Consider the following 144,179-nt stretch of genomic DNA (forward strand, 5'->3'; position numbering starts at 1 on the left):
ACTAACCTTGCAAAACAAGCTCAATAGCACAAAAAGGTAAAGGTTTTTATATGCCTACGTTATCTCTTTGCTTTCCACAAGGAATAGTTGGTGTAATGTGGTAAGCTTTCCAGAATCTACAATGTAGACTGAGGGAGGGTCCTTTGCTTATCTAACAGAGCACTGACCACTGTGTCCACATGAAGAGAACAGAGACCATAAAATACAGAGGAACTGTTACTTAAAGATTACATGTGATTAAAACTAATGGTTGTCCCCTCCAGAGATACTGTGTAGTGTCAGAAAGATCTTTCCTCTGTGGTATAAAGTACCTAACTGTGGGCAAAGCATTATTCTGGTCCTACCTAACACATCTTAAAAACAAGATCCAAAACCAAACAAACTAAAACAACAACAACAACAAAATGAAAGCATTTTAAAATAACCATATGACTGGCCCAAGATCAAGAATATTTATAGAGCTGGGCAGTGGGTGGCACACGCCTTTGATCCCAGCACTTGAGAGGCAGAGGCAGGCAGATTTCTGAGTTCGAGGCCAGGCTGGTCTACAGAGTGAGTTCCAGGACAACCAGGGCTACACAGAGAAACCCTGTCTCAAAATTTTAAATTTTTTAAAAAATTTTTAAAAAAGAATATTTATAGAACTATTAAAATACCCAGCATATCAAAAGAAAAAACCACTACCTAACATATAATCAAATTTCACCAGCTATATAAAAAATAAGAAATTAGAATTAAAATGAAAAAACTTCATAAAAATCTGACCTGGAGTTTCCAGTTGTTAGACTTAGCAAACATACTAAACACTATTATAAGTATTCTCCTTATGTTTCACACAGTAAAGTTGATGAGTAGAGAGAAAAGAAGATACTAACTGGAATACCAGAGGTGACAACTTCAGTCCAACTTAAAAGAAATGGGATAGAGCTGATGTTAAATACAAGATTACAAAACACAATACACAAGCATCAAGTTTATTACAGAGACTATGATCAAAAAGACAAAAGATGACAGTGTTGGTGAGAATTATGGGAAAGGGCATACTTGCACAATGTTGGAAGAAGGTTACTTAGTATTTCCACTATAAAAGAAGTATGAAGACTCTTCCCCCAAATAAAAATAAAACTACCAAGTGATCCATAAATCTGAAGCACTTATCTGAAGCATAGGAAAGAGATCTGTATCCCCATGTTTACAGCAGCACTCCTCCCAACGGCCAAGAGATTAGGTCAGACTGATGAATGCTTAAAGAGACTCTGATGTACACACACACACCATATGGACACACACACAGGGATACACACAGAAACACACAGACATGCATAGTCACACATAAACACATGAATTCTTTTTAGCCACTGAAAGAGATGAAATCTTGTTATCTGCATCAATGTGAATAGAATCCAGTGAGAGATGTCAAGCACAAAAAGGTAAATAGCACATAGTTTCCCCCATATGTGGGATATAAAAAGATTGGTCCTCTAGAAGTTGAGTAGTAGAACGGCAGCGACTAGATGCTGGGCAGTGAAGAAGGATGGAAGTGCTGAGGAAAGCCAGTCAGTGGTACTGTTCAAATTAAACAGGCTGGTTATGTCAGTTCTGCTGCAGAGTGACTGTAGGTAATCAAAATCTATATATACCTAAAAACTAGGATTACCAGGAGGAAACGTTTGTAGAGATATATTTACCCAATTTGAATATTGTACAATGTACCTTTGATTCCAAACACCACATGGCACTTCATGCATATATGGGGATATATATTGGGATATATACATATATATAGGGATATATCTATGCATATACACACACACACCATATATATATCTTCCTGTATCCAAACATTACATTGTACTTCATACATATGTGTGTGTGTGTGTATATTACATATATTGTCAGTTTAAGCATATATATTTTATGTGTCAATTTAAAAATCCAGAATTGGTCCAGCAAGATAGTTCAAGGGTTAAAAATGCTTCCTTTCAAATCTGACATGAGTTCTCGCCCCAGAACCCACACAGGAGAAAAGACTCTCGTTAAGTTGTCCTCTGACCTCAACATACATGCCATGGAATAAACACAATAAAAGAAGGAAGGAAGGAAGGCAGGAAGAAAGGGAGGGAGGGAGGGAAAGGGAGGGAGGGAAAGGGAGGGAGGGAAAGGGAGGGAGGGAAAGGGAGGGAAAGGGAGGGAGGGAAAGGGAGGGAGGGAAAGGGAGGGAGGGAAAGGGAGGGAGGGAAAGGGAGGGAGGGAGGGAGGGAGGGAGGGAGGGAGGGAGGGAGGGAGGGAGGGAGGGAGGGAGGTTGGTTTTTGAGACAGGATCTCACTATGTAGCTTTGAATCGGCCATGTAGACCAGACTGGCCTCAAAAACAGAGCTCCTTCTGCCTCTTCCTTCCTAGTTCTGGGACCAAAGGCATGTACCATGATGCCTGGGTAAATATAAAACTTTTTTTAAACACAGAATAAAATATTAAACAAGAAACAAATGAAAATTATGAAAAATAAAACACAAGGAGAAAGAAGACTAAAAGAAAATATGAAGAGTCCACTGATTACTGGGGCCACTGGAGAACAAGGAACAGGATCAGATGAAATATTTGAGGAAATAATAGGCAAATGAAACTTGTGACAACACAAGCATTTAATCCTATATTATAACCACAATCCTAGTATGCAAGATTATGAGCTCAGATTGAACGCTGGGCTACACAGCAAGACAGGAAGGAAGGAAGAGAAGAGGGAGATGGAGTTAGAGATGAAGGAGGGAAAGGAAGGAGAGCGGAGAGCATAATGACGGGTAAGGGAGCAGGAAGTAAACTGGGTGGGTAAAAAAATATATACAGCAAATCTCATCAAGCTCAACTATGCTTCGTTCTGTGTGTCAATGATGTAACAAGAATTAGTTACAGGAGAAAAATACGTTTACCAGCTGTACAGTTTGCTGTTCTGCAGGGCTAGGGATGAGACCCAAGCACTATACCCCTGAGCTGTTACACTCCAGCCCTGCTGCAAGAACGTTTTAATAGTATTGGAGAATCAGAAAACATGTAAAGCATATGTGTGGGAGAAAGTGGTTCAGTACTGCAGAACATCCCCCACCTATCCCTAAGATGCTGCTTTCCCAAAACACAAACTGAAAGAATAAATACGCATCTCTGCTCAGCACAGTTCTTGGACTGCCTCCCAGACCTGAAACGATCTTCGGTCTCAGTATAAGAGCGACATAAGAAAACTACTTTGTTCTTTTATGTTCACACCTGGTAAATGAAATCCTTACTACATTTCCTGCTTGGACACATGGAGTTGTAAAATGTATTTGAAAACAACCCAATTCTGACATACATACATAGCATACTGCCTTTGTACGATTTCCTTAGTGACCATTTTTTCAGGAACACAAAATTGGCTTCATAGCCTCTTATGGAATATGTACAAACTGACTGAGCATGAGATGTTCATAAACAAAGAAAGAACATATATCTGCAGTGAATAAAATGTGGTTGGATGATAATCTCAAAAGAGACCATCATAAAGTATCAGCATTCATTTTACATACAGTTGAAATAGTACACATCTTTTTAATTTTAAAAATACTCTTAATTATATACTATTATGATAGACTTAAGGAATATTACATTTGTTATGAATTATGAAAAACTGAAACACCAAGATTTGTGTTCTTAGCATCCTTAAAGATGGGAGCAGCGATATGGCTCAGCAGCCAAAAGCACTTAGTGAGTGAGCCTGGCCACCAGAGATCAATCCCAACCAGCTACATGAGCATAAAGAGAAAGCCTACTCCACAAAGGCGTCCTTTGACCTCCACACATGCGCCACAACATGTGCATGCATGCACGCATACTTGTTAAAACTTGTCTTTATACAAATTAAGCATGGAACTTGCAAAGCCCGAGCTTTCCCTATTTGATTCTCTGCCTTCCTACCCTGACCATGCCAGCCCAGAAAATGTCAGACTAAATTTTGCATTTTTTGTTCCTATGTGATGACAGACAGTTGTATAATTGTGACAGGTAGATAGATAGATAGATAGATAGATAGATAGATAGATAGATAGATAGATGGATGGATGGATGGATGGATGGATGGATGGATGGATGGATGGATGGATGGATGGATGGATGGTTTCATCTTTTGTCTTTAATGGGCTACATTTTCACTCGCCATAAGGGTCCAAAGACCAAAAATGGCACGGTAACCATGTGTGGTTCCTTGCGTTTATAACTGATAGTAATATTCCACAGTGTAGACTTAGCATCACTTATATATGCCTGCCCCACAGATGTTTTCACCTTGTGACTGCTGGATTCTGAAGAGAAACACTGTAGCATACAATTTTCCAGTCACTGCAGTATTTCCTATCCCAGCCAACAATATGTAAAAGTTCAATATCCTTAGCAGATCCTTCAATCTAAGGACTGGCCTCACTCCTGTTCCCTGGTCTCCCCACCTTATTAGTCGTCTGACATTCCCATTCTTACCTGCTGCCCAGTTTCCATTTCTCCTGTTGACATATACAACCCTGATTTAGCATCCTCTTATGTTGTGACTACTGATTTTCACCTCACTTGTTTTTACAATGTCTTGCAATGAATGAAACCCATTATTTTACTTAAAATAAGCAAAAATCCCTTTGCTTTTAATATAATTTCCTTAATCCTTTATAGCATGGTTAATGAATTTTGATTGACTACTCTTTTTGACATATTCAGTTATATAAGCACACGCGCGCGCGCGCACACACACACACACACACACACGCACGTGCGCGCGCGCGCACGTCTTTCCTTTAACACTACCTTCGATGGTTACTGATGGACTGAATGACTACTTTGTATTATTTTAATGTGGTGTGTGTGTGTGTGTGTGTGTGTGTGTGTGCTTTCCAAGGAGGCCAGAAGAGTTTATTAGATCCACTGGAGCTAGAGTTACAGATAGTTGAGAGCTCCCAGATGTGGGTGCTGGGAACCAAATTCTAGTCTTCTAAAAGAGCAGCAAACACTATTAACTACTGAGACACAATGGAGCTCACGAATTTTGACCAAAGCTGCTTAACAAAAGCGATTTTAATGAAGCTAAATTTAAATCTTGCAGCCTTCATGACTTCATTTTCAGTTCCTTTCCAGAACATGGCCCATGCTCTTTGTGCATAATTGAAATGTTCACAGTTTTAAAAAATTTTTTTTAAATCCTAAATATTAGCAAAAAACAAAAATCTATGCTAGTTTCCCATTGCAAAATAAAAGGATAAAAAATATAACTGGGTTTTACAATTCACTCAATTTCTGGACAGCTATGATATTTCTCTAACTCAACAATGCTTCACAAAGTAACATCTGAGGGGAGGAGTAAGAACACAAGACTCCCAATAACACAAACCTTTATAATAGTAATTATGGAACACAAATGTTTTAATGAACTTCGTATTTCAATGAAGACACTGAACATTTACAAACAGTTACATCAACACAGTAAAGATAACTGATTCCACAGAACACTTATAAATGCACTTTTCCCTCAAAAATAAAACAAAACAAAATAAAACCTTTTTTCACAGATTTAAGTAACAAATGATTTACATAGTCTTCAGATTCCCAAATATGTACAGCTTTTTTGACTCTACAAAAACTGGTATGCTTCAGTTATGGTGAGGGCAGGGATATTTCTGTCCAACAAATCTCTTGGGAAATTTTATATTAATGCACATTTAGTAACCACATATTTCCCCTCCATTATTAAATGAAATTCTGGACACTCCAGCACATAATAGTGTTCCTAATTCCAAACACTATTTCTAATATAAGATTAGCTGTGGCTGATAGCATGACATATCCTTAGCCACACGTACAAGGCCTACACACATTCATGAGCTCAAGCCCATGCCAATCACAGACTCTTAAAGATAACACTGTGCTCACAGCAGCAACGGGGTGAGGACAGACGACAAACAGCAGTTAATGTAAGTCACATCTGCCCCTGAGTACTCTCATCGAGCACCATTAGCGTCTTCTGCCCTCGTGGAAATGCGTGGGGAGCCTCATGTCTATGTCAGAGGCTCGTCCCTCCAGTTAGCCAAAGAAAATAAGCAGCCATTGGCAGTGAAGGACACTAGTTTGTATACAAGTCGATGATCACCAATAAAGACTTTTTAAAGCTCCAAAATTGTGTCTGGTAGGTCCTATGTTTGATTTTGCTGTTTGTATTTGCATACATTTTTTCAATGTTCCTAACTATACCTAGACTTTGGGATTAAGATGCAAAGAACATAAGAACATGGCTTGCCACTGACATGAACAACTCTGTGAACAGAGTGGAATGGAGGGGTATGGAAACCCTGCGTGGCTGTAAAGTCAAGCAGTCCACCAGGATCATCGTCACACAGTATTCCACCATCAAGCAAAATACATTCAAGACAGCCAGAGCTGGCTCTAACATTTTAATCAACTACAGTGACCAGCCGGACTCAGCTCTCAAATACACCACAGTGAGACTCGTGATCAGAAACGGTCAAACTTTAAAAATACAATGTTTTTTTTTTTTTTAAAGTTGCAAAAACAAAATTACTCAAAGAATCTTTCTAACGAGTCAGATACGAAGTTCCTAAGATCAGCAACTTTGGTGCCCAAGTCAAAGATGTCAATAACCAAGTTCTCACTCCTGGAAAGTGCCACCCAAATGTTCTATGCACATTAGACATCTTATACCAAACTTCCTACCACTTACTAGAGTTCAGGTGCCCTCCTATGCCACCCAAATGTTCTATGCACATTAGACATCTTATACCAAACTTCCTACCACTTACTAGAGTTCAGGTGCCCTCCTATGCCACCCAACGAGAAAGCCAGGGGTTGGGGTTGGGGGGGGGGGGTGACCATAACAGTGTATTACCTCTTCTCTTCTCCCTAAATGGTCACTCTCCGTAGGGCGGTATGGAAAGGATTAATGCCTTAGGGGCAGTAACTGAGATGTCTCTTTATCAAAACTGTAACTCTGTATGAAACACAAACTTACAAACATCAGATGAACAGTGATGTCTAGAAGGAGAGAACAAAAGGCTCACTCGTGCAGTAGAAAGACTGGCACTGAGAGGTATCCAAGCTGTTCAAGACAAGCGCTTCTGGTTGCCTATATAACTGTCTGCCACGGCTATCACCTTCCCAGGCTACCTAGAGAGCCTTTCACCTGCAAGCTACATAGGGTGCGGTTGTCTTTCTTGCCTTCTGCCTTGAATTCAATAATCCAGCTTTAAATCAAGTGCTTTATCCATGCAGCAGTGAGACTCCAAAGGTTTCCCAATATTTATTTTGAGGTAGTGCTCATTTATTTGCATTCTTGGCTCTCCAAACACCACCAAGGAAGTGAACCCATTTAGAAATATGAAAACCAAAGATGTAGAAAATAAATAATATTTTGTCTTCAGGTAGAAGGGCCTTTGTATAAAGATCAAGTCACATTCAATGGATAAATCATTTGAAACTTCTAAAAACTGTTTATAACCACAGCTATAAATTAAAGTGCTTTGAATTCTGTTTAATGTCTAAAATCGATGATTAGAATAATCGTATTTTAAAATTTGCTTGTATGAGACCTCAAGAGATTGAAATCATTTTCTACAAAATAGCAGAAACATTTTCTTCTCAAAAGAAATTCTGCACAAAACGTTGCAAATCCAGGTTTCTTTTACAGGACCGGAACAGAAGTCAAGAGTCGAAATGAAATTACACAACAGCACGTTCTACAACTTCACATAAACCAAGTAAGAATGAAATCTGTCAGTCCTGCCTCGTGCTAGCCAATGCAAATGAGCTCTGCAGTCTTCCCAGGACAAGGTAGTTATGTCTAGTTACTCCAGACAATGTAACAGACTGTTTATGCCTCACAATAGACACACAGTTCACATTTGATTCATACAATGTAATGTAATGCCCTACTGCTCATCTGTCAGCTTCAACAACTCAAAGCATTTTGTATGCTACATGGAGTGAGCTTCACTTCTACTGACCAGAGGATGCCATTATACACAAGACAAAAATAAAAAACAGAATCACACATCTCTCTGTACACTTCATGCAAGCTGGGCACAATGTGAAAAGAACATATACAAGGCACCCTTCCCAGGGTCAAACTCTCACTATAATGGCTGATTAATATGCAGAAGAGCCTGCATGAATCAAAAGTCCATGGCAAACTTGGAGCTAAGGAACATCAGTGACTTATTTTTCTTGTAACAGTGCAGGAATATTGATGTTCCACCCAATAGCTTGCCTATCGAACCCACAGGTAAATAGATTGCATATGGGGTGGTCTTCACTCCACGCTGAGCAGCACACCATTCGTCTGTGACCCTAGGAAGGAACACACAAAACAAAATTAATGCATTATTTCTGAAACAAAATTTAACACTTGCACCATGATAGCTACATTCCTTAAATGAATAATGTAATGTAAGCACCTGTGACTCAAGGGAGCTGACACCTACTACACAGGGTAAAAGGCTTTCAGAGCCAAGCTAGTAGAGCACTGTGTACCACTGGAATGGGGGAGTGAATGGGGGAGCGCATACCAAAAGTCATGACTAGTCTTCTGAGAAGATGAATAAGCTTGTAGTCATACACACAAAGATGATCACTTTGAAATTTTTAAATGAACAAATGAAGCCAGAAGACACATTTTCAGACACAAAACCAAATTTACTCAAAGACTTCAAATATCATTTAGTAAATACTTCCAATAATAATAAAAAAAACCTAAATATATATGTGTTAAAAGATGAAACAAAAATAAGAAATGATTTAACCCTCAAAATTTCTAATTAAATATCAAAATGTTGAAAGAAATTACTACAAAATAGTTTACAAAACTTACAGTGTGATACACTGTGTAGACACAAATATTTGAGCAGTTAAATAATGCCTAACACTTAGAATGTCTATACACTACACATCAGGAATTACCCATAAATTAATACAATAGCTCTAATATGCTACGGTTATTATACAATAAAGCATAAGAATTGAGTGAAAATGACAGGTATTTATCAAGTAAAAGAACTACTTAGCAAGGGCAGGATAAGATGTTCTACTGTAAAAACATTCAATATAAATAATGTTTATACATACAGGGAACTCAACCATGCTGCAAAAACCTAACTATTAAAAAAAAAAATCTGTGTGACAGGTCTATTATGAAGGTGTCTTTCATTGATTATTTGCTAAGAGTTTGTTTTCATTTTTGGAAGAAATCACATCTACATCCATTAGTTGGCAATAAAGCCATGCCTTAGTACAGAACTACTTAAAAGATAAGTGGAGAGTATTTTCACAGAATACTGAAAATAGGTACTGGACAAATGGGTAAAAGGAAATGGCCATTTGGCTAAGAGCTACCAAGGGAGGCGCTGAGAGCCACACTTGTTTGGCAAGACTGACTGAAGAGGAAAGGGGAATGTCGGCACATCATGTGGTCAGAGCATCAAGTACCCAGAGAAGGGGATGGTCCCCTAACACAGAGCTGAGCACTCAGCACTACTGTGGATAGTCACAACAGGCATCCTTTCATTACAAGCCACAGGGATCCCATCATATCTGCAAACCTATAGATCAGAAAGCACTGGACCTCAGGGCCTTTTGACCCTGCAGCTCTTAACAGTCCTCATAGCATGCATCCTACACTATCCCCAAAATAAAATATTTTAAAGTTGCTGTCCTTTCAACTGGACATGTGGCATGCACACCTGTATAGCTACTTTAGCGGGCTCAGGGAGGAGGGTCCAAGTTGATGCCAGTCCAGGCAACTTAATACAACACTGTGACTAGTGGTAGAACAAAAACTTAGCAAAAGTGAGAACTCCAGGTTTGAAACCCAGTAGTAAAGAAAACAAGCTTCCCATACAAGCTCATTTTGGTTTTCTGTTTTTAAAACTAGTCAGGTGAAAGCAGCTACAAGAGGATGCCAGCACTGTCTAGCTGTAAGGCTATTATACTAAAATTACACTTATTTGAAGAAGTATTACAGGTCTAAAATGAAGTTATGTTACTCATTAGTCTTAAAAGAAACCTATTTCACATATTGTTATAAGAAAGAATAAACCCAAGCCAAAAAAAAAAGTTTCTCTAATTCCAGCAAACCTGAATATTTTACAGATAATTCTACATGGAATTTTCTACATAGAACTAGGACCACTAAGATCAACTTAGAAGACCTTACTTTCTTGAGGAAAAAAAATCATCAGAATAATGAAGTAACACACACTGTCATCAGTCTCATCACAAAGGCATTCTTTATATAGCAATAGGAATTCTAGGACACACATGAATAGTCCACCGTGCTGAATGTATGATTAAAACTTTGGTTTGAAGCTATTTCCTACTTTCTCTTCTATTGGATTTAGTATATCTGGTTTTATGTTGAGGTCCTTGATCCAAGCAGAATTGAGCTTTGTGCAGGGTGATAAATATAGATCAATTTGCATCCTTCTACATGCAGACTGCCAGTTAGACCAGCACCATTTGTTGAAGATACTTTCTTTTTTCCTTGTACTGTTTTGGCTTCTTTGTCAAAGATCCAAATGTCCTTGGTTTATGGTTTTATTTCTGGGTCTTCAATTCAATTGCATTGATCTACCTGGCTGTCTCTGTACCAATACCATGTGGGGTTTTGGTAATCACAATTGCTCTGTAGTACTGCTTGAGGTCAGAGATAGTGATCCCAGAGGATCTTTTTATTGTTAAGAATTGTTTTCACTATCCTGGGTTTTTTGCTTTTCCACATGAAAATTGAGAATTGGTCTTTCCGTGTCTGTTAAGACTTGTATTGGAACTGGGCAGTGGTGGTGCACGCCTTTAATCCCAGCACTTGGGAGGCAGTGGCAGACAGATTTCTGAGTTCGAGGTCAGCCTGGTCTACAGATAAGAGTTTTGACACTGGGCTACACAGAGAAACCCTGTCTCAAAAAAACAGGAAAAGCCCTTCCGCTCGACTCGAGACTCGAGCCCCGGGCTACCTTGCCAGCAGAGTCTTGCCCAACACCCGCAAGGGTCCACACGGGACTCCCCACGGGACCCTAAGACCTCTGGTGAGTGGACCACAGTGCCTGCCCCAATCCAATCGCGCGGAACTTGAGACTGCGGTACATAGGGAAGCAGGCTACCCGGGCCTGATCTGGGGCACAAGTCCCTTCCGCTCGACTCGAGACTCGAGCCCCGGGCTACCTTGCCAGCAGAGTCTTGCCCAACACCCGCAAGGGTCCACACGGGACTCCCCACGGGACCCTAAGACCTCTGGTGAGTGGATCACAGTGCCTGCCCCAATCCAATCGCGCGGAACTTGAGACTGCGGTACATAGGGAAGCAGGCTACCCGGGCCTGATCTGGGGCACAAGTCCCTTCCGCTCGACTCGAGACTCGAGCCCCGGGCTACCTTGCCAGCAGAGTCTTGCCCAACACCCGCAAGGGTCCACACGGGACTCCCCACGGGACCCTAAGACCTCTGGTGAGTGGATCACAGTGCCTGCCCCAATTCAATCGCGCGGAACTTGAGACTGCGGTACATAGGGAAGCAGGCTACCCGGGCCTGATCTGGGGCACAAGTCCCTTCCGCTCGACTCGAGACTCGAGCCCCGGGCTACCTTGCCAGCAGAGTCTTGCCCAACACCCGCAAGGGTCCACACGGGACTCCCCACGGGACCCTAAGACCTCTGGTGAGTGGATCACAGTGCCTGCCCCAATCCAATCGCGCGGAACTTGAGACTGCGGTACATAGGGAAGCAGGCTACCCGGGCCTGATCTGGGGCACAAGTCCCTTCCGCTCGACTCGAGACTCGAGCCCCGGGCTACCTTGCCAGCAGAGTCTTGCCCAACACCCGCAAGGGTCCACACGGGACTCCCCACGGGACCCTAAGACCTCTGGTGAGTGGATCACAGTGCCTGCCCCAATTCAATCGCGCGGAACTTGAGACTGCGGTACATAGGGAAGCAGGCTACCCGGGCCTGATCTGGGGCACAAGTCCCTTCCGCTCGACTCGAGACTCGAGCCCCGGGCTACCTTGCCAGCAGAGTCTTGCCCAACACCCGCAAGGGTCCACACGGGACTCCCCACGGGACCCTAAGACTCTGGTGAGTGGATCACAGTGCCTGCCCCAATCCAATCGCGCGGAACTTGAGACTGCTGTACATAGGGAAGCAGGCTACCCGGGCCTGATCTGGGGCACAAGTCCCTTCCGCTCGACTCGAGACTCGAGCCCCGGGCTACCTTGACAGCAGAGTCTTGCCCAACACCCGCAAGGGCCCACACGGGACTCCCCACGGGACCCTAAGACCTCTGGTGAGTGGAACACAGCGCCTACCCCAATCCAATCACTGCGGTACATAGGGAAGCAGGCTACCCGGGCTTGATCTGGGGCACAAACCCCTTCCACTCCACTCGAGCCCCGGCTACCTTGCCAGCTGAGTCGCCTGACACCCGCAAGGGCCCACACAGGATTCCACACGTGATCCTAAGACCTCTAGTGAGTGGAACACAACTTCTGCCAGGAGTCTGGTTCGAACACCAGATATCTGGGTACCTGCCTAGCAAGAAGAGAGCTTGCCTGCAGAGAATACTCTGCCCACTGAAACTAAGGAGAGTGCTACCCTCCAGGTCTGCTCATAGAGGCTAACAGAGTCACCTGAAGAACAAGCTCTTAACAGTGACAACTAAAACAGCTAGCTTCAGAGATTACCAGATGGCGAAAGGCAAACATAAGAATCCTACTAACAGAAATCAAGACCACTCACCATCATCAGAACGCAGCACTCCCACCCCACCTAGTCCTGGGCACCCCAACACAACCGAAAATCTAGACCCAGATTTAAAAACATTTCTCATGATGATGATAGAGGACATCAAGAAGGACTTTCATAAGTCACTTAAAGATTTACAGGAGAGCACTGCTAAAGAGTTACAGGCTCTTAAAGAAAAGCAGGAAAACACAGCCAAACAGGTGATGGAAATGAACAAAACCATACTAGAACTAAAAGGGGAAGTAGACACAATAAAGAAAACCCAAAGCGAGGCAACGCTGGAGATAGAAACCCTAGGAAAGAGATCTGGAACCATAGATGCGAGCATCAGCAACAGAATACAAGAAATGGAAGAGAGAATCTCAGGTGCAGAAGATTCCATAGAGAACATCGACACAACAGTCAAAGAAAATACAAAATGCAAAAGGATCCTAACTCAAAACATCCAGGTAATCCAGGACACAATGAGAAGACCAAACCTACGGATAATAGGAATTGATGAGAATGAAGATTTTCAACTTAAAGGGCCAGCTAATATCTTCAACAAAATAATAGAAGAAAACTTCCCAAACATAAAAAAAGAGATGCCCATGATCATACAAGAAGCATACAGAACTCCAAATAGACTGGACCAGAAAAGAAATTCCTCCCGACACATAATAATCAGAACAACAAATGCACTAAATAAAGATAGAATATTAAAAGCAGTAAGGGAGAAAGGTCAAGTAACATATAAAGGAAGGCCTATCAGAATTACACCAGACTTTTCACCAGAGACTATGAAAGCCAGAAGAGCCTGGACAGATGTTATACAGACACTAAGAGAACACAAATGCCAGCCCAGGCTACTATACCCGGCCAAACTCTCAATTACCATAGATGGAGAAACCAAAGTATTCCACGACAAAACCAAGTTCACACAATACCTTTCCACGAATCCAGCCCTTCAAAGGATAATAACAGAAAAGAAGCAATACAAGGACGGAAATCACGCCCTAGAACAACCAAGAAAGTAATCATTCAACAAACCAAAAAGAAGACAGCCACAAGAACAGAATGCCAACTCTAACAACAAAAATAAAAGGGAGCAACAATTACTTTTCCTTAATATCTCTTAATATCAATGGACTCAATTCCCCAATAAAAAGACATAGACTAACAGACTGGCTACACAAACAGGACCCAACATTCTGCTGCTTACAGGAAACCCATCTCAGGGAAAAAGACAGACACTACCTCAGAGTGAAAGGCTGGAAAACAATTTTCCAAGCAAATGGACTGAAGAAACAAGCTGGAGTAGCCATTTTAATATCGGATAAAATCGACTTCCAACCCAAAGTTATCAAAAAAGACAAGGAGGGACACTTCATACTCATCAAAGGTAAAATCCTCCAAGAGGAACTCTCAATTCTGAATATCTACGCACCAAATGCAAGGGCAGCCACATTCATTAGAGACACTTTAGTAAAGCTCAAAGCATACATTGCACCTCACACAATAATAGTGGGAGACTTCAACACACCACTTTCTTCAAAGGACAGATCGTGGAAACAGAAACTAAACAGGGACACAGTGAAACTAACAGAAGTTATGAAACAAATGGACCTGACAGATATCTACAGAACATTTTATCCTAAAACAAAAGGATATACCTTCTTCTCAGCACCTCACGGGACCTTCTCCAAAATTGACCATATAATTGGTCACAAAACAGGCCTCAATAGATACAAAAATATTGAAATTGTCCCATGTATCCTATCAGACCACCATGGCCTAAGACTGATCTTCAATAACAACATAAATAATGGAAAGCCAACATACACGTGGAAACTGAATAACACTCTTCTCAATGATACCTTGGTCAAGGAAGGAATAAAGAAAGAAATTAAAGACTTTTTAGAGTTTAATGAAAATGAAGCCACAACGTACCCAAACCTATGGGACACAATGAAAGCATTTCTAAGAGGGAAACTCATAGCGCTGAGTGCCTCCAAGAAGAAACGGGAGACAGCACATACTAGCAGCTTGACAACACATCTAAAAGCCCTAGAAAAAAAGGAAGCAAATTCACCCAAGAGGAGTAGACGGCAGGAAATAATCAAACTCAGGGGTGAAATCAACCAAGTGGAAACAAGAAGAACTATTCAAAGAATTAACCAAACGAGGAGTTGGTTCTTTGAGAAAATCAACAAGATAGATAAACCCTTAGCTAGACTCACTAAAGGGCACAGGGACAAAATCCTAATTAACAAAATCAGAAATGAAAAGGGAGACATAACAACAGATCCTGAAGAAATCCAAAACACCATCAGATCCTTCTACAAAAGGCTATACTCAACAAAACTGGAAAACCTGGACGAAATGGACAAATTTCTGGACAGATACCAGGTACCAAAGTTGAATCAGGATCAAGTTGACCATCTAAACAGTCCCATATCACCTAAAGAAATAGAAGCAGTTATTAATAGTCTCTCAACCAAAAAAAGCCCAGGACCAGATGGGTTTAGTGCAGAGTTCTATCAGACCTTCAAAGAAGATCTAATTCCAATTCTGCACAAACTATTTCACAAAATAGAAGTAGAAGGTACTCTACCCAACTCATTTTATGAAGCCACTATTACTCTGATACCTAAACCACAGAAAGATCCAACAAAGATAGAGAACTTCAGACCAATTTCTCTTATGAATATCGATGCAAAAATCCTCAATAAAATTCTCGCTAACCGAATCCAAGAACACATTAAAGCAATCATCCATCCTGACCAAGTAGGTTTTATTCCAGGGATGCAGGGATGGTTTAATATACGAAAATCCATCAATGTAATCCATTATATAAACAAACTCAAAGACAAAAACCACATGATCATCTCGTTAGATGCAGAAAAAGCATTTGACAAGATCCAACACCCATTCATGATAAAAGTTTTGGAAAGATCAGGAATTCAAGGCCCATACCTAAACATGATAAAAGCAATCTACAGCAAACCAGTAGCCAACATCAAAGTAAATGGAGAGAAGCTGGAAGCAATCCCACTAAAATCAGGGACTAGACAAGGCTGCCCACTTTCTCCCTACCTTTTCAACATAGTACTTGAAGTATTAGCCAGAGCAATTCGACAACAAAAGGAGATCAAGGGGATACAAACTGGAAAAGAGGAAGTCAAAATATCACTTTTTGCAGATGATATGATAGTATATATAAGTGACCCTAAAAATTCTACCAGAGAACTCCTAAACCTGATAAACAGCTTCGGTGAAGTAGCTGGATATAAAATAAACTCAAACAAGTCAATGGCCTTTCTCTATACAAAGAATAAACAGGCTGAGAAAGAAATTAGGGAAACAACACCCTTCTCAATAGTCACAAATAATATAAAATATCTTGGCGTGACTCTAACTAAGGAGGTGAAAGATCTGTATGATAAAAACTTCAAATCTCTGAAGAAAGAAATTAAAGAAGATCTCAGAAGATGGAAAGATCTCCCATGCTCATGGATTGGCAGGATCAACATTGTAAAAATGGCTATCTTGCCAAAAGCAATCTACAGATTCAATGCAATCCCCATCAAAATTCCAACTCAATTCTTCAACGAATTGGAAGGAGCAATTTGCAAATTTGTCTGGAATAACAAAAAACCTAGGATAGCAAAAAGTCATCTCAAGGATAAAAGAACTTCTGGCGGAATCACCATGCCAGACCTAAAGCTTTACTACAGAGCAATTGTGATAAAAACTGCATGGTACTGGTATAGAGACAGACAAGTAGACCAATGGAATAGAATTGAAGATCCAGAAATGAACCCACACACCTATGGTCACTTGATCTTCGACAAGGGAGCTAAAACCATCCAGTGGAAGAAAGACAGCATTTTCAACAATTGGTGCTGGCACAACTGGTTGTTATCGTGTAGAAGAATGCGAATCGATCCATACTTATCTCCTTGTACTAAGGTCAAATCTAAGTGGATCAAGGAACTTCACATAAAACCAGAGACACTGAAACTTATAGAGGAGAAAGTGGGGAAAAGCCTTGAAGATATGGGCACAGGGGAAAAATTCCTGAACAGAACAGCAATGGCTTGTGCTGTAAGATCGAGAATCGACAAATGGGACCTAATGAAACTCCAAAGTTTCTGCAAGGCAAAAGACACCGTCAATAAGACAAAAAGACCACCAACAGATTGGGAAAGGATCTTTACCTATCCTAAATCAGATAGGGGACTAATATCCAACATATATAAAGAACTCAAGAAGGTGGACTTCAGAAAATCAAATAACCCCATTAAAAAATGGGGCTCAGAACTGAACAAAGAATTCTCACCTGAGGAATACCGAATGGCAGAGAAGCACTTGAAAAAATGTTCAACATCCTTAATCATCAGGGAAATGCAAATCAAAACAACCCTGAGATTCCACCTCACACCAGTCAGAATGGCTAAGATCAAAAATTCAGGTGACAGCAGATGCTGGCGAGGATGTGGAGAAAGAGGAACACTCCTCCATTGTTGGTGGGAGTGCAGGCTTGTACAACCACTCTGGAAATCAGTCTGGCGGTTCCTCAGAAAACTGGACATAGTACTACCGGAGGATCCAGCAATACCTCTCCTGGGCATATATCCAGAAGATGCCCCAACAGGTAAGAAGGACACATGCTCCACTATGTTCATAGCAGCCTTATTTATAATAGCCAGAAGCTGGAAAGAACCTAGATGCCCCTCAACAGAGGAATGGATACAGAAAATGTGGTACATCTACACAATGGAGTACTACTCAGCTATTAAAAAGAATGAATTTATGAAATTCCTAGCCAAATGGATGGACCTGGAGGGCATCATCCTGAGTGAGGTAACACATTCACAAAGAAACTCACACAATATGTATTCACTGATAAGTGGATATTAGCCCCAAACCTAGGATACCCAAGATATAAGATATAATTTGCTAAACACATGAAACTCAAGGAGAATGAAGACTGAAGTGTGGACACTATGCCCCTCCTTAGATTTGGGAACAAAACACCCATGGATGGAGTTACAGAGACGGAGTTTGGAGCTGAGATGAAAGGATGGACCATGTAGAGACTGCCATAGCCAGGGATCCACCCCATAATCAGCATCCAAACGCTGACACCATTGCATACACTAGCAAGATTTTATTGAAAGGACGCAGATGTAGCTGTCTCTTGTGAGACTATGCCGGGGCCCAGCAAACACAGAAGTGGATGCTCACAGTCAGCTAATGGATGGATCATAGGGCTCCCAATGGAGGAGCTAGAGAAAGTAGCCAAGGAGCTAAAGGGATCTGCAACCCTATAGGTGGAACAACATTATGAGCTAACCAGTACCCCGGAGCTCTTGACTCTAGCTGCATATATATCAAAAGATGGCCTAGTCGGCCATCACTGGAAAGAGAGGCCCATTGGACTTGCAAACTTTATATGCCCCAGTACAGGGGAATACCAGGGCCAAAAAGGGGGAGTGGGTGGGCAGGGGAGTGGGGGTGGGTGGATATGGGGGACTTTTGGTATAGCATTGGAAATGTAAATGAGTTAAATACCTAAAAAAAAACAGGAAAAAAAAAACCGAAAAAAAAAAAAAGACTTATATTGGAATTCTGATGGGGATTGCATTGAATCTGTAGATTGCTTTTGGTTAGATGGCCATTTTCACTATGTTAATCCTACCGATCCATGAGCACAGGAGATCTTTCCATCTTCTGAGGTCTTCAATTTCTTTCTACAGGGACTTGAAGTTCTTGTCATACAGATCTTTCACTTGCTTGATTAGTGTTACACCAAGATATTTTATAGAATTTCTGGCAATTGTGAAGGGTGTCATTTCTCTAATTTCTTTCTCAGCCGATTTATTATTTGTATAAGGAAGGCTACTGATTTGTTTGATTTAATTTTATATCCAGCCACTTTGCTAAAGTTGTTTATATAGGAATTCTCTGGCAGAATTTTGGGGGTTGCTTAAGTATATTATCATATCATCTACAAATAGTGATAGCTTGACTTCTTCTTTCTAATTTGTATCCCTTTGATATCCTTCTGTTGTCTTATTGCTCTAGCTAGAACTTCAAATATAGGAAGATGTATTTGATTAGATAGGGAAAGTGGGCAACCTTGTCTTACCCTGATTTTGGCTAAGATTACAAAACAACAACCTACAGATTGGGAAAAGATCTTCACTAACCTTATATCCAACAGAAGGCTAATATTCAAAATATATGAAGAACTCAGTAAGTTAGACTTCAAAAACCCAAATAAATGAATTAAAAAGTGAGGTACAGAACTAAACAGAGAATTCACAACAGAGGAATCTTGAATGGCAGAGAAGCACTTAAAGAAATGTATAACATACTTAGTTATCAGGGAAATACAAATCAAAACGACCCTAAGATTCCACCTCACATCAATCACAGAATGGCTAAGATCAAAAACTCAAGAAACAGCAGAAGTTGGAGAGGATGTGGAGAAAGAGGAACACTCCTCCATTGCTGGTAGGATTGCAAACTTGTACAACCACTCTGGAAATCCATCTAACAGTTCCTCAGAAAAGGAAAGAGTTCTACCTGAAGACCTGGTATACCACTCTTGGGCGTATACCGCAAAGATGCTCCACCATACCACAAACCACGATTTTCATAGCAGCCTTACTTGTAATAGCCATAAACTGAAAGCAACCCAGATGTCCCTCAATCAAATAATGGATACAGAAAATGTGGTTCATTTACACAATACAATACTATTCAGCTATTAAAAATGAGGACAACATGAAATTTGCAGGCACTCATCCAGAGTGAGGTAGCCTAGACCCAAAAGGACATGCATGGTATGGTATGTACTCATTGATAAGTAGGTATTAACTAAAAAGTGCAGAATACTCCCCACAGACCCTAAGAAGTTAAACAAGAAGTACTTAAATCCCACTTAGAAGGCGGAACAAAATAATCATGGGAGGCAGAAGGGAGGGACTTCGGTGGGAGAGGGAAGGGATAGGGGAGAAGGGGGGCAGGATCATGTATGGGGGAAGACAACACAGAAGCTGAGAGGGCTAGGAGAATGAATAGAAATGTGCAGCTGTCAGTGGTGGGGGACAGGGAGTATGGGGGAACCTCTAGAAAATCCCAGAGACCTGGTATATGAGAGGCTCCTAGGACCTTACCCAAAATGCCTAACAGTGAGGAAACAGAACCTGAAGAGACCACCTCCAGTAGTGAAACAGGGTCCCCAGTAGCAAGATGGGGCTACCCACCTACCTTCAAAATATCTGACTAAGAACTGTTCCTGTCTAAAAGAACTGTTCCTGTCTAAAAGAAATGCAGGGACAAAAATGGAACAGAGACTGAAGAAATGGCCAACCAGTGACCAGCCCAACTTGGGATCTATCCCATGGGCAGGCACCAAACCCCAACACTATTGCTGATGCCATGCTGTGCTTGCAGACAGGAGCTTAACATGACTGTCCTAAGAGGATCTACCAGCAGCTGACTGAGACTGAGGCAGATACTTACAGCCAAACTTCGGACTGTGGTCAGGGACCCCAATGGAAGAGTTAGGGGAAGGATTGAAGGAGCTGAAGAGGATGGCAACCCCATAGGAAGACCAACAGTGCCAACTAACCTGGACCCCTGGGAGTCCAGGAGACTAAGCCACCAACCAAAGAGCATGAATGGGTTGGTCTGAGGCCCCAGGCACATATGCAGCAGAGAACTGCTTTGTCTGGCCTCAGTGGGAGAGAATGTGCCTAATCCTGTAGAGGATGTCCCTTGATGTCCCAGGAAAGGGAGATTCTAGCCGGGGGTGGGGGGATGGGTACCCTCTCAGAGGCAAAGGAGAGAGGAGATGAGGTAAAGAACTCTGGGAGGGGGGACAAGATTTGGGATATAAATAATTAAAATAATTAAATCAAACAATCCCCAAAAAAAGAAAAACCTTTTGGTGGGCAGGCACTTTGTGACCTTGTAGGAAAATGAAATGTTTTCACTCTTCTTTGATGAGCATCTCCCTACAGTGTGTGCTCAAAGAACCAAAAGATCACATTAACGTAGGCAGCGTACTGTTGTGACTGGTGACAGAGTGGCTGAGACACCGCTGCTGGAAGGACTGCCATGCTTGGAACTAGTGTGCCATCCAGAGAGAGCTACCCCACCATCGGCACTCTACACACTGCTCTCCAAACTCATCCTAGTGTTCAGGGTTTGCAGGACACACTGGTCCAGAGCTGGCTTGTGAACTGTACTCTGAAGTATTACGCGATGAAGTGGGAGTCATATCAACATGGAGGAATCAAAAGAAATACAGCCAACAGACAGCAACAGATGAATGGTGTAAGGTATGCAAGCAATGCTCAAAGGATGCGTGTATGTGCAAACAGACAAGTGAGCTGGAGGGACCAGGGAACAGATCCACTAACAGACCATACTGGCTGACTCATCAGACCTTACAGTGGCATTAAGAGCCAAAGGGAAAAAGAGCAGAATGACTAGTGTCCTGGCTAGTTTATGTCAACTTGACATAACACTTGACAAGAGTCATCTGAAAGAAGGAAACCGATTGATCTGAGAAAATGTCTCCATAAGACACAGCTAGTTGTCTTTCATAGTGATTGAGCTGAAGTAGTCCAGCATGGTTTGGGTGGTTTCACCCCTGGGCTGCTAGTCCTAGGTTCTGTAAGAAACCTGAGCTGAGCAAGCCCTGAGGAGCAAGCCAGGAGGCAGCACCCCTTCATGGCCTCTACATCAGCTCCTGCCCCTAGGTTCCTGTCCTGCTTGAATTCCTGTCCTGACTTGCTTCCATGATGAACAGTGATATGGAATACAAGCCAAATAAAACCTTTCCTCCCCAAGTTGGTTTGGTCTTAGTGTTTCATCACAACAATGGTAACCCCCAACTAAGATACTGTGCTTTGGGATCTCAGTTAAACACACAGCCAAAAGAACTCTGCCTCCACTACTTATCAACTCACATACTACAAGGTGAGGCCCCAGCCCCTAACCCACATAGTATAAGCTGAGGCCCCAGCCCCCACTTCACAGAGCATCAAGAAGTCATCCAAGGGCCTGCTTTAAGGCACCAGGACTAGGTGTTCCTTGGATACATTCTGATCCTGCTGGGCTAAACTGGAGCCGTGAATGCAGGCACTAGGGGATGAGATGAACACAACAGGCAAAAGCATCCACCAAACTCCTGTATCTCACGTCTGATGGTAGCAAGGAATAATTCCCTAACTTATACGGAAAACAGTTTCTATTTCTGGTGATACCCCACCATAGGAAGATGTTTCTCTGGTCGGAGGTAGAGGTAGGTATCCCATCTCCAGGACTTCCCACCAATCTATGACTAGCTCATCATCTCATGAAACACTTGCTAAAGTTAAATTTTTATGTCTTCTAAATAGTTTAATGTGGTCTGTTTGTATTTCTCTGAGGCACTACTGATACTACAAATTCTCCTTTGCTGTTCATAACGAACACAATACCTGTCGGCTGCTCCGGGGAAGCCGTGCTAGCCTCACTCCCGACATATCAAACAATCGCACTTGCCGGTTGTCATGGGGGAGGGCTATGATTTTTTGGCCAACACACACATTGATCCTACAAAAAAGACAAAGAAACAAGTTTGTATAAAACTGACAGTGTAGTATTTTGAATTTACAGAAAATAATTCATTTCAAGACAAACTAAGTGAGTAAACCACATGGGAAGTCTGCCTATGACACTGGACAAAAGCTCATGGCACACTTAACTGCCAGATCACAAGTGACTCCACACACGCGTACAATACAGTCACATGGTCCAATAGCACACAGAGCCTCTCAGTTAACAAAGCCCTAAAACATCTGGCTACCAAAGGTCTTTTCCGACTCTTGTCTTTCTACACTGCCATACTACACACTGAGTAAGTTTAAGTAGTTACAGATACTGAAATCACATAAGAAGAGAATAAAATATATTTCCCCAGGAGGTTGAACTCTCTTCCCAAAAGCTGTATGCCCAAACAAGACAAGAAATTACAATCAACCCTTACCTATTAATGGCAGAGTCTGTACGAATTGTCGCAATTGGAGATCTCATATTTTTTAAATCCCAGACTTTTACTGTGCGGTCATCACTGCCTGAAACGACGTTGTCTCCCACAGTGAACACAGCAGAGGTCACAGTGCTACAGGTAAAGGTTAGACACATCAGTAGTTAGAGTTCAGGATGTACCAAACGCCCTCCCACAGCGCACAAAGTTTTGCATCCAGAGGGAGCAACAGAGGGCAAGGAGATTGGGGATGTGCAAGTTTACAGTGTCCTCTACTCTGCAAGCCTGTGTCTATTTCTTAAACTCTCCTTGTAAATATGTTAAATAAAGACCCCGGCTTTACGTGCCAACAGAGGAGGAGAATGCACTGTCTACTCTGTCCTATCATCCTCGACAGCCCAGCAAGACATTACTAGAAAAATATAGATTAAACAGCCTGGCAAATGTCTGGTGGGATGAATTAAATAATTAAATCTACTCAAACTATAACTTCCAATTCAATCAAAACACACGAGTTATGGGAAACACTGGGTAATTCACAAGTGGCAAAGTTCAACTGACATTAAGATACACCCATGAGATAGCTCTGTCAGTAAAATATTTGCCACACAAGCACTAGGTCCCAAGTTCAGTCCCCAGATCCCATCTAAAAAGCCAGGCATGGCAGCGTGTAATCCTAGGCCTGAGAGGGCAGAGACTGGAGGATTCCTGGAATGCTAGCCACCAAGTCTTCTGAAATCTGTGAACTCCAGATCCAGTGAAAGAATTGGTCTCAAAAACTAAGGTGAAGAGCAATTGAGTGACAAAGATACTAGAATGTTGACCTGCAGCCTAAAGAGTGTGCACACACCACCACCTCCACCAGTCACTAGGAAAGTCATCTCGGTGAGAAGTGGTCATGGCCTGCTGGGTTTATGTGTGATGCAGCCCTTCCTTTCAAACCAAAGTCACCAACCACTTGTGGAGAAAGGACTAAAATGATAAAATGGTACCTGAAGGATAAACACCTCAACACAATCACCTCTCTTCACTGGAAAGTTCTGTAAGAGACTTATGATACAAGCCCACTTCCCAGGAATTAAGGGCTGATAGTCCATCCTTTAAAATGTGACCTGGCACATCATGTAGGAATACTTCCAGGGAATGCTACTGTTTTGACTTCATGTAGGTGAGTCTCCATCTTACCATGCATCTCTGCAGTAGGACTTTGCAGGTCTTGCTTCCTGCCTGGTACAATGTGGCTATGTATGTTGGTTAATGTTTTAATATCTAATCTCCCCAGGATTGGTACACAAAGCACAACACTACCTGATTCCAAACGCCCAAATTAGCAGATTCAAAGATGCCAATGCAGGAGTCTCTCAAGACTCTATCCTCGCCTCTACAGCTGTCTCCCACTGATACAAAACCCATGGCCATCCCTTCCATGTGAAGGCTCACCACTCACATGTTACCTTACAAGATGACAATCAGGTAAGCTTAGTTATGATGTCTTTTTATTCCCATAAATCATTAATTTGCAAAAAAAAAAAAGCTTTGTTTCTGTATCCTACATTTACACATTAACTACTTGGAACTCAGATATTCCAATTTAAATGATACTTGGTCCTGTCCCACAACCTGTACCAAGATGTGATTTCATGTTCTATTTAGGCTCATTATAGGAATCCAATCAGTCACTAGGTCCAATTTATGAAAACTCTATTAATTTGAATAGGCACAGCTAAGTTCTAATTAAGTCTTAAGTTCTACTACATTAATCAAGGATTTTAAACACCACCACCAGTGTAGCTACTAAGAACCAAAAGGTTTTCAACAAGACCTGACAAAAAACCTACAGTACACCACTGAGGCCCCAGAACACAACCAGGACAAACACTGGGTTTGCAAAACTATTTTCACATTAGTACACCTTGCCTTATGCAAGACAAGCTTTGCCATGGCACTGGCATCAGCAACATAATTTTGCCCGTGCCAATTACTCAACTAGAACTGGCACTGGATGGAATTACCGTCTGACGGTGGGTATGCTGGACACTGAGAAGTACAGCAGCTTTCCTCCTTCCACTCATCTGAGGCCAGTGGGTACCTCCTCCCTACATGTGACAATCAATGACTTGCAAAACCACCTGCGTTAGAAACACTGCACTATGTCTGGATGGGGCATAAACAACACATAATACACAGAAATATATGATACCGGGAGAAACAGACATATAGACAAACCTGTAAATCATGATTGACCTCTCTGTATCATCTGATGATTAATTTTATTTTATATGCATTGGTGTTTTGTCTGTGTGTATGTCTGTGTGAGGGTATCATACCTCCTAGAACTAGTATTACAGTCAGCTGTGAGCGGCCATGTGCGTGCTGGGAACTGAAGTCTGCCCCTGGAAGAGGATCTCTCCAGCCCCATAGATTCTTTACTTAAATAAATAACAGCATAGGGCCTGACTTTAAATGAAGTGTAGCAAAGGTTACAGGAACATTTAAAAATCTTTTTATACTGCCAGAGATTTGAAAAGCATCAGGTAAAGACATCCACTGACTACTGTTTGCAGTATATTCTAGGAGGTTTTGGCCAAGTTAAATTTCAGCTAGCATCTTGCTCAATTAATACAAAGAGAAAAAAGCCCCAACAAAAGATCATCTGACCCTATGTTAATGAAATGCTAGAAGACATTAGGTTCTTAATAAATCACAATCCTGACAGGTATTGTAGGACATCAAAAGAAAAACCTGGCAAAGAGGCAGTAGTTTTAAAGGCACCCTTGGACCATGGGTCCCACAGGGAGGCTAGTGAACTACAACCACTCACTGGAAAAGCTTCCGACTCTGCCAAACTCCAGCAAAACTCATTTATCTTGTCGTGGGGAGCAGCCGAGCATGTACTTCCAGCTGACAGTATGGTACCTTCTCACCGCACACCACTGCCTGATCTGGAACATTCTGCTCCCTCCGTGGGTCTCAATCAACGGAAATACTGTAATGCTAGCACTCCTCATTAGGACTAACAGCTGTCTTCCCAGTCACACAGAGACACAAAACTGTTTTGCATAACAATCTGCTGAAATTTCACAGCTAAGAAAAAAAAAAATATATGATGTGGAAAATGCTGGACCATGAAATGCTAATGCACTGTGCTTCTCTGGCATCTTCTCAAAAGCCAACTACCAGGTTGCCATCCCGTCCCCCCACCCTTTTTCTTAAATGTAAGTTCCTACAAAAGAACCCTTCTGTATCTGTGGAGCAGGAGATCCGGTGGTTACAGACAGTACGCAGTCCCTACGTGGAAACACAATTGTACAGGACACTCCCTATCAGCAGACAGGCTTCTGTGTTCCCGCACACATAATCCATCTGTCAAAGGGATGAGGTTTTTCCTCTGTCCACTTTAGCACGTCTGCTGCTGCCCTTGTTCAGCTCGTGTTTAGGCGGCCATGTTGATGAGACTTATAGCTTCTGACACTATTAGGAGAACATCTCATAGCAAATTCCCTAATCCCCTTAACATCTTTTGGGAGTTGTTTTGTGGATGTAAAATATGTACATATAACAATTAATTAAAAGGGGGGGGCTGGTGAGATGGCTCAGCGGTTAAGAGCACTGACTGCTCTTTCGAAGGTTCTGAGTTCAAATCCAAGCAACCACATGGTGGCTCACAACCATCCGTAATGATATCTGATGCCCTCTTCTAGTGTGCCTTAAGACAGCGACAGTGTATTTACATGTAATAATAAATAAATCTTTAAAAATAAATAAATAAATAGAGAGGTCATGAATTTGAAGAACAAAGAAGGGTACCTAAGAAGATTTGGTGGAAAAAGAAGGGGAAATGATATATTTTAATTATATCATAATTTCAAAATTATTTTAAAAGAAATGTACATGGAGCTGGAGAGATGGCTCAGCAGTTAAGAGAACTTGTTGCTCTTGCAGAGGACCCAGACTCGGTTCCCAGAACACAACTGATAGCTCACAAACATCAGTTTAAGAACACAGATCTATTTTAAATTATTACTAAGCAGTTAAAATACTAAGCTTCATACAATAAGCCAGGCAGTGGTGGCGCACACCTTTAATCCCAGCACTCAGGAAGTGGAGGCAGATAAATCTAGGAGTTGGAGGCCAGCCTGGTCTACAGAGTGAGTTCCAGGACAGCCAGGACTACACAGAGAAACTGTCACAAAAAGCCAAAGGCTTCATACAATAATATTATTTGTGCAACACCAAATGTCAACACTTATTTGCCTTCTTGAAATCTTGTCTTTCTGACTTAAAAACATTTTGAGTTTAGAATATTTTTAATTATATTGATAACTTTAAAGAAATTAGCAACAAATACATTGTTTAAACTTAGTGAAAAGTGACCTCAGGGGGGTAAAAAAAAAATCATACTATAATGGCATTCTTCCAATATCAAGGGGCAATCCAGTGTTTCTTGAAATCTGGTCTTTCTGACTTAAAAAACATTGTATAGAGTGTTTTATTTTATTCTAAAGTAGTTTAGAGGGCTGGTGAGATGGTTCAGCAGCTAAGAGCACTGGCTGCTCTTCTAGGAGTTATGAGTTCAATACCCAGCAACCACACGGTGGCTCACAACCATCTGTAACGGGATCTGGTGCCCTTTTCTGGTGTGTTTGAAGACAGCAACAGTGTTTTCATAAATAAAAATAAATAAATAAATCTCTTTTTTTAAAGTAATTTAGAATATTTGTAATTATATTGGTAATTTTAAAGAAAGTGGCAATAAATGTATTGTTTGAACTTGGTGAGAAGTGGCCTCCCTTGGTTTTTAACTATTTAACTTTCCACTTATTTTCTGGACCCAAGATACTGACTGTCAATTAACAGTGACCAACATCTCAAAAGCAGATATTATAAATTCATTTTTATATATAAAAATTTTGAGGTTCTATTTGTTGAAGTATTATAAATTACATTTTATAACAACTTTTAGCCTAATATAATGCTTTGGCAGATGCGATGGCTGGAAATTGAAAAGGCACTTGCCACCAAGCCTATCCCCAGAACCCAATGGTGGAAGGAGAACTGACTGTCAAGGTGACCTCTGACACATGGGAGCGCCCTCTCGTGCTCACACATATACACATGCACAGGACACAAAATAAGCATCTTAATGTAGTGCAGACAAGATTTATTCATTAGAAAGAGAGAAAGTGAAGCCACTACAGTATACTGTAAGTTTCTTTACTCTTAAATATTAATAGATTAGCAAAAACCTCAAACGACAAAAACAAAAATCACTCCTGCTTGAATAAACAGAAGTCGCTAGTGGCACCGCACAGCAGAGTGGGCCAGGTGGGTACTGGCACCCAGTCCTGGGTCAGCAGTGGCTGTTCCAGGGCCTGAGAAAGGCCCTCATCCCCCAAACAAGGAAGCTGACCAAAATGAATCCCAACTTGAGGGGTTATTTCTACCCATCCAATACTGAGTATGCTGTGTGAGCTGAAAGCAGCTAGCTACATCTTGAGCCACAGGAAGAAATAAGCTCCAGACACGGTGAGAAACCTCTCAGAGGTGGTAGAGTACAATGTGTCTATCTATATGAATGCATACTATGTATGTATAGAACAGTTATTACAACTTCCCACAGACAGAAATAGATGCTACCAACAAATTTGTAGGAATACCCTAAAGCAAGGTACACTTATTTGACTCTGCCTCTCACTGAGAAGGCTAAGAGAATAACAAGATGGTGTCAAGAAGGACCCATGAATGAGTTCTATGCTTAGGCAAGGAAGAAAGATGGAAAATAAAATGTCACTTTTAAAGGGACATTTTTAAAGTTCAGAATGAAATTAGGCATGGCAGTTTGTCCCATAATTCAAAAGATGGGGCAAGAGGGTTACCAAAAGTTTGAAGCTAGACTGTGATACATAATTAAGTACAGTTCAGCCTAGGCTACATACAAGTGAGACTGTTTCAAAAGTACAAGCCCACAAAAAAAGTTCAGAATGAGTTATTATCACAACTCTGTAACATATAGGAATTCTTTAAAGAGAGCAAGCCAAGAAAACAGCTGAGTACTTTCCAGCACCTGGGAAATTCTCCCTGTCTACTTCTGGTTGCTGGACGGCTAATACTTGAGAGGCAACCACTCTACAGACATCAAAACCCTCCATCCTTTTCAATCATGACAGTTCCACCATAGGCAATCAGCCCCAGTGCGACCATACAACAGACTGCTGGAAGAAATTTCTAGAACTGCTCTCCAACCTAGAAAAGCAATGCGTGTCCATCCACCACCCACCTTCAGATGTAGCTGCCACAGGGACAGGGAAGGGAGCTGACTGAAGCTCTGCGATGGGAAAGCTACTACTCATATTCATCAAGCTGAGGTTAACACATACTCTTAAGCTAAGGCTCAGATATCACATAAGTGACACCTCTAGGCCAATCAACTTGCTAAAGATAGCCACCATGCCATCCTCTGCGTTACATAGGCCTTCAAGGGGCCCAGCACTGCTGACTGGTAGGGAATGGCAGTCACAGTCCCACTGGTTTCTCCCTAAAAAGTTCTAGAGTCCAGACTACATTCTAGTAGACTCGCAGTTAGCTACAGATCTGTATTCTTCCTCAATGGCCCCGGCCTGGCTGACTGTACGTTCCCCTGGGACCCACACCTAGTTCAGCAGCTCTGCACCCCACGCCGGCCTCGCCAATGGGCCTCAGGCCCCGTGACCTGCACATGCCACACCTGCACATGCCCCACGCTCCCCAGCCGCAGACGCCTACTTCTTTCTTCCCTTCACCTTTACCTGAAGAGACTTCCACATCCAACTTCCAGAACCAAAAGCCACAGAGACCATCCAATCACCAGATTCTGATTACCATCTGCCTCTGCCTGACAGGAACAAGGCCATCATGATGCCTCCCTCTGGTCTACCAAGTCTCAGCTCTCTGGCATTTCCCATAGTCCTCAATCTGAAAACAAACCTTTAGCGTCCTCTCTACACTCTTCATCAAACCTCTCAGACGCCCATGCCTAACCCCGGCCCCAAAGGAGCAGGTCAAGTCACTAGCCTGGGACAAGGATGCAGCCCGCCTGCCAGCCCCCGACAGCCATGCTGGCAGCTGGCCTCCAGCCTCACTTCCCGCCTCACTGCCAGTAACTACTCACTTCACACTGAAAAAATTAACTTTGTCTCTTTCTTTTAAAATGTCAATTCGTACCTATACCATTCAACAAAGACCGGTGTTTTTCCTAGTGAGATTTCACAGCTGTGTAACATGTGACATGTTTCACATCAGCTTCTTCTTGGAAAAGATATATACCAACACAAATATATACCTTACTTTTAAAACACCTTCTCCACAGTAAATGTTACTTGAAAAGCTACAATTCTAACACCCTACAAGATAAAGCAGCTTCCCTTCAAAATCAGGCAAATGACATTTTTATTATGAACCAAATTATACGACTCCTTTGAAACCGTTTATACTTACTACTCTGAATACATACAAAGTTTTACCTTAGGGCCTCAACACTGCAGACACAGTGACAGCCCTTTGGAGTTATTAACTAAGCAGAAGAAAAGCATATCATCTTTATCATTTTACAAAGGGAAGTAGACCTACTGTAGAAATGTCAACCCACAGGTCTAGAACAGCACTCTGCTTGTGCCCTCTAGACTAAGCAACAGTACTCATCTCTGTGCTCTCTAGACTAAGCAACAGTACTCATCTATCTCAGTGCTTTCTAGATTAAGCACCAGTACTCATGTATCTCAGTGCTCTCTAGACTAAGCAGCAGCATAAAACTATATGCTCTTGGCCCATTTTATAACACAAAAGGGAGTACTTACCACCCATACATTCAAGTCCTTGCTTTATAGGAATGTACCTTAAGCTGTTACTCAGAATTGACATATGTTGATATGTCATTTGTGGTTGTTTGAATATGCTTGGCCTGGGAACTAGCACTATTGGGAGGTGTGGTTTTGTCAGGGTGGGCTTTGAGGTCCTATGCTCAAGCTCCACCCAGTACAGAAGAAAGCCTCTTCCTGGTTGCCTGCAGAAGGAGTCTCTCCTGATTGCCTTCAGACCAAGGTGCAAAACTCTCAGCTCCTTCTCCAGAACCATGTTTGCCTGGACACCGCCATGTTTCCTGCTATGATGAGAGTGGGACTAAGCCACTGAATCTGTAAGCCAGCCTCAATTAAATGGTTGCCTTTGTAAGAATTACCTTGGTTATGGTGTTTCTTCACGGCAATGGAAACCCTAACTAGGACACTACCTTAAAAGTGTTAGGAGCAGCCAGGGAAACAGTTCAGTGGCAGAATGTTTCCCTACCATACGAGGGCCAGAGTTTGATCAACAATATTTCTTCACCCTGATACACACACACACACACACACACACATTTATTGCTTTTAGTATACATATAAGGAGCAGTAAATGGAGAAAATGAGGACTGAAAAAAAAAAGTATCATTAGACATTGTTTTAGACACTGATCCACTGGCACCATGACCAAAGGAAAACATTTAATTGAGACTGGCTTACAATTCAAAGGTTATCAGCATGGTCTGTTATCAGCATGGTGGGAAGCATGGCAGCACACAAGCAGACATGATGCTGAAGAAGTAGCAGACAATTCCTACATCCGGATCCACAGAGAGCAGAAGGGAGATGACATGGGATCTGGCTTAGGCTTTTGAAACCTCAAAGCCCACCCCCAGTGACACACTTCCTCCAGCAAGGCCACACCTCCTAATCCCTCTCAGGCAGTGCCACTCCCTGATGACTAAGCATTCAAATATGAGCCTAAGGTAGCTATTCCTACTCAAATCACCACAGACATTAACATAAAAAACCACAACTGACTTCAGAAAAGCCAAAACAGAAGACAAAGCAGATATTCAAAACTCAAAATGCACCAGTCCATTTAATGGGGGAATGACATTAAATTAGCAGCATTCATCAGGGTATCCATATCTCCCTTGCTTTACTCAAACATGCTGATTCTGACAAAGAACAAAATACAGTTCTAATTAAAATGGACTGCCATCTAGGTAAAAATGTCATTTTCCAAATATGCCTTCTTAAAAGCGTGAGAGGAAAAAAAAGAAAAGAAAAGGAAAGGAAAGGAAAGGAAAGGAAAGGAAAGGAAAGGAAAGGAAAGGAAAGGAAAGGAAAGGAAAGGAACCTGTTGCTATAATACAAGCTACTTCTACATTGCTGAGTCTATCTAGAATTAAGTATTTAGTAGTAACTACCTCCCACCTACCAGATACTTGCCAATAAAGGCATACAAAAATTTCATAACCTCAAAATAATCATTATGATTTTAAGATAATTTTTGTTTTGTTAGATGCAGTTCAGTTTCCTTAGAAGAAATCGCCAAAGCTCACACTGAAAATAAAACCACAGTTGTGTATAAGAAAACGCCAAAAAGAAACAAAAAACCTTCTGTTCTCAAATACTCATCCATGCTGAGCTAATTTCAGACTGTTCTCAATGCCAAAGTTTATTCACACTTGTAAACAAACTGTCAGTCGGGTATAAACTAGTCATTGGCCACCCATGGAGGAAGTTTAATGACCAGTGACTGCCTCAACTGTCAATTCCTTCTCATACTCATTGAAACAAAACAAAGGGAGGGGGAGGGAGGAGAGGGGGGAGGGGAGGTTCAGAACATGAGGAATCGGGATAGCGGAGAGGAAAGGAAAAATGCCAAGCATGTAAACAAGACAATGGTACCAAGAGGATGAATCTGAGCCTGGAGCTGGGGCCTCGGATTATTTGTAAGAAATCAGATAGTCAGCTATTTCAAAGAACAGTAAGTGGGTTTAACCTAACAACCTCCATAACTGTAAGAGATCCTGACACATGCATGAATCATCCACACTACATATAGTTCAAGATCTTCTTGATCTGGGGAGACCAGCTTAAGAAGGGGGTGCAGGATGAAGAGGGGAAACACTGGCTTGGGAAGTACATACTTGGGCTACTAAATTATACTACTGGGTAAAAACTAAATTATTATACAAATGGGCAAATTTAGAAGAAAAGCACTGAATTTTCATGCCAGCTCTTGATTTTCAGATAGAAATTCAGGGAAAACAATTATTTCAGCCACTAGCTGAAAGTCCAAATTTTCCAAAGCAATCATCTATTTTCCCAAAGCAAGGATCAGCTTTGCATTGCTGTGACTAGTAAAACAATGCTATACAGAGTAACTAAAATGACTCTTTAGATAAACCGGGATACACAGAGCTACTAAAGACTGATCCAATAGCAAATACATCTTTACATTCAATAAATACTACAATGGTAGATTTCCTATTATAATGAAGAGATACAGGATGAAATTCAATGCAACACATCAAAAACATGTTATAAAAGTAAAAGCCTTGAACACAGCTGACATCAAGGAGCTCTGTCTGTACCCAGCAAGCATAATGACAGAGCAAATCTCAAGGGACCATTTGGCTACAGTTTTTATCTTACAGTGAAGCATTATATCTCAAACCCCTAGTTTTTCAAAAAGGCAGCCAAGCCATAGAGAGATAACAGAAAGAGAAAATGAAAAGAAAAAAAAAACCTCTCTCAATTCCTTGAGAAATTGGATCTCAAAATTGAGCTGACAATCTTGATGCTTATATAACTATACCTTGCCTTAAGAAAATCCAATATACAGAAATTCAGATTAACTGGACAATTGTTAACTGTTCACATTAAAGGCACTGGTTCTTTAACTAAAAGAATTTATGCTGAATTCCCAAAAGAACATACCTTAAATACAATTTTCAAAAGAGTTGCATATCATGTTAATATGAAATATGCAAGAAAGGCTTCTGTAGAAATACTGTCTCTCTAAACAAAGACTCACTAAACAACCTTCTTACAGCCAACTTTTTAGAGCTACACCAGTAAGAACAGCAAACATAAGAGATAAGAATCTGACTTTTGAACTTAATGAAAAGACTCCAGAAAATCATCTTTGTTAGACTAGAAGACTGCACTGTGAAAAGCCCCTTACCATGTACTCAGAGGATCTTCCAAAACAGAGCCTTGGGGAATGTTACAGCCCACTGCAGAAGGGCCTGCAAAGCCTGCAGAGCTCTGTGAACACACCAGAGTGATGAAGCAGGAAGGCCAGGGCTCAGTTTCTTAGATCATGTTCAGAACAGCAGACTAAATGATGAAAGAGGACCCACACGGCAGACCCTGGCCGTTCTTCTGTTCTTAATGAAGAGTTAAATCGAGTTTGCTTTTAATAAAAGCATGCCCTTTATGGATCAGAGATGCACATCTACATGCATTTACTACCTGCCATTTGGTTGTATAGGCTCAAGCTTCCGGAATCCATGACAAAGATGAAAGTCAACAGTCACTATGACGACTCCTCAGGTAAAACCACGTGAACTGTCTCATTTCCTGTTTTTCTAAATGTGAAACATTTCTAAAAGCTTACTAATCATTACTAGAAATATTTTGTGTTCAATAAAGATATCTACAGCCCCATCTGCTGACCAAGTCCTAAACCTACATGAGAAAGGCCAGAGGGTACTTTTTAAACTCAGCTACTCTTTTTTTTTTTTTTTAAACATCTTTTTCTTTTAATTTTATGTGTATGGGTGTTTTTCCTGTGTGCATGTCTGTCCATCACTTGTGTGCCTTGTACTGAGGAGGCCAGAAGAGGGCTTTGGATCCCCTAGATCTAGAGTATAGACTGTTGTGAGCTAATATATAGGTACTAAAAATCAGACCTGTGTGCTCATAGAGCGGCCAAGGCTCTTGACCACTGAGCCAAGTACACAAAATTTAGAAGCAAAAGAATCCAGCCAACTCCTGTCAATCCAGAAAGGCCTTAAAAATTGTAAATTTATCCTTTCTGATAAAGCAAGGAAATTAGTACCAAAGAAAAACCATTTTGATGCTTTTTAGATATACACATCAATGTGGTATGCTAACGCATGACTAATCAAGAAAGAAAAGAGAAAAAACTAAATAATCTAGGTTAGAGTAGCCTGATTCCTGTATTTTCCTCTCATGAAAACTTTCACTTATCCTGTGGTTAAAGGCAATCTAACTACTATCCTACATGTCAGAAAAGCTGGGTGGGAGAGAAGGCTCATGTGAATTCGATACATTTATTCTAAGCCTACTCTCATTCCCTATTTTAAAACTCAGACACACTCAGTAAGAGAGAGATCTTTGCACTTGAGTTCAGACTAATCTACAAAGTGAGTTCCAGGACAACCAGAGCTATGTAAAGAGATCCTGTCTCAAGGTGTGTGCCTGGGGTAGGGGGCTCTTGCCAACTGTGGCATTGGGTGAGCTAGCCCAAGGCAGGGCTGGAAAGTTTAACCTGGTGGTATGGGTGAAGGAGACCAACTTAGCCACCACCCCGGCCCAGATCCAGAGCTTTGAGTTGACTTGCCCCAACACCCATCTCATCTACAAACAACTGAATGTGTGAAGAAGTCAGTCCTACAGATTCAAAGCTGCAAGATCTCCATGACACAGGGAAACAACAGGATATTTGAGAGCAGTCCTAGTGAGGATCTGGTATTGAGAGTGTAGCAGAAGCCAGAGGCCTCAAAACAGACCAATGACTCATTGTACTTAACGTTTGCAAGTACAGGTGTGTGGACAAAAGAGTACACTGTGGGTCACACTATAGCTTCCATGACAAGATTTCATTTTTATGTTTTGGTTTGGTTTCTTTTCTTTTTTTAGGGGGTTGCAAGGGTGGAGGGCAAATATCAAGGGATGGAGAGACAAGTGGGATTGGGGTGCATGATGGGAAACTCACAGAGAATTGATAAAAGGTTATGGATGGATGGATGGATGGATGGATGGATGGATGGATGGATGGACGGATAGATAGATAGATAGATAGATAGATAGATAGATAGATAGATAGATAGATAGATAGATAGATAGATAGATATGTATGTTCCTTAGGCCAGATGTGGTAGCGTATGCCTTTAACCAGTACAGGAGGAGTTCCAGGTTAATCCAGTCTATATAGTGAGTTTCTAGACAACAACTACATTGTTAAGACCTTGACTCAAAAAAAGGTAGTTGGGGGGAGGGGTGTCTCACAACCAGTCATGGTCCTCATATTGCTAAAACAGCTATTTCATGTAATAGCAAGACCTTAAAAGCTGTAACACACACCTCCATCAGTTACCAATAATGCAAATATATTCTCCTCTCAAAGCATGAAACAAATAAAAATGTTTCAAATAACTAGAGTATGAATTTTAAGTCTTTAAAATTCACCACCACAAGGCAAGTTGAAAACAGCAGGAGAAACTGACCTATATCACCCCCTTAGAATTAAACTTCACTGAAGCCAGGCAGCCTCGTGGCTTCTCATGGCTTACTTTCTCTTGAATGAAGATGATACCTGCCAAGACCTGGCAACCTCAAATCCAACCTGTGAATTCTGACTACATCTGGCCAGGCGCACCAAGAACTTATAAAATCCTGGCTGGCTCTGTCTGTACCTTTATCTGGATACAATGCTCTAGCCTGCACCAGTTCCCCACAACTTCTATTCCGTCCTTGCAAGCATGGTTAAGGACAAGTTAGCCAGTCTCCCTGTGACCTCCATCTGCTCTACTCTACCCACAGTACAACTGTCTTGCTCTCTGAAAACAAAACTCTCTTCTTGGCCCAGCTCCAATCTCTGATAGATTTTGCTTGCTCCAGTGCAGGTAGCAGAACCAACTGAGTCAGATGCAGTGCTATTTTCCAGCCTAGGGCATCATCCTACCATAGGAAAAGGACAGCAATGTCTAGAGACCAGGGGACACGTAGAAGGTTCAGTGGCACCAGGAACCCAAATTAAAATGACAATAAAGGACGATAACAATCAAAATGACAAGCATATCCAGAAATGCTGGCCAGTGAGGGTGAGAATGGCAGAATGGGAAACCTGACCCTAGCACAACCCTCTTGTAATAAGCTGGCACAGATCATCAATGTTAGACTCACTTGATTAAAGGCTGCTGGGAAAAAGATAGCCACATATCTCAAAGAGTCACTTTATTAGCTCCAAACTGGAAGACATAACTTTCCAGGGAGAAACCTGGCAGACATTCCCTTAGCTGTGTCATGAGGAGATAGATAAACAATCTCCTTGTTTATTGAAAAGACCAAAGAATATATGTTTGTGGGAGAAGTAGGTTGAGGCAGCCTCATGCTGACAGAAGTGAGAAGGACACATACTAGAGTGATGATCCGTGTATACATGTGTGTGCACACGCAGGTCTAGAAACCTCCTCTCGGTGTATCCACGGTTGTGCCGGGAGCCATGAGAGGGCTGGGATGGAGATCATAAAGGAGGTGGGAAACAGAGGGAGTGCTGGGGTATGCATGAGAGGAAAGCATATGGAGGCAGGCTGGGAGAAGCAAGGGAGCCAGATGGGGAAAGGGGAACATCTGAGAAAGTGTGACACATGGGTATGAAAATGTCATTATTAAACCCAATACTTTGTTTGCTAGTCTAAATTAACCTAATTGCTAATCAATGAACTTTAAAGGCATATTACACTAACTTGTGAGTAAGCTGTGAAGAGCTTACACTGGGCCGGTTAACAGACACCAAGGGTTATGATGCCCCCACTGAGCATGCCCGAGGTGCTTCCTGACTCTTCCCTGAGGGAGCCACCCACCCCCAGCCCCTGGCACATTTAATCCCACTCCATTTCCTGAAAGACTATCAGAGCTTTCTTTTGGTCTTCTACACCTTTGGAAACACATACCAAAATGTTTAGAGACAGAGCGAGCATTATGAAAAAGAGATAAATTTCAAATGGTAGAAATTAAGATTAAAGTTTCAATGGCAACCTACAAAACTTTTTTCATACATAGTTAAGATCTCTAAAGAACTGTAACTCACTCCGTGTGTCCTTGGAAAACATTCACGGAGTGGATGGAAGGGTCCCTGAAATCCCAGAGACGGAAAGTTGTGTCACGGGAGGAGGTCACCACGAGCCGCTGGGTGGGGTGAGTGCAACAATGTGTTAACTCCTGGTCATGCCCTACAAGCAAATACAACAAAACACAGGGTCATCCACCTGCAGACACACAGTGAGAGGGAAGCTTTTATAAAAACACCATCATCTTCACAGTCACCGCTAAATATCAGATGGAAAAGTAACCCTTAAGGAACTGCCTAAGTGGTGTGGAAGGCTATCTCCTCAGGTGCCTGAAGTCCCTTGCTAGCTACATAAAAGAGTAGGAAACTAGATACATTATAACTCAATTTCTGGTCTTAACAGCTAGAGAGCCAGACAAACTAACAGGCTGACTGCAACAAGAATAACTGCTAATGATGTAATTTTATGGGCCGTTAGAACATCCTGTCTTAGATCTGGGCAAAACCTGTAAATATATCTGTCTATAAATGGAATATCTACTAGACCAAAGAAAATAACACATGTAACTAAGGTCCCTAAATCAGTCAACTTTGTGTTAATCAAAAGAAAGGCTGACCTCAGTGGCTGGTCTAAACAGCTAGAACCATTCAAAAGGCCACAGTCCACCCAGAAGCTAGAGGAGCCAGGGCAACAAAGGCATGCTCCTGCTGGCCTGGAAGCCAGCATCCTGCTAGGGGAAGGGGCCTTTCCTAGGCCTCCTGGATGCCCAGAACATACCTAATTCACCACTACAAGTAGACACCCACAGCGGAGGAGCGGCCACCACAGACATAGAAAGCCTAACTAGGAAACAGAATTAATAGACTCCTGCCTGTTATTTAAGTTCATTTAAAAGGGGCGGGGGATGGGGGGAGGGTGGACTGTCAAGGAGAAACAGAATACCAACAAAACAATCATTCTTCAAATATGGAAATACTACATGTTACAGTTAATCTCCTGAAGATAAAATACAGCCCCAGCCACATGGGTACAAGAACCTGGATGGGTTTTTCCCAGGAACCAGTAAACATGGAAGAACAACTCCAAGTCCCAGAGAGCCTGCCTACGCTGCACCTTCACTTCAACCAAGTAGACACCCACAGCTGAGGAGCAGCCACCGCTGCCATAGAAGGCCTGACAAGGAAACATCCAGGTAAGAGACTCCTGCCTGTTATTTAAGTTTATTTAAAATGGGTGATTGGGGGTGGGGGTGGGATGTCAAAGAGAAACAGAATACCAGTACAACAACCATACTTCAAACATTGAAATACTACATGCTACAGTTAATTTCCTGAGGGTAAAATGCATTTAACTATAAAGAGTTCTAGTAATCAATCAGAAAGGATCACCAAGAATGGCAACCTCAGAGTCAAGAGCACTAAAGGGTCCTAGCCTGGAAGTAATTTATAAACTCACACATAAAAACAGCCCAACTAGACAGAATCTCCGATGTTCACAGCAAGATACCTGTCAGGGAATGAACGAGTTCAGATGTCTCCACATCATACAGGTTGGCAGTTCTGTCCCATGAGGCTGTCACCACTTGTTTCCCACCAACCAGCCAGTCAGCAGCAATAACCACACCCTGGTGGCTTTTGAGAGATGTCAGTGGGACTCGGACAGTAGGACAGTCACTGGACACGTCTCCATCAATGTCAGGCTCATCTTTATCAGAGCATTCTATTTCATCTTCACCAGAAATTTGTTGCTAAGGGTAAAAATCAGAGAAAAAGACTTTATAGGACTCTTTAGTTTTTTTTTCTGAAAAGGCTACACCATTTATCTTTCTAAATTTAGTCAGCATTAGGGTCAATATAAGCATAGTATCAGATATGTAACTAATGCTTAAGGAATGCTTTCTCAATGTTAAGTCTTAGCTATAAAAGTCTTAGTTATAATATCCTGAAAAATGCTAAAGCCACTATGGCACCAAAAGAATTAAAATTCACTTTCACTAATCAATAAAATAGCAAATAAAGCAATTTTCAACATTTTCTATTTTTACCACTTATTAGAAATACAGTATGAAATTTAAAAAATACATTAAAAGTCAGTAATATTTCACAATACAAAATGCATTTTGATTCCTAGGAGCCCATTTAAAACACTTTTTAAAAAACTTCTAAATTATAATAACTTACAATTCCATTGTTCTAACAATGAGAGATCACTTGATTTTCCTGTATTAATTAAATCTTTTGTTAAAAGCCAGATAACATGAAAATGTAATAGCAGTCTATAGTCCAGCTCGTCAAGAAAATGTTTATTCATTCAATAAATATTGATTAAACTGTCATGCTATTTATACGGCAGAGAAGATAGAGGACACCTGTCATGCCTAAGATGATGCTTACTCTAAATGATAAAAAGCCGGCATAAATACAACTGGCAAAGCTCCTGTCCTTACAGGACAGAGGCACTACACATACTCACAAAACATACACATAGTGGCTAATGTAAGAATGAATGTCATGTATATACATACTAGGCTGAGCATATATCTCATGAGCAAAATCCACAAGAAAGTATGTCATCCGTGTCATCTGCACTCACATGGTATGGAACGTAAGAATGAATGTCATGTGTATACATACTAGGCTGAGCATATATCTCATGAACAAAATCCATAAGAAAGTATGTCATCCGTGTCATCTGCACTCACATGGTATGGAACGCGCTGCACACACAATCAGGTGGGGGTGAGTACTTTGAAGAGAATAAGAAAGGGAGCAGGAGATACAGCCAGCCGAAGGGCTGCAGTCTTACACAGAATTACTGAAGACTAACAACAACTGAGTCCCATTATGGAGAAGAAAGAAAGGAGAAAGGTATGCAGATGGTGAAGGAATATCCTTCCATGCAGAAAACAAATAGAAAGTCTTTCTTCTCTGCTATATAACTGGGCTTGCTTGTGTGAGGGGCAATGTAGCAGGTGCTATGGAAAACCTGGGAGGCCATGGAAAGGACTCTGCTCTACTCTGCATGGGGTAGAAAAATCCTCACTTCTGAGCAGAGACTCGTTACCTGAAGTAAACACAGGAAAACGAGAGGAGGCTGCTATGCACTGAACTGTGTCACCCACCACACACGCACATGCCAAAGCCCCAACTGCAAGACCTCAGAATGTGACCCTAGTAAAAAAAAAAAGGCCCTTAAGAGGCAATTAAAATTGGGTCGAGTGTAGGGCCCAGTCTACCATGACTGATGCACTGCAGTAAAAAACAATTACTATAGAGACACATACAAAGAAAGATCATTCGAGGGCACAGTGACAAAGTAACCACCTGCTAGGCAAGGATAGAGGCCTTAGAATAAAGCAACCCTTGGTACCTTGTTCTTAGACTTCCAGTCTACAGACTGTGCTAACACAAATTGATGCTGAAGCCACTAGCTGCAGGAAAAACCAGGGAAATCTCCCTAGAGGAAAGAGAAGTCTAGGTGTGGGTAGTAGTAAGAAGACTGACTTCTGCCCTCAGGAAAGCTGCAGAATTTGTCAGCAGGTATATATACACATGGAACACACACACTGAAGACAATTTAAAGTCTACGGTCCAAACTCCTGAGTGACTGGTGACGGCACAGCTGAGATGAGCAACTGGATAAGAGCAACAGGTTAGGGTACACCCAAAACCCAGGACATCCCAGCAAGGTATTGATTAGACGACAACTGAAGTCTGGAGTTAAGAGTAAAGTCAGTATGCAAATTGAGACCCACAGCAACAGCTGGTCCTTAACGTCATAGATGCTGAATGAGACCAACTAGACTAGTACAGGAAACAGCAGTTAGGCAGCATACTCACACACCAGCGGGTAGAGCATCCGAGAACCACCCAAGATTTGAGGGAAGGAAGAAACAGGAAGAAAGGGTGTGTTAGAGTCTCCAAAAGCAGCTTCAGTGTCTACTGGACGAGCAACCATGAAGGCAGCACGAGGACTGAGGACAAGCAGAGTTGTGGGGACACTAAGCGAGACAAGTGGGACTCGGGAGGGAAAAGAGTGCATTTTCACAGACACTGCTAAGATGTTGGTGTCAGTGGGGTAATAGTTCTGGGAGGGCGCTGCGACAAACGTGTGCTGGTGTTAGAGCTGTTCTGAGGAAAGAGAAGCACTGCAGAACCCATCAAGAACAGGAAGTAGAACTCTACTGACAGAACAAGGAATTGCCAGACTACGCTAACATCTGCTAAGACTGCAGGGTGCACGACAGTACACAGGGTAGTGTAACTCTTCTAGGAAGCCACAGGTGAGTGACAGGCGAAGGAAGGGGAGCTTGGGGAAAACAGGTACAGCCTAGCAGAGGAAAGCTCTAAGCATAGCTGTGATCAGTATGGGCCAGAGTGCAGAAAGAGTATCAAAACTAATCCTAGAAAGGTTTACAAAGGGAGACCAAATCAGACCCTCTAGTCCACGCATATAACAACTCATGCCTATAACCCTGCACTTTGGAGGAGGCAGGGCTACCAGAATTTCAAGGCCACTCAGAGTTAAACAGTGAAGCAGTTTCAAAAGCAAACAGCAGGAGGACAAGAGAAGCCCTGCAAAGAAAGAACTCTATCTCAAAAGCCAAGGGAGCCACTGACATATCAGCCTATCCATTACTCTAGAAAGAGGACTCATGGTGAATCATGAAAAGGGAGCCATAATGGGCCGCCGCTAGATTAGCTCAACTAGCTAAAAAATGAGGAGCCTGAAAAACTGTGAAAAGGTTAAAGGCTGGCAAAACCGGTTCCCTTCTGCATGAGATGAGAGCTTCATTCCCAGGCTGTGCTGGTCAAGAGAATAATGACTCCCAGCATATAAACATATCAAGACAGGAAGGGCCGCTACAATCACCGGAAATGCCTGTTGGGAACGATGCAGTAACACTGGAGCCCTGAGCTGTTTCTGGTAGAACTCTTCAGACAGGCCTGGTTCTTTATCATGAGGCTTCTCAGCTCCCACACCTGCCCCAGAGAAGTCTTACAGCCCTATACCTGGACTGCTGCACAGTTCTGGATGGCTCTGTGGACAAGGATCTCTTTGGCTAGGTACTGAACATAGCTTCAACAAAGAATATTGTATGTGACACCTGACACACTGTCCTGCCTGTCTTGCACTTCCCACGTAACTATTCTCAATGGTGATCCATAGGAAAACTCAGCGGATAGCTCTCTTGGATGCTGCATAACAGTTCCCCAGTGCTTTCACTAAGGGGGAAAAACAAATGTGTATGTATGTGTGTATGTATATATATATATATAAGTAAAAAATAAAATACCTCAGATGGAGCTACCTCCTCAGCTCCTCAGATAAGCAACACACAGAGTTAAGATCATGTACATGGTTTGGGCCTTATTCAGGATCTTTTCCACTGCAGAGACCACATTAAAAAACAGGGCTCAAAAAAGACTAAACCTCGTGTTTTAGAAGGTGAAATGACATAAGTTAATTTGGGAGAGCAGAAGTCCATGACAAAGGTACCAACAAGTTTGCTTTCTGATTAAGATCTTTTCCTGCCTGGCAACCAGTTGGCCTTTCACATAATGGGGGGAAAAGAAAGCAGGGTCTCTGGTGTCTTAACAACACTAAGATTATCAGACCAGGCCCACACTATGGTTTCATTTAACCTGAACTACTTTTTCTTAAAGATATTGCCTCTAATTAAAGCCACTTTAGCATACAAATTTTGGAGTGACACAAATACCCAATTGTGGTTTGAATAGGAATGGCACCCCACAGACTCATGTGTTTGAATGCTTTGCCTGTAGGGATGGCACTATTAGGAGGTGTGGCCTTGTTGGAGGAAGTGTGCCACTGTGGAGGTAAGTGGGCTTTGAGGTCTTAGAAGCCGAAGCCAGTCACTTCCTGCTGCCTGTGGATCAAGATGTAGAACTCAGGCTGGAGAGATGACTCAGTGGTTAAGAGTGCCGACTGCTCTTCTGAAGGTCATGGGTTCAAATCCCAGCAACCACATGATGGCTCACAATCATCCATAATGAGATCTGATGCCCTCTTGTGGTGTGTCTGAAGACAACTACAGTGTACTTACATATAATAAGTAAATCTTTAAAAAAAAATGTAGAACTCTGAGCTCCTTCTCCAGTATGCATCCCACCATGCATCCCACCATGACGATAATGGACTAAACCTCTGGAACTGTAAGCCAGCCCCAATTAAATGATTTATATGGGTTGCCATGGTCATGGTGTCTCTTCACAGCAATAGAAACCGTAACTAAGACATCATCCATAACATTCTAACCCTGTGCCTCCAAATTACGGAGCTTTTTTACACTGAAAAATGTTTATTCTATCCCAAAATAGCAATGCATTCAAACATTAACACTAAGTCTAGTGTACATTCTTAACACAATACCATTCAGATTGGGAGGTCTGTGTGAGAATCAAGGCACAATTCATGCCTAGGGAAAATTCATATCTATCTATAGTCCACAAAAAACAAACAAGATATAGTTATATAAAATATAACACCAGGAGAGCAAAAGAAAAGAATGGGAGGACAGCAGGTTCCAAACAAACCCCTAGCCCAGCAAAGCAAACTCCATCAGATCTAAGACTCAACAGCAATGCTCTTGGGCTCCACTCTTTACCTTTTAGATCCACTAAGGCAGTATCTTCACCAATGACTGGCTGTGGCATGGGCTGTAGCATCCTGCCCTCTCCCCAAACCAAAGCGAGGCCAGACAGATGGGCACAGGCTCATAATCCTAGTTCTGAGGAGGCTGGGGAAGAATGCAAATTCAAGGCCTGCTTGGGCTGGGCTACAAAGTAACCACGCCTCTTAAGAAGAAACAAAGAAGCCGGGCGTGGTGGCGCACGCCTTTAATCCCAGCACTTGGGAGGCAGAAGCAGGTGGATTTCTGAGTTCGAGGCCAGCCTGGTCTACAGAGTGAGATCCAGGACAGCCAGGGCTACACAGAGAAATCCTGTTTCAAAAAAAAAGAAAGAAACAAAGAAACAAAGAGGGAGAAGAAGAGGAAAATAAAACAGAAAGGTATGGAAGATGAAAACCAAGACGCCAGCCCTTTCAAAATGAGGACAAACCAATCTCAGGACTATGACAGACAGGAGGGACTATCTCCTTATCACTAAACACTTTCGGATCCTTGTTCCTCTATCCAAAAGAAGACACATGGTTATAGCCAGGCAGTTTCATTTCCTGGTGCTTAGAGAACCCAGCACTCTGACAGACTTCCTCCATCTCACCCTATGCTCTGTTTTCTTCACCCCATCTGTCTGCTAAGGTGGCAGACTAAATTCACAGTTCACATCTACACTAATCTTTCAAAACGTAGGTCAGTTAAGCCACATTGGACCACACCAGATACCATCAGCTTATTCTACAATCTGAAAACATCCAGAGTCCTACATGAATAGACCAGCAGAGAACTGTCAGAGTGACTAAACATGCTTACACTAGTGTCGGCAACAGGCTGAGGTGTTGGAAGCTGTACCACGTATCTCCAGATATGAGCAGTCTGATCTCCAGAAGCTAAAGAGACAAATAGGGAAGATTATCCACAGGGCACACCATGCATAAAATGTGCTCTTTCTTACATCTGTGGCCAAACAGTCACACTTTTCTAACTTACACATCATTTAGTAAAACAAATATACTTTATTTAAATAGTGATTTTAGACTGTACAAGGCTATTAATAGAATACACGTACAAAATTAGGATTATTATTGCTATTACTAAAGAAAATATTCCCCTTTGAGAAAAATGTTGCAGATTAAAAACTATGTAAAGAGATTTTAATCTACGTAATAAATATTGCATTGCATTCCACTTATGACTGTCACTGAGTCTGAGATGTCTCAGGGAAAGTGAATGATGCTTTCATCCATTCACATTAGCAGGACTTGACAATAAGCATTATTTCTTTATGTTCCTTTTAGCGCTACATATTTGTGCTGCTTTCCTATTCCTGAAGCAGAAGTTTGCAAGAAAATGCTTTGACTAGGAATGAAAGAAGAAGGACAGCCATACAGGGCACTGAAGACCCCCTCCCTCCAGAACAGTTACCCTCACCCCTCACAAACATGGTCAGCTTTCTACCTCCTCTTCACTGCTGCAAAACTTACCTAAAGAAGTTACCATGAGCTCAAAGTCAATTTGTAATGGCCAAAATCAACTGATCGTCCTGACTTGCACTATGTAAGAATGGCAGTCTAATTTTCTTTTCTCCTTGAGCTGTCTCAAAGTTCCTATTAGTTCCTTGTTTAGATATCACTTGGTTTCTCCTCTCCTTTCTAAGCCTTTGATTGATATCTAAACACATACAGCCGGGCGTGGTGGCGCATGCCTTTAATCCCAGCACTCAGGAGGCAGAGGCAGGCGGATTTCTGAGTTCGAGGCCAGCCTGGTCTACAAAGTGAGTTCCAGGACAGCCAGGGCTACACAGAGAAACCCTGCCTCAAAAAACCAAAAAAAAAAAAAAAAAACCACATACAACTGCCACTGGTCTAGCGTCTTCTCTCTCTACCAATCACACACTAAACCTTCAGAGTCTTCCCCACTTTCACTCTTCAGATCTCTAGTAAGTCTGGGGTACGATCACCTAGGACGGGGAAAATGATTCAGAGAACCTTCCCATTATATCCTCTCACATGTGAAAAGCCTCTGACCAAAACAAGTAATCACTGTCCAGCACACATCAAGAATTGATGGTGGGCTCCTTCGCTAATACTTCTCCCTACACAGAGAACCCACCGTGTCATCTCAGCTGGCAGACTCTACAAGCCAGCAGAATACGGCCCGTGGGAAAAGCACAGGCACATCCCTGTTTTTATGAACGAACAGCATGTCCCTTCACCTGCTACAGAGACATACTTTCATGCTTCAAAGCAGGACACAGCAGAGACAGGTGTCACATGGTCTGTCAAAGATAATATTCCTAAATGGTTTTTCAGAAGTATGGCAATCTCTGGCCCATCAAAGCCAACACATATCCTCCAAGACTATCATCTGTATCCCAGAACATGGCCCCACAGCTGTCTGACAGTTTTATAGAAATAATCCTCAGTACAAAAGGCTACTTTCCAAAAGCAGCAAATGAAGCTATATTTTTATTTGCTTGTTTGACTGACTGACTGGTTGGTTTGGTTTGTTTTTTTTTTTTTTTTTTTTTTTTTTTTGAGACAGGGTTTCTCTGTGTAGCCCTGGCTGTCCTGGAATTCACTCTGTAAGACCAGGCTGACCTCGAACTCAGAACTCCACCTGCGTCTGCCTCCCAAGTACTGAGATTAAAGGCGTGCGCCCCCACTGCTGGAGCCAGTATTAAACAGGATGAATACAAGTTACTGAAGCTTAAGTAAATGTCTTAAAAAGAAATAAAGTAATTAATAAAATATCTAACTTTCATAAGTACCATGAATAACTCTGATAGTACTAACAAAAGAATATAAAATTTATAGCTGTTTTAAGATTATTAATAATTTCATTCAAGAAAAGGAGAAGATTCTACATACCAGTAAGAGCCAACTGCTCTGAGGGATGGAATTTTATAGAATTTACTGCAAAATAAAAATATTACAAAAACAGGTTTAAGACAACAAATATATGATACTGATAGATTAACTATGTAAGGATGTAATATTTCTTACTATAGTGTACAGATTACAAAGTTAATTATAAATTTAAAAATTATGATAGTGCATTAGACTCTCTGGTCTGATTAAACTGTGAATTAATGTATAAGTTAGAACAGAGGTATAATAAAAAAACTAAAATATGAATTAACTTGAAAAACTACAGGATATACAAGAAAGATTACTAATCTACTTTTATACACAGGTTAAGTAATTTAGAGTTAAAATAAATCAGGATAAACAAAGAAAATGAGGTTATTTGACAAGAAGCAAAAGCAAACTGTAGTGTACAGACACTGCCTGTTGGCCTCGTCCTGCGTCTTGCCCATCTACAGAACCCTGATCTAGTCCACAGCAAATGGTACCACAGGAGAGAATTTTAACCAGACTCAAGAATGAACAGGGATTCAATTCTGTTCTCTCATGTTCTTATCCACCTTCAGGATACTCAAAGGTAAGTTTTGGCAATGTTTCCTGAGGAAGCGTTCATTTTCTTAATAAACAAACATAAGGCAACACAGAGAGCCTCAGCAGCCTCTGCCTGCCCGCCCGCCTGCCTGCCCGCCTGCCTGCCCGCCTGCCTGCCTGCCTTGTATTCAGATGAATCACCTTAATGGATAAATGAATGGTCAGCAAGTTAACAAGCACACACCCAGCTCGGTGGGACTCATCAGGCACTAAAAAGATTCTAGGCTCATCTCCCTACTAAGGACTTTCCTAAAGCAAACCCCAGGTTTTAGAATAGACTTGAAACCACTATTCGTCTAACCAGGGAGTTGAGAAGAACCAACCTTCATGACTCTGCTTCACAAAGAAAATGCTTATCCCTTAGACAGAATGTTGTAAAAATTCTGGCAAACCTCAAAGAATTATGTCAGTGCAATTTTATTAGCTATGCCTTTAAAATGATGGTTTACTAAGAAACTATGTTAAAAAGAGAGCAGATTCTATTTACTTTCAATACTGAAATATAAATAATGTAGTATAAGCATAATGCTAAAAGGCAAACTTATTTTAAAAGTAAATTGGGGAGAATGGGGTTAGAGAGATGGCTAAATGGTTAGAGCTCCTGCTATTCTTATAGAAAACACTGGCTCAGCACCCAGCATCCATGTAGCTGCTTGCAAGCTGCTATAACTTGCGTTCCAAGAGATTTAATACCCTCCTCTGACCTACTTGGCACCAGGCACACATATGGTGCATATATTTTCAGACAAAAACAATACACATAAAATAAAAATAAATATTTATTTATTATAAAATAAATATATTTTAAAATATTTTTAAAAGACATGGAGAATGTAATATATGTTCTAAAAACCTTTGTCATATTTTTTAGTCCCTAGTAGTTAATAATATATTTTAGGCACTGTATGTACAAAGTAAGGAAGAAAAGACTAGTAAGAAAGAAACAAAAGAGACAAATAGCAGCAAGAAAAGTTAAAGAAAATGAAGAGTTGGGGTCTGCGACTTAGAGCCCCCATCACAGAGCCACCACCCAGCTGGTGAGGAAGGTGCTGGATTAAATTAGGATTCACGAGTGGGCGCAGCTGTGCACAGGCTAAAGGTGATGCATGTGAACTAAGCTGAACTCCAATGGGAGGAGAGATGGTCTCAAGACAGACACTTGTGTCCGCTCTTGGGCTACCCATCTATACCCTTTTCTGCACTGGAAAATCACTGTGCTGAACAACATGCTGGGGTCTGGCTGAAGCAGAAGCTTCCACTCTATACGTATAAATTAATTTAAGGATTAAAAACAAGAAACAAAACCTCAGGACTAGAATGAGTGGGGATCTTACATAACACCAAAAGACTCTTTCAAAAGGGAGATCTTTAAACACCCTCTTCTTCAGCTGAGACTTAAAGCAAAAAGTTTCTGTAAGAAAATGGAGGCCACCAGGCTAAGTGGTTAAGAGCGAGAGCTATTCGTATAGAGAACCCAGGTTTAGCTCCCAGCATCCATGTAGCTGAGAAGCACAAGTTATTGCCCTAAGACTGTCTCATCACTAAAGTCATGTTATGTTCTAGCTTTCGTCTTACTGATTTCTATGAATTATTAAGATCATCAAAGGCACAATGGAGAAGAAATCACACACACACACACACAGACACAGACACACACATGTGTGTGTGTTCATAGACCTAAGTGCCCAATATCAAGCCTATCTATCAAAGCTAAAGAACAGTGGTAGCTGACAGAGGAGGTAAGTGAAGAGGTAAGCTGCCTTGCACAAAGACTGGGTAAAGACATTCTAGGTGGAAGAAATTTACATACATTTAGGAGAAAAGTACAGAAGTAAAATTTGGTCAGAACACTATTAATACCCAGGTATAACTGGAGAGGTTATCCAAAGCGAGCTCCTATAAGATGTTCTAAACTACAGAGTCAAACGATCAGTGGGAGCATCCTTTATCTTGCTTGAGCAAAGGATCACGGATTAATGTCTAACACATCGTGTATACTCAATAATTACACAGCTCTACAAGGTAGACTAATATGCAGCACACTGAAGCACTAAGCTTCATCTCTTTATTACTCATATAGAGTAAAGCACTTTACTCTAGGCTCTGACTACCCTGTACCCTGACTTACATCAAATGTAAAACTTCCTATCACTACAGTTTACTGCCAGGAATCATTTGTAAACCAAGCGCCAGGTGAGGCACAGCTCCCGGTTCCTGCGCTCGCTGAGGTCAATGCTTACCTGAGCCCACATGGCCAGCGTACTTGACAAGACATTTGCCAGTCTCTATGCTCCACAACAAAGCCGTGTGATCTACAAGATGAAGAAGCCATAACTTAGCCATCATTAATATTATAGTCACTTAAGAAATACAGTAATGCTCTAAAATTGGCAAGTCACAGCACTCCTAATAGTTATTTTTATTTTTATTTTATGTGGATGGGCATTTTGCCTGCATGTATGCCTTTGTATGCAGTACCCTTGAAATACAGAAGAGGGCACTGGATCCATTGGGGCTGGACTTAAAAGACAGCTGTGTGCTTCTGAGTGGGTGCTGGACCTCTGGAGGAACAGCCAGTGTTCCTAACCACTGAGTCATCTCTCCAGCCCCCAAATAGTTCCTGCAACTTTGATTCTACTACTTTGTACAATTCACCCGACCTAAGAAAAGTCTCCAACACCAGAAAGGCACGAGGCTGTGGCTTGTCTTTGAAGCCACAGAACTGGAAATGGACAAAGGACAAAGGGACTTGGTTTCCTACTAGACCATTACACGGAGGCCATCATGTGTGCAACTGGCACACAGAAGCCATTCATATCACAGTTCCACTATTTTATCCAAGTTTTAGAGCTTTCCAGAACATCTTGTAATTCTCAAAATCAATTAGTTTCCAAATTCAGCTCAATTGTGTGAAGTAATGGCAGTTCCTTTGGACTTTATCCTTGCACAGGCACTAAGGCGGGGAAGAAAATTCTGAGAAGAAATAGTTGCCAGTTATCCAAATGAAATTTCAGAAATATTATAAAAGTCACCCCCTCTTTTGTTTTAAACTAATACTTACAAACCATCCAAGATGTTTAAAGTACAAGAACAATTTCAAACAGGAAAAGAAACTCTCTAACTAGATTTCTTGGGCTCTTTTACTTTTAAAAGCCAGAATCTAGTGAGAAAGTAATTTCTCACAAGCTAAAAGTAATTTTCAACAGCCAACCATCAATTTTAATTTTAGCAATTTTATCTGAAGAGGTAGTATGTTAGTTAGACTAGTCTGAGCTTTCATAAACTATCGTGCTGATGGTGAGACCTGTGACCCATGAAGAGCAAACGCCTCTGACAACACAACCGGATGGAGAATAAGCATATTCAGTTGCATACACAATGCTTTCAGTGGTGGAAGAAAATTGACAGAAAACCTGCCCCCAAATCAGAAGCACCTTGGGCTCGAAAAAACAAAGAATCCAAAAACAACAACAACAAAAATTCTAATGTGTAAAAAGTATCCCGCCATGTCGTTCCTACCATCCAAATACTGATAACCTCACATAATACATACTTAGCTAAAGCCAAGTATCCCCTTCCTCAAAAAACAGGAGTCCAGCCTTGGCTGTGACATCCACCCATAAGACTGTTACAAAGGAAGACTACAGGTCTCAGAAAAAAAAATGGGTGCTCCCAAGTCAAAACAAAAGCTTTGCCAGTCATGGTGGCGCAAGCCTTTAATCCCAGCACTCGGGAGGCAGAGGCAGGCGGATTTCTGAGTTCGAGGCCAGCCTGGTCTACAGAGTATGTTCTAGGACAGCCAGGGCTACACAGAGAAACCCTGTCTCAAAAAAACAAAAACAAAAACAAAAAAGAAAAAAGCTTTTCCTTTCCTTTCTCCTTCCTTCCTCTTCATCTTGTTATTTGAGAGACAGTGTGACAAGATTTTATATCGCAGGCCATGCTGGCCTACAACTTGAGGTCCTCCTGCCTCCACCATGAGTGTTAGGAATCTGGCTTATCTTGCTCCAAGTGGATCCAAAAGCTTTAGTTTTAGTAACTCTTCCAGCACACCGTTGTTTCCAGGAACTGCTGTGCTACTGCCAACTGAAAGTCACTTCCATCAGTTATCAGTCAAAGTCATATCTTAATAAGCCAGCTGCAGCAGTGTCTGGCTCACCAGCAGATGCTGTCCCAAGAACAATAGGCTGTGTCCTTGTAACACTGACATCCCAGATGCCATCCCTGTGGCCAATATACTCCTTCACAAGCTGACAGATGGCCCTGGATGTGGTAGTCTTAAAGCTGGAAACAATCTAAATTGAGAAGAAAAGAAGTACTTTTAAACACTTACTAAATTAAATTAAATTTCTTTAAGTTAAAAAAGGCAAACAGCAAAAAGACATCTTGCAAAATGTGTAAGTCACTTAATAGAATATTGTAAACACCACCAGAAAGAATATAATACAAGCATGAGCAGAACTGAGATGCCTCAAACAGTAAGACTGGTTTCCCTCAGCTTGCTATCAGAGGCTTCAGGAACATTTCCCCACTCTACTAGTGGACAGAAGTCAGGTAGCTAGCATCTTACTGCAGAAGAAAGGCACAGTGGGCCTTGCAAGACATACATCCCCAAATCTCAGTCACCAAACACTTCCCCACCTTTAAACACACACAAAGAAAAAGAGACAGTCAGAGAGAGAGTCAGGGAGACAGGGTCATAGAGACCAAGAGAGATAGTCAAAGAGGGAGAGTCATAGAGAGACAGAGAGACAAAGACCAGACAGACAGAGACAGACAGGCCAACCTACTGACACTGAAGATGTTAGATGTGTGCTCACAAAAGAACTTTTTTTTTTCCTGAATTTGATCATTTTACACCAACCACATATCAAAACAAAAAAAGCCCATGCTGCCGGGCAGTGGTGGCACTTTAATCCCAGCACTTGGGAGGCAGAGGCAGGCAGATTTCTGAGTTCAAGGACAGCCTGGTCTACAGAGTGGGTTCCAGGACAGCCAGGGCTACAGAGAAACCCTGTCTTGAAAAAATAAAAAACAAAAAACAACCAAAAAAAAAATCCCATGCTGTAAGAGGAGTCGAAAGACCACACTTGTAACAGATGAGGAGGTTTGTCAAAGAGCGTTTATTGAACACCTGCTTGAAGCCACAGGCCAAACTAGAGACAGCTAAGAGGTACAAAGGCCTTTTAGAAGCTCATATTCTAATGGAAACAGACATGTGGTGATACAGATGAGGAACACATAGTAAGATACTGTCCCATTTAATGACATATAACAAACAATTCTCATTTCCCTTATAATGAAGAATATAAAGTGAGGAAGAAATTAAATGCAAAATTTTCTTTAAACTTTTTAGTTGTGAAGCTGCTCTCAGATAAATGAGAAAGTTTCAACTGTTAAGTAACTCAAAAAAATATAAAGAATGATGAGTCTATGAAATCAAGCAAAAAAGCAAAATCAGAATTTAATGAATTCATACAGCTTGCTTTTAACAATAATTTTGCAGAGCCCAGGACATGTATATAAATTTACTCTTACATAAATATATGCAGATACAATCTGTTACATCAATTAGGAATGTGCTTTCAGATTATCCCCAACACAGTAAAGACAAAAATAGAAAGCTCAATGAAGAGACTGACATTTTACAAGTATAAGTCAATTCTATTTAACTTGCTTGAAACTTTATAGAAAACAGAAAAGGACTTGCTCAAACCTCAAACCCATCATTGTCATCTTACCTTTCTGAAAGCTAGTGTCCCTCCTAAAATCAACTAAAGTATCCCTCTATAATCTATAAGAGCTTCAGCTTACAGAAAACACAGAGATGCCCAACACTATGACATCTTAGGAGGAGGAGTCAGAGACCACATAAAACTTGCCACCATCACAAGTTATGGTAAATAACATTTTCCAAGTCTCTCGACATTTCTAATATAAAGAATGCTAGTATAAGGAACTATTGAGGCCCGTTTCTTTCCTACCTTACCTATCCCACTCACAGGATAGAATGGAAGAGCACTATTTAGATACAGGATAACATGATGCCCATGATACTGTGGCATATCATCTCATGCTACTTCCATATGCTCATTATGCTTTAGAGAGAGAGGGGGAGAGAGAGAGAGAGAGAGAGAGAGAGGAAGAAAGGAAGAAAGGAAGAAAGGAAGAAAGGAAGAAAGGAAGAAAGGAAAGAAAGGAAAGAAAGGAAAGAAAGGAAAGAAAGGAAAGAAAGGAAAGAAAGGAAAGAAAGGAAAGAAAGGAAGAAAGGAAGAAAGAAAGAAAGAAAGAAAGACCACTGACTGACTTAAGCAGGGCATGATGGAGCACACCTTTAATTCTAACAGTTATGAGGCAGAGGCAGGAGAATCTCTGAGTTATCAGACAGCCTTGTCTACATAGGAAGTTCCAGGACAGTCAGGACTACGTGAAGAGACCCTGTCTCAATAAAAAATAGACAAACAAATAAACACTGACTTGGTCAAGATTACTAAGAGACCCAACAACACAACTGAATTACTAGAAGGAACATTTGAACAGAACAACAGCAGACTAAACAATGATATGATGTTTTCCCATAATCCTAAATCATTTTAACTAGAACACAGCCTAAAGCACTTTAAAAACAAATCAGAAAGGCCCTTTTCTACTACAAAAAAAAAAAAAAAAATACTTTCTAAAGAATATTTGCAAACATTTCCACAAGTTGCTTTAAAGTCCTTTTCAGAGTAGAGTGTCTCCCCCATCCCTCCCCATAAGCATTAGCAATCAGTCAGGAGCTGCCCAGGGGAAGGGAATCTCTGTAGGTTGACTTCATACACTTCTGTGCTCCCACTGTCTCACCAAACATGCTACTTGCCTTTCATGGCTCTGAGTCACAAGGAGGGCAAGTAATGAATCTAGATTGTAGCATGTTCTTGTTGCATTCGTGCTTAGCTTTAATACCAAGAATCCATGCTGTGGTACAAATCAGAATATATCGTTACCAAATTATCTCTTCAATGTGGATGTCTGTGTTTCATTATTTTCTAAGATGAGTACATACAGTGTACAAATTGCTGTAAAGTTCATAGAATTTGCTTCTGACATATTCTAATCCTAAAATGTCGGCCATTAAAGATTGTAGAGCTCTAATATATTTTAAAGCAAAATACTATTGTGCATGCCCTTACCTTTGTCCAAACCTTGTTTTTTATTGCTCATGGTAAAAGACTGTTATATATAAGTATATCTTCCTCTACTTCAGAAATAACCAGAGTTTTAAATCATAAGACCACACACTGTATACACAGAATTGTAAACATCAGAATAATCTATTTAATTCAAGATAATGTAATAAAAGATGAAGAACATAATTTTGTACTTCATTTTGAAGAAAAACTAGTTAATTACAAATTTCAAAAGTAAGATGAACTAGACATTACAACAAACAAAAATCCAATGAAACAGCAATTTACACTCCAGATGTTATCAAAGCACACAGTAGCAAATGTCAACAATACTCATGCACTCTCCAAAATAAAAATCACCAAGAATTTTTAAATAAGGAGAGCAGGCAGAAAGGCTAGACTTGCCCTCTTAACTGAAGTTTACCTCAGTGGACCTGCCAAATAAATGACTGTCAGTCCAAGATAATGAATTGTAAAAATGAAAAGCTGATAATATTTATGTAATAATAGTATAAATTTCAATTTTTCCTCTCACATGTAACCAAAGGAATATACATTCTCCAGTTAGGTAATTGATTTATCTTTTACATATTCAAAATACTCAAAATTAGGTAAGTATAATATTACCTCAAAATACTATTATACAATAGCTTTCCAAGCAATTAACTCCTTGTCACTTCAAGTCAGTCCTAGGCACTGTAAAGGAAAACTCCTTGACCACCCTACCCGCCTCACAAGCACACCCTCACTTCCTTCTCACACTTAGAAAATAGAAAAATAATAATGAAAACGTAACTTTAGCCAGATAGAACTTTGAGCCCACATATTTAGCCATTATTTATCTCTCTCAATCCATATACTTTTTTATCAAGACAATAATCAATACAAAATATGCTGTTCTTCTAATGACAAAATATTGCTAATGCACAATACATAGATCTCACTGAAGTTAGAATCTAAGTTAGTATTTAAGCATCTATATACTATAGCCATTTGGCAATGGTTGTTTCTAGAAACCAGACATTTTCCTATTACACATTTCTAACTGGAAAATGTGCAAATTAAAGTACACATCTGCACACCGCAAGCACCACATGACTGGTTCCAGAGCCAGTGCCTTGCATACCTTGCTGGTGGAAGCCTTGTAGGTGGTCTTAAGCTTCTGAGAAAGCTGACTGGTACTGTGACTGGCTGTGGAAGACAGAGAATCAACAGTCAGACAACCTCAAACTCCAGGAGCACAGCGCTGCGCCGTGCAGCTGTGTCTTAGGAAGACAGGGAAACACCAAGACCTGGGACAACAGCAGCACTAACAGGGAGCCATTTCTCATCTGACCTAGACCTGAATTATGTATTCCAAGTCTGGCTGCTAGCAGAGAGCAAGAATCAGTGTCCCTCGTGAAATCCCAGTTTTCTTCGTAAGTAATCGACATGCAATACATTATAAATATCTTACCTTTTGTTTTGAGTTGGCCCTTACTCAATTCTGCCCCATCGATCGCTTGTCCTTCACCAGCTAAACGTTCATTAAGAGTATCAATTTCTCTGCGCACTAGAAATAAAAACATTTCTAAATGTAAATATGTATTCACCACTTGTAAACTAAAATACATATGAATGTTGAATCGGGACTGTCAAGACAAAGATGAGAAGAATATTCTAAAAAGCAAGGTGATAATTTATACTTCCCAAGCCATCATTCCACGAGCAAAGCCAGGGCTGGGCATGCAGCTCAGTTGCTGGAGTGCTCACCCAGCACGCATGAAGACCTGGCTTCATTACACACCATACACACTGGCTGTGGATACCTACAATCTCAGCACTTAGAAGGTGGACACCAGAAGATCAGAAGTTCAGGGTTATCCTCGGCTACATTTCAAATTCAAGGCCACTCTGTGCTACATGAGATCCAATTTTTAAAAATAAATAAATGAAAATCCACTCTTGTGACCCTGTCAAGATGTTACTCTCAGGGTCTTAACCACACCACTTGCATACATCCAAATTCTTATTCAACACAGCTTCCTTTTTGCTAGTTCCATGCATTTAAAAACAGTCTGATACTGCCTAAGATTTAGTAAAATATATATAGCTTACCTGTGGATACTGCAACTGAGGAAAAAACATAGTAACAATACGTAACCTACTGGTACATGACTCCAGAAAAACCTTCACATGAGGATTATGTATAACAAAGATTTTAACATTTTAAAATGAAAAATTAATAGGAAATTCAAGATTGGGAGTGTCAGGGGAGAGAACCATAAAAATGAGCCATTAAAAAGAACACAGTACCTGAAGATACAGAAAACTATGGTCCTCCTTGCTACCAGAGGACCTAGGGAGTAACCTCAGGCATCCTCACCATGAAACTGAGAAAAGACTTGCCTGCCCAGGCAAGTAACTGCTCTCAAAGCCCCAAGTCCTAACCTGGCACAACTAGGACCTGATTTAAACACGTGTCCACCCAGCGCTAGGGCCTACATGCTTTGCCTCCTGGGACAGTAGGATACTTGTGACCAAAGTTTAAAACAAGTCAAGGTCAGGAGTAGGCTAAGGACAAAGGCTCTATCCAACACACAGACCAAGCAACAAGGACTTTATCTTATGGGTACCAAGAAGCTACAAAACTCCTAAATACTAGACAACATGAAGTCAAAGCACCTGCCAACATTAGTAATTTTTAAAGATTTCATTTTAACTGGGGGAGGGGGGGGTTAGTGCTTTGTGACAAGAATATCTTAAATCACAATGAAAACACCAAAAATATTTCAGTTGTTAAAACTCTGATACTTAGAAAAACCTCCCTGAAATCTGATGCTATTCATGGTACTTACTTTGTAACAAAATTGGATCTTTGTTGTTCTAAGTTCTCAAGATAAAGGTCATGTGGAGAACCCAATATTAAAACATTACATTTTCCAAGAGCAAATTGTGAATGAGATAAGATTGCATTTTACTTCATGACTGATCCAACCATAGAAATTAAAAAGTGCAAACAGCTTACAATTTAACTGCTGCTTATTAGTATGCATGCAATTCTTAGGGTAAAGAAAGCACAAAGTTCCATGAGAGTTCACTGAAATGGTAGACATGTTCTAAACACTCCCCGTGAAAACTACCCAATAACAGAATAAGGAACAAAAGACATTAACTTCCTAGTGGTGAAGCATTAACACATCTGGTCTCATGTAAAACTAGAAGACTACTCATGCTAAGAAAAATAATAACCAGAAGAATTCAAAGCAGAATAAAAAAATACAGAAAATGTTTTCCTTTAAATAGTATGATGGGCCAAAGGGTTAAATAAATTTCCTTTTTAAAAAGCACATATAGGAATGTATTTAAAAAAAAAAAAAAAAAAAAAACCTAAAGTGAAGCTATTTTAAAATTCTTTTGATTTACCTCTAATACATCAACATGTTTTTGGAAATTTTCAAGAAAGGATATATTAAGGTTTATATAATTTATGGTATGCTTGGTATATAAAAAAAATGGAATGTATTCATTTTGTATAAAACTTCAGTTCTGGTTGTTTGATCTGACAAGCCCTCAAAGATTCTCAGGGCCCAGCCCTATGATGCCTGTTAACACGGGGGTTACCCTCTAAGTTCGGGGGTTCTGCAGGTAGAGGGGGTTACCCTGGAATATCTCGGGGCTCAATCAAATCACATATTCTCAGGACTACAACAGACAGAAAGGCAAATCAGAGAGGAAACAAAAGGAACCATTGCATCACCAAAGGAGATGGGCACATGAGCCAAAGAAACAGCAAAGGGGCCAGTCCTAAAAGCACAATTAATGCATTCTGTCACCACACAAAAGAAGCAGGAAATGTTTGTTCCTGGAGGGTGCAGAAAGGAACACAACTCTGCCAGGATTCAACATCACTCTGGCAAGAATCATACTAGGCCCACAGAACTGTAAGGGTTTTTTTATATTACTTTATTTGTATGGGTGTTCTTCCTGCATGTATGTCCATATACTACACAAACGTCTGCTATCCTCTGAGGTCAGAAGAGGGCATTGGATCTCCTGAAATGGAAATTACAGTGTGAGCAGTCAGGTAGATGCTAACTAAGAACTGAACCCAGGACTTCTGAAGAGCAGCCAATGTTCTTAACAGCTGAGCCACTGCTCCAACCCAATAATATGGTTAAGTCAGCAGGTTTAACAACAGAACAGAAATGAATAGAGTGATGACTCTCAACCCACAAATATTGTTCTCCAAGACTTCTATGGATAAATAATAATTTTTTAAAAATACAATAAGATAGGAGATACTCACATTCTAAGTTTTCGATGTAAAGATTTTCAAATTCTCTTTCTATCTGGCCAAACAATTCCAGCAGTGTACTGCGAACTGAGGACGGCAGTTTAGAATCCTGTACAAGAGAAATATTTTTTGTTTAAAATAAATAAATCAATCAATTTAACACCAGGCAACAATATATTTTTTTCAAAGTGAATCATCATTTATCTTAAACTCTTTATAATATAATATATTATATTTCTTATACATATGAATGTTTCTAGAGTTTAAAATTTAGCTAGGGATGTAGCTCAGTGAGAGCATGTACTTATTAACAGGGGTTCAATCCCCAAGACTCAAAAAAATTTAAGATTCAAGTCTCTACAAAGGAAACAATTATCAAAATGTATTCCTAGAAAAATAAAAGATTTAAGAGCACAAAATAACAAGTTTCCTTTTACACATGTGAACATAGCTCTCTTAAGAAGCCATATACGGGCTGCAGATCTTAAAGACTAACTGAAAGACCAAACATCGTTTTTGTTTTTTCCCTTTGGTTTTTCGAGACAGGGTTTCTCTGTGTAGCCCTGGCTGTCCTGGAGCTCACTGTGTAGACCAGGCTGGCCTCGAACTCAGAAATCCACCTGCCTCTGCCTCCTGAGTGCTGGGATTAAAGGCGTGCGCCACCATGCTCGGCGAGACCAAACATCTTAACTGTGGAAATGGAATGTTTCAGACTGAGAACCCAAATGATCTGGAGCTGCCTTCCATCCTTTTTTACAGCTATTTACTATCAACCTCTGTGTCTTCCTCTAACATCCTGACTGCTAGGTAATCCTTCTAGAGTGCACTGTTAAAGTGCACACACCTCAAGCATTCACCAAACCTATAGCTAAGACTGTAAGAACATCCAAAACCTACAGCAAAGACTCCTGCTTTGCTGCAGCCGGTCTACCAGATATCCAAAGAATGCATGCAGGTTAGTGCAGTGACGTATGACATCCTTCTGTTCTTTGACTACAAAAGGCCTCTACCCTCTTCTACAACAGAATGTGTTATACAGGGGAACATGACCTGTGTTCTTGGGCCTTGGTCATATATATTCTAGACTCAGAACTTTTTCTTCAACGGAAAAAGTTTACTCTATTTTGCACTGACATAGAGGGAACATGAGTTGACTTTATTCAAATTTGTAGAGAAATAAGGCTATTCCCAAAAATGAAGCTATGTTACAAATAGCCTTTAGACATGCTATTAAAAACAAACAACACCAGGTATGTCAATGGACTATCTATACTGGACATGTACCTCACCACCTAAAACAAACTAGAGAGACTTCCTATAACTCTGTAACTAAGACATTATAAAGCCGAGGGGGGGGGGGGTGGAATCTTGCCCATAATAGAACAAAATGTCTAGCAGTTTAGTCAACATACAAAGTAGGTACCCATTTGGGCCATGTTCACTTCTTAGAAATATAAATTTCAGGAAAAATTAAACATTTCCACAATTTGAGTTTTTCAATAATTATGTATTCTCACATAAATTTCATGAACCACTTAAAATATATACATGCTAGCTTAAACAATGAATCTGGTAGAAATGGCAATCTTAACATCCCTCTAAAAAACTTCACATTTACTTAAAGATACAGAACATTAACCTAATATAGTACCATGGAGATTAACCTTCACCTTCTTTTTGATACTGTTCCCAATTAGGCAGGAGAGCACTGCTCCACTGTGACTAGCCGACTACTGTGTAAAGCAAGACTCCTGACATTTCAGCACCTCTGCTCTCCCACAGCAGTCCACTTAGACCCACCATGCCAGCCGCATCGTCAAACACTATCACTCTCTTCCCTCCTGTAAAGGGGAGGTTCACCTCGGCCACTCACAGATCACGCTGTTGGCTCCAGTTCAAATAGCTATACTCAGTAAACAAGAAGTACTATCTAGCTAACATGGGAAGTTCAGAACCACAAGAGCAGCACACAGGTCTGCCTCGCTCAGGTGGAAAGAGTTGTGAATCACCCTGTAGCAGTTACTGTGAGCTACACTTATCCCCTCATACTACATCACAATGGAAGACAACACTAAACACAAAGTCACTTCATGTGAGAAGTAAGTCTTGAATATGCCAGCAAACAAAGTACAATTGTCACCGGTATAAATATAAGTAAATCAAAAGCTTTTAAGAACCATCTTAGATTGTTTCTCTATACTGTCCACTTAGTAGCCACCAGCCTTTATCAAAAGGGACAATACTTCTACCATCACAGAAATCCTACCACACAGTTGTAGTTTTACTCTCTGAAATGGATTGTGCCCCAAACCTGAATTCCCCTGAATGTAAGTATATTAAGAATCAAGATCTTTACTGGAGTGACCAGTAAAATGCAGTCATAATGGTGATCCTAACTGATTATGACTGCTGGTGTTCTTATACGAGTTAAGAAAAACCCTCAAAGAGGAAAGACCATGAGGATGCAAGAGGTGGCAGTCATAAGCTACAAGTGAGGCCTTGGGAGGCCCTTCACCTTGGATTTTATCCTCCAGAATTATGCAAAAATTTATGTTGTCTACACTAACTAGCTTATAGTACTCTGCTACAACCTAGCAAAGGTAAATACTGTTAAAGCTATTTTTATGTTCTTTATATCCATCACTAGTTAAAATATAACTTTTTGTATAAAGTAGACAGGGCAGAGTTGAGCTTCTAAATTCAAAGTTCTACAACTGTAGAGTCAACCAACTGTAGGTGAGAAACATTTAGGCAAAAGCAAGATAACACACAGCATGCCTGCAATCCCAAGGCATGAGCAACTGTGACAAAGGATTCCAAGCCCAAGTTCAAAGTCAGACTGACCTACGTATAACAAGACCCTTTCTCAAAACAACAGGAAAAAAAAATGATAGTATATGTGTGTGTGTGTCCATACTGTGACTAAAGAAATGATAGTGTGTGTGTGTGTGTGTGTGTGTGTGTGTGTGTCCATACTGTGACTAAGAAAAAAAAAAAAGAACCTGTAAAAAGCAGCTGCACTGAACGAGCAGCAGCGAGCGCCCTTTCCCCATTATTTCCTAAAGACAGGGTTATATTCCCAGCATCCACACTGCATCAACTCCACGGCAGCCCATAATCCTTTTGGTTTTTTTAGATAAGCACTACTGCCAATGGTATTAAAGTATTGAATATAGGATTTATATACAAAAAGTCACATGCAGGAAGTTCTTATGTGGTTCTAATAATATCCAACGTTCTGGGGCAGTGGTGGCGCACGCCTTGAATCCCAGCACTTGGGAAGCAGAGGCAGGCAGATTTCTGAGTTCCAGGCCAGTCTGGTCTACAAAGTGAGTTCCAGGACAACCAGGGCTACACAGAGAAACACTGTGTCCAAAAAAAAAATTAAAAAGTTAAAAAAAAAAAAACAAAATAAAATAAAAATAAAAATAAAAAAGATCCAACATTCATAAAGGCCAATAAGGCCAATTCCTCATATTCAATTCTCTCTATCCCATAGCAATATGGCTGATACAGTCTAATTGTGAAAAAAAAATGCTTACAAAAGTATTAATGTATTCCTATATAGGTATCACTATATATGATGATTTTAATAAAGCCTACTTTATCTAGATTTCACAATAATACTCTTCAAAATTCCCACCTTTTTTGACATCTATAAAGACACTAGAAAAGTATGAGCAAAACTTAACATTCTTAGCCATGTATCATTACATTCATCAAAGGACGGTATACTCACTATATACAGCAGAGACAAGGACAAAGGCAAGTCACTTCAGAAGCAGAAAGAGCACCAAATTTTTAATTCTCCCCTTTTCTTTAGAGCATCAGGAACAAAAACCTGGCTGGAAAATCTAGACAACTAACCTGTACAAAGAGTTAACCAAGTCCTTATTGTAATTGTCACACCATATCTTTTTGTTATAGATATATTATATAGATATACCTTATATATTATATAGATATACCTTATATATATTATATAGATATACCTTATATATTATATAGATATACCTTAGCCAAGCATGGTGGCACATGCCTTTAATTACAGCACTTGGGAGGCGGGGGGCAGGTGGACCTCTATGAGTTCGAGGCCAGCCTGGTCTACATGCCAAGTTCCAAGACAGGATTACATAGAGATCCTGTGCTTTGTCTGTCAGTGTGAGCCTTTCTTTGGCTTTCGAGACCCACATGCATTAGCTTATTTCAATCACACTTCAAGCATGACGTCATCTTTACACAATGGGAGCTGACCGAGGCTGACTTACTTGTCCTTCTAACATTTCTCTTGGCAGTCCAGTCCTCTCTTGTTCTGAGCTGTTAGTTCTTCGTATAGAAAGGCTATGAGACTTGCGCTTTTGTTTTGCTTGGCGAGCAGTTGAACAACTTCCGCTTTCTGTGGGCATTACTTCTAGAAGGTAGTGTCCTGGTCACTCCTGCAATAAGCTAAATAACAGCAGGGAAAACAAGTACTTCATTTCTGATACAGCAAATTCAAATAATCAGCAAACAAGGTAAGGATTTCTTACTCAAGTGAGAGCTCACGAAACAATACAGAACTCAAGTGTTATGGTCAGCTACAGTGATTCTTGTTGTTTAAATCTCTCTCAAAAGTGTTAATCTAACCTTTAATTTTCAAAAGTCTATCTAAACCAGTGGGATTTTTTTTTTCAATCTCAAAAATTGCTGCTTTGTGGGTTAGAGAGATCACTTACTTAGTGGTTAAGAACCTGAGAGTTCGCCGGGCGTGGTGGCACATGCCTTTAATCCCAGCACTTGGGAGGCAGAGGCAGGCAGATTTCTGAGTTCGAGGCCAGCCTGGTCTACAGAGTGAGTTCCAGGACAGCCAGGGCTACACAGAGAATCCCTGTCTCGAAAAAAAACAAAACAAAACAGAACCTGAGATTACATTTCCCTACACCCATGAGGTGGCTCACAGCTCCAGAGGATCTGAGGCCTTCCGCCTCCACCCACACCAAGCACACATATTGTACAGACAGACATGAAAGCAAGCCACCCATACAAGAAACTTTTTTTTAATTCTTGCTGTAACCTTAAAAATAATTTTTGATAAATCTGTTGATTTGGGGCTTCAAACCGATAAAATATTTAATCTTTCATCAGTTTCCAGTTTAGTGCTAAATGAAAAACCCAATTCACTACAAATCTTTTTTAATAGTTTTTAAACATTTTAAACACTATTTTCCTTTGTTTTCATATGTTAACTACAAAAATATAAAAGATTACTGTGTATTAAGCTTATATCTCACATTCTTACTGAATTTCTTTATAAATTTTAGAAAAAAATATTCTGTAGATTATTTGGTCATGTTTTTAATGTAAATTACTGTTCCACCTGAAAGAATGAGGACATTTCTTTCTTTTTCATTTGCAAGTCTTATTTTCCTTCTACTTTTGGCTAGACATTTCACTATTTCGAGGTAAGAATGCCTTCACCCCTGAGAATGAAGCTAGCTGTGGGTTTTCTATAGTTATTTACCCATTGATATTTCTTTCTCATATGTTTTCTATGAGCTTATTTCACAAGTAAGTCCTGAATTACCATGCTTTTTCTGTACCAATTTTTTTTTTTTTTTTTTTTTTTGGTTTTTCGAGACAGGGTCTCTCTGTGTAGCCCTAACTGTCCTGGAACTCACTCTGTAGACCAGGCTGGCCTCGAACTCAGAAATCCGCCTGCCTCTGCCTCCCAAGTGCTGGGATTAAAGGTGTGTGCCACCACTGCCCGGCTTCTGTACCAATTTCTATGAGGCCATAGATTTTCATTGTTGACCTACACAGGGTTTAATTACATTGATTATTTTCAAATACAGATCAATACTGATACCCATGGACATTCCCTCTCCTATCTCTACTTTCCTGGAGATTACCTAAGCATGTTCAGACTTTGACACTGGGAAGGGAGATGCTAAGGCTGACAACTCAAGCTCATTCCCTTGAATTCACATTTAAAAAAAAAGACGAGAGACAGAATGCTGTGACCCTGTGGCCCAAATCTGTAATATTTACCCAAGAGCTGTAGAGTTGGACCATACAATACTATTTATAAAACATATTTAGCTTTTTGAGGACTCTCCCACTGATTTAGATAGTGAATGAACTGGTTTATATTTCCACCAACAGTATACAGAATTCCTCTTTTCTCTACATCCTAAACAACATTTGGTGGGTTGGTTGAGTTGTTTTGTTGTTGTTTTTGTTTTGTTTTGTTTTTTCTTGAAGATAGATGGACTGGTTGATAGAACTTGACACAAATCTAGACATGTCTGGGAAAGAGAACTCTTAATTGAGAGTAAGCCTCCACAGATTGATGTAGTAGGGCCCAGGCCACTGTGGGAGGTAGCACCCCTGGGTTGTATAAGCAATCCAAGGGGAATAAGCCAGTAAATTGCACTCCTCCATACTCTCTGCTTTAGTCCTGTCTCCAGATTCTTACCTTGAGTCTCTGCTTTGGAACGGACTCTACGTCAAATATACCCTTTTCTCCCAGAGTTGCTCTTAGTCTTGATGTTTATCACAGCAACAGAAAGCCAACTAAGAGCCAGGTGGTGGTAGCACACACCTTTAACACCAACACTTGGAAGACGAGACAGGAGGATCTCCCAGTTGGAGGCTAGCCTAGTCTACAGATCAAGTTGCAGGACAGCCAGAGCTACACAGTTTCAAAAAAAAAAAAAACAAAAACAAAAAAGAAGAATGAAGGAGAAATTAAAAGAAAGAAGAAAGCCAACAATAGGCATTCTAACTGGGAGAAACAAAATCTCAATCTAGTTTGGATTTGCAGTTTACTGATGGATAAAGATGTTGAACATTAGCCATCTGTAGTTCTTCATTTGAAAAGTATTTGTTTAGGGCTGGAGAGATGGTTCAACAAGTAAGAGCACTGGCTGCTCTTCCAGAGGACCAGGGTTCAATTCCCAGCAACATGGCAGCTTACAACTCCTGTAACTCCAGTTCCAGGATAACTGACACTCTCACACAGACACACATGTAAGCAAAACACCAATGCACATAAAATTTTTAAAAGACAGAGTAAAAATTACCTTAAAAAGTATTTGTTCTGCCGGGCATGGTGGCTCATGCCTTTAATCCCAGCAGAGGCAGGCGAATTCGAGGCCAGCCTGGTCTACAAAGTGAGTTCCAGGACAGCCAGGGCTACACAGAGAAACCCTGTCTCGAAACACCAAAAAAAAAAAAAAAAAGGTATTTGTTCAACTTGTTTTCCCACTTAGTAACTGTACTGATTGGGTTGGTTTTTTGGTATCTAATTCTCTATGTTCTGAATAGGTATTGTTTTGTTAGATGAATAGGTATTCACTGACATTCTAGATGGTGTCTCTTCACTCTACTTCTTTTGCTATGAAGCACCCTTTAAGTACTGAAGCCCCATCTGTCAATCCTTGCTGTTATTTCCGAAACACCTGAAGAGTCCTGATGGGACAGCTCTTGACTATATCTTCGACTGTTTTCCTCTAGCAGTTTCAAATTTCCATCTTCCATGAAGATCTCTAATTCATTTGAGTATATTGTGACAAGGTAGAAGGTTCTAATTTCAATCTACATGTGGATACATAGTTTTCCCACCATAAATATATGTTTTCGACACCTGTCAAAAATCGGATGTCTATAGCTGCATGATTTTATATCTAGATCTTAAAAGTTTTAAGATGGTAAATTTTAAATTCCTGTCAATAATTCTAATCAGTGCCATATTTGTGCTAGCATTTTCTTTAAATCTCTCTCTCTCTCTCTCTCTCTCTCTCTCTCTCTCTCTCTCTCTCTCTCTCTCCCCCCCCCTCCCCCCACCCCTCATTTGAGTTTGAGATTTTCCTGGTTCTTCATTCACCAGCTGATGCTTAATTGAAACTCTGACCTTTTGGACATAATGCTATCAGCCTTGGGAACTGTTACAGCAGGCCTTTCTTAGAACTGCTTTGACAAACAGAAGTATTGCTTACTGCTGCCAGAATAATACAGAAGGCAGAAAGTGAATTAAGGCTCCCTCCCTGTTCTGTCACATGAGGAAGACTCCTGGTTACTTCTGAGTGGTGGCACAATAGTCCATCCTCCTCTTTGGCTTTCACTCAGATTGCCATGGCTGAGGATGATCTTACCGGTCCCCGCAATTTCCTTGCCACTACAGAGGGATAGCCCCTTTTGATTTTATGAGTGTTTTGCCTGTGTGTATGCCTGTGTGCAACATGTATGCCTAGTGCCCACAGAGGTCAAAAGAGGGCATTTAATTCCCTGGAGCTGGAGTTATAGATGGTTGTGAGCCACCAGGTAGCTGCTAGAAATCAAAGCACCATCCTCTGGAAGAGCAACATGCGCTCTGAACTGCTGAGTCATCACTTTTTGCCATGGCCAGAAATCGAGTTGATTGCTTTCTTTCTTCTGTTTTATATTGTTCTTTGCCTGAGCCCTTTGCTGTCCCTAGGTTGCATACTTCTACAACATCAAAGTAGGAACATGTAACGGAAAAGGAAATTAAATTGTACTTCATGTTTCAGATCCCAGGGACTTAGCCAGTTAGTCTATTTACCTTTCCTTCTCCATCTTTCAATCTTCCATTCATTTTATGTATAATGTCCAGTGCTCCTAACTGTACTTCATTTTTCCTCTATGGGAAATTTTTTTTTTTTAGTTTTTCCCAACCCCTTTTTTCCCAAAAGCAGTGTTTTTATTTCCAGAGTTCTAACCTCATCAGTGGTAAGAAAGTAGGAAAGATCTTTTATCATTCCAGGGGCCTCTAAGCTGGTATGTTATTAGTAAACACACAGGCATGCAACATGCTGGGTTTGGTAAACTAATGACAATATTTAGTCTCTCTCTAGAAGAGTAAAGGTGTCAACCAACCTTTGCTTCCATAAGAATCCTGGATTTAGGATTTTCACCTCCAATTTCTCCTTCTGAAGGTTTGGAAACAACTGACAGAACAGTAGGCAGGAAAGAAAATGCAGTTTCCAACATGGAGTCAGACATCCAATTAAAGTTCTTATTTATTCTTCAGGAAAACTGGCTGACTCTGTTTCTGTAACTGCTATGCAGTAGCTTTAGATCCATAGTCAGAATGTGCAAGACCCCGCTCATTATCTGAAAGCCTACTCTTCATCTATTCCAATTAAAGGAGACATCAAAGTCCTCTCATCTTAGCATTCTGTGTGCAGCTCTTCTGTACAGTATGGACAGTGTATTTCAATTACTGCCTCATATTTTCTGTAACTAGGATATGTTGTCAGCTGTCACCTCAAGCATCACAAGCATCTAGTTGTTTTGAACAAATGAGTCACAGTTGGAACCCAGTAACTTGTCAGGTGCTTTTTATCCATATGAAATTTACTAGCATCTTTTCTTCTAACAGCCCCTGATGTTAAGGTTAGCCTGAAAAGCAGACTATACCTAGCAAAGCTAGCCCCCAGGTTAAACAAAATGGTAATGTGGAAGCAAAACCAGCACTGGACCTCCAGACATGTCTGGTAGGTCCACAACTTCTGTCTCTGTACCTGTAGCTCCTACACTAGGAACACCAGCTCCTCCCGGTAGCTGTAATCTGTCATCAGTCTTTCTCTGTGACATTATCTTCATCTTTACTTCTGCCTCTATATTTACAACCTCCAACCTCTATCTTTCCCCCCAGAAATCTGTACTGGTCCTATGCTTGCTGACTTAACTGAACTAAAAATACAGAGGACATTAATGAGACACACATTTGATTGTATCTGTGAGAGAAAATTAGAGAGTGGAGAAGAAGACACACATCTTAGCTCTGTTCACTGCCACCTCTCTTGGGCTGGGGTCCGGGACTCAATGAGAGGGAAGAAGAAAGCTAGCAGAGCACCAATTCTGTGCTTCCTCACTGGCGCCATGGACTGGAACACTCCCAACAACAGGTCTCTATGGGCTGCATTCCTCTCAACTGTGAACCAAAACAAACCTCCCTTGCTTAAGTTGTTTTGAGTCAGAAAGTTGGCCCCGGCCTCCCTCGGTAATAAGAAAAGTAACTACTCCAGTTCCTAGTATCATTTCCTTCCATTCACACTACATCAAAAAAATGGAAGTACGTGACGGCTTCTGTGCTGGTTTAAATAGGCTTGGTTGAGGGAGTGGCACTATTAGGAAGTGTGGCCTGTTGGAGTGGACGTGTCCTTGCTAGAGGAAGTGTGTCACTGTGCAGGTGGGCTTTGAAGCCCTCCTCCTAGATGCCTAGAGACAGTCTTCTCCTGTTTGACTTCAGAACAAAAATGTAGAAGTCTCAGCTCATTCTTTAGTGCCATGGATGCTGCCATGCTTCCCACCTTGATGAAAATGGACTGAATCTCTGAACCTGTAAGACAGCCCCAATTAAATGTGGTCCTTTATTAGAGTTGCCTTGGTCATGGTGCCTCTTCACAGCAATGGAAACCCTCACTAAGACAGCTGCCAAACCAGGTACTAACATGAACTAACCATGTATTAACAAAAAGTAATTAGAGAGAAAGTGGCAGGAGGATCAAAACTCAAATCCAGCCTTGCTTGAAAAGGGAGTTCAAGGCCATCCTAGGTTACCTGAAACCCTGTCTCAAAAAAATAAAAGGATGACTCAGAGGCTAAGAACCTATGCTGCTCTACCAGAGGAAACAAGTTCACTGCAGGAACGGTCAGGCAACTCACCACCACGTGCAACTCTAGAGTAATCTTGACCTTCCTACTGTTACATCCCTTTAATACAGTTCTTCATGTTGTCGTGACCCCTAGCCATAAAATTACGTTCACTGCTACCTCATAACTGTAAGTTTGCTACTGTTATGAATCATAATGTAATTATCTTTGTTTTCCAATAGTCTTAGGCAACCCCTGTGAAGGTCACAACCCACAAATTAAGAATCTCTGCTCTAAAGAATCTGATTTCCTCTCTGGCTTCTGTGGCCACTGCACTCACATGGCCCTCATGCGGATACAATTAATTAAATATTTGAATTACTAAAAAAATTCAGAGGTTTGGGGTTTGTGATCCTAGCAAGAAGGTACACAAGACAGTAGTCACTTGTACAAGAAATACTCAAGCGGTATACACAGAGCACAAGCTAGCCAAGTGAAAACAGAAAGAATGGAAAGCAAAGGGGAGAAAGTCAATTGTGGGTCGACCTGAGGTTGAAAAACTACCACAGACTGTCGCTTATGAGACTGAAATTGATCCACAAATACAGAGGCACTGATCCTCACACAAAACCACTGTGAGGGAGAATTTTCAACTTCAATTTGTAGTCTGATGGTATTTTACAAACTAGACAGTATTAAAAAGGTAACTGAAGCCGGGCGTGGTGGCATGCCTTTAATCCTAGCACTAGGGAGGCAGAGGCAGGCGGATTTCTGTGTTCGAGGCTAGCCTGGTCTACAGAGTGAGCTCTAGGACAGCCAGGGCTACACAGAGAAACCCTGTCTCGAAAAACAAAACAAAACAAAACAAAAAAAAGCAAAACAAAAGGTAGCTCAAAAGAGAAAGAAAACTCTTTCACTCTGAAAATAAAATAGGTCTACCTGGGCATAATGGTGCATGCCTTTAATCCGAGCACTGGGGGGGGGGAGGGGGGGTGTAGAAGCAGGCAGATCTCTGAGTTCAAGGCCAGTCTAATCTGGTCTAAATAGAGAATCCCAAGACAGGACAGCCAAGGCTTCACAGAGAGGAACTGTCTCATAAAAAAAGAGAAAATACATCTGGGGTGGGATGTAGCTCAATGGGAAGGAGGCTGATTGCTAGGCATAGCTGAGACCTTGGGTTTCATCACCAGCATCACACCAAACAAATTATTTTATAAAGTTACTTTTACTATGCACTAATTCACCTATATATGTTTTTAAAAAGAAAGAATCTAAAGCTCCAAAAGGTAATTACTTTCTTTCAAACACTCACATCAATTCACCCAGTTCAGTAAGACAGATCAGTACATTAAATGTAAAGCTGCAATATAGTTTCTCCTGCACTCCTAACTGGTTGGCCTGCCAAACTCATCTGTCCTTATTCCATGCTGTCATGGGCATATCCTCTTCTCTGCTGTTTATAAACAAGGCAGAACAATACATGTCCAGCTTTAGTGCAACATATTTAACAAATGAATAAAATCTCTACACACACTGTTAATATACCAAATTCACTACCTTGGTAAATGGTATAACATTAAACCGCACCAATGAACACTTAGCTCTCTCTCTTTTCAAGGCTCTTTTTAGTATGTATGTTCCACAGTAAGGTGTTACTACCTACAGTATCAGATTTTTATTAAGTACATACAACCAAACAGGAAGCCTGCTGAAGTAGTTTTATAAGCAATACAACAAACAATGTATGCTTTTATTTGAGATAATATAAAACATTACTCTCTATTTCATACTTTGGAGGAAGAATTTTAATTTTCTTTCAACAAGAAAAAACTGATTTATTTCAAAATAAATACCCGGTTTATCCCAAAAATGTTAGTTATACATTAAAAAGATGGTTATATAATTTGCAGATGGTAGTATAAACTATAAAATGTCACTGAACCTCCAAAAGTTCAATAAAGGTATTAATAATATTAATATTTTAAGTGTTGATTGTAATAGTACTTTTAAAATTAACTTCTAGAGGGCTGAATCAATGCAATATCTAACCAGTAACAGAAAAGAGAATGGTCTCTACACGCAACCTTGGAAATCTGTCACCAGAATTAAGTTACTTAAAATGTTCTGTCACTGATGAGATGAAGGCAAATGATGCACACTTATCGAGTCTAAGGATGGCACTGAGCTGACAGGCATCAGTAATTAAATAAGCTACCACCAAGAATTTTTTTCTCAATAACCAAAAAAGAAATTCAAATCTAGAAAGCATATCTTTCTTTGAATAAATCAGGACAGGACAACTAACAAAACTCTTAGTATCACTGCTGGGGGAAATACCCAACCCCAAGGATTTTACCTCAAATCAAGGGCAAAGTAAGATAACAGACCAACGTACCTATACTAAAGGAAGTAACATCTCAGAGTAAGAAAACCAAAGGAAGCATACTTAGGTCCTGTGTCCAGAAATTTATGCAAGAAGGCTTGATATACACTGCAAAAACGTAGCTGTCATAAACATCAAGGTCACACTGTTATTTCATGTGGCCACTGGCCACTGCTCTGCGTCTCCTATGGGCAACACTAATAGAAGGCCTCTACTTACTTTGGTCAGGTTATATTTATATATACTATGCTCAAGTATGTGGCTTAGGTGTCAAAGAGAATTTACAAACACTTGAAAATGTGATCGGCAAAGTAACCAAAACAGCAAGGAAGGTAGCATAATAGAAGATTTCTTAGAAAAGGGAGAAGTATCCTGGAGGCTTATTATCACCAGGTGTACTGCTTAGAGGTAAAAAGGTTTCAGTACCGCTTTGATGGCATACTTTGTAGGCCACAATAAGCAATGTAAAGAAAACCCATCTGAACTTCAAAGAAACTGCCTAGCAATCTACATCCGGGCAAGAGAGTGAGTGGTGTAGAGCTAACGGTCCTCGTCTTCAAGCACAAGAAACATCGAAGAGTTCAAGTTAGATGATAAAACCTCTAAGAACCTGATCAATCGTTCGGTTATGTCTGCTCGCGAAGTGAAATGGCATATTTATGCAACTTTTTGGTAAAACTGGCCCATTATGATGCCTTAAAACTTAGGAAATAGAAGTGTACGGGGAAGAAAAGGAAGTCTTCAGAAAGAGAAACAAAGGCGTGGCGGGGTTTTACCACTTCAGCATCTGCTTACCCCATCTCCGCCCCCCACCCTTCCTCCTTCCCAGAGGCCATACCCCGTCTTTGCGGGATCGAAGGCCACCATCTTCGAAAACTCTGGGCTTCCCACGGGACACAGACAGCCAGGTAGACGCCACTTGAGTACACAGGGAGCCAGAGAGAGTGCGCAGGATTAGGACTGTATCCTTCATCCACCTCGAAGCCTCGTCCCCACCGCCACCCGGACACCTGACATCCCCCGAGCGCCCGAGAAGGATGCCAAGCCAGACAGCTGAGAAGATGGCGTCACCTGTCACAGCAGCAGCACTCGCGTCCGCCTGGAACCAGCCTACGTCGCACTCAATTCGTAGATCCCCCCGCGACGAGGCTCCCGAGGCAGACCCAGAGCAGGAAAAAAAACCGGCCGATTCCCGCACTGACACAACCCGGCGACCCGAACTGGCGCGCCCGTACTTCCGGTAACTGCGGAAGTCCCGCCCTCAGAGATGGTCCTTAAAAAAAAAAAAACAGACCGGAAGCTCCGCCCCATGCCCAACGGCTGCGGAAGTTCTTTCCTGGTCTCCTTCGCTCAGTCCCACAGGCTTGTTCCGCGGGATAGTCTCCTGTTTTGGCTTTCGGCTTTGACGCCGGGTCCTGGAGACCTAAACTATGGCCTAGCAGCGCGCTGAGCCAAGACCCAGCGAGTGACTGCAGAACGAGTATGGCGTCCCCTGGTGGCGCAAGTAGGCTCAGCGCTTTCCCTGTTAGGAGCTTTCCCAAGGTGCTTACAGGCACTGCTAGACCCCAAATTCTGCACCACACACTAACGGTACACGCGATCCTTGCACGAATTGCTCCCCGAGACCCTGTAGCGTCGGTAACAGGGAGAAGCACACACAGCCTCCCGGACCGTGGGTACTTACCACTGCAGGGATTCCGGTGAGGGGTCCACGGTCAGGCAGGTTTTAAGTCCATCTGTCCTAAACACTCGCACAGCCCAAAAACTGGTAAGAAAAATAATCTATTAAAATGCAAAGTCGAGTGTACTATTTAACGTAATCGCTTTCAGAATCTCTCAAATCCAACTGCTTTACAGGCTGATCTGCTAGGAATGGCTCCTCAGGCAGGGCTCAGTGGGAGTCTTGCTAGCTGGCTGCAGGAGAGCCTGGTAGAGATAGAACTATTAATATTTCAGCTTATCTGCAGAAGATGACTCACCCAGTTTCCTTCTGAAATATCTGATCACCATTGGCTAAGAGGGGAAAATAGAATCAGCTGTTCACTGCAAAAGGTGGGACTTGAGCCGCTTTTCCCCGTTAATCAGGGTTGGGAAGACCTACATAGCAGAATGGAGCTGTTACATAAACAGCCTTGTCTCTGCGAGCAACTTGAACTAGATGTTTAAAACTCACCTACAGTAAAAGCATGATAGTATTTTCCTTCTATATGGGTCAACATTCTTCCTATAAGATAAAACTGAAGGTTCAGATTCAAGAAGCAGTAATGCAAGATGTTTGCTGGAGAAGAAATAAATTTATCGTATTTGGAGACTCGAATAACCAAAACATTCTGTACAAGAAATTGTGGGTTACTTGTGTATCAAGTATAATATTCAGGGGGCTGGAGAGATAGCTCAATGGTTAAGAGCTCTGACTGCTCTTAAACTGAGTTCAAACCCCAGCAACCACATGGTGGTTCACAACCATCTGTACAGCTAGAGTGTACTTGTATACATAAAATAAATAAATAAATCTTTTTTTAAAAAAAATATAGTATACAAAGCTTATCACTAGTAACAGTCTATAAATATGAACTGAGAAAAAAAAGATTTGGCTTCTCAGAGAAATCACTGTCAAATTTGGAGGCTGTGATATTTATTTAAGAAAATTTTAACTAGTAACAAAGAATGCATAAGACATTCTGCTGTTAATGATAGCCAGCAGAAAGTACTGTAAAGCATAGTTCCATATCCAAGTAGCATTCCACTAAGTTTGCAACAAAGCAGCCACATTTGGGTGCCACTTAAGATACTTTTAATGGAAGTACATTTTATCTTTGGTATATTTAGAGTTCCACCAAAAAAAAAAAAAAAACAAAGCGTGGTGGTTTTAATAAAATGGCCCCCATAGGCCTAGAGGGAGTGGCATTATTAGGAGATGTTGCCTTGCTGGAGTAGGTGGGATGTTGCTGGAGGAAGTGTGTGCCTGAGAGCAGTCTTTAAGGTCTCAGAAGGTCAAGTCTGGCAAGTGAGTCTCAGTCTCCTACTGCTTTCAGATCAAGAAGTAGAACTCTCAGCTCCTCCTGCAGTACCATGTCTGCCTGCATGCTGCCCTTCTTCCTACCAAGACAAGAATGGACTGAACCTCAGAGCTGTAACCAGCTCCAGTTAGATGTCTTTTGTAAGAATTGCTGTGGTCTTGGCGTCTCTTCACAGCAAGGAAACCCTAAGAGGTAGCTGTCTGTTAAGAGCACTGAGTATTCATGCAGAAGACCCAGTTTCAGTTCCCAGCACCCACAGGTTACAATTGACTGTTGTTGAGGTTCAGAAATTGCATCACAAACCATACGAACACAGATCTCAGGTAAGCAAAAATGGTTTGTAGAACACACACTCCAAGACTGATCAATCAGGACCACAAAAAGGATTCGGGAACCTAATTTTGTGGTACCAGTCTGTTTTTAGGGCAGGCTTTTTATAGGAAAAAACAGATTCAAAGGTTTAGAAGGTAAGGGGGTTGTGGGGGAGTAGCACAAAATGTTGCCTAACTAGACAAAAGTAGTAGCTGCTAACTTTAAGCTGATTGGTCCTGAGTAAGGTAAGAGGGGTGGCAGGTAGTAAAAGGGAATTTCAGAGCACTGAGATAACAGAGCATAAGTACTATAATCATAACTTCTTGGCTTATTAGTAGCATTCTTCAGTGTCAGCTATGGATAATCACTTCTGGAAAGTGGAGTCTGAGAACTGAACTTAATTTCAACTTATGAGCAAAATGGAGACTGAATACAAAATTGCTGCAGTGATGTTAAAAGGAGCAGGCTTCAACATCTGTAATTTCAGTTCTGTGGGCTCCGATGCCTTCTTCTGATCCCCTCAGGTATAAAGCACACATATGGTGTACATGTATGTAAAATATTCATACATATAAAGTTTTAAAAGTTTAAAGAAAAAAATTAGCAGGGCAGTGACAATGCATACCTTTAATTCCAGCCCTTGGGAGGCAGAGATGAGAGGATCTCTGGGTTCAAGACCAGTCTGGTCTATAGAGTGAGTTTGAGGATAGCCAGGGCTATAGAGAAATCCTGTCTTGGGGAAAAAAAACAGCCTAAAGTGAAACTGTTTGCATAATATTAGTTTTGAAAGTGCTATATGAATCTGAGTTACATAAAGGAGCATTACTCATGCGTACTGTACTTGTATTGTGCAATCCAAATCCTACATTTCACCATCTCAGGATTATATACAAGGGCATCATTGTGAAGATAATACACCTAAGTGACCTAAGTAACAGAATCTTCACAAAATACAATGTTGAAATGTAAATATTATGATATTGTGTTAGTTTTCTGATGCTATGACCAAGATACCTGATTTGAAAAAGGAAGAGATCATTTCTTCTGGTACATGGTTTCAGGGGAATTAGTTCATAGTCACTTGTGCAGGACATGGTGGTAAGAACATTTGGCAGAATAAATTCTTCACCTAATGTCAGACAAGAAGCAAAGAACAAAGCAAGGGGAGGCCAGGAATAAATACCCTTAAAGGCTTATCTTAGACCCTACCTATAGTTTCCTCACTTTTTCCAAAGTAGCACCCCCATCTAAGGGACATGCACCCAAAATGTGACCCTGTGAAAATCATTTTGTGAAAGTATAACATTATGCTCTTGGCCTCCCAAGACTCATGGTTACCTCATAATGCTAAATGTGTTGAGTCTACTCCCAAGAGTCTCCAAACTCCGTAACAATTACAAAGTATTTTCTGAATGTTCGTGTGTGTGTGTGTGTGTCTGTGTGTGTACATGAACACAGTTGTCTAAGGAATCCAGAAGATAGTGTGGATCTCCTAGAGTTATAGACCACTATAAGCATCTAAACATAGCTCTAAAAATCAAACTTAAGTCCATTACAAGAGCCGTTCTTACTGTTAACAGCTGAGCTATCTTGACAGCCATCTCAAATACTTAAATTCAAGTTTCTTCTGAAACCCAAAACAAACTTAGCAATGAGCCTATATAAAAACAAGTTACGGGCTGGTGAGATGGCTCAGTGGGTAAGAGCACCCGACTGCTCTTCCGAAGGTCAGGAGTTCAAATCCCAGCAACCACATGGTGGCTCACAACCATCCATAACGAGATCTGACTCCCTCTTCTGGAGTGTCTGAGGACAGCTACAGTGTACTTACATATAATAAATAAATAAATATTTAAAAAAAAAACAACTTACATCTTCCAACATTCAAAGGCAAAAAAACAAATATTGCTGTTATACAAAGATGAACAGGAAGAGTCTTAAGGTATGATTCCCAAGTTTCATCTCTTTATATACTTCCCATATAGAGAGGTAGTCATATGACTCTGAATTGCATAAAGAGGCCTATGCGGGCCCCCAATGGAGGAGCTAGAGAAAGTATCCAAGGAGCTAAAGAGATCTGCAACCCTATCGAAGGAACAACATTATGAACTAACCAGTACCCCAGAGCTCTTGACTCTAGCTGCATATGTATCAAAAGATGACCTAGTCGGCCATCACTGGAAAGAGAGGCCCATTGGTCAGGCAAACGTTATATGCCCCAGTACAGGGGAATGCCAGGCCCAAAAAATGGGAATGGGTGGGTAGGGGAGTGGGGGGGGGGGACTTTTGGGATAGCATTGGAAATGTAATTAAAGAAAATACGTAATAAAAAAAAAAAAGAGGCCTATGCATGCAGAGAAGACTTCTACATTCTATCATACATTCAGAATCATGTATTTGGATTGCACCAAAACAAGACTAAAATTCAGCATGGAAAGCATTAAAATGTGTAGCTACCTGGAAGGCTTGTGGAAGAGTTGGGGGAAAGGTTGAGGAATCCAGAGGGAACAGAAACTCCATAAGAAGACCAACAAAATCAACAAACCTGGACCCTTGGGGGCTCCCAGAGACTGAACCACCAACCAAGGAGCATATAAGGGCTGGACCTAGCCCCACCACCCAACCTGATGTGCAACATGGACTTCATGGGGGTCCCCCAACAACTAGTTCAAGGGTTTACCCTGACTGTGGCCTGCCTGCTGATCCTGTTCCCCTAACTAACATGACTTAGCTGGCCTCAGTTGGGAGAGAATGAACATAGTCCTGCAGTGATTTCAGGTGCCAGGATGGGTTGGTACCCAGGAGGAAACTTCCCCCTCTCAGAGGTGAAGGAGAGAGGCATATGGAGAGGGATCATGTGAGCAGTAGACTGGAAGCAAGGAAGGCTATGATTAGAATGAAAAGTGAACAAATAAATTAATGGAAAACAAGCTTGTAGCTCCAAATCTGGTATACACAGTGGGACTTTCACAGCCCTTTGTGGCCTACACACCTCTCTTTCGGTCTATTTCAGCTTAAAGTTCACATTCACAGCTTCCTGTATCATCTCTCAGAGGCTGTCTATAGGGGATCCTGGCCCAATAAACATCTCCTGTCCTCTGAGTCCTTCCTGTGAAATCTTGGTGGACCCCTCCATGACTCCATTGTTCTTGCCTCCTGTAAGCCTGCAGAAGCAGCATCATGTCACTGCCAAGTTCAGCCACTGAGCTCCAGACCCTGTGGGTCATAACAGCACTGCAGCATATTCTGGGTGGCTGACCCAGAAAAGTATTTCTTGAGGTGGCCCTACACCTCATGACTCTCCTGTAATCTCAAGAGAATGTCAAAATGGGTTTACAGTTTTATACCTGAGTCTATGCTGGGCCGAGTTGGCCAATTCCCAAAATGTTCTGAAAACAACGTTTCTACTGTCCCAGTGCACATTGCAAGGTATCTTTTCATTTTGTTTGCTGTTTTGTCTTTGTCTGAGACAGGATCTCATGCAGCTCAAGGGTAGCTTCAGACTCACTATGTAGCCATGAATTTTGAGACCCAGTCTCAAACAAATACTAGTGCTGGGATTACAGACGTATGCCAGCACACCTAATTTTCTTTTCTAAAAAATAAATTTTTAATCGCCCTACAAAATAATGGTTTCATTGTGACTTGGTGTGTGTGTGTGTGTGTGTGTGTGTGTGTGTGTGTGTGTGTATCTATCACTATAGCTTATCCTTTATGGCCCTCCCATCTCACTGGTCTTCTTCCTCTCTCTCAAATAGTTCCTATTGTTTCCATGCTACATATATTCCATTATTCACTGTCCTCCATTTAACCTTCCTTCTCCCCATCATACTCCCTCTTCTACTGTATGCCCTTCAACAGTGTGTGTAAACGTGTGTAGATAAATTGAAATATACATTCCACATAGAAAGTATGGTACTTTTTTTTTTGTCTTTCTGAGTTTGGCTTATTTTGTTTAACATAAAGATCTAAGTTTCAGTCTGTTTTTCTGCAAACAAATCTCCTTAACGACCATACCTTATTATTCCACAGCCATGAATGTGCTGCTCTTCAGGACAAACTGCCTGCTTCTTAAATATCCCTCCTCCTCTTTAGCTTCTAGTTTCCACTGTAAATATGACTTAAAATCTTCCAGTATTTTCTACCCCAAAGTATGAACACTAAGCTGTCTTTGCCGCAGGCCCTCTGGTCCCCTGTGCCTGCGTAGGAAAGAGTCTCTAGAGTAGATGGGCAAGAGATTAGGATGAAAATGACAATCAGTCAAACACACAAGAAAGGTGTTGAATCTGAATGTAATGTTCCAGTCGAGCATCAGACTTTTATAATACAGAATAAATTGCAGAACAAGGCACATTGAATTTTTCCAGGTGCAAAAGGAGTGACTTCAAAAGGAACCAGATAAATATATAACACTAGAGATTAGCACAGATGCAAGGGGAGTGACTACAAAGGGAATTTGTAGGGACCAGATAAATGTTTACATTAGAGATTAGCACTTTCTGCCAGGCAAGAGTTTTACACTTAGAGTTAATTGCCTCAGGGTAGTTAACTCTTGACACGCCTCAAGAATAATGTAGTGTCACTGACCCCAAAATTCTCTAGGCCTCGTTAATTCTTATCTATATCTGAAGACTATCTATTTTCAGTATAGTATACAAATTTGCTCTTGGCATGGAATGTAGTCTGTAATAAGAATTTCTATCTCAGTGAGAATTTTAGTCTCTATCTGTAAACAGCTGAGTAAAATGGCAAGTGCTGGGCTCCCAATGGAGGAGCTAGAGAAAGAACCCAAGGAGCTAAAGGGATCTGCAACCCTATAGGTGGAACAATATTATGAACTAACCAGTACCCCGGAGCTCTTGACTCTAGCTGCATATGTATCAAAAGATGGCCTAGTCGGCCATCACTGGAAAGAGAGGCCCATTGGACATGCAAACTTTGTATGCCCCAGTACAGGGGAACGCCAGGGCCAAAAAGGGGGAGTGGGTGGGTAGGGGAGTGGGGGTGGGCGGGTATGGGGGACTTTTGGTATAGCATTGGAAATGTAAATGAGCTAAATACCTAATAAAAAATGGAAAAAAAATGGCAAGTGCTTAATTGTTTACTGAATGGGTTAAGCTCCTTGCTGCTATCTGGAGTCTAAGAACACTGGGAAAAGGCTTTAGCTATGTTAGAATACAATCTTAAAAGGCATTTACTATAAGGTAAAGCTATATAGAGTGCACGTGGATCCATACACTAGACTAAAGTGGATTTGGAAAATTAATTTTATGGGTTAGGGAAATAGCCAAAGATCCGGGAGTAAGTTTCCTTGAAACTTTTTCCTCATGAGAAAGCTTTCAGACTTTCATCTGTCAAGCTGACTCCACCGGAGTCCCTGGCATGTCTTAAATTTTCTCTGCTGAATTAATTAATTTATTACCTTTAAACTTCACACCTCTGAATGTCTCAGGATATGGGCAAAAAGTAGGCATATTCTTATGTTATGAATGTAACATGAGTGGCTTCTGGGGATCACCTGATAGAGTATTTGAAATTTCTGTAACCACTAGAGGCCTCCAGAGAAATGTCTCCTGTTTGCAATTCTATAGAATTCTGGTCTACAGAGTTCCTACAGAATAACTTAATGTTCTAGGCCTTCTCTAAACTACTCCAAACTCTTACAAATTCCTCCTGCAAAACAATACCAAAGAGTTAAGAACCACGTTGTTGGGCCAGGCGTGGTGACACATGCCTTTAATCCCAGCACTCAGGAAGCAGAGGCAAGTGGATTTCTGAGTTCGAGGCCAGCCTGGTCTACAAAGTGAGTTCCAGGACAGCCAAAGCTATACAGAGAAAACCTGTCTTGAAAAACCACCAAAAAAAGAAAAAAAGAAAAAAGAAAAGAAAAAAGAACCATGTTGTTACACAGCTCAAAGACCTATTGTTGGCCTACTAAGTTTTACTCCCTTCTATCTTTATAATGCTTCCCCTTTTTCTAGCATTCTTTTGATCAAATAAAAATTAACATACTAGGCTAAAATATTTCAAGCCAAACATGGTGGTGCATGTCTGAAATCACAGCACTTAGGAAACCCAGGCAGGAAAGTTGGAAGTACAAGAGAAGTCTAAGGCTATATCACACCTCAACTACTTTCATCAGCAATAGAGACACACTACTAGTTTAAAGCCAGCCTGAGGATAAATGATATTTCAATCATTGTCCTTGCCACAGGGAAACATTGTTAGTTAATTCAAGGCTAATCCAGATTACTTATATCTTTTCAGTTTAGCCTATGGTGCATAGCACTGAAAGACTCCGAAAGGAGCTCCTCGCTCAGGCCTCAGGACAATAGCAGACACCCAAGAACTCACGATAGACCGAGCTTGTTGCAAACCACATGAGGCTTTATTCGGGGAAAGCCAGAGCTCTGGGGACGACTCATATCCCACGCAGGGGTAGAGGAGTCGACCTCGAGGGGAAAGAGGTCCCAGGTTTTATAGGCCCTCAGGGGGGAAAGGAGAAGGAGGAGAGTAGGGGATTTCCAGATCTAAACAATGTCTATTCTCAAGAAATGGGTATGGGAGGGGTACAAGGAAAGAGTCTGGTGCAGGTGTAGCAACTCAGGATTGGCCGGGCTGTGGTTGCTGGGGAGATTTTCTGACTCTTTCTCAGCAACCAATATTACAAACACCTGGCAATGGGCTTCATCAGTGGGCACACACATGTGTTCAAGGAATGGTCAAAACATTGGCAGACACACAGGTTCAACGAGTGGCCAGAGCATTGTGCACCTCTATTTTTCTAAATCAGTGAAGCTAGTTCTGCTAACACTGACATCTATCTTGCCAATTTCAGGGCTTCTGTGTCCTTTTACATTCTGTCAGGATCTTTCAGCACAAGATACCATCTTCAAAAACTACAGTCACAGGCCTTTGGAATGGTCATTTGAGAAAATGTTCCACTTTATTTTTTTTAAGATTTTAAAATTTTATGTGAATGAGTGTTTGCCTGAATTTATGTATGTGCCTGGTGTTAGTAAAAGCAAGAGATCTCAAATCCCCAGAACTGGAGTTACAAATGGTTATGATCTGCAGTGTGGGTGTGGTCCTCTGAAAGAACAGCCAGTTCTATTGTGACCCTCTCCCCATCTTGATAAAAATATCAATAGGAGAGGGAAATATCTGTTAAGTAGGCAATCAACCCCCACTTCCCATTTCAGCTCATATAAAGGAAAAATAACATTTAAAGGAATATTTGGAATAAAGGATTATTATTACCATTATCGATGACTTAATAGTATTTAGCAGTGTTTCAACAATGCTTCACTCCTTAGACTGCCCCCCAGGGAAAGGTGCCTATAGTGCCTCAAACTGTAATTCCAGACTTTGGAAGCTGAAGCAGAGTGGTCACCAGATTTAGACAAGCCTGGGCTATGCATAGTTCCACGTCAATCTGAACTACAAGATGAGAGCCTACGTAAACAAACAAACAAACAAACAAATAAATAAATAAATGCACAGCAATGATTCTGCTTCCTCTATGTACTAGCTTTTATGTCTCTGTCACCAAATACCTGACAGAAATAACTTCAACATGGAAGGATTTGTTTTGGCTCATGGTCTTCAAGGCTCTGTCCTTGGTTTTGTAGGTTCTGAGCTAGTGGCAAAAGCATGTGGCAGTGAGGAGGGCCAGGGTAAGCTATAGCCCAGGTATGCCTTCAGTGGCCTACCTCCTCCAGTAGGCCACCTTCTCACCTTTCACCACTTGCCAATACCACAGTAAATTCACTGTTATAAATCTACCACACATTAGGCCACAGGCCAACTTCAGATGGCATTCCTTAGGCACTGTCCACCTTTCACTAGAGAGAAGGTCTCTCACTGACCTGGATATCATCAGATAAGCTAGGCTGATTGTCCAGAGAGCCCTAGGGATTTATGTAGGTCTGCCTTGAGAACTCTGGGTTTACCAGTATACCTCACCATCCCCAAGTTTTATTTGTCGATTGTTTTTGAGACTGGGTTTCACTATGTAGACTTGGCTGGTAGAACTCACTCATAACTCAAAAGTCCATTTGTCTCTGCTTCCTGGGATTAAGGTGTGTATCACCATATCCAGTTCATGCCCATCTTCTTAAATGTGGGTTCTGGGAATAAAATTCAAGTCCTGTGCTTGCATTTCAGCACCTAAGCCATCTCCCAACCTTTATATTTCAAGAATATTCTCACATTTCATTGTCCCTACCTCCTAAAGGATTCCAAATATTCAAAGAATATAAAGTGAAGTCATAAGGTAATAGAAGAATCAATGAGCCTGCAGCTCAGCTCTGTACCACACCACTTAGGAACCTGAGATGAAAGAACCACAAGTCCAGTGACAGTCTGGGCTAGAGAGTGCGTTGAAGGCAAGTCTGGACAACTTAGTGAGAATCTATCTCAAAGTTTTTAAAGTGAAAAGAAAGGGGTGTGTGCCGAGCCTCGTGGTGTACTGCTCAACTAACGTGTGAGCCCCCAGGTTCAGTCTTCAACAATGGGTATAATAACGCCTCTGCAGTGCCTAGGACTGTACTGTGGCACTCACTGACTACTTTTCAGACTGTGTGTGTTCACTGCAGTGATCACAACCTGAGTCAAGAAAGGAGGAGACAGTCACTTCAGAAATGTCAGTCCATGGTCACGAGGCTATGTGACCTTGAGCCTGTGTGAACAGGAAGGTAGTCATCATGACACAGAGGGCAGCACAGAGCACAACTGACCACCTTACTGAAGCCAGAAGGGCATGGGCAGAAACCAAACATAATCTTCAAGAACATGCACCCAGTAAGTTAGCTCCTCCAACTAGGCCCTGGCCTTTCCATTACCTCCTAACAATTCCATCATTTGCCAGGACAGTGGGATTAATCCATCAGTAAGATTATAATGCTCATGATAACATGACCCCAGGTTCAACCTCTGACTCCTCCTGAATTACTGCATTGGGGACCAAGCCCACAACACATGGCCGTTCTGGGTAATTTTCTATCCAAACCATGAACAATGAGAAAAAACAATTTCCATAAATGTGTATTTCCTTTTTAAGATTTTTAAAACTCAATCTATTGGTTGGATTATTCTGCCACTTTGTTTCTTGCTTCATCACCCATAAATACATAAAAAACATTTAGCTGCTTACAAAACTTGTCATAACATAATTGCAATAGTTGAAGAAAACTCCTGAAATAATGCCTAAGGTTCAATGCCTGCACACTGCAATCATATGTAATTAGGAAAAAAGGTAAGGACTGTATTTCTAAACTATATTGTTCATCTCTGCTTATCCTTTGAACCTTATGTTCACATCCTTAATGCTGTTGACTGGGCCAAAATGGGATTCTGACACCAAAACAGAAATATAAATCTAAAGCAAGCAATATATAACAAAAGCCAATTCAAAAAGAGTGCAGGATTCTCCAAATAAGTCCTCTAGAAAGTTCAGTGAAATAGAGAGCATCTAACTATTGGGATTAAAGTTTGAAAGGACCAGAAAAGCCAAGGAATCCACAGGAAACTATAGCCATGATGTATTGAAAACTCAAAGGCCAGTAATTCATTTTGAAGTTATGAAATGTTGCTGAGTTTCCCTGAAGTATGAGAGTCTATAACTATCTTCCTTCTAACCTTCAACTATAAAAACAGCTCAAAGACCAATTCTTGGCCTACTAAGTTTTACTTTCCTTCTATTCTTATAATGCTTCCCCTTTTTCTAGCATTCTTTTGATCAAATAAAAATTAACATACTAGGCTAGCCGGGCATGGTGGCGCATGCCTTTAATCCCAGCACTCGGGAGGCAGAGGCAGGCGGATTTCTGAGTTCGAAGCCAGCCTGGTCTACAGAGTGAGTTCCAGGACAGCCAGGGCTACACAGAGAAACCCTGTCTCAAAAGAAAAAAAAAAAAACCATACTAGACTAAAATATTTCAAGCCAAACATGGTGGTGCATGTCTGAAATCACAGCACTTAGGAAACCCAGGCAGGAAAGTTGGAAGTACAAGAGAAGCCTAAGGCTATATCACACCTCAACTACTTTCATCAGCAATAGAGGCACAATACTAGTTTAAAGCCAGCCTGAGGATAAATGATATTTCAATCATTGTCCTTGCCACAGGGAAACACTTTTAGTTAATTCAAGGCTAATCCAGATTACTTATATCTTTTCAGTTTAGCCTATGGTGCATAGCACAAGATATCATCTTCAAAAACTACAGTCACAGGCCTTTGGAATGGTCATTTGAGAAAATGTTCCATTTTATTTTTTTAAGATTTTAAAATGTTATGTGAATGAGTGTTTGCCTGAATTTATGTATGTGCCTGGTGTTAGTAAAAGCAAGAGGTCTCAGATCCCCAGAACTGGAGTTACAAATGGTTATGATCTGCAGTGTGGGTGTGGTCCTCTGAAAGAACAGCCAGTTCTATTGTGACCCTCTCCCCATCTTGATAAAAGTATCAATAGGAGAGGGAAATATCTGTTAAGTAGGCAATCAACCCCCACTTCCCATTTCAGCTCATATAAAGGAAAAATAACATTTAAAGGAATATTTGGAATAAAGGATTATTATTACCATTATCGATGACTTAATAGTATTTAGCAGTGTTTCAACAATGCTTCACTCCTTAGACTGCCCCCAGGGAAAGGTGCCTAATGAGTCTCAAGATTATTGGTGATATTAATATGATTGATAATGAATAATGAAATCTGTCAACACTTGGAAGACTTGCTTAATACAGTAATTCAATATTTTCCAAATGACCAAGAATATTACAAAATCATACGTAGGAAATATGCACCTGAGCTGCACAGACACTGGGCCGGGAAGAGGGTTTGGGTAAAGGGTGAAAGTGTGAAGACTGAGCTCAGATCCTCAGCACCGTGGAAAAGGCCAGACATGTCAGTGTGTATCTGCAAACTGGGGAGCAGAGACATGAGGATTTGCTGGCCATAGAATCTAGCTAAATCAGGGGCTGGTGAGATGGCTCAGTGGGTAAGAGCACCCGACTGCTCTTCCAAAGGTCGGAAGTTCAAATCCCAGCAACCACATGGTGGCTCACAACCATCTGTAACAAGATCTGACTCCCTCTTCTGGAGTGTCTGAAGACAGCTACAGTGTACTTACATATAATAAATAAATAAATCTTTAAAAAAAAAATCTAGCTAAATCAATGAGCTTCTAATTCAGTGAGATGCCCTCTATGAAAAGATGGGATGGAGGGGCTGGTGAGGTAGCTCAGTGGGTAAAGACGCCTGCTCCCAACCCTCAAGACCTGAGCTTGCTGGGAGAACTCTCTTAGTTGTCCTTTAAGCTCCACTAGCCTCTGAGCATTGTGTTGACATTAATATTAATGTTAATATTGTAAAAGTAAAATGTTAATAAAAGCAACAGAGGAAGGCATTATGTACCTGAACACACACTTGCACATAATGCATACACTACACATATATACTACAAAAATAATAAACGTGACTGGGGTAATAGCTTAAATTAACTTTTTCACAATTACACCAAATCATAATGATAATTACTACTGTAACTAATAATAACTGTTATTATATTTATTCATTTATTTTTTAAAGATATATTTATTTTCTGTATGAGTACACTGTAACTGTCTTCAGACACACAAGAAGAGGGTATCAGATTCTATTACAGATGGTTGTGAGCCACTATGTGGTTTCTGGGAATTGAAATTAGGACTTCTGGAAGAGCAGCCAGTGCTCTCAACTGCTGAGCTATCTCTCCAGCCCCTATTTGTTCTTTTATTTACTTGGTTGTTCGAGACATAAACTTTTCCCCAATTGTATATGTAATAATTAATTCGTTTTTCCAGACAGGGTTTCTCTGTGTAGCCCCAGCTGCCATGGAACTCATTTTGTAGACCAGGTTGGCCTCAAACTCAAAGATCCGCCTGCCTCTGTCTCCTGAGTGCTGTGGTTTAAGACGTGTGCTACCAAATTTACAAAAGCTTCACATATAATCTGTAGTGAAAAATTCCTATCTTATAGTAACTTGAGTCGCTGAATTTATTAAGAATGGACTGTCACACGATGGTTTAACAACTGTCAAATTAATTCAGTCCAAACGCTGGTTCCCCAATCGGCCTCTACTTCATTTAACTTTGCTGGACAATTACTCCACATTGCAAAACGCCTTGGGAATTATTGCTGCTGCAAATCTACAGCACCTTCTAACTGGAAACAGACCGGAATAACATGTTGAGAAGGCAGGAGTAAAGCTTCCAAACTAACCCATTAGCAATGATCTCTTGAATTTTCTTAATTTCCATCAAGACCAACCCACAGGAATTCCAGTGAGAAAACTGTAGTTGTCAGAGCGCGCTTCTCAAGGCATCTGACATCATCACGCACAGACACTCAAGGAGAGTCAGGGACCCGCCCTAGCCTTGCCTCCAGCTGATTGGCGAGCCCGGGCATGGTCCAAGGTGCCATTGGCTGGCGACCGACAGGTCGAACCCTCCTCAAGAAGCCTCCCCAGAAAGGAAGCTTCCCCACCGCGGAGCAGCTAGACGTGCGGGCCGTCTCAGCTGTCCACTGGGAGTCGCCAACACCCTCGCTCGGGTCCCAGGGCCGCAATCACTCCTGGAGACCTCCAGCGCTTCTTTCAGAGCCACACGCAGGGCAAGTGGTGCCACCGCGCGCTAACCTGGCGCGGCCGTGACGTCAGGCTTGTGCTAGATTGGCAATTGGCTGGAGGCATGTGGCGCGGACGGACACTGGCGCGAGCGATTGGATATGCTGTTAGAGGGCGGGGCCTGGAGGCGGAGCATGCTGCGGAGAGGATTGAAGTACAGCTCTCCGCACAGCTTCTCAGCACCTGCAGCCGGAATCTCTGGTAAGCCTCCCTTCTATTTGGGGAAGGATGGCGAGAGGGGACCAAGAAGGGTGGGTGGCTGTATGAGGCTGAGGTGATGCGGTTTCCCAGCTTGACTCGCCATGGTGGCCTCTGACGTTCGGGGCTGGGTGCCTGGTCCTGGAAAGCGTTGGGTGGCCGACTGAGTCCCATCGGGTTCTCAGGGTTGTCCATGGAAACTCCCTGACGAGCGATTCAGCAGTCGTGAAATGTAATGGTTCATAGCCCTTGGGGAGTTGAGTTATAAAAAGGGACCTGAGAAAAATCTGTTCTTCCCTCCAGTATGGAGTACTTCACTTGTCTTCTTCCAAAAATGAATAAATAGGTCTACCCCTAAGCTTTCTTCTAGTTTAAGAGTGCTTTGCAGGTGTTGTGGTTGGTAAACGTCCACGTGGGTTTATAAAGAGATGGAAACGCGTCTTCGTTATGTGTCTAGATCTTTTTCTTGAGTTCGGTGATGTGCATTTGTACTTTAAACATCTTTAAGTGGGTGAGAAAATATCACTTTATCCTGTGATTCTGAAGTTCATTCTTTATATCCTGGCATTAGGAGTTCAAGATGTTATTTCAGAAAGTTTACAAATTGCTCACATTTGAAAACTGCCCTAGAGAGGATTTTAAATTAGTTTATGAATGTTGTAATTGAAGTCCACTTTCACTTCTAACAGTGTTTGTGTTAGAATGTCAAACTAATACAATGACTTTTCTCTGTGTTAGTGTTCTAGGTCAGATCAGACATTCTGTCACAATGCCTGAAATAAATACCAGCCATCTTGATGAAAAACAGGTTCAGCTTCTAGCGGAGATGTGTATTCTTATTGATGAAAATGACAATAAAATTGGGGCTGACACCAAGAAAAACTGTCACCTTAATGAAAACATCGACAAAGGTACTGTCTTAAAGTATTCTTTGTTATAAAGTGACTTGTCTGGACATTTAGCTAAGAAAAATCCTGAGATGAAAGGAATGCTTTCTCTTCTGGGGTTTGAAGAGGGTCTCACTGTGTATAGCTCTGACTGGCTGGTTGTCACAGACATCTGCCCCCCAAGTACTGAGAGATTCATTTCTTAATGCTGTCTTACCTTTCATTCCAGTTAAATGGTGTGTACAAGTAAAATCTACCTTTCTACCTCTCCTGTAATATTTCCCTCCACTAAGTGGCTTCAGAGTTATTTGGGGATCATAAAGAAGGAATAGATATTATCATAGTTCTCAAGTCTGTCTTTCAGAAGATTAGAGAGAGGAGTAGGTATTGAAGGAAAATATGATCCTACACACACACACACACACACACACACAGCAGGATACCAAATGGTCTGGGTTCAGCCACAGAGAACTTCATGTTAGAAGACTGGGAAGCAGCAGAACTGTCAAAATATGATTGAGAATAATCATATTCTCAACTTCAGGAGGGAAAACCAGACAAATAGCTGGCAAAATCTGACCAATCATATTTGTTTTGCTTTTAGGATTATTACATCGAGCTTTTAGTGTCTTCTTGTTTAATACTGAAAATAAGCTCCTGTTACAGCAGAGATCAGATGCTAAAATTACCTTTCCAGGTTGGTATACTTAATGAATAAGGTAGAGTTTGCTGGGAACTATTTAATCCGACTGAACTTTTTTGAGCCAACATCTAAAAGAATCAGCCAGGCACACGGCTTCACTTGTATTTTATAATAAGTAACCTTATCCACTGAGTCTAATCTAATCTGAATTATCTCTGTGTTTTGATCTTGATTAAGAAAGCTTTAAAACTTACCCATAAATGTCTTTTAGAAAATACTTCTGGAAACCTGTTATAATTAACTTAAAATTCTATTTATCTGATTACTTAGGAAAGTTTTTCCTCGGTCTTTCAAGGATTGGGGAAAAAATTCTTCTTTGTTCATATTACTCTTTCCCAGGTTGTTTCACCAATAGTTGCTGTAGTCATCCATTAAGTAACCCAGGCGAGCTGGAAGAGAACAACGCCATTGGTGTGAAGCGAGCAGCAAAGCGGCGCTTGAAAGCCGAGTTGGGAATACCCTTGGAAGAGGTACCCGCTCTTACTACTATTACACAGTCTGCAGCCTAAACTCAGGCATGTTAAGACACTGGGTAATTACCAGAAAGAAATTTTCAGCAATGCTTTGAGTGGAACCCAGAGTTTTGTACATTCTTGGTGTGTGTTCTTCCTTAAGTTCCAGGCCAGTAACTTTGTTTTGAGATAGAATTTAACTATGTAGTCCAAGTTTGCCTTAAATTCTTGATCCTCCTGCCTCAGTATCCCAGTTGCTGAGATTATAGTAGTATATGATCTGTGTTTCTTAACTTCCGGATTTACTGTATTAGCCCTTCAATAAGAACTACTATGTGCATTTTTATTGTCTTGGGTTTTGAGACAGTGCCTTGCTGCCCAGCTCTTATTGGCCTCCAACCAAATGCTAGGTTTTGCCTCCTAAATGCAGGGATTATTGGCCCACATTCCAAATCTAGCTAAATTTTTATCTCACTCTTTTTTAAAAAATACCTCCTAGATTTAATTTATTTTATATGTATGAACATTTTGCCAACATTTATGTACACAATATGTATGCCTGGTGCCCAAGGACACCAGAAAAGAGAGTGTTCGATCCCCACATGGGTGCTGGCAACCAAATCTGGATCTTCTGGTAGGTACTGCTGAGCCATCTCTCAGCCTCTTTTTTAAATAATAATAATAATACCTATTTTTACTTTGTGTCTTTTTCCTGCATGTGTCTCATGTGGGCCATCTACATGCAGTACCAGAGGAAGCCAAAAGAGGGAGTTGAATCCCTTGGAACTAGAGTTAAGGACAGGTATTGGCTGCCATGTGAATGCTAAGACTCAAACCATAGTCCTATGGAAGAACAAGACAGCACTTTTAACTCCTGAGCCATCTTTCTGGCCACCCTCTTTATTTTATTTTATTTTATTATTTATTTATTTATATTTGAGAGTCCATGGATCTCATGTGGCTCAGGCTAACCTTAAACTTGAGCTGTAGCTGAGGACAACCGTGAGGTGATGATCTGCCTGCCTTTAGTCTCCTAGCGCTGAGAATACAAGTATACACCCTGGGCTTCATCCATGCTTGGCAAGCCCTCAGTGAGCTAAATTCCAGCCCTCAGGAGGTAGAGGTAGCTGGTTCAGAATTGCAGGTCAGTCGTATCTACTTAAGAGAGTTCTAAGCTAGCCAGGGCTACATGGTAAAACTTTGCCTCAAAAATAGGTTAGAAAGGTTGGTAGGAATGTAGATAGACAGACAGAAAGATACATACATAGATAGAAAACGTTTTTAGAAAGAACAATTCCAGGGAAATCAGCTCATTCCGATTGTGGTTCATGCTTCTAAGGATGTCTACAAGAAAACATTCATCGCTGATTTGATCAATTATAATAGCCAGCCTCGTAGACTTGAACAAAACTATGACTGTTATTTTAAGAAACAAATTTTAGGGCTAGCTAGCCTAGAGCTCACTGTGTAGACCAGGCTAGCCCTGAACTCATAGAGATCTGCCTGCTTCAGCTTCCAGCCAACATGCTAGGACTAAAGGAGTACACCACCAGGCCTGACTAAACTGTCCTCTTTGAGGATTCAGACAAAGTGTCTCAGATGCAGTTGAATGTTTTACTGTAACAGCAATTTTAAAATAAGGATGCTCCATTCTAGTTTGAGTACTTTTTAATATTTTGAAAACAAATTAACTTGTGTTTGGTCTCAGGAATAAAAAAATTGAGACACTCAAGACAGTAATAATTTTTCCATATATTTAAAAGCTCTGATTGTAAAACTGTGCTGCTGTCATTCAGGATACTGTTAGAGGGCTGGAGACATGGCTCAGCTAGGAACACTGGCTGCTCTTCCAGGAGACCCGTGTTTAACACTTAGCACCAGCATGGCAGCTTACACTCCTCTGCAACTCCAGGTCTAGGAGATCAGTTGCCTCCTTCTAGTCTCCTAAGGCACCAGGCACATACCTGGTACACAGATACACATGCAAGCAACACACTCATACACAAAAAATACATTTAAAAAATAAGATATTCTTGAGATATGTTAATTTTAGGTTATCTTTTGTCACGAGTCAGTTTTCCCTTTTCTTTGGTTTCTGTTATTGTTTGTTTGGTTTTTGAGACATGTCTCACTGTACATCCCTGGCTAGCTTGGAACTCACTGTGCCTTAAACTCAGAGAATCACCTACCTCTGCCTCCTGAGTACTGGGATTAAAGACATGCACCCCTCTGCCTGACCTCATCAGTAGTATTATTAACTGATTTATCTTTTCTTCTTGTAGGTTGATCTAAATGAAATGGATTATCTAACAAGAATTTACTACAAGGCCCAATCTGATGGTATCTGGGGTGAACATGAAGTTGATTACATTCTGTTTCTGAGGAAGAATGTAACCTTGAATCCAGATCCCAACGAGATTAAAAGCTATTGCTATGTATCAAAGGAAGAAGTCAGAGAAATTTTGAAGAAGGCAGCCAGTGGTGAAATTAAGTTAACTCCGTGGTTTAAGATAATTGCAGATACTTTCCTCTTCAAATGGTGGGATAACTTAAACCATTTGAGTCCATTTGTTGACCATGAGAAAATACATAGATTGTGAATGTGTAAATGATTTGAAAAATTTTCTACCTGGTAAGAATGGTTTGGTTTGGTTTTAAATTGGGCCCTCTTATATGATACATAGGTATTTTACAACCAGAATTTGTTTTGAGAAAAGAAAAACTCAACTAGCTTACAGTTTTATATCATATATCCCATATATATGCACTGATGTCTGTAAAAGATATTTAGGTGAGGTTATTGCAAAATTATGCCATAAGTAAAACTTAATTTAGCCTGTCCAAATACCTGGCTATGACAAGATTGAGGAAGTAACTAGAACTCATATTTTACATTTGATAGACACTTTCAGAACTCTTTGCTAATTGTCAAGTGTTGTTTATATCTTTAGATTTTTATCATACATCAGAAAATTGAGCAGCTGCTTTGAAACAGCACTAAGAGGTTAAATGGGCAGGGCTCAGGAGACAGCTCAGTGTACCATGATTGCCTTGCAGGCATGATGTCATGGGTTGTTGAGTCCCTAACCCTAAAGATAATTGTAACAACAGCAGCAACAGGCAGAGCAGGTTCAGAGGGAAGTATATGGCGCTCTCTCTCTCTCTCTCTCTCTCTCTCTCTCTCTCTCTCTCGGTCTTCAGACAGGATGATTAATCTCAGGAACCCTGTATAACCAATACTGGATGCTCAAGTCGATAGAAGGTATCGTATTTGCATATTACTGACTACACTTCACCTCGTCTCTGGCGTGGCCATGACACTCAACCCAGCGTAAATGCTCCTGTAAATGATAGTTGTACTATGCTTTATGATAAGGAGACGTCTGCATGTGCGGCACAGATCAAATATTAATAGACAGTTGCTTGAGCCCTTGGATGTTTGGCCCACAGATTTAAAAGGCCAGTTCTGTATACTAATTTTTGTCATTCTCACTTGATTTTGTGCTTTAACCATCCTGAAATTATTATTTTACTACTTAAAGGTAACTGTTACTTTTGGTAGTAATGGTAACTGATTAGCTATTCAGCAAAATCTGTTTATAGTCCTAGTGAAAAAGATGGTTAGTCATAATGTGTGAGTGAGTTCTACTTTAAAAAGTTGAGAAAACCTTTGACTCTACCATGGCTGGCCCTGGATCCTCTTGTTGTAGGGGGTCTGGCTTGAGTTAGATAATTTAGTAGCATTAGCACCCCTTTTTAAGACAACAACAACAAAAGAAAATCTAGGGAAGAGTGGGGGCGTGTTTCTTTCTCTGTGTAGCTCTGGCTATTCTAGAACTCAATTTGTAGACTAGGCTAGCCTCAAAACCCAGAGATCCACCTTCCTCTGACTCCCAGGTACTGGGATTAAAGGAGTGTACCACATGGCCAGCAACAACCAGAATTTGAATGGGTGATAATCAAGAGTCCCGTAACGGGCTCGCTGTTCTATGATCAGGGCTTATTTTAGAGGTGGAAGTGGGAAGGAGTAGGGCTGAGGAAACATACAGTGACTAGACTGATGTCCCAGAATAGGCATATATTAAGATTTTGAGGTTATAGAATAGGCATATATTGATACTGTGTTTTGATTGATGTTCTTTTAAAACTTGCCACAGGTGTGTCACATTTGAGCTCTTTAGACAGCTTTATTCTTAAGTGCTGCATAATGGATACATTTTTTCTTATAAAAATTTTATAAACCTAATTTCTTGCTAACTCTGAACAGTTGATTTATCATTGGGGATATGACTATGTTGCAAGAATTTATTGAAAATTAAAAATAAATTATTTTAATATTGTCTGGCTTGTTAATATCTGGATATTATGGTTAATCTGTGTATTATATCTTAAACATGATAAATGCTATAAACCTTTAACATAGGTAAAATACTTGTAGTTTTATTTTCTAGGAATTGACTGGCTACACATGATTAGTTCCCAGTAGCTTTAGCTAGCTAGTGGCTATTCCGCTTAACATTAGTCTGTAGCCTGGGACTCTGTAAGTGCCAGTGTCAGGTCCTGCTGTATTGCTAGACTCCTGTGAGGGCATGATGTGTACAAACAGCAGGACCCAGTAAACTCCTTAGCACCAGCATCTTTTAAAATAAGGAATTGTATCCCTCTCCCAAAACATAACTACCTCTGACCTTAGGATTTAAGGTAGATGTGTTAGTTCTGAAGGATAGTTAAGGTGTTTAGTTGTTCTTACTCTACTGGACGGTGGTGGGAACATTGGCTTTCCCTTCTAATGGAAGAAACACATAGCAGGGCACACCTAAAATAAATCCTAGTGAAAGTTGTCTCTATTTCCTTGGAGATGCTGGTTGGATCAGTCTCATCCGTTGGACCCTTACCAGGGTACCAGGGATAGAAATCTAGTGGGATGACATATCTTTTTTTTTTTTGATTTATTTATTTATTATATGTAAGTACACTGTAGATGTCTTCAGACACTCCAGAAGAGGGCATCAGATTTCGTTACGGATGGTTGTGAGCCACCATGTGGTTGCTGGGATTTGAACTCGGGACCTTCGGAAGAGCAGTCAGTGCTCTTAACCACTGAGCCATCTCGCCAGCCCGGGATGGCATATCTTGATTAACTTGCAAAGGTAAACTTTTTTTAAAAAGACTTTTCCTTTCATTTTTTAGCCCTAATAATGTACTTTCTACATAGTGAATTTGAGCATATTTTACTTGAATATCCTGAGAAACAGCTTTCTGCCTTAAATTTTTATAATCATGTATGTAGTATTGTTAAGGTTCAGGAATCACCAGAGAATGATACCCTGGCCTCAAATCGCGTGCAAAAGCTTAATTTCCTGCATGCTGGGGTCTCATTCCCAAATCGGGAGACCCCTGGTGGGCTCTCAGGCCCAGCTTTTACTGTCAGGGGAATTCCAGGCAGGGCTATGTGCCCCTTTACCTTTAGCTCAATCTCCAAGGTCTGACTGCTTCTCAGTTGGTTAAACTCTGGAGACTTCCCAGGGGCTTGCTTACTCTTTCTAGCTACCTATTCTTACTTCGGGCCAAATGATAAGGTGTCCTTGGATTGGCTGCTGGAGCCTATAGCTGCCTGACCACAGGTTCTTGGGACTGGGTTCTCATTTCTGGGGAACAGAAACTTAGGCCTAGCCTTCCAAACTGCCAGTTTGCAGCCTGTCATGGAGTCAGCCTGGCTCTGGCTAATTCAGTCCTCTCAGTATGTATGTGCATGTGTGCCTGGATGCCATACATGTGAAGACTAAAGGAGGATGTTAGGAGTCTTAATTCCGCTTCACCTCAGTTTCTGAGGCAGGTTCTCCCTAAACCTAAAGGTAGGCTTGCGGGCTAGTGAGTGCCTCTGATCTACCCATCCTTGTCCCTGGTTCTGGAGTTACTGGGACAAGGGAATCATGCCCAGCTTTTACACGGGTGCAGGGGGTTTGAACTCAGCTCCTCTTCACAGCAGGAGAGTATGCCCCCGAGCCATCTCCATCTTCACATCCTTTATGGTAGATTTATCGTCTACATGCTTTAGAGTCCCAGAGGTAAATTTTAGCATAGAAATCTGTTATGCTTATAAAATCAGATGAATGAACAATCTGGAGCATTTAGACAGATAATTCCATTTAGAAAGAAATGAGCTATGGAGGGGCTGGAGACATGATTCCATCCCTAAAGTGCTTGCTGGTAATCATGAGGTCTTGGGTTTGGATCCCAGGCACCCGTATAATAATAGCTGGGTACTTAAGCACGTATCCTGAACCCAGTGCTGACCGAGGGCAAGCAAAGGTGGATTTCTGGAGCTGATTGGCCAGCCAACCTAACTAAATTAATGAGCTCCAGGTTCAGTGAGAGAGCCTGCCTGAAAAAACAAAGTGGAGAAACTGCCAATCCTAGTACCTGGTAGCAGAGGCAGAACTCTGAGAACTCCAGGCCAGGTAGGCCTACAAGTGAGAGCTTGTGTGAAAAACAAAGCAAAATCCAAAATTGTAGAGATCCACCTTACCATATAATGGCAGGATAGAAAACTGAACCACCGTGATTGTGTTGCAGGAAATGTTTGGCCGCAAGTCCTGCCTGATGAGAGACTTACCTGGAAGATTGGCTTGATTTGCTTTTTTTTTTTTTTTAAGATTTATTTATTTTATTTTTATGAGTACACTGTAGCTGTCTTCAGACACACCAGAAGATGGCATCATGTCCCATTACGGATGGCTGTGAGCCACCATGTGGTTGCTGGGAGGTGAACTCATTACCTCTGGAAGAGCAGTCAGTGCTCTTAACCGCTAAGCCATCTCTCCAGCTCTTGATTTCCATTTCTTAACCTTGGCTCAGATTCAGATCTGGCCCTCATTATGAAAACCCACCAGCATTTTTTCTTGAGCCAGGAATTCAGTGACAGTCATATTCTCTGAGAAGCTAGATCTCGCCTAGGTTCTCAAATTAACCCCCCTTTTTATGTAGTACTGTCTTAGACCATGCTGTGTGGGCCGTTCTGGCCTCCTTAGAGGTCCTTCCTCTGCCTCCTGAGGGTTGGGATCAAAGGTGTGTGCCACCATACCCAGTACTCAAACTACTTTTAAGTAGGTGATATATTGTAAGTCCTATCTGTATCTATGTCTGTGTGTGTGTATACCTACCTATATGTAGAAGTCAGAGGTTAATGTCTTGTCTTTCATTTATCACCTTATTCATTGAAACAAGGTTTCTCACTAAATCCTGTTGCGGCCGCCAGCAGCTCGCAACATGAACGGTTCGACTGAGAAGGCTACTCGAGCTGTAAGAGAGGAATCTAGACGGGGCGAAAGAAGAAACGGAGCTAAGACAAATTCATTCTGATCAAAGCTCAAATTTTATTGTTGGGACACTAGTTATGAAGGAAGGGGGAGGGGACCCGATTCCCGCCGAATAATCTCGGGTCCAGTAGAAAGGTGCACGTGTGTGGCTCCTCAGGTTCCAGCAGTGGGCGTGGCAGAACGAATGAGCAGGAAGCTCCACCCCGAGCAAGCAGGTTTCAGGCTAGGGGAGGGGAGACTACATCTCCTCCCTTTTATTAACAAAATTTAAAAAAAGAAAAAGCTGGCCTGAGGGGGGAAAAATTATCTATGCTCAATAGTTCTGCCTGGAATCTAGGGCTAAAGAAAAAACTTGCTTCACTGGGATTCTTTAACTTTTTTTATGGTAAACTGTATCTGGCTTAAGACTGTCCTTTCTAGTAAACAACTAACTGAAAGGCCTGGAGCTGCAGACTCTGACTTTATAATGCTAATTAGTACTTGGTAGGTAACTTTCTAGTTGAATTTTAAGTAGGGCATTGGAACTCTGGCTAAGTTTGACTGAACAATGTGAAAATAACACTAAGTTGATATTCCTCCGCATTTTTGGATGATAGGTGGGAAACAGGGAGAAGGAGTTCGACCGGCTCTTGTAGTACAAGGCCAATTGGCTTTTTTATTTGGGTGGGAGGCAGTGAAGGGCTTGCCCTTTCAATAGTACGTCTCCAATCTCTCTCCCCCCTATTAATTAAGTTAAAATAAGGCAACGCTTAACTGAGGTGATCAAATGATTTTCTCATCCGTAGATGAGTGGGCTTTTAACCTTGGCTTGGGTGGACATGGACCCGATTCCTCCCGTGGGTATTGATAAGACCCACACCTGTGGCTCTCGGTACCTTTTGGGGAGGCGAGGCAGAGCCGGAAAATATTTTTGATTTTTAACCAAAATATGATACCAACCTCTTTTAAACCGGGTTTATCTCACAGGAAACTCAGAAATGGTCAAGCCGGACCTTCCCTTGCAGTACCTCTGCACCAAGTGATGCCCATACTGAATTTGTACAATCACAAACCAGTATGCACAGTTCTGAGTGCTGTGCAGCTCCTAAAGGAGAATTATCAACCTCAGAATTAGCAAAGCCTAAGCAAGAATTATGTCGTTAGTAACACCACGATTTGTGGCTAAAATAGGAGCTGGAAGTCGTTCCTCCTCATCCCTGTTTTTTCCACAGCCTAAGGACACCTTGCAGTAACAGCAAGGGTGAAAAGCCAGAGGTCAGCTAAGGGGCTAAGCCTGTCTATCAAAATAAAAAACCAATCTTTATTAATATAGAAATATCTACTCTTCTAGCCCTCTAGGAAAACCTAAATTTTTAACTCAGACTGAAAGCCACGTGCTGGAAATGTCCTTGGAAAGGAGATAACAGCAGCCACCTGTGTGCTCTAGGGGGGTGGGGATGCACATCCGCTGGTCCGCTTTGAGAATGTTGATTTACCTGCTTGAAAGACAAAATCTTGAAAGACAGTGAGAAAGTAGGAAAGCAGAACTTCTTTCGGGGAAGTCTAGGTACTTTATTCAAATGCAAATTGTAAAGCTGAGGCTAGTCTCCGGCCTCCTGTCGGGAGCTGGCTCAGAGAGTAGCTGGAAAACAGCTTTGGGAGCTTTCGCTCTCAGCTGAATTCTAAGCACAAAAGGAATTTTAGTCTTTAGAATGATACTTACCAGAGGAGTCAGAATCTGTGTTCATCTGACGAATTAATCTCTCTGGCAGCCACCGCGCTCCATCTTCATCTCGTGAAAAAACACAAACTGAGCCCCTACCCCAAATTAGAACTGGATCTGGATCCTTCCATTCATTAATCAGGGGGTCCTTCCATTTTACCAATGCATAAGAATTAGAAATAACTGGATGCCAGTGGCGATCCACTGCAGACTGGCCCTTGATATCGGTGTGCAAGAAATTTAGGACAAATAAGGTGAAGGCAAGGTGGGCCTTTGGTGACCTTGGGGGATATAGCTGCCCCTCTTTTGTTTTAAAAAGCCAATTTTTTAAGGTGCGATGAGCACGTTCAACTATTCCTTGTCCCATGGGGTTGTAAGGAATTCCAGTTTTATGTTTAATACCGAATTCTTTACAGAATGAAATAAAGTTTTTACTGGAATAAGATGGCCCATTGTCTGTCTTAATAAGTTTAGGCAATCCCATGGCATTAAATGCTTGTAGGCAATGATCAATTACGTTTTTTGAAGCTTCTCCTGTATGCAGAGAAGCAAAAAGAAATCCTGAACAAGTATCAATGCAAACATGTATATATTTTAGTTTTCCAAATTCTGCATAATGGGTTATATCCATTTGCCAAATATGATTAGGCATAAGGCCTCCAGGATTAACTCCTAGATGCGGCACTGGAGATAAAGTAATACATTTAGGACATTGTTTTACAATCATTCTCGCTTGCTCCTTTGTGATCTTATGTCGGAGCCTTAGGGTATGGCTAGAGAGATGAAACCTTTCATGATCACGTTGGGCCAAAGCAACCCGATCTGAAACTAAGGCTTCTCCTATTAGAGCTCTGTCAATGCGATCATTACCCTCTGCCAGAGGTCCAGGAAGACCAGAGTGAGACCGTATGTGGCCAATATAAAACGGATTTTTCCGGGCGAGAATGATGTTTTGTAATTCTGAAAATAAAGATCCTGACGGCGTATTGAAGTTAAACGTACCACAGGTTTCCAATAAGGGTACTGACTGAGCAACATATAAACTGTCAGTAAAAATATTAAAAGCCTCATGTACAGACTGAAAAACCTTCAGTACTGCTGTTAATTCGGCGAGCTGAGCCGAGAGACCAGGAGTCTCTACGATAACCTGTTGATTACTAATAAGATATCCAGCTCGCCCTTTAGAGGAGCCATCAGTAAAAATCAATAGAGCATTATTTAAAGGCTGTAAGGAAGTCATCTTAGGAAATATCATATCATGTACATTTAAAAATTTTATCAACCTATCTTGGGGGTAGTGGCTATCTATAGTTCCTTCAAACCCTAATTGTGCAAGCAACCAATCTGTACTATGCTGTTTCAGCCAAGTGTCCTGACTTACGCTGTAAGGCTGGACAATGATATCTGGCTCCTTTCCAAAATAAGTCAATGCCTGCCTTCTTCCAGTGATAATCATCTGAGCCACTGCTTCGTGATATGGCAAGATATTACGTTTGGGAGAAATCCTCGAATGTATCCACATTATAGGAAATTTTTGCCATAGCAATCCCGTAGGCACATGAGTCGTATTAAAAATTAACAGGTGCAGCGGCAGGGAGTAATCTATGTAAGTGACAAACTGTTCTTCAATAGCCTTTTCCACTAGCTGTAAGGCTTCTGAGGTTAGGGATCTAGGGGAAGTGGGATCAGAACTCCCTTTAAGAATATCAAATAAAGGTTTCAACTCCCCTGTAGTAAGCTTTAGATAGGGGCAAAGCCAATTTATATCACCTAACAATTTTTGAAAATCATTTAAGGTCCTTAAGTTATCTCTACGAATAACAATTTTCTGGGGAAAAACAGCTTGATCAGTGAGTCTAAAACCCAAATAATTATAAGGATCCTGAGTTTGTATCTTTTCAGAAGCAATTTGTAATCCCTTATCAGCCAGGGCCTTTCGTAAGTCTCCATAACACAAAAGCAAATCTTGGGGGTCCTTTCCCGCCATCAAGACATCATCTGTGAAATGAATGATGTAAATATTTGGCCATTGTTGTCTAACAGGCTGAATTGCCTTTGCCACAAACCTTTGACATAAGGTGGGACTATTTGCCATGCCCTGCGGGAGAACTGTCCATTGATATCTTTTCATGGGTTCCTTGAAATTTACAGAAGGAACACTAAAAGCAAATCTCTCACAATCCTTTGGATGCAAAGGGATGGTAAAGAAACAATCTTTCAAATCTATAACAATCTTATAATATCCCTTAGGAATGGCTACTGGGGAGGGGAGCCCCGGTTGTAAAGTTCCCATAAGTACCATGGTTTCATTAACCTTTCTTAAATCTTGCAACAGTCTCCATTTTCCCGATTTCTTCCTGATAATGAAAATGGGTGTATTCCAGGGAGAGTGAGACTCCACCAAATGTCCTGCTTCTAACTGCTCCTGCACTAGCAAAGAAGCGGCCTCTATTTTCTCTTTAGGTAAAGACCACTGATCTACCCACACCGGAATATCATTACGCCATTGAATTTTTTCGGCGTGGGATGCAGGCAAGACAGTGGCCGCTACTGAAAATACTTTAAACCTCTCACGTTAGAGTGGGGTTTAAGATCCTCAAAAGTCTTAATTTTCTGTCCCTTCTTTATTAGTCCACGATCAGGCAGGGGTCCCTGCCTGAACGTCTGTTCAGTCACCATCTCCTTAGAACTGCACAGGATAACGCCCATCTGTGACAACAGATCTCTTCCCCACAGGGTTACAGGCAAATTTGGCATAACATACGGCTGAATATTTCCTGATTTTCCATCCTCATCTCTCCAGGTTAGCAATTTGGAACTACGTTTTGGGTTACTGGCATAACCAATTCCTTGAAGGTGAGTCAAGGAAACAGACAGGGGCCAGTTTGAGGGCCAGTCCTGCCCTCTAATAATCGTTACATCGGCCCCGGTATCTATTAATCCTTCAAAGCTTTTTCCATCAAGAATCAATTTAAGGTTAGGTCTCTGATTGGTGATAGATTTCACCCAATTTACGCCAGAGGAGTCAAAGTTATTCTGTCCTTCTTCATTTTCAAAGAATTTAGATAGTGACCAGCGCAAAGGGATTAAAGTAAGTTGAGCAATTTTCTGATTAGCGGGTATAGTTATAGCACCACGAGGGCAAGCGGCTATGATTTTAATTTCTCCCTCATAATCATTACTTATAACACCTGGATAAATCTGCAGGCCTTCTACAATAGAACTGCTTCGTCCTAAGAGAAAACCACAGGTTCCTACAGGTAGTGGTCCAAAGACTCCGGTAGGCAGAGTTTGGACTCCCACTTCTGGAGTTAATGCTGCATGGACAGTGGAACAGAGGTCCAGTCTTGCATTTCCTGGGTTTGACCTGACAAGCTCAAGAACTGATCTTGTTGGCTGGGCAGCAGATTTATAGCCCCATAAGCTGTCTTCTTTGAGTAACTCGGGGCCTGGGGCTGACCCCTTTCCTCATTTCCCGGCACCGGGCGGCTCAAAACCCTTGTTTTATGCTTACAATCTTTTGCCCAGTGGCGGCCCTTCCCACACCGGGGACATATTCCTGGGGCACGGCCTGTTTGTCTAACCTGGGCACCCTTGTTCTGAGGACAATCAATTCTAAAATGATCTAAACTTCCACACTTAAAGCATACATTTTTCCCTCGTTTCCTTGAGAACATTGTTTGCGCGTGGGTTCCCTGCAAGATCTCGCAGGAAGGCCCGATGTCTGCGCAAAGGCGGACATATCCCGCCAAATCTGTCGTTCCCTTATGCGGTTGAATCGCAGCTCGGCAAATTGCATTAGCATTCTCATAAGCCAATTGCATAACAAAAGGACTTCCCGTGTCCGGATTCCCAAGGATTCTACTAGCTGAAATCAATAGCCTGTCCACAAAATCCTGATATGGTTCATCAGAACTCTGCCGAATGCTAGCTAAACTTCCACCAATCTCTCCTTTGACTGGCAACCTTCCCCAAGCTCGGCGCGCGGCCGTCGCAATTTGTGCGTACACTGCAACAGGAAAATCAATCTGATTTGTCTGTCCCTCATATGGACCCTCCCCTAAAAGCATGTTGCTATCCCAGCCTGAATTACCAGCCTGAGCGTTAGAAGCAGCAGTTTTCTTACTGGCGTCTCGCCATTCAGAATCCCAAAGCAAAAAATCTCCTCCTGACAGGGTAGCCTTAGAAAGAGTCTTCCAATCTAAAGGGGTTAAGTGTGACTCCACAACTGTGTCCAGTAATGCTTGAGTGAATGGGGCTGAAGGGCCATATTGCACAACAGCCGCCTTTAACTCTTTTATCAACTTGAAATCTAAGGTCTGGTAATGTCTGCCCCTAGTATCTTGCTGATCAACTACCTCGACCACAGGAAAGGCTAGCGTATTAGACATATTCTGTCCTTTCCCACGAGCCTGACTCACAACCTTTTCTAGCGGCACCTGGTGAACTACAGAAGAGTTACTCTTCTCCGCTTCTGACATCTTTTTTAGTTCCCGAAGCTCACTAGTCAGCCTCTGAAGCTTAATCTCAAACTCTAACTCGCTTAGTCGTGTGTCCCTATGTGTGGCACCTCCCGAAGTGGGGACTACAGGTGGAGCGGGAGATTCACAAGAGGACCAATTCTCATTAAGGTAATGGGCAGCTCCTCTATCTGAGTGATTTTTGTTAAAAATCAGTTTTTCATCCGAGTTTCCACATTTATCAATTTTTGAGTTAAGAAGATCTTTTTCTGAGGAGGCCCTCTCTGACAGGCACTCCTCCTGAGATACCACAAGCTCCGCCTGGGGGCAACTTAGCCCTGGGGAAGTGGCATCTTTTATTGCATCATTTACGAGCGCCCAGAGGCCTAGGGTAAAATTATCTGCCTGAATGATTTTTAAGGCCTCACCAACTTTCTCCCAGGTTCCACAATCTAGTGTTTCTTCTTCCTTGAACCATGGGCAACAGCTATCTATCTTACCTAAAAAATTTTTTACTAATTGTACTTCAAGCCTTACTCCTCTGGCCTGAAACAACTCCTGAAAACTATGGGCAACCGCCTGATCCATGACTTTAAACCCTTTCTTCTTCCACCTAAGCAGCTTCCTAAAAAGCTGCGGCTAACCTGCCTGTTTCCGTTTCTAGTTCCGATTAACACGCTGCTGACCCAAGCAGAACCAGCGTTGGGTTAGCACTGATTCAAGCTTAATTCGTATCCTACCGCATCCTCAGCAACACTTTACAAAACTGAAATTTTAAGCTAGCGCTAGCATGTGTACCTGTCCGTTGCTCCGATGTCCGATACGAAGATCCTTTCCTGTGGAGCGCCACACCAGCAGCGTTTCTCTTAGCATCCCTCTGCCATTCTTCAGGTCCCTGTTCGGGCGCCAAAATGTTGCGGCCGCCAGCAGCTCGCAACATGAACGGTTCGACTGAGAAGGCTACTCGAGCTGTAAGAGAGGAATCTAGACGGGGCGAAAGAAGAAACGGAGCTAAGACAAATTCATTCTGATCAAAGCTCAAATTTTATTGTTGGGACACTAGTTATGAAGGAAGGGGGAGGGGACCCGATTCCCGCCGAATAATCTCGGGTCCAGTAGAAAGGTGCACGTGTGTGGCTCCTCAGGTTCCAGCAGTGGGCGTGGCAGAACGAATGAGCAGGAAGCTCCACCCCGAGCAAGCAGGTTTCAGGCTGGGGGAGGGGAGACTACAAAATCCAGAGCTTAGAAATTTGCTAGACTGGCTGGCCAGAGAGGTCTGCTCCACACAGAACTCCGTGACACACCTTTAGTGCTAGGGTTCTAGGCTTGCACCACCACTCCTGGCTTTAGTGCTAGGGTTCTAGGCTTGCACCACCACTCCTGGCTTTCACCTGGGTGCTGGGGACTCAGGTTCAGGTCCTCCTGCTTACATAACAGGCACTTCACCATCTGAGATGGGACCTCTTCCATGGAGCTCCTACTAGCTTACGACAGACATCCCTGCTGAACAGCTACAGTGAGTAAATCCTTGATGCTTAAGATGAGTTGCTGTCAAGCAATGAAAAGAACAAGTATGGTTCACACACTAGTGTGACAGACCACTCCACCGTGGAAGCCAGAAACAAAAAGTATAAGTACTTGATTACAATGACTTGAAGTTCAAAACCAGGCCATTGAAGATGGAGGCCAGGGTAAATGTTTATGTCAAAGTAATCAAAGCTTAAGATTTGTTCACTGTATATGTTAGCTCAATAAAGGATGTAGAATTAATGTCAAGTAGGGGTAACAGTGGTCAAACACCAGCAGTAGACTTCTTTTTTTGTTTGCCTGGTTGGTTTGGTTTGGTTTGGTTTTTGAGACAGGGTTTCTCTGTATAGCCCTGGCTGTCCTTGAACTCAACTTTTGTAGACCAGACTGGCCTCGAACTCAGAAATCCGCCTGCCTCTGCCTCCCGAGTGCTGGGATTAAAGGTGTGCACCACCACTGCCCGGCTTAGCAGTAGACTTCTGAGCACTGCTGCCTACAGCTTCCTGGTATGAGATTTGGCAGTTGGTAGAGCCATATGTCACCTATATGGGAAAGAGACAGCAACTGTGGGTATCAGTCCCTACAGCCAGTAAGTCTTGCCCAGCAACTGATCATGGTGTTAGCTTGTACACATCTCATGAAAAACAATACATCCCACCCTCTGGGCAGCCAGTTCATTTGGCCAGGCAATGTATGATGTGTACACAGAGTCCCTGCTGTGTTCTGTTTATGAAGAACAAAGGAGTACACACAGACTGAGGCAGAGAATGGCGTCCACTTAAGGGAACGGGTATAGCACTAGCTGGAGGGATTCTTTACCTCTTGGTTTCAAGGGTTAAACTTCTACATCTAGAATACGCATTTTAACATTTTTCTTCCACCTGGAATATGGGCTCTCTTAGTCTGCACCTGCTTGAATTTGACATAAGACTTAAATTCTTGCTTCAATGTCATTGTGAACAATCCTTCTAGACTGACAAATTGAAGTTATCAAAACAATTTGAGTGGATCTGGCGTCACAAAATAGAGCTCAGTGTAACTTGGTCAAATGAATAAATGAGTGAATGAAAACTTGAATACCTAAAGGTGTCTTGAGGCATCCCCTCTTATATACAGGAACCATAATTTTCAGGTCAAAGGCTGTTTGTGTATTGGTTCAGATAGACATTCCGAGAGCTCTAATATGGTTTGTGTGGTTATGATAAAGTAGCTTTGACCAGAAGGAAAGGGTTTATTTTATCTCACAGACCACAGTCCATCACTGAGGGAAGCCAAGGCAGGAGCATGAAGCAGAAACCATGGAGGAATGCTACTTACTGGACAGCTCTCTAGCTTATGTTCAGCTACCTGTTCTATAAAACTCAGGCCCACCTGCATAGGGATGGTGCTGCCCACAGTGGGCTGAGCCCTCCTATACCAGGCATCGAGATATAATCTCTCTGGCCTAGAATAGACTTCAGAAATTGACTAGCTCTAAAAACCACTGGACCAAATTCCAGAGATGATATTCCATGCTGACTGTTTCATGGATCATTGCCTAATTCAAGGAAAAGAACAAAGTGGCTGAAAAAAATGGAGTTCTGCTTCTCACACGTAAGAATAGGGAAGCAGGGCTGTAGAGATGGCTTAGTGGTTAAGAGCACTGACTGCTCTTCCAGAGGTCCTCAGTTCAATTCCCAGCAACCACATGGTGGCTCACAACCATCTGCAGTGGGGGTCTGATGCCCTCTTCTGGTGTGTCTGAAGAGAGCAATGATGTACTCCTACACATAAAATAAATACATAAATCATTTTTTAAAAAAGAAATTAAAAAAAAAAAGAAGTAAGGTTCTTCTATGAAAGAATAGGGCTGGGCAGTGGTGGCCTTTAATCCTAGCCCTTGGGAGGCAGAGGCAGGCAGATTTCTGAGTTCAAGGCTAGCCTGGTCTACAGAGTGAGTTCCAGGACAGCTAGAGCTATACAGAGAAACCCTGTCTTGAAAAAAACAAAACAAACAAAAAAACAGGGAAGCAAAGACCAGAAGTCCTGCTGAGAGTGCTGGTTTGGGTTGAAATCCCAGATTGGATCCTGGAGGAGCAAGAATATGCTGATTTTTTTCATTGGAAGTTAGGCTCCGCTTGAAACTACCTCAAAAAATAAATCATCTCTGAAAAAGAACAACATATCACAGACTCCCAAGTTATTTTCCCATAGTGTCTATTGCTCAAACAAATGCTCATTAAAAATAGAGTAACAAGCTAATATGGCTGATACCAACTAAATAAAAGCCCATTAGTTAACCCTCAGAACACAGGTCTCATGTAAGAGCCATAAATGGAGCAAGCTAATAACTAGCAGGTGATCATCCTGAAGTGGCCTGCTTCAGATTATTATATAATCTGCGACAGGTGAGCCTTCATTAAGCAAGGTTGTGAGGGACTCATTTTAGTAAAGATTTGTTGGGAGCCGTCCCGCTGCTCACATGGACCGGGGTTACTCCTGGGAGGCAAACTGGGGCTGAAAAGATAGAAACTAGGCGGTCAAGAGAAAAATGGAAGCCAAGACAAGGTTCCTGATCAAGGCTCAAATGTTTACTAAAAATCTGCGCTTATAAAGGGGGGAACCCATCCCCTGCCAAGCTTGATGTCGTGATGCCAAGTTGTCAGCACAGCCTTTTAGCAGTCGCCAATTCACAGGTTGAGTTAACTCAGGAAAATCAGGTTCAGCCTCTCAGCAGGGGTTAGGCGGTGTCACATCAAAGGAAACCAACCAAGTTGGAATTGCTGCACACAGGTGGCCCCACCTCAGTGGCATAAGGTCTGAACCAGCCTGCTTTAAGCTAGAAGAGGTTACAGGGATTCCTGCTATTCATATGCTTTTCCTGTTATTATTAAACATATATAACAATCACTAAGTAGGAGCACACCCCTTTGGAGCAGATCTCTGCAGATTCATGAAGATTTACTATCTTGTAGTGATGCTATATAGACAGATAGATGACTTAAGTTCTAACGCTCCTATAAGAATTCTTATTTCTGTGATTATTAAGCTCTTTTATTAATGGGACTGCTGTTAGGTCCTTTTCTGATAATCAAAGCTGCAATGAAAACTCTGCCAGTTTTCCAAGTGTCACCAGTTAATTGCTGTTAGATGGTAACCAGACTTTCTCCTACTCAGAGCACATTCCAAGAGGTTGTAAAATAATTAACCAAAGTTTATTAAAAGGGAACTAATGATTTATTATAGGTGTTAGGACAGAAGTTAAAATATCGACTGGGTTTATCTATACAAAACTTCACTAGTAACTTAGTTATGGTTTTAACCCTTCAGTGAACCTGTGGAGCTGAGACAGGTGATGCATGTTTAGCTAGATAATCACTCCTAATGGATATGCATGTAAACATTCTCTGTTGTAAACTTCTATTTCAATTTATGATTTGATTTTTTATGTGTGAACTTGTGATGAACTTTGTAACATGTGATCATGTATTCTGAAAGATGTATAAGTACTGAGAACAAAGAGATCACGGTGAGCTAAGATCAATAGAGGAGACTTTTTTGCCTTTCCCCACTTAGACTAGATTTTTCCCCTTTTCCCCACTTAGAATCTTTCCCCTTTTCCCCTTAGATAGCTTTTTTAGGAAACTTTTTTACAGCTTAGTAATAAACTCTATAATCACTTCTCTAAGTGTCTTCTTTGCCTGCGACTTCTGACTAGCAGGCTGGAAGATAGAGCTCAGCAGTTCCTGCTGAGTCACAACAGAGGATGCTTAACATCCCTTGTTAGGCTACAGGTGCTAATCACCTAAGCCAACAGTCTTTTACCCTCAGAAAGAGCAAAACCGTTTTTAGGGCTTTTTAGAAGTTATCATCAGCATTTCAGTATAATTAGAGATCTAGAAAGATCTCTCTAGAGACCCTCAGACTTTAAAGCCATCACCAGAGTCCTACTCTGTGACTCTACTGCTACCCTGCCTGGGACCGGGAGGCTCCCAGCAGTGATTTTAATTAGTTTTAATTACTCCACACATAAGAATATAAATAGGAATATCATCAGGGACATCAAAGACATGGCTGAGAGTTGTGGTTTGAGTAAAAAAAAAAGGGACCCTAAAGGCTCATAGGAAGTGGTAATATTAGGTGTGACCTTAGAGTAGACATGGCTTTGTTGGGGGGACACTTTGAGATCTCAAGCCAGGCCTACTAGTAGCATTCTCTTCCTACTGCTTGTGGATCCAGATGTAGAGCTCTCAGCTACCTCTCCAGTGTCATGTCTGCCTGCATCCCACATGCTTCCCTCCATGATGACAATGGACTAAACTCTGAAATGTAAGCCAGCCCAAATTAAATATTTTTCTTTATAAGAGTTGTTGTGGTCATGGTATCTCTTCACAGCAATAGAAACCTAAGAATTTTGAAAGAAATTGGACATTGTTTTAAAAGGCCCTAGCAGTCAGACTTCAGAGGATTGATCCAAAGACCCATAAGTCCAGGCAGAAATCACTATAGTGGCTCATAGCTTTTTATTAGAGATTTTTCCAAACTAGGCCCAGAACCTGTTCATAGTAACAGCTCAGAAACTGTTAATGAAAGAAAGGAGGGAAGCGGGTGTTTTAAATATAAACCGTTTACTGAGGAAGTGGGGCAAGACCTGGGACATGGCCTGAGCTGTACTGAAAGTATAACGTAAAAACAAAATTCTAGGCCTTTAGGCTTGAGAATGTGACCTCTATGACTTAATGCTCCAAGTTATGCTAATCATAAAATAGATAGCGACATTCCTCCACCCACCCGCTTCCTGGGTTCAAAGAGTGTTCATTCAAAAAAAGTCACCCTGACCCACCCTGACCATTTCCAGAACCCACTATACAAATGTGCTATTGTTAGGGGCTCTTAGAAACTGTCTTGAAAGATAACTGGAACAATTACAAGGTATTCCTTGTGACTCTTGTGACTTTGCACTTCCTTGGGACTCTTAACTGGTATCTTTGGTATTTTCCAACAATGCCCTCCCCACTTCCTTGAGTTGTGGTTTCTTCCTTTAAATACCCCCTTATCCAGCTACTCGGGGCGCCACGATCCTCTACCCCTGCGTGGTGTATGACCATGGGCCCGAGAGTGCTCTTAAATAAAAATCCTCTTGCAGTTTGCAGCAAGACCGTTTCTTGTGTGATTTGGGGTGTCACCTCTCCTGAGTCAGAACGTGGGGAAGTCCTCACATTGTGGGTCTTTCAGTACCTTCTTTGCTTTGGGCCCTTGTTGAGCTAAGCTATTTATCAGCCCATTTTCATGAATAACAACACACTGTTTCCTGATAGTATTGTGCACAGCCCATAAAGTTACCTTCAAAGAAAGAAAGGGACAATTTACAAGCCTATCTCATCAAGGCTGAATGCCACTCTTCTTTTAAAATCTTGGAATGCTTATGCTTCTGGCCAACAGCATCTTTGAAGTCTATGGCATTTACAGCATGATCATGGCATCCTAAGTATGCACGTGGTTTTTGGAAACATTCTTTGGAGTAACTTCAGTGAAATTTATACAACCTGTTGCTCAGGGCAGTCAGGTTTAGCCAGCAAGTCCATGGAATTTTCTTCAAATACTAACCTTTGGCCTTTTCCATCCATGAGATGTGGATCTTTTTCTTTTTTCTCATTTAATTAGTTTGCTAGTTAGTTGTAGCCTCCCCTCCCCAAGCCTTAATGGTTCCACTGTTTACACCTGGATGGAGCTTGCTACTCAATAGTTCTGCCATGCCTACTGCTGGAACCTGCCGCTTTCCTGTTCCAAAGCCATCACGCGGTCATCCTGCTACTGGACCCCAAGATTATTTGGTGGGAATCGGGCCCCCTTCCCCTGCTTCATAACTGTGTGCAGAATAGTAAAATTGAGCTTTGATCAGAATGCCTGTCTTAGCTGCATCCTTTTCTCGCCCACCTAGCCATTCTTCTCTTCCAGGTTTCCAAAATGCCTTTCCAGGCTAGAACCCAGGCTGTGATCTGCTGGCCAGACACAACATTTGGTGCCTAATTGGGGCTGAGAAACGGCAAAGGACTTTTGGAAGAGGCACTGCTGGTTTAGAGCTCCATAGAAGAAGAAAATAATTAAAGGAAATTCATACCAGAAAAGGTTGGTATGGGCTAAGCTGAAACAGGGTTACACCCGAGCGCTAATTCACTTAGATTCAGCAGTGAAGCTTAACAGGAGCTGGGAACTATAATAGGCGGTTGGCCGTAGCTCTCAGAAGCTACATTTTTAGGCGTGAGAAAAGAAAGGGTTTATTAAAAGGAAATTAATAATCAGGCGGATTGCCGCAGTTAAAAAAAAAAAAACTGCATCATGAGGGAGGAAAATGTCCCAAAAAGCAGAGAGAAATTTCAAGAGTGCCATGCTTTGTTCTCTCTGGGCCTTATAGCAGAAGTACTCTGTCCCCTTTTGTGTCTTGTTTAATGTCTGGTGCACCAATCTGTTCTCATGTTCAATTCATGTATGTTCGTGTCCAGTCTGTATGAATGAATGTTCTATGTTTTATGTTGGATAATAAAGATGGTATAAAAAACTATATCTGCAAAGCTGAGAGCTGCCACGTGCTTCATCCAGGAAACAAACACATGACAAAAGGGTCCCTGCTAAAAAACTGTTCGTTTTAGGAAAAAAGGGCGAGTGCACAGCCTCTTAGTTTTGGGGTAAAAAAGCTGATAAATGGTTCATGATTAATGTGTTTGACAAATGGTAAGGTGCCTTTTATTCTATGATTGTAGGTACAAAAATTAATATTCTCTGATTGGTCTAAATGTAACTGCTTCATTTGGTTCTTTTTTATTGATAATGTGCTCTGTGTGTTTTCACATTCAGCTCATAAGTTGTTGGTTAAGATTAATAATTGTTACATTGCTACAGATGGTTAGTGTTAAATTTGATAACTCAAGTTTAGAGTCCTTCCGACACATGGCATAAGGTAGGCCAACAGGCTGGGTCTCTAAAGATATTTCTAGTTTAGATAATAATTAATGTGATTCCTATCCTAAAAAGTAAAATTTAAGATAAGATTTAAAGCAATGCCTCTTTATTAAAGCATTAAAGCTTACATGTATTCATAGGTATTAATTGGCAGCCAAACTTCGTAATATGATGGTAATGCTTCTAATATTGATTTTAAAGATAAGTTGTTTTAAACTTGGGTTTTGTTTTCCCAAGGGTGTAGATATTATCCTAACATTACAGAAGAAACTAAAAAATTATGGTTAAAACTGCCAGTGTTCCATTGACTGCAGCTTGCAGTTTGATTGCAAATTTAAGATTTTCTACTCACCCATATATTGTTAATTAAGATTATTATAAGAGTAATCATCTTATGAGAGCGCTAATACAGCTCAATTCATACAAAACTGTGACAGAGTTATCTAGTTATGTTTGTCTTTGTACATAGATAAGACCCTCAAACAATTAGTTTGGCTATAGTTGCTGCCTGGCAAAAAAACTGCAATACGGGCAATTTTCTCACAACACTAAAGTTGTGAAGAACGTTTTAACTGTAAGTCATCTTAAAAAAGAGTATCAAAAATTAGAGGCGTAGACAGTTAAATTGTTCCTCTAAAATTGGTCCTTATTGCAGGAGGGCCAAGATGCTCAGATTAAAAAATATTTTACGTTTGAGTCAATACAGGGCTCAGGGGAGCCCCAAAGCGGCTTGTGGCCTTCTTTTGTTTTGCAAGTAGTGCCTAAAAAAGTTTTTCCCTGTGTTCAAAAAAATTTCTTTTTAACAGTGTTGCAGATATAGTCAGATGTTTAAAATAATGCTTAAATTCAAAGAGTTTTGCTTCTGGTGAACTGGTAATCACTAGAAAATTCTGCCTGTAGGTATGGCTAATGTAACTTTACATAATGTTAAAAAAATTTTTTTTATTGTTTCTGCTTCTATACAAGAAGCCAAGAGTTTTAATCTTTCAGTGTATATTGTCTCCTAAGTGGAAAGTATTTTATTAACTAATGCTTCTCTAAGAAAGTTTACCTTAAATCCTTGCTCTCACCCAAAAGATGCAGAGACAATATCCTTTTATTACTTAGGGTTTTAGTTTACTACAAAAGGTTTTACAAAAAAATAAAGCTTTTATAACTGTTATTAATTATATTCATTGGTAATGAAATATTAGCTGTGCCCAAGACAGTTCTTTGGCCAGAAAAAACATTATTGTAAAGTCATTTTTCTCATCCTCCCAGCCAATCGTTGGCCCACGTGGGCCCAACTTGGTGCTGTGGGGCGGAGCCTTGAGACACGCAGTTTCCCCTGTTTCAGCATTAATAATCTAGTTGTGTGCTGTAGATGGTGTTTTAAAATGCTGAACAATAAAATCTTAATTTGTATATTAATAGTCAATGCTATATCTCTGAGCTCACAATTACTTAAGATTGTTCGTCCCTCAGATACTATTAATTCTCAAATTTACAATTGCTTATGCATATACAACTCAAAAAAAATGCTGTCCTTTTAAGAAGGCAGTTTTTAGACATTTATTAAATTGTTCTAATTGCCTAGACATTTTTAAAAACAATGTCAACATAAATTTATATCTCGGACATTCCAAGGGTCGTCCATATAAAATAGGTTAGATATATAACCTCATTCTTTATATATTCATAACAGTTATGGTTTAAGATAATATTTTAGTATTCTTAAAAATTGTGCATATATAATTCCTTTTAGTGTCCTCAGTTACTACTTGTTTCCACATAATAGTGTTAATTCTTGAGGACTTTTACTTAATAATTTGCTACAAATAAATGCTCTTATTTCTAGTTAATAAATAAATAAATAAATAAATTATGCACATGTGACTCAACTTTTCAAGCTTTCTAGTTACAGCTGCTCCTTAAGAAAAATGATTGAAAGTACATTTAGTCACTGCCCCTTTATAGCCAAGTATTTAAAATGTTTTGTCAACAAGTTATTAATTCAAAAGATTAGATATTGTGAAACTTTATAACTTTAACTTCTTAAAAGACAAAAAAGAGAAAAATTGTATTCCCGTACATACTATTTAGTGCATTCCCATGCATACTATTTAAATCATACCTTTATTTTCAAAATTTGAAATTTAAATGTCAAAAATTTTAATAAATGCTTTATAGTATCTTAAAAGGATCTACTTATTGGCTCATAGATTGATCCTAAAACAGCTACCTTATTAGGAAAGGAAAAAACAGGTTCTCTCCACAGAACGCTACCAAGACATATTAGCTAATTCGTGTGATGAGCTGGCAGGTAAGTTGACTCAGTGTCCTGATTAAAATGACTAAAAAACTAAATTAAATTCATGTTTTAGATCCATCCTTGCTTGCCATTTCTCCAGCTTAGACTAGCTTCAAGCCTTTTAACCTTATGGCAATAGTACATCAGAGACTGTATATTCTGACTTAATAAGATTAGTCATTTAGTAGAGTCATAATGATTTTTCTCTTTTCTTCAGTGTGACCAGTCATTCTAACTCAATCTTAGACTGGTCTAATATTCAGTCCAATATTAGAGATTCTTATATTCTTAATTACCTAACAAAGTTAATTCAGAGCACATCCCCCACTTCCAGAGAGTCTCTGGACTTCTGAGCTTAAGTGTTACAATTTACAACTGAATAAAGTACCTGGACTTCCCCCAAAAAAGATTTACATTTCTACCTTCTCATTGTCTAGATCTTGTGTTTTTCAAGCAGGTCAATCAACATTGTCAAGCCAGACCAGTGGGCGTGCATCTCCCCCCCCCCCCCCCCCCCCCCCCCCCCGTCAAGAACACACAGGTGGCAACTGCTATCTTCATTCCAAGGACATTCCAGCACGTGGCCTTCGGTCTAAATTAAAATTTAGGTTTACCAAGAGGGCTAGAAAAGTAGATATTTCAAATATTAAAAGCGATTGGTTTTTATTTTGATAGACGGGCTTAGTCCCTTAACTGGCCTCTGGCTTTTCACCCTTGCTGTTACTGCAAGGTCCCATTAGTTCCTCAGGCTGTGGGAATAACAGAGATGAAGAGGATGACTTCCAGCTCCTATTTCAGCCACTAATCGTGGTGTTACTAATGACATAATTCTTGTCTAGGCCTTGCTAAATCTGAGGTTGACAATTCTCTTTTAAGAGCTGCACAATACTCAGAATTGTGCATACTGTTTCATAATCATACGAATACAGTATGAGTACCGCTTGGTACAGAAAATCACTACAGGGAGAAGTCTAGCTTGACCATTTCTGAGTTCCCTGTGTGAAATACCCGGTTTAGATGGAGGTTGGTATTTAATTCCAGCTAAAACCCAAAAATATCTAAGGCTCTGCCTCCCCTCCCACAAAGATACCAAGAGCCACAAGTATAGGTCATGACAACACCCATGGGAGAAATTGGGTCAATGTCCACCCAAGCCAAGGTTAAAAGCCCACTCATCTACAGATAAAAAAATCATTTGATCACCTCAGTTAAGCGTGGCCTTATTAAACTTAATTATTGGGGGAGAAAAAGGTTGAAGACCGTACGGTCAGAAGGGCAAGCCCTTCACAGCCTCCAGCCCTAAAAAAGCCAGTTGGCCTTATACTACGGAGCCACTCGTTACCCCCTCCTCCCTGTTTCTTGCCTGTCATCCAAAAATGTGGAGAAATATCAACTCAGTGTTATTCTTAATAAAGTGCATTTCAAATTCATACAGTCAACCCTCACCAGGGTCCCAACGACCTACTTAAAATTCAACTAGGAAGTTACCTATTCAGTACTAATTAACATTATAAAGTCAGAGCCTACAGCTCAGGGCTTTTCTGTTAGTTGTTTACTAGGACAGAAAGGGCAGTCTTATCCAGATACGGTTTTCCATAAAAATAGTTGGGAAATCCTACGGAGACGGGCTTTCTCTTTAGCCCTAAGATTTCAGGCAGAACTATTGAGCATAGATAAATTTTTTTACCTCAGGCTAGCCTTTTTTTTTTTTTTTTAATTAACAACAGGGAGGAGATGTAGCCTCCCCTCCCCCAGTCTTAATGGTTCCACTGTTTACACCTGGATGGAGCTTGCTGCTCAATAGTTCTGCCACGCCCACTGCTGGAACCTGCCGCTTTCCTGTCCTGAAGCCATCACGTGGTCATCCTGCTACTGGACCCCAAGATTATTTGGCGGGAATCGGGCCCCCTTCCCCTGCTTCATAACTGCGTGCAGAATAGTAAAATTGAGCTTTGATCAGAATGCCTGTCTTAGCTGCATCCTTTTCTTGCCCACCTAGCCCTTCTTCTCTTCCAGGTTTCCAAAATGCCTTTCCAGGCTAGAACCCAGGCTGTGATCTGCTGGCCAGACACAACATTTGGTGCCTAACGTGGGGCTGAGAAACAGCAAAGGACTTTTGGAAGAGGCACTGCTGGTTTAGAGCTCCATAGAAGAAGAAGAAAATAATTAAAGGAAATTCATACCTGATTTTATGGAGACATTTTCTCAGTTGAGTCTCCCTCCTCTCTGATGACTCTAGTTTGTTTCGAGTTGGCATAAAACCAGCCAGTACAACACAATTGCGTTAAGTGATACCAGATGAAAACTGATTCTTCAGTGGACCCAAGAGAACTAGCCAACCTTGTACAGCCACATTCTGCCATTCAACAAGTTATGTAAAGAACTATTTAATAAAGCGTTTGTTAACCTATCATCTTTGTTAACCACGTCTGAAAGTTGATGAGCCCTTGCTCCAGGTCCTTACACCTACATTGTTTTCTTTCTTTGTTGAATTCACTGAAATGCTAACTCTGCTGCCAGATAAGTCCTGGTTCTGTATGTATTGTTGAGTGTAATTAACATCAATATTAGGCTCTTTTAGTTCCTCTTCCCATGTCTGTGCAATTTTTTCCATACTCAGTAATTCTCTTTATCTTGATTTCTATAGGGAAAAAAGTGTTCTAATCATAGCTATATCATAGAAAGTTACCTTTCAGTCACAGAGAGTAAAATTGCCTGGAAAGAAACATTAGGACAAGTTGTATCTCAGGGTAATAAACACACACACACACACACACACACACACACACACATCTTCAAAAATAGTTTCAAGAAACACTTGACCTAGAATTTTTATAGCAAGTCATAGGAACAGTGAAGAACTATCTTGAATTGACAGAGACCCTATAGGTGGAACAACAATATGAACTAACCAGGACCCCCAGAGTTCGTGTCTCTACCTGCATATGTAGCAGAAGATGGCGTAGTAGGCCATCATTGGGAAGAGAGGCCCTTTGGTATTGCAAACTTTATATGCCCCAGTATAGGGCCAAGAAGTGGGAGTGGGTAGGTAGGGGAGCAGGGCGGGGGGAGGGTATAGGGAACTTTTGGGATAGCATTTGGAATGTAAATAAAGAAAATATCTAATAATAAAAATTAAATAAATAAATACATAGGAAAAAAGGGACATTCTCAACAAGTCTTACTAACCTGACTTCCTCCTGAGGTGGGGCTGGGAGTGGAGATTTAGAAAAGGGACAGTTTAGGGGCTAAAGAAAGGGTTCAGTCAGTAAAGTGTCTGTCCTGCAAGAACACCAATCCCCTGCACCCAAGTAACAAACCAAGTGCAGCAGTGAGCACCTGTCACCCTGGTAACAGTACTGGGAGGAGGGGACGGGAGGAGAGGGTATTGGGCACACATTGGCTGGCCTCCCCAACCAAGTCACTGAGCTTCAGGTCCAGCAACAGATCTTGTCTCAATAAATGAGGCAGAGTGGTGAACAGCTGAAGGCAATAATACTACCATCTGGCCTCCACACCCATGAACATGTGCACATGTACACATGAACATGTACATACACAGAGAGAGACAGAAAGAAACAGAGAAAATAAGACCAGGAAGGCCAGAGTGGACTCTCCACTCTCGACAGTGCAAGGACGGGAAGGCCCTGCTTTATTTGGATTTATTTAGCTGTTGTCCACAGATGCTCTCCATGATCAGGTTTGCCTCTTTTTCCTGAGGTGTTACCATGGACCTTCTAAGGATCTTCCCACCATCCCCATGGAGCTAGGAGGGCCTGGCTCAACTAAATATTGACACATTTGCCTTTACAAGACCCGAATGAATCTCCTTGCCTTTTGGATGCCAACTCACAAACACATACTGAGGAGCACCATATGTTAAGGATTCCACAAGGCCAAGTGACTGAACCTCATGATTGTAAAGAGTTAGAATATGATAGGCTAGAGTCAATTACTTTGGGTGAATTTCAGTTCCTTTGGAAGCCATTCTTCTATGTCAGTCAACTTCTATGTCTGGTCTAATGTCACTGTTACTATCCAATTCTCTTAGAAAAACACTAGCCTTCAGCAGTTTGAAAGCCAAAGAATGTCACCAGAAAACACTTGGGTCATTTAACAGAGATTTCCTTAGTTTGTACCTAACTATTGTCCTCCACCAATGTGTTTGGTAAATGTCTCGATTTTTTTCTCTTTCTTTCTTTCTTTTCTTTCTTTCTTTCTTTCTTTTCTTTTTTCTTTTTTTTTTTTTTTTTTTTTGCTTTCTTTGTTCTACAACTAATAAAATCACATGTGACTATGCATCCACAGTAGAACACATAATTTGAGGTAACTGGAATCTCTGTTCCTGGGGGGTGATCACTCATATTTGACTCCACAATAATTATTCCCTTTGAGTTAAGAGTTTCATTTTTGTGTTGACAGTTCTGTGTGGACAAATCTGGGCCCCCAAAACAATCTAAGCTCACCAAAGGAGTCACGTAGATAGATACCAGATACCAGCATGGGTCCTTGTGCCCAGCCATCTGACATTGCTGAATTCACACACACTCCAGGCACGAGCTTAGGTCGTTCACAGATTGGCTGACAGATCTGGATCACGAGGAACTGTCCAGCCTGGCAGGCAGCCTCACTGCGCATGCTCGGGCAAGGCAGTAAACAAGTGGGTTTCACGGGGCCTGCGGACCCCACCCGCTTCCCACAATCTGCTTTCATGTTTCCTTCCCAACCTTGCCCAGTCATTCTTACCTGAAATCACAGCAGAATGTGAGATACAGATGTTCATGGCCCATCTCAGGATCAAAGATAGAGGGGAGGAGAGATCCCATAAAATAGTAAAAATTCTCATGTTTAGCTGGACAGTGGTGGCAGATACCTTTAATCCCAGCACTCAGGAGGCAGAGGCAGATGGATCTCTGTGAGTTTGAGGCCAGCCTGGTCTACAGAGTAAGTTCCAGGACCACCAGGGCTACACAGAAAAACCCTATTTGGAACCCCCTCCCCCATCTCAGTTTTGAAAACAATACTCTGCCAGTTAATTCTTATTCATTTAGATGCATTTTATTTTTATGAGTATGAGTTCTCTTCAGGATAGGCTAAGACATGGAGTAGACTTCAATAACTGTAAAGGGATTCAAAATCATATCCCTTGACATCGATAAGATTAAGCCACAAATCAATAACAGGAGGAAATGTATAAAAGCCGAACATTTGGAAGATATATAAAACTCTTCTAGGTAACTTACAATTCAAAGATATCACAAGGAAATTAGCCAAATATACTTAATCAAATGAGGGACACCCACAACGTATCATTAAACAATGCTAGGGGAAGGGGTTATAACTATAAGTGCTCATACCAGAAAAAAAGGGTGAATGGATTGGTGAGACAGCACCATTGTAGAGTACTTACCTCCAAAATGTGAGGATTGGAGTTCTGATCTCTTGAATCCACATTGAAAAGCTGGGTGTGGTGGCAGCCCTTATAATTCTGGTGATGGTGAGACAGAAGACAGCAACAGGCAAAGCCTTCTGAAGCTTGTTAGTAGGCAAAGCTATAGGATAATAAGAGCCCCCATATCAAATAACAGATAAAGCTCACCTGAAGACAAACACACATGGTTGTTCTCTGTCCTCCACACTCATGCCACAGATGTATGGCCCTGTATCCACATGAACAGGCACACATATGTGCACGAAGTTTAAAAAGGAAAAGAAACCTCGGACAGATTAAAAAAAAAAAATTGGTGGTGCATGCCTTTAATTCCAGCACTCGGGAGATAGAGGCAGGCAGATTTCTGAGTTCGAGGCCAGCCTGGTCTACAAGTGAGTTCCAGGACAGCCAAGGCTACACAGAGAAACCCTGTCTCAAAGACAAAAAACAAAAACCAAAAACAAACAAACAAAAAACAACAACAAAAAGAAATCAGAAAAGGAAGAGCTAATTAACCTGGGGTGGAAGGGGGGGCGGAGGGGGGAGAAGAAGACAATGAAGGTTGGCATGGAAATCAATGGACTGAGAGCAAAACAGGATTGGGGAAATCAGTGAGTTTGGAATCAGACAACTTAATAAAGAAAGACCACAAGGAAACACTCAAAAGGGCGATGGCGTCATGTCATCAGAACGCCAGGCTGCCCGAGGACAGCAGAGATACCTGAAGCATCTGTTAGGATGGCCACATTCTGGCAGAGGATGTGCACGCAGGGTTGTGCAACCATTCCATGTGAAACAAAACCTAACCTTCGTTTTTCTTTTCTCATGTGTGTGTGTGAGTTGTGCATGTGTGCATGGGTGTGTTCTCCTGTCTGTATGGGTTCATGTGCACATGTGCAGCAGTCTGAGGTAGATAGCAAAATCTCCCTTGGTTGTGCTTTGCCCTTACTTTACTGTTTTGTTGTTGCTGTTGCTGTTGTTTTGGTTTTGGGTTTTTGGTTTTTCTTTTATTTAAAGAGCCAGTTAACATTTTATTTATTGTTGACTAGAAAAACCTTACAGTGGTGACATTAAAGACCACCTTATTCTTTAAGGCAGTGTCTGTCAGCCAAACCCAGAGCTCACTGATAGGGCCAGTCTTGCTAGCCAGCTCATTGGGATCTTCCATGTCTCCACCTTCTGAGGCTTCAATTACAGGCAGACTGCCTCCCACACGCTAACCTGACATGTTCATGGATTCTGAGGAATCTGGAATCTAGTCTAGTTGTTTATGCACTTTTAAGGCTAAACACATCCTTACCAAACCTCCCAGCAACTGTGTCCTTGAGTAGCTATTCTAATTAGTTGAAAATACAAGCCTGTATGGAGATACTTATTAACAGTTTCATTCACAATTGCCAACACCTGGACTGGAAGAACGAGCCCTCCAGGAGGCTAAGTAACAAATTAGTTACATATCTGTACAAATAAGTACAAATATGTATATTGGGTTATTTGTAGCCAACGGAGTACTAGTCAATGCTAAAAAGAAAGAAGCCATTAAACCACAGGAAGAATTGGATTTAGTTTAAAGTGGAATAAAAAAAATCAATCCAGAAGGATACATAGCATATAGTCCCAACTACATGACATTCTGGAAAAGAAAAGGAGGGGTCACTCAGTAAGTAATAAAAACAAACAAGAAAAGACAGGTAGTTGGAGGGGAGTGTGTAGAGAGGAATCCAGGAGGAGTTGGTGGGGGAGGGGTGAGGCAAACATGATAGAAATACATCATATGCACATATGAAAGTCTCAAATAATAAATTTAACATATTAGAAATGGAGAAAGCTAGAGGGCTGGAAAGAAAGCTCAGTAGTTAAGAGCACTGGCTGCTCTTATAGAAGATCTGAATCTGTTCCCAGCACACACATGGCAGCTCATAGCCATCTGTAACTCAAGTGCCAGAGGATCTGACACCCTCTCCTGGCCTTTGGGGGTACCAGGAATGTATGTGGTGTTCATTAAAAATGAAGGGAAAACACCCATATACATAGAATACAATAAATCTATTTTTTTTAAATGGAAACAGATTAAAGATCCAAAGTGATGGGCTGGAAATTAGGGAGGATGTCAGAGTAGAGAGGATGACTTGGGAATGTAATCCTCTGGTTGTGCAAAGAAACTCTGACTCGTTAATCGGGTTCATCCCTGATTAACAGTGAAACTCCTATGTGTAGAATTACAATGGTAAGCATGTGTCATTATACACCTGTCTAAAGTCAGAATGTGCACCAAGAATTAGCCTTCTCGTAAACTGTTGACCTTGTATGACAGTATGATGTCATTGTAGGTTCACTGATAATAATAAGTATACCTTACTAAAGCAAGGTGGTAATAACATGGAAGGGAGCGGCATGCATGTGTGGAGAATACATGAAAATATGCTTTCTCCTCATTTTTCTATAAATAAAGCTTCTCTAGAATAATACATTAGCTTAAAAAATACACAAAAAACCCTAAACATAACAAAAAGATCTGTATTGTACTAACATGGATGGCATGATATCTTTAAAAATAATGATGGAGTTGATAAATCATTAATTGATACAGAGAGAGGGCATAAATGGCTAACCTCAGGAGTAATATGAATCTTCCTGCAGAGAAAGAATGTAAACAGAGTGCCCTCACCAGTGAGTTCTACCAAAAATTTGAAAAATTTAGATAGGGCTGATTTTATCTCAATTGTAAACGTTGCCTGGTTCTTGCCAGTCTTTTTGTATGCATTTTTTTGTTTTGTGTCAGATAACTTCAATGTTCTTGGCTGATGTGTCACCTAATTTCTTTGTTATCTACTGTAATATAAGTCTGATGCTTGCTTTGAGACATTACAATCAGATACAGCACTCTCTCTGGTGTTCGTGTCTGTTTTGTCATCTGCCGACTCCTTGCTCACCTGCACGGGTATCCTGGTTCCTCCCGGGTTGAAGGAACCATTGAGTCCAGTCTGTGGCAGAGATGCAGTTCACTGACAGCATGTGCTTAGCACACGTGAAGCTTTCGGTTTCATCCCCAGCAGATCATCATGGCCTAAATAAATGAATAAATAATAGGAAGTAACATCAATCCTTCACAGGGCTTCCCAATAAGTAGAGAGAGAGAAAAAAAGAGAATACTTTAGAATTTATTACATGAGTATGCTACTACTCTAAAATTAAAATAGAAAAAAATATCATGAGAAGATTATATTTGTAGTGAATATAGGTATGAGAATTTTTATTTTTAAAAAACAGAATCCAGACACACATAAAAATAAGATAGCCCTTGACAAAATCAAATATAAATTCATGATTTTGAAAAAAATCTAAACTTAAAAAGCCTAAAAGAACTTCTTTCTTTAAGTGGATAAAAGACATCTACAAAACAAAATAGAACAAACGAACCCTGACACCCAGCATTGTGTATGCTCTGCCCCCAGTGCAGAACTCATGCACAAACTTTGATTTTTTTTTCTGTCTCCAAAAGCTTTATTTTTACTTGGTCCAAGATTTGAGAGAGGCTCCAGAGCAGTTACAAAGCTGCCTAGTAGCTTAAGAGGTTCCTTCAGGTGGAGGTCCCGAAGCGGGCTGGTGCAGAGCACAGAGGGGAGCCCCTTGGAAGGCACTGAGTCCTCCTAGTCATGTTTGAGAGTGAGGCGCTCAAAGAGATACTCGCCCAGAGATCCCTGGGGGCACGCCAGTCTGCACTGGTTGATGCACACACTTTGAACAACAGATTGCTCCAGGATGGTCATTCTTTTTTATAAACATTCTCTGTATGTCTCTGTGTCTCTGTCTCTCTCTGCATCTCTCTCTGCATCTCTCTCTGCATCTCTCTCTACATCTCTTTCTACCTCTCTCTCTCTCTCTCTCTCTCTCTCTCTCTCTCTCTCTCTCTCTCTCTCTGTGTGTGTGTGTGTGTGTGTGTGTGTGTGTGTGCACGTTCATACATGTATGCTGGTCAGAAGATAGCCCCAGGTGTTGTTCCTTGCTTCCCACGTTGCCAAGTACTGCTGTTTGCTGCTGTGTTCACCTGAAGGGACTAAGCTCAGAGCCAGGCTGACTCCATGACAGGCTGCAAACTGGGAGTTTGGGAGACTAGGCCTAAAGTTTCTGTTTCCCAGAAATGAGAATCCAAATCCAGGAACCTGTGGTCAAACAGAGCTGCAGGCAGCCAGTCTGAGGACACCTTGTCATCTGGCCTGAAGTAAGAATAGGTGGGTACAAAGAGTAAGCAACCCCTCCCCAGGGAGGTCTCCTGAGCCTAACCAATTGTAGAATTACTTGGACACCTAGAGATAGAGCTAACCAATCAAGGTAAAAAGGCACACATCCCTCCCTGGAATTTCCCTGACGGTAAAACCTGGCCCCGAGTGTCCGTCCACCAGGGGTCTCATTCCTGAATCAGGAGATGCCTGCATACAGGTTATTCAGCCAAATACACGCTCTTTGCCTTTGCATACTCTTTGAGTCTGAGGTATCATTTTCTGGCCATTCTTGGACCCTAACAACCAGGCTCCCCAACCTTGAGCTTCCAAAGGTTCTTTGGTCTCTGCTCATGCATCAGCTAGAGGAATTATAAGCATGTGACTTTTAAGTGAGGGTTAACTTTATGTAGGAACTTATAGCACTATGCTCAGGTATGAATCGAATATTATTTCTTTGTGTATATATGAAATAGTTAACCTGTCAACTTGAAAAAATTCAAAATCACCTATGAGACACACCTCTAGACAGCTCATGAGCTGGAGATCCAGACCGAATTAAAAGGAGGGAAAAAAAGAAAGAGAGAGCTGAATTTGTCTTTGTCCTTTTGTTATCTGACTATGATGTGACCAGCTGCCTCACTTTTCTGTCCACACAGTTAAAGCCTTCCTTGCTACCCTACCTTACTAGCTATCACTACCTGCCTCCTCAAACTGTGAGCTAAACATTTTTTTGTTAATTTTTTGTCAAGCATTTTCTCACAGAAAAAAAGACAATCAACTACTAAGGCTTGTGAGGGAGTTTCTGGAAGAGATTACCACTGGGTTTATAGATTAAGTAGGAGAGATTGCCCTGACACTGGGCGGGGTACCGTCCATTCTTCAGAAGACTTGCACAAAATAAAAGGGAGAAGGAGAATCCAATCTCCACTGCACTGAGACTTTGATTGACTGCCCTCTGACTGAAGAGATCTTCATTCAGCAGGTTTCTTTATATTTAAATAATATATTTATGCTCTCCTGCAATCCTGTATTATGTATTATTTTTATTATAAAATAAGAATGTTTGGTGACTTGATGGTTTCAGGTCTGTAATATGTTAGGAAGATAAAATATTGTATTTTGGAATTTTCTCCTTTTCTTTGTGCATGACTTTCCTGGCATGGAAAGTTGTGTCTTGAAATGTATGCTATTATTTTTATACCTAGAAAGACTTTTCCTGACAGAATATTACCTACCCTGTTCATGCATGTATTTTTCTAGTTCTTTTATGTGAGGAGCAGGTGTGGCAGCAGTCCCAAGAAGGCGCCCGGGACTGCAGCTAAGTCTTATGACTTGCACCTGACTTCCTCATACACCTGAAAATAAGCCACAACCATCATGAGAGCTGCACAGGTGCACCAGGATACTGGCGAATCCATTTTGGTGGAGACATGCCCCTGCTGCCCTGATTAGCTGAAGCTGCATGCCTGGTGAGGTGACATGGCCTGCCGTGAGTGGATGAGGGCTGAGAGTATATAAGAGTGAGAGGCCCGGGTCAGAGAGGGAGAAAGAAGGGAGGGAGAAAGAAGGAAGAAAGAAAAAGATGAGAGAGAAAGTTGAAGCGAGAGAGATGAAGACTGAAGTTTGCTGAATAAACTGCTGTTAGAAGGACTGGTGGTCGTGTCGTTCTTGCTGATCGAAAGCGGACACGACACTTTTTTTTTCCATTTTTTATTAGGTATTTAGCTCATTTACATTTCCAATGCTATACCAAAAGTCCCCCATACCCACCCACCCCCAATCCCCTACCCACCCACTCCCCCTTTTTGGCCCTGGCGTTCCCCTGTACTGGGGCATATAAAGTTTGCAAGTCCAATGGGCCTCTCTTTCCAGTGATGGCCGACTAGGCCATCTTTTGATACATATGCAGCTAGAGTCAAGAGCTCCGGGGTACTGGTTAGTTCATAATGTTGTTCCACCTATAGGGTTGCAGATCCCTTTAGCTCCTTGGCTACTTTCTCTAGCTCCTCCATTGGGAGCTCTGTGATCCATCCATTAGCTGACTGTGAGCATCCACTTCTGTGTTTGCTAGGCCCCGGCATAGTCTCACAAGAGACAGCTACATCTGGGTCCTTTCAATAAAATCTTGCTAGTGTATATAATGGTGTCAGCGTTTGGATGCTGATTATGGGGTGGATCCCTGGATATGGACACGACACTTTTATGCTTCCATTTTTTTTATAATTTAACAGTAAATTCATAAGGATCTATCTAATTGAAGGCAAGAATATAACTATTTTCAAAAAGGTGGATGAGTTATCTCATCAACTCTCAAACAACTAATCTTCTCCCATCTAATTGAGATGCTACCTAACCCTACACTAAAAATTGTATGCCTCAGAACGGAATGTACTTCCTTAAAAAGGTGTAGCTGTGTTAAAGTAATTGTCTTCAATCATCTGATTCACAAAGCAACTCATCTAATAATAGAAAACAGTTTGCAGGGAGGGCTTGGCTAGAGCAGATAAAGAAGCAATCTTGGGTGCCGGGTCCCTCAGGGACTAGTCTGCACAGGTGAGAGTGCAGACTACAGAAGTGACACAGCTTCTGGGACAGACCCCGTTTCAGGCTCCAGACATCAGGGCACCTTCCCCTCCAGAGGAGAGGTGTCTGTCCTGGAGGGCTCTGACCACCAGAGCAAGCTAGAGAGCCATCTTGTGTCCCCTGTCCCTCAGAGACCAGTCTGTGCAGGTGAGCATGCAGACTGCAGAGGCAACACATCTTCTGGGACAGTCCCTGTTTTGGGCTTTCATCTTCAGCCAGGATGCAGGTCTGAACGCCAGATATCTGTACACCTTCGCTGCAAGAGGAGAGATTGCCTGCAGAGAGTTCTCTGACCACTGAAACTCAGGAGAGATCTAGACTCCCAGGTCTGCTGATAGAGGCTAACAGAATCACGGGAGGAACAAGCTCTAACCAGAGACAACTATAACAAGTAACTCCAGAGATTACCAGATGGCGAAAGGCAAACATAAGAATCTTACTAACAGAAACCAAGACCACTCACCATCATCAGAACCAAGCACTCCCACCTCAGCCAGTCCTGGATACCCTGACACACCTGAAAAGCAAGACTCAGATTTAAAATCATATCTCATGATGCTGGCAGAGGACATCAAGAAGGGCTTTAATGACTCACTTAAAGAAATACAGGAGAACACTGCTAAAGAGGTAGAAGTCCTTTAAGAAATACAGGAAAATGTTGTGGGCCGATCAGCAGCTCTCGAGGAACGGTACACTGAGATGGCAGCTCGGGATGAAAGGAAGGAGGGGAAGGGGGGGGCTGATTCCCGCGAAATAATCCTGGAGTCCAGTAGCAGGGTGACCACGTGTATGGCTCCAAACAGCAAAGTGGCAGGTTCCAGCAGTGGGTGTGGCAGAACGATTGATTGGCAAGCTCCATCCCGGTGTAAACAGTGGAACCATTGAGGCTGGGGGAGGGGAGGCTACAGGAAAACACAACCAAACAGGTGATGGAATTGAACAGAACCATCCAAGACCTAAAAAGGGAAGTAGAAACAATAAAGAAAACCCAAAAATGAGACAATTCTGGAGATAGAAACCCTAGGAAAGAAATCTGGAACCATAGATGCGAGCATCAACAACAGAATACAAGAGATGGAAGAGAGAATCTCAGGTGCAGAAGATTCCATAGAGAACATGGGCACAACAATCAAAGAAAATGCAAAATGCAAAAGATCCTAACTCAAAACATCCAGGAAATCCAGGACACAGTGATAAGATCAAACCTATGAGAATGAAGATTTTCAACTTAAAGGGCCAGCAAATATCTTCAACAAAATTATAGAAGAAAACTTCCCAAACCTAAAGAAAGAGATGATCATGAACATACAAGAACCCTACAGAACTCCAAATAGACTGGACCAGAAAAGAAATTCCTCCCGAAACATAATAATCAGAGCAACAAATGCACTAAATAAAGATAGAATATTAAAAGCAGTAAGGGAAAAAGTCAAGTAACATATAAAGGCAGGCCTATTAGAATTACACCAGACTTCTCACCAGAGACCATGAAAGCCAGAAGATTCTGGACAGATGTTATGCAGACCCTAAAGGAACCCAAAAGCCAGCCCAGGCTACTATACTCAGCAAAACTCTCAATTACCATAGATGGAGAAACCAAAGTACTCTACAATAAAACCAAATTCACACAATATCTCTCCACAAATCCAGCCCTTCAAAGGATAATAAAGGAAAAACACCAACACAAGGACTGAAACTACACCCTAGAAAAAGCAAGAAAGTAATCCTTTAACAAACTTAAAAGAAGACAGCCACAAGAACAGAATCCCAAATTTAACAACAAAAATAATGGGAAGCAACAATCACTTTTCTTTAATTTCTCTTAACATCAATGGACTCAATTCCCCAATAAAAAGACATAGACTGGCCGGGCATGGTGGCACACGCCTTTAATCCCAGCAATTGGGAGGCAGAGGCAGGTGGATTTCTGAGTTCGAGGCCAGCCTGGTCTACAAAGTGAGTTCCAGGACAGCCAGGGCTATACAGAGAAACCCTGTCTCGAAAAACCAAAAAAAAAAAAAAAAAAAAAAAAAAAGACATAGACTAATAGACTGGCTACACAAATAGGACCCAACATTTTGTTGCTTACAGGAAACCCATCTCAGGAAAAAGGACAGACACTACCTCAGAGTAAAAGGCTGGAAAACAATTTTCCAAGCAAATGGTCCGAAGAAACAAGCAGGAGTGGCCATTCTAATATTGAATAAAATAGACTTCCAACCCAAAGTTATCAAAAAAGACAAGGAGGGGCACTTCATGCTCATCAAAGGTAAAATCTACCAAGATGAACTCTCAATTCTCAATATCTATGCTCCAAATACAAGGGTAGCCACATTCATTAAAGAAACTTTAGTAAAGCTCAAAGCACACATTGCACCTCACACAATAATAGTGGGAGACTTCAACACCGAACTCTCACCAATGGGCAGATCCTGGAAACAACAGAAACTAAACAGAGACACATGGACACTAACCGAAGTTATGAAACAAATGGATTTAATAGATATCTACAGAACATTTTATCCTAAAACAAAAGGATATACCTTCTTCTCAGCGCCACATGGTACCTCCTCCAAAATTGACCATATAAGTGGTCACAAAACAGGCCTCGACAGATACAAAAATATTGAAATTATCTCATGCATCCTATCTGATCACCACGGACTAACGCTGATCTTCAATAACAACATAAATATTAGAAAGTCAACATTCATGTGGAAACGGAACAACACTCTACTCAATGATTCCTTGGTCAAGGATGAAATAAAGAAAGAACGAAACTCTAATTAATTTAGAGTTTAATGAAAATGAAGCCACAACATACCCAAACTTATGTGACACAATGAAGGCAGACCTCAGAGGAAAACTCATAGCCCTGAATGCCTCCAAAAAGAAACTAGAGAGAGCATACACTAACAGCCTGACAGCACACCTAGAAGCTCTAGAACTAAAAGAAGCAAATTCACCCAAGAGGAGGAGACAGCAGGAAATAATCAAACTCAGTGCTGAAATCAACCAAGTGGAAACAAAAAGAAGAACTATACAAAAAAATCAACCAAAGGAGGAGCTGGTTCTTTGAGAAAATCAACAATATAGATAAACCCTCAGCCAGACTAACTAGAGGGCACAGGGACAGTATCCTAATTAACAAAATCAAAAATGAAAAAGGAGACATAACAACAGAACATGAGGAAATCCAAAACATCATCAGATCCTACTACAAAAGGCTATACGCAACAAAACTAGAAAACCTGGATGAAATGGACAACTTCCTAGACAGACACAGAACTTCAGACCAATTTCCCTTATGAATATTGATGCAAAAATACTTAATAAAATCCTCGCAAACGGAATCCAAGAACACATCAAAAAGATCATCCATCCTGACTAAGTAGCCTTCATCCCAGGGATGCAGGGATGGTTTAATATAAGGAAACCCATCAATGTAATCCACTATATAAACAAACTCAAAGACAAAAATGACATGAGCATCTTGTTAGATGCTCAGAAAACATTTGACAATATCCAAGACCCCTTCATGATAAAAGTCTTGGAAAGATCAGGAATTCAAGGCCCAGACCTAAACATAATAAGAACAATGTACTGCAAACCAGTAGCCAACATCAAACTAAATGGAGAGAAACTCGAAGCAGTCCTACTAAAGTCAGGGACTAGACAAGGCTGCCCACTTTCTCCCTACCTATTCAATATAGTACTTGAAGTCCTAGCCAGAGCAATTCGACAACAAAAGGACATCAAGGGGGTACAAATTTGAAAGGAAGAAGTCAAAATATCACTATTTGCAGATGATATGTTAGTATATATAAGTGACCCCAAAAATTCCACCAGAGAACTCCTAAACCTGATAAACAGCTTCAGTGTAGTACCTGGATATAAAATTAACTCAAACAAATCAATGGCCTTTCTGAACACAAAGGATAAATGGACTGAGAAAGAAATTAGGGAAACAACACCCTTCACAATAGTCACAAATACTATAAAATACCTTGGAGTGACTCTAACTAAGGAAGTGAAAGATCTGTATGCTAAGAACTTCAAATCTCTGAAGAAAGAAATTGAAGATTTCAGAAGATGGAAGGATCTCTGATGCTCATGGATTGGTAGGATTAATATAGTAAAAAATGGTCTTTTCTGGGGTTCTGAGAGGGCTCTGTCTCCTCTCTCTCTCTCTCTCTCTCTCTCTCTTTCTCTCTCTCTCTCTCCCCCCCTCCCTCCCTCCCTCCCTCTCTCCCTCCCTCCCTCCCTCCCTCCCTCTCTCTCTCTCTCTGCTTTGAGGCTGTAAGGAAAAAGACACAGATAGAGCCAGATCAGCCCAAGACTTGTTAAAGCAAAAAGAAAGAGGCTCTTGGAAAGGTGTTGACCCTTCTCTACTGCGACACAGTGCCTCAGCACCCAGAACAGGAGACAATTTCCCAAGCACCACCTAACTTGTACAGCTTGGTATGTTGTTCTTCTCCTGGGTCCCCATGCCCTGGGCCCAAAACTCTCCTTCCTCTTCAGGGGATCTTTGCTCCTGCTCCCACCCAACATGCTCATTTGTTCTTCTCAGCAGCTGGATCAGAGCTGGAACTTCCTATGTGCAGGCTCTTCTCCTTCCCTCACTTCATGACCTTCCCTCCTCACCCTCTGACTCACTGATTTTCTTCCATCTTCATATGATCCATAAGCCCCTCTCCTCCTCTTTGCCCCTCTTCCGGTGTCTTTTAAATCTTGGGCTACAGAGAATATGTAGTTCATTCCATCTGGTCATTGATGAGGATCAAAATTAGGTGATTCAGATCTGAAGACTCCATATCATGGGAACACAAAATTCTCTTATGAGGTTTGCTACAGCTGGACAGCTGTCCCTTCATAACAAGTGATTGACCGCCCTGTCCAGCCACAGTGCTGGGACATGATGAACTTAAGTGGGCAGCTAATAGTTTACACTGCAGGAAGAGGAGGGTTGGAGAGCTCATACCCAGGTAGTAGGAGGTGTCTGGACCTGGTAACAACAGCTCTTGGGGTACACAGTTCTGTCTTGTTCTGGCCTGGCTCCTTCCTGTGCCTGGCAGGCCATACAAGGCATAATGGAGATCTGTGCCTTAAGGAACACGGACCCAGGCATGATCTTCAGCCCTTGAAAGGAGACAGAAGCAAAGGGCTCTGTTAGTGAATTTGACATAGGCAGGACTTAACCTCAGCTACTCTGCTCTACACCATAGTTCCCCACCTGATTGCTCCCTTCCTTTTGTGTTTCCTCTTTCCCCAAGTCCAACTCCCTCCTCATCCCTCCCTCCATTGCCCATGGATGCATCCACTGCTGTCTGCTTCAGGCAGACACTGCATCCACATGAAGGGGTAGAGTGGGAATGGTCCTTCTAGGATGACAACAATCTTAGGGTTCCCATCCTATAAATGGGTGCAGCCATCATATCTGTATCAAAGGGCATCGAGAAAGCAAAGATCAAATACACAAGGAAAATTGGTGGCCTTGCCTACTAGGGTTCCTTGCGACTTTCTTTTCCCTGCCTTGTTGTGCCTTACCTGGCTGTTGTGTCTCCTTTCTTTGGGGTACAGATGCAACAGCCTGTAAAACAGGTGACTAATCTGCCTTCTTTTCTTCTTTTTGGAGGCTATGGGTACCTTCATAGGCTGGTCTTTGCTAGATGGAGGTGGTGACTCCTCTTGGATTATGTCACTGTCACCTTCATATTCAGTGTTCCTATTCTGGGCAGAGAGTATTTAGTATCATGTATTCTCTCACTGAACTGTAGGTCAATTTCATTCATGTCACTGGATGGACTGATGCTCTTGGTAACCTTGGCATCATCTTGAGGTTCTGGGAACTGTTTGCAGATGGTGTCTTCAGGCAACAATACAACACTGAGAGATGTGTGACTGACCCTGATGGCACTGTCAGTCTTCTCAGTCTCTGCCTCCACAGTAGCATCCTGTGAAGTTGAGTTAAAATGGGAAATGCTGTCTTCTAGGTCTGACAGGTCATCCTCAGTTGAGTCGCTGAATGAGACAGTACTCTCCATCTCCTCAGAATTTTTGTTGCTGTTATAGGACTCCACAGCCTAGTACTTTGAGGCAGAATTCCACGGCCAGCTGGTCTCCAGCAGCTTGTGTAAATCTGGAGAGCAGGACCTACAGGAGCTCTGATACCTCTTTTTGCAATCATCCCATGTTCTTCGTTAGTCTCAGATGTCACAGACCAGGGCAAGGCAGGTTTACTCTCTCTCCTCCGTAGGGTGGAAGAGAGGTTGGCAGGACCTGCAGAACTCTTGATAGAATAAATCTTTGGGATATACCCTATTTCCCCAAGGATGTTCCCAACACTTTTTCTCCTGTTGAACATATTGGTTTTTGTCAGGGCATCATTAAGCCTACTTGTTCCTGTGAGTCCCAGGGTTCTTCAGCCATGTGGCCTAAGCAACACATAGCATCCACAATGGTGGATATGCACAGCATGGAACACATTTCTCTGAATGCTGGTGGTAAATCTGCACCACAGAGATCCATGTATGGGGTTTCCTGTTCCATGTCCTCCACTAACAGGTAGGGAATGGAATCACTGTGAGATACTATAAGTAAAAAAGAGAGAGAGAGAGAGAGAGAGAGAGAGAGAGAGAGAGAGAGAGAGAGAGAAAGAAAAACAAAGCAAGGTCTAGGAGACAAGTTTTTGGCTTTCAGATTCTTCATCATGAAAGTCATAGCTACCTCAAACATCTTAATAATGCATCTTGGGGTCACAGCTCTTTTTTTTTTTTTTTTTTTTTTTTTTTAAGTCAACTCAAGTCCCAAACCCATTGAGATTTTATAAGAAAGTTCATAGTTGAAATATGTGGACACTTAGAGGTTGAAACAAAGACTAAAGACACAAAGATTTCGTGACTTGATAGGATGAACAAGTCTGACCCTTGACCTGTATCACCCATAGAGAAGATACAAAGTATTGAGATGTGAGACAAAAAGTAAGGATGAGAGGGATCGTGGGAACCCTAGGGGTGGAGGTGATGCAAACTCATACTCTAGAGAGTTGATGATTCTGAAAGAAAAAGATTGCTTGAATCATAAGACACCAACATTGATAAAAGGTTTTTAAACATGCACACCACCTGCTTCCTTCTAGCTGCTAAATCCTGGGTGTGATGATCAATTCTGGATGGTAAAAGCATGTATAGCGATCAATATAGGCACCAGATGGAAAGGATAACGCAATCTGTGTCATTAAGGATGGTCCAGGACCAAAAGACTGCATGATGGATCTTACCTCCTGACCTTAGGGTACAGTGGAGACTGATGATCTTTAAGCGCTTCATCAAAGAGACAAGAAAAGCTCGTTTAAAACATTGTCTATACAGCCAAAATTACCCAATGTGGATACCATAACAACACACACACACACACACACACACACACACACACACACAGAGGGAGGGGGAGGGGGAGGGGAGGGGGAGACGGAGAGACGGAGGAGACGGAGAGATGGAGACGGAGACAGAGAGACGGAGAGGGAGAGGGGAGGGGGAGACGGAGAGATGGAGAGACGGAGGAGACGGAGACGGAGACACGGAGACACGGAGACACGGAGACACGGAGACACGGAGACACGGAGACACGGAGACACGGAGACACGGAGACACGGAGACACGGAGAGGGAGAGACGGAGACGGAGACGGAGGAGACGGAGACAGAGACAAGTACAAGTCAATGTCCTTGATAAATAGCCATGTGTACTGAGATTATGAGATGCCTTGGTAGCTCACACAAAGTTCTACAACACATGACAAAGTTGATGCTTCATGTTCAGTTCAGCAGGGAACCCTAGGATCATTCCACATGGAAACTCAGTGACAATGTCCCTGCAAGAACTTCAAAGAGAGAGGCCCAAGCACAGCTATAAGAATGAAATTATGTCATTTTTCTGAAATAGAAATAGACATTGGGAATGTTGTCTGTAACACACCAGGTTCCAGAGATATGCTTAGGCTAACTAGAGCCATGGATTGGTAGGTGGAACCTTAACTGAAATGAGAGCTTTTTGGCATGTGCCAGATGCAGCCGCAATGTAACAGAGCACATGAAAATGATTCCATTCCTTGTATACATCTATAGAAGTGGCACATGGAAACTCCTTCCTTTTCCAAGTTAAGGTTTAAAATAAGAAAAAAAAAAGAAACCAAAGTAAAGCATGGCAATGTTTTTTTTTAATGAAATTAAGCAAAATCAACACATAAGCAGAAATCCGTGCCTCAAGCAAAAGCAGTAAATGCATGAATGAAAATGAAAAATAGAATAAAAATCTCAAACCAGCAAAGAAGAAAACTTCCAATGTCTAAGCCTAAGAGATTAGAAAAGTTCAAGTTTATCAGGATCAATGCTGGGGTCCAACTGCTCTTTATCCAACAAGAATTCCTTTGCAGTATCAAGACAAGCCCTGCCCACTGCAGTGCCTTTTATGAAAAACATTCAATCACTTCTCACAAAGGTCGTGTGTGTGTGTGTGTGTGTGTGTGTGTGTGTGTGTGTGTGTAGAATGGACCAGTAAGAGCAGGGAATAACCCAAAGTTGTTTCTCTATCCATCTCCAGGGACCTAGTAACTTTTGTCATGGCTGTGATGAAATCCTCAACAAGATGTAGCTAAAGGGACGAAGGGTACTCTCTCCCTCCAGGTTCTCAGAGGACAGGGAGAGACGGCAGCTGGAGAAACTGCTGACTTGAAAAGATGGGTCTGAAGTAGTTGGTTATGTGCCTTTGGCAGGCCCCTACTTGCATCCAGCCACCCAATTTTTCCTGCTTTCCACAGTCCTGGAGTTTTATGACCTCACAGAAGAGCATCCCCTACTAAAGACCAAGCATTTAGACACATGAGAACCTTGAGGAGGACAGTTTGACTTTAGTAGCAATAAGCCCCATAGTAATAAGGAATAGAATGAATCTATGGTCTGCTCCAATTGTAGGATAAAAGGGTGAAGAAAACCCTCCAATCCCCAAGCTTCAAAATCAGGCCACATAATCCCTCCAGTCCCAGGCAACCTTGGAAAGCTCTGCCCCACCCCAAGAAATCCTATCTAAGCCCTGCCTTCTGCTCAGCTCCCTGGTGTTTCTTACCTAAGCAGAGGCAGTTACCCTCCTGGGGTTTTCCTGTCAATAACGCTCTTATGTGTGGTTTGTTGTGCAGTGTGATTACTTGACTCCTAACTGCCAGGATACCTCTCAGAGCAGGGCTCATTTACACTGCAACATTTACTCCAGTGGTCTTCTGGTAGGACCCTGATAATCTCTAATATATCAGACTCCTACAGACACCGACTCTACACTTGTGATATTCAGTTCCTTTATCTTAAGCTTGTATACATGGTCATCAAAAGATGGTAGTACTCCTGGGCACTGCAATGCTGTAATGAAATGGGCTACACCTCATGATACACATGGCATGGTTTTGATCTTTTTGCAGGGTGTTATAGAGAAAGATAGCAAGTGTGGAAGACAGTTACCAGCAGAGATGCATATTCAAGCTGGTCAAAGCTTGCAGGTGATAATAGCACAGGCAGATGTGATGAAAGTGCTCTTGGTGATGAAAAAGCTTCCTTGTTTTGTTTTGTTTTTTTTTTTTTCAACTAGTCAATACTAATAAACTGTTAAAGTCAGAAAAATTAAATTTAAAAATGTCAAAGAATCATGCTTAAGAATAGAAATGTGGTGCTAGTGTAACCATTATGTGGAGAAAGATGAGGTTTTAGTGATCAGACAGTGAGCTATGCTGCTACTTAGAGCATGTTCTCAGTTCCGAATTTTGTTCCTCAATGATTTTTAAATCCCTGTGTGCAGAGAACAGTCTCCTGAAATGAAGGTAAATATGGACAAGGGACACTCCTGGAAGGATGCTAGCAAGGAAGGTCTCTACAGTTACTCAGCCATCATTGTTCTCTGTGACTTTAATTTGCCATTTTTTTTTTTTTACTTGATACCTTGCTTTGTTCACAAAAGAAGTCAGGGAAAATGTAGAAGTGGAAAAATTGAAAATACCAGGGTTTGAACTCCTGTATAGTTAGTTAGTCTAGATGTACTGATTAGATTGCTACCTAGCCAAATTATTGGTTAAATAAAATATGTGGGCTGTGATTGCATTCATGGAGCGTCTACACTGGCCCAATGGAGTAAGTAAAGCCACTTACTCTGAAGGTCATACCAAACAGATCACATTTTTTAAAATATTGTTTTTTAATTAGGTATTTTCTTATTTTACATTTCAAATGCTATCCCAAAAGTCCCCCATACCCCCCCCACTCCTCTACCCACCCACTCCCACTTCTTGGCCCTAGTGTTCCCCTGTACTGGGGCATATAAAGTTTGCAAGTCTAAGGGGCCTCTCTTCCCAATGATGGCTGACTAGACCATCTTCTGCTACATATGCAGGTAGAGACACGAGCTCTGGGGGTACTGGTTAGTTCATATTGTTGTCCCACCTATAGGGTTGCAGACCCCTTTAGCTCCTTGGGTACTTTCTCTAGTTCCTCCATTGGGGGCCCTGTGCTCCATCCAATAGCTGACTGTGAGCATCCACTTCTGTGCTTGCCAGGCCTCAGGATAGCCTCACAAGAGACAGCTATATCAGAGTCCTTTCATCAAAATCTTTCTGGCGTATGCAATTGTGTCTGCGTTTGGAGGCTGATTATGGGATGGACCCCTGGTGCCACAGTCTCTGGATGGTCCATCCTTTCGTCTCAGCTCCAAACTTTGTCTCTGTAACCCTTTTCATGGGTGTTTTGTTCTCAGTTCTAAGAAGGGGCAAAGTGACCACACTTTAGTCTTCATTCTTCTTGAGTTTCATGTGTTTTGCAAGTTGTATATTGGGTATTCGAAGTTTCTGGGCTAATATCCACTTATCAGTGAGTACATATCATGTGAGTTTTTTTACCTCATGTGATCATGTGATTGGTTTACCTCTCTCAGGATGATACCCTCCAGGTCCATCCATTTGCCTAGGAATTTCATAAATTCATCCTTTTTAATAGCTGAGTAGTACTGAAAGAACCTAGTGGGGAAACCCCGACTCAATTTCTGTTCAGCGCGCACCCAGGAATCACGAACAGACAACCATCTTGATGTAAAAGCATGAGGTAGTTTAATGATGGAGCTCCAGGCCGACACATATCTCCCGCAGGAGACAGAGGTGTCGACCACATGGTGGAGTCATAATGGCGGAGCTCCGGTTCGAAACGTATCTCACACAGGAGACAGTGGTTTCGACCCCAAGGCTTGGAAGCTAGGGACTTTTATAGAAAAGGGGTGGGGCTGGGGGAGGAATTGGCGCGGTTTTACATGATTGGTCCATTTAAACATCAACAGACTGTTAGAAGGGCGGGAGATAGGGAGGTACCAGGCCAGTCAGGACAGGTAACGATGGGCCTGCCCGGGCATGTCCTGGCCTGTTCTGCTATTTTCTCAGCCCCAGGTTTTAAAGCTCACAAACAACTCTTTGGGCTATTTGACATACATTACATGAATCACAAGTCTCAAGTTTTATTTCCTTTCAGTACTCCATTGTGTAAATATACCACATTTTCTGTATCCATTCCTCTGTTGAGGAGCATCTGACTTCTTTCCAGCTTCTGGCTATTATAAATAAGGCTGCTATGAACATAGTGGAGCATGTGTCCTTATTACCAGTTGGAACTTCTTCTGGATATATGCCCAGGAGGGGTATTTCAGGAACCGCCGGTAGTACTATGTCCAATTTTCTGAGGAACCGCCAGACTGATTTCCAGAGTGGTTGTACAAGCTTGCAATCCCACCAGCAATGGAGGAGTGTTCCTCTTTCTCCACATCCTCACCAGCATTTGCTGTCACCTGAATTTTGATCTTAACCATTCTGACTGGTGTGAGGTGGAATCTCAGGGTTGTTTTGATTTGCATTTCTCTGATGATTAAGGATGCTGAACATTTTTTCAGGTGCTTCTCAGCCATTCGGTATTCCTCAGGTGAGAATTCTTTGTCTAGCTCTGAGCTCCATTTTTAATGGGGTTATTTGAATTTCTGGAGTACAGCTTCTTGAGTTCTTCATATATATTGGATATTAATCCCCTATCAGATTTAGGATTGGTAAAAATGCTTTCCCAATCTCTTGGTGGTCTTTTTGTCTTATTGACAGTGTCTTTTGTCCTACAGAAGCTTTGCAATTTCATGAGGTCCCATTTATCAATTCTTGATCTTACAGTACAAGCCATTGCTGTTCTGTTTAGGAATTTTTCCCCTGTACCCATATCTTCGAGGCTTTTAACCACTTTCCCCTCTAAAAATTTCAGTGTCTCTGGTTTTATGTGGAGGTCTTTGATCCACTTAGACTTGAGCTTTGTACAAGGAGATAAGAATGGAACAATTCACATTCTTCTACATGACAACAGCCAGTTGTGCCAGCACCATTTGTTGAAAATGCTGTCTTTTTTCCACTGGATGGTTTTAGCTCCTTTGTCAAAGATCAAGTGACCGTAGGTGTGTGGGTTCGTTTCTGGGTCTTCAATTCTATTTCATTGGTCTACTTATCTGTTGGTATACCAGTTTTTATCACAATTGCTCTGTAGTACAGCTTTAGGTCAGGCATGTGATTCCACGAGAGGTTCTTTTATCCTTGAGAAGAGTTTTTGCTATCCTAGGTTTTTTGTTATTCCAGATGAATTTGCACATTGCCCTTTCTAATTTGTTGAAGAATTGAGTTGGAATTTTGATGGGAATTGCATTGATTCTGTAGATTACTTTTGGCAAGATAGCCATTTTTACTATATATATCATGCCAATCCATGAGTACGGGAGATCTTTCCAGCTTCTGAGATCTTCTTTGATTTCTTTCTTCAGAGACTTGAAGTTCTTTTCATACAGAATTTTCACTTCCTTATTTAGAGTCACACCAAGGTATTTTATATTATTTGTGACTATTGTGAAGGGTGTTGTTTCCCTAATTTCTTTCTCAGCCTGTTTATCTTTGTGTAGAGAAAGGTCATTGACTTGTTTGAGTTAATTTTATTTCCAGCTACTTCACTGAAGTTGTTTATCAGGTTTAGGAGAGATCACATTTTTATATGTGTTTATTTTATAGTGTGTGTGTGTGTGTGTGTGTGTGTGTGTGTGTGTGTGTGAACAGTGTGCACACACCATGTGCATGAAGGAGCCAGTAGAGGTCAGAAGATGTAACCTCTCCCCAGCCTGAAGCAGGCTGAGCCAGACCTTGACCTTGCTGCCACTAAGGAGATTACCTAGGGTGGAGCCTTCCTGCCTAGATCACTCTATTTTTCAGCCACTGCCGCTGTTCCTCCTGCTGAGAGGCCCCTGAGCTATTCCAGAGACTACACCCTATCCTGCACGTTGTCACCTGCAGCTGGTTCCAGGCTCCAAGGATGAATTGGTGGGAATGGGCTTCCCCTTCCCCCCCCCCCCTTTATAAGCGCATATGCCATTAAACATTTGAACCTTGATCAGGAACCTTGTCTTGGCTCCATTTTTCTCTCGACCGCCTTGTTTCCCCTCTCTTTTCAGCCCCAGCTTGCCTCCCAGGTGTTTCTTGTGAGCCGCAGGCCAGCTTTCAACAAGTAGAGGCATTAGATCTCCTAGAACTAGTGTTGCTAATGGTTTTGAGCTACCATGTGACCGGGTGTTGGGAACTGAACTGAGACCTTCTGGAAGAGCAGTGCTCACTCTTAACTGCTGAACCATCTCCCCCAGCTCCTAACATAACCACATTTAAACATTAAAGTTGGCAGTGCCTCATTATCTCTGCATGAGTCCACTAACAATAAATACATATTGAATAGATGTATGTACTAAAACATTGGGGGCTAGTAGATCTTAAATTTTACTTGGGACTCTAGATTGCCTGACAATCAGTGTTGGTTCTTAAGTTCTTTGTTTTTATTTTATACTCATATATATACACACAGCATTCTGTAATCCCTCACTCACTACTTGGTAATAATAGAACATATATGTAGAAAAAATAAAAATATTTTGTATGGTGTGCTGTTGAGCATTGTGTCAACTTGACAAAGCTACAATCTTGGAGAAGAAGGAACTTCAGTTGAGAAAATGGCTCCATAATAAGATCTGTAGGGCATTTTTAAAATTAGTGATTGATGGAGAGGACCCAGCCCATTGTGAGTTGAACCACTGCTGGGCTGGTGGTCCTAGGTAGCATAAGAAAGCAGGCTGAGCAATCCAGTAAGCAGCACCCCTCCATGACTTGTGCATCAGCTCCTGCCTGCAAGTTCCTGCCCTGACTTCAGTAATGAACAGTGGTTCAGAAGCGTAAGCCAAATAAACCCTTTCCTCCCTGAGTTGCTTTGATTGTGGTGTTTCACTGTAGCAATAAAAACCTGAAGTAGCCTATATGTACTTGACCTCTGGTTTAAATGACTTACCCTGTGACTGTGTAGACTCTTGAGTGGTCTTTCCTTTTCTAAGCTCAGCCCTTGAACCAGCAGGATTATTTGCAAGCTTGTTTGCAATGCAAAGTCTTAGTTGGAAGGTGAAGAAAGGCTGAGCCTTCTTGGGGGAAAACAACAACAACAAACCCTTGGAAGGATTTGGTGCAGGGGTTGTCAGTGCAGACTGCATGAGCAGGCCTGGCTGAGCTGAGAGAATAAAGTCATATGTGCCCCTGCTTGGGTCACTTTCTGGAGCTTAGTGCTTCAGCGTGTGTGCCTCTGTGTATGTGTGTGTGTGTGTGTGTGTGTGTGTGTGTGTGTGTCTGTGTGTCTGTTTGTGTGTGTGGTGTGTTTCTGTTTGTGTGTGTATGTCCATGTACATGCTAGTTTACGTGTTTATGTACATGCAGGGATTATCTGTGTACAAGAGAGCCCACAGGAAGGTAGGTGCTGTCCTCACACGCACCACCAACTCCTGTGAGCAGGATCTCTCACTGTCTCCTCAGTCAGGCTACACTGAGTAACCAGTAAGCCCCAGGGATCTTCCTGTCTTTGCCTCAGTACTGTGATTGATTACAGCAAAATGATTTCACCGATTATTACCGTGGGGAGTGGCATGTGCCACAGCACGCATAGAGAGGTCAGAGGACAGTGGCAGCGTTGATTGTCTCCCTCCATCTTACCACTCAGCTTGCCAGCCTTGCCTCACAAGTGCTTTTTAGCAGTAAAGCCTACTCACCTGGTGCTGAACCTTGTATTTATGCTGGAGTTGTGAGGATCAAGCCCAGATCTTCATACTTGCAAGGCAAGCATTTGATGACAGAATCACATTCCCTCCCCTCACAGTGGGACATGGTTACTATCAAAGTGTGAAATAGCACTGCTCACTTGGGAAAGTATATATTTTGACATGGCCAAACCTCTAAATGTTGGGGGATCTATACTCATCTTTGAAATGTACTTCTAATCTGTGCTCTCCAACAGTGTGCTTTGAGGTTGTTGGGAGAAACACCACAGTGTGAATGAACCAAGGAAGGTCAGTGATGACAGACAGCACAATAACTTCTTGACTCTGCTGGGAGTCAGAAGGATATAGGCACTGAGTCTAAACTTGGTAAGATACAAGTCGGGATATGACAGAGGAGAGATTCTAACAACAGAAGCCCTCCATTCCAACTGAATAATTCTTCTCTGAAATCCTGTGAATTTGTTATTGGAGCAATCACCCCAGGACTGTAGGCCAGAGAATACTCAGTCAAGGATGAGGTAAATTTCACATATTTTTTATTTATTGCTGAGAAAATGACCTAATGCAATATGGTAGCAAACGGCAAAGGATTTAACAAGCAATTTTTTTTTTTTTTTGAGTGGCAGCACTGAGGTTTATTGGAGCATCCTAATACAGACGCTGGGGCTTGCCCATGGTGCTCTTGATGTACAGAGCCCGCACATTTTGCCAGTTTTTCTTGAGCAAGGACACCAAGAAATTGACAGCCAGATGAATGTTGTGGACTAGCTCATCATCGGTCATCTTCACGTGGCCGACAGCAACGGCCAGACACAGCACCTTCTTCATCTGGAACTTGATTGTAGATTTCACATCATCCACTTTGGCGAAAGTGTTTTCATTGTGTATCAGCAGGGAGGGGAACTTGCCAGCCTTGTTTAGGCCTGGGCCCAGGATACGTGGGATCTGCTTAATCAGAGACTCGGAGGCCAAAAAGGCATCATACTTCTTGGCCAGCTTCTTGACCAACTTCTTGTTCTTGTTAAGCTTCTTGAGCGCCTCGATGTCCATGTAGGGGATTTCCACGGCCTTGGCTTCATCACAGTGCTGCTGGTCCCCGACTGCGAAGTTGGGGTGTGGTGTGGAGTTAATCGTAATGGTGCTGGACAAACCTTTGTCCTTCTGAGGGTCGTAGTTCTTCAGGCTGATCTGCAGCTCCACCATCTCCAGAAACTTGTGGCGCTTGCACTGGTTCCCGTGCAGGACTTCCCGCACCGCCTCCAAAAGGGCATCGCGTGAGACTTTGCTGCTCATGGCTGCAGCTGGTTACAAAGTATGTTTCTGTCTCTTAATGTTTATGTTACTGTAGCTATGCATCTATTTATCTACCTATTTATTTATTTTTGGTTTCTGAGGTAGGGTTTTCTGTGTATCCCAGGTTGTTCTGGAACTCACTATGTAGACCAGGCTGGCCTCAAACTCAGAGATCCATCTAACTCTGTCTCTGAGTGCTGGGACTAAACGTGTGTGCCACCACCGACCAGCTATGAATTCCTCATGTACATTGTTATCATCATGCCCCACACATCCTGGGGGGGTCTGCAGTCACAGGTGATGACATAGCAGAGATGGCAGCTGTGGTCCTTGTCTGAGCCTCTGCTGTCCATGAGACTAAGGAGAGCAGATGCTCCGCACATCCTGGGGGGGGGGGGGTCTGCAGTCACAGGTGATGACATAGCAGAGATGGCAGCTGTGGTCCCTGTCTGAGCCTCTGCTGTCCATGAGACTAAGTAAGGAGAGCAGATGCTCCGCAGAGAACTGTTAGGGAGGAAAGTGATATTTCTGTAGACTGCAGCGGAAAACTTTTTAAGAGCTAGAAGAATCAAGGGAACAATTGGTTAAAACTCGCAGGCTGGATTTTAGCTGGCAAGGTGACTGAAGGATTTCAGCATTCAACTTCTATAACTCCCCTCACCCTTGTGCAAGCAATTCAAATCCTGCCTTGGAGTTGACCTCAGCTATAGACTGTACTTCTCCCAACTCACAGTCCATATATCTTGTCAGGCTCCACGAATGAAGACACATCCTCTAAATGAG

General features: G+C 41.6%; 2 protein-coding genes and 2 pseudogenes across 9 annotated transcripts; 1 reads left to right on the forward strand and 3 right to left on the reverse strand.

Moving 5' to 3' along the window:
• Window positions 1-5,384: 5,384 nt before the first annotated feature.
• Wdr37 (WD repeat domain 37) lies at window positions 5,385-74,519 on the reverse strand. Of its 8 annotated transcripts, none has more exons than XM_006516470.3 (15): window positions 74,197-74,519; window positions 73,902-73,982; window positions 63,507-63,684; window positions 59,251-59,347; window positions 56,419-56,514; window positions 56,089-56,153; window positions 51,953-52,088; window positions 50,034-50,105; window positions 47,206-47,250; window positions 45,149-45,225; window positions 39,202-39,442; window positions 37,716-37,857; window positions 22,830-22,964; window positions 22,282-22,396; window positions 5,413-8,365 (listed from the first exon to the last, which is right to left on the reverse strand). In XM_006516470.3, the coding sequence occupies exons 3-15, from the start codon at window positions 63,642-63,644 to the stop codon at window positions 8,234-8,236; spliced, it is 1,491 nt and encodes a 496-aa protein (XP_006516533.1). In that variant the 5' UTR covers window positions 63,645-63,684; window positions 73,902-73,982; window positions 74,197-74,519; the 3' UTR covers window positions 5,413-8,233. The 8 variants fall into 8 exon arrangements, 6 of the variants coding, with proteins under 6 accessions (NP_001034477.1, NP_766033.1, XP_006516533.1 ...); XM_006516469.3 differs by lacking the exons at window positions 73,902-73,982; window positions 74,197-74,519 and adding exons at window positions 73,056-73,135; window positions 73,289-73,485; XR_382013.3 differs by lacking the exons at window positions 73,902-73,982; window positions 74,197-74,519 and adding an exon at window positions 73,289-73,485 and having other exon boundaries at window positions 5,414-6,697; window positions 6,777-8,365.
• A 13,505-nt stretch (window positions 74,520-88,024) lies between these two features.
• Window positions 88,025-94,815, forward strand: Idi1 (isopentenyl-diphosphate delta isomerase). The gene is made up of 5 exons (NM_145360.2): window positions 88,025-88,415; window positions 89,151-89,323; window positions 89,904-89,996; window positions 90,342-90,472; window positions 92,737-94,815. Exons 1-5 carry the CDS (start codon window positions 88,279-88,281, stop codon window positions 93,052-93,054), a joined length of 852 nt encoding a protein of 283 aa, NP_663335.2. The 5' UTR covers window positions 88,025-88,278; the 3' UTR covers window positions 93,055-94,815.
• On the reverse strand, window positions 142,720-143,407 carry Rpl10a-ps2 (ribosomal protein L10A, pseudogene 2; annotated as a pseudogene).
• The window catches only part of Gm9745 (predicted gene 9745), a 7,258-nt pseudogene continuing 6,483 nt past the window's right edge, over window positions 143,405-144,179 (reverse strand).

This window comes from Mus musculus, chromosome 13 (assembly GCF_000001635.26).
Source record: "Mus musculus strain C57BL/6J chromosome 13, GRCm38.p6 C57BL/6J".
NCBI lineage: Eukaryota > Metazoa > Chordata > Mammalia > Rodentia > Muridae > Mus > Mus musculus.

What these genes read in the sequence shown, in the direction of transcription:
- Wdr37 (NM_001039388.2), bottom strand. Translation starts at nt 63,644, where the DNA reads ATGCCCACAGAAAGCGGAAGTTGTTCAACTGCTCGCCAAGCAAAACAA. An exon ending in TCTTGGGACAGCATCTGCTG is followed by an intron (nt 50,106 to 51,952) that starts GTGAGCCAGACA and finishes TTCATCTTGTAG; the next exon opens with ATCACACGGCTTTGTTGTGG. An exon ending in AGAGCAGTTGGCTCTTACTG is followed by an intron (nt 45,226 to 47,205) that starts GTATGTAGAATC and finishes TTGTCTCTTTAG; the next exon opens with CTTCTGGAGATCAGACTGCT.
- Idi1 (NM_145360.2), top strand. Translation starts at nt 88,279, where the DNA reads ATGTGGCGCGGACGGACACTGGCGCGAGCGATTGGATATGCTGTTAGA. An exon ending in TGCTAAAATTACCTTTCCAG is followed by an intron (nt 89,997 to 90,341) that starts GTTGGTATACTT and finishes ACTCTTTCCCAG; the next exon opens with GTTGTTTCACCAATAGTTGC. An exon ending in TGGGAATACCCTTGGAAGAG is followed by an intron (nt 90,473 to 92,736) that starts GTACCCGCTCTT and finishes TTCTTCTTGTAG; the next exon opens with GTTGATCTAAATGAAATGGA.